Genomic DNA, 144,179 nt, shown 5'->3' on the forward strand with positions numbered 1-144,179 from the left:
TTTGTAAGAACAGCAACTTGTTGCATAAATATATTATAAGAAGAAAGAGGCCAGGGCCTTAAAAGTGCACAGAAAGACACGTAAAATTTACTAATACCAGGAGTCTTAGTCATGTTTCTAGCTATTCATGAGGATTGTAATGGAATATAGTCTCATATAAAGAAAATTCCTAAGGGTAACCTTGAAGTAACTGAAAGACAAAAAATGGTACAAACCAAGAGTAAACACAGTGTTTCAGAAAAGCACACACCACTCACTTTTATAATAGCATCATAATATTTACTGTTACCCTCCTTTCCTTTTGTAAGGAGGATCCTTCTTGCACAAATACATTTATTATTTTTTTTGTTAAAAACTCCCATTTCTTTTCCCCTGTGCCATTGTAGATAAGGGTGGCGAGATGAGGTTTGTACTGAGCTCTTTATAGGTTTTCCCAAGACGCCATTGTATATTTGAACATCACTAGTTGTTCAAAATCTCTGTATTACTTTGAAACTAAATGTTAGTACTGAATAGCAGCTGCTACTGTGCCCATTCCCACCAAATTTCATGTCCATTATAATTTATTAAGTGCTACGTTTGCTCTTTGGAAAATCACAGGTATGTGTACAGCTGTGAACTCACCTGTATCAAAAAAACAAATCTGACAGCAAGCAGTTCAGTCATCACAGGCAACAGTTTTGAGCATAAGTGGGAGTCTTTCACAGATAAACTCAGGAGAGAAAGTTTGGCTGCACAGGAGCTCATTACAAACAAGAACTCCTCACATTCATAAGGAGTTGAACCTACGCAACGTTAGTGTGATCCAGGAAGATTGAAATGTGCAGCATTATAGCCTGACAGCACAAAAGACTGGCATGAGGGAAAAAAACAATACTGGTGATCGAGCTGATTGTCTAATGCTACCAAGCAGCATTTAGCAGTCAACACAGTAGTCTTTTACACTTGTTCATATTTGATAAAAGAAAACCATAATGCAGATATAGCAAGATACAGAAATAACGTTTAAGCTAACCTATCACTTCTATAAACAAGACCTTACAGCAGCTAATGTTTTTGACATTTTCTGCAAATACATCAGAGATCTCAGGCACTAGATTAAGGTGCTTGACTTTGTGTTCTCATGCTACCACATGACACTGACATGATTTATCTACCTGTGTTAAGACAAGTACCTATATCACCGGAACCTGGAGCCCAGTCCACAATTGCTTCACTTTCACGGCAACAGCATAAAATGTGACGGATGCAGTGTCGATTCATTTCCAACTTACATTTCTGAAGTTCCTCCAGAGACCACCAGAAACATAATTCTGTGATATAGAAAGAAAAATGAAGCACATTACTATGGAAATTAATATATTACTGAAATCTCATGAGTAAGACTCTCAGATACCCTCAGATAGGTGTTACCACATTAGATGAAAAATTACAATGATAGGGAAATGGAAATAATGAAGTGAAGAAAAGGGAAATTTTTTAAAGTTATCAATATTTTCTACTTTCTTTAACTCTTGTTGATTTGCCCCTTTTTTCTTACAATACTCCTTTGAATTATAATTATCAGCTCTGTAGGAGATAATTATTTACTTGTCTTTAGTTAAGTGCTTCCATGCTCAGCCTTATAAAGGATGAGGCTGGTAACTCTTTCACTTATGGTTCTAAATGGATAAAAGAGAGCCCAACAACAACATTGTTAACTGTAACTTTAATAAGGAGAGTTTTGCTTAATTCACTACAGATCAAACCTTCATTTTCTGGTAAAAGAAAACGTTCGTAGTAGAGTGCCTTCTTATTGCTACTCTATTTTGTACCAGTTCTACAGTGCTCTCAAAAACTTTTGCATTTTTATACCTGGTCTGGTTTACAACATTCATTGACACAGAAGAGAGTGCTTGCTTGAGGTCACATCTGAGCCATCGTTCAAATTCATTCATAGAATTTACTCAGGCAAGGGGTACAAAAATAAGCACGTCCCCTCTTACTCAATAACAAATATCCAGCCTCCACTTGACAGCTTGGGCAAAGGTACCATTTTCTTGGATGTGATCTCTACAGTTGTGTATCTTCATGTTGAAATGCAGAGGACGACTTGTGTAGATTATGCACTAAATCCATTAGCAGGTGGGCAGATTGTTGCTAATAGCCAATGTGCTTTTTTTGGATGTGATGAAAGTGGCATTTTGCTAATGTTGGTAACAGCTCACATGGCTTGTGATGCTGCTACAGCTGAAGAATGTCCCTGAATTTTAAATAATGAAGCAGACTGCTCTGCATTACAGGAGCCTCATTAGCTACACACAATGACATTGCAAGGGGGATTGTTGAGGACTGTGTCAAGGACTGTCTAGAAAGGAACTGTAATTTCACTGTCTCAAGTACTCTTATTAATTCCCCTCACAGTAGTATCTGAGCACCACAATGCTTTTATTTTGTTTATTTGTCTTTAGAACATCCCTGGAATAAATGGGAAAGATTGGGAAATGAAGTAGAACATGACTGATCTTAATTTGCTCATGTGCTCAGAAGTACTTCTGGGCATCTGAGATGTACACTCAAGGTCACATTGGAGACTTTTGGTAAATAGAGAAAATCCAGCTTTGCCTTCTGGCAGTCAGCCATCTCTCTGAAAATAAAACCTACCCTACAAGAAGGATTCAAATAATAGTTCAAGTGCAAAAATAAAAAATAAAATTAAAAAAGAGAAAAATGGCAACAATGGATTTACACAGAAAAATGGGATCATATAGTCTTTCTATCTTAACTTCTATCAAATTGTGTTCATACACAAAGAATCTACATTGAACAACTTACACAAACAGAATATACTATACACCTGCTGAAATTCGTATTAGAAACTTGCTTTGTCATATCAGAGACTTTATCATGACAAGCAAAGTAAATATATTTAGATTTAAACATTAAAAAAATGTCCAAAAACTACCTTTAAACCCATAAAATATAATGCCTCAGATTTAAATAAAGCCTACACATCAGAAATGTGTGGAAGGCTATTTGCAAAATCACCACACCTTCAGACTTAGGCCATTAAGGATCTGGTCCAGGTGTCATGTAAGATGGCAAGAAACTCCTATTAACTTGAATGACATAATAGCAATCCATAAAATTGTGAAGGCTCAATGTTAGACTGCAGTCAAACATTTAAATGTATAATTCAGAGGTGCGGACAGAGGGTACAGCCAAGCACAGGAACTAGACCTAAATACTGCTTGTTGGAACTAGCCCGCAACATATTTTAATCTTATTGCTCACTTAACTACAAACCACATAACTACAGTGACCATTTTGCTCTGTGGTCCATTAATATGGGTCAGACAATGCAAAATAATCTAACATTCACATTTTAATATCAATATCTAGGGTATGTGAAAGAGGTCATTATCTAGACTCTTTTTTTCCATTGCTTAAAGAAGAGTCTAGGGGACTCAGACTGGGTATATATAATGGAGAGCCAAAGTGAGGATGTTGATCATACTGGTGAGGATGTTCATATTTGCAGCTTTTCACAAATAGGCAGCACTTTCAAACTCACAAGGCAAAGAGCTTCAATACATTTTCATGAAAAAAAACCCAGGGATGGTTCGTGAAGGAATGGAACAACATATAAATAGATGAATAAGGGCTCCATTATACAGAGATATGTATTCCACCGATGAAAGATTAACACAAAAATCTGCTATTTCACACTTCCACTGCTATTTCTCCCCTTGTATTGAATGTTTATTCTATAGGCATGCTATGAACACCACAACTCATAAATTATTTGAATGTAAATAGATTTATAGTAAGACAGGAAGGTTACTGTATCTGCATCAAATTTTGTATATGTTTATATTCTGGTTGGCACAGCCATTAGCAAACACTAGTCTAAATTATTTAAGGCAATCTCTGAGTCATCAACATTTAAAACTTATTAGTATGTATTAGAACTTTAAATTAATGCAAAGTTTGCCTATCTGCATAGCCTTTAAAAAATGTTTTGTTCTATGCTCTTTTATATGAAATTCACTCCAATTTGCTTCTGAGCGCAGTGCTTCCAGCTCTCATTTTAAATGCCAAAAATTTTATTTTAATAAGCTATAATTGAGGAATGGAAATGAACTTAAACCTGCCTATTAACTACATTATATTAGAGTTCTTGGTCTCTTCTTGTCTTACGGTTTTGGCCATAAAATGTTTTTTGAAAAGGACATGAATGTGCTCAGTTGTTCATGAAATACCCCTTCCAGGCCCTGAGATCTATGACCTCTGCAGCTGTAAGTACAGCATGGAAACAACTATCTATCAAGATTTTTGTTCTTGTGTTGGTCCTGCTGCTGTGACCCTGGGGAAGCCAACTAGCTTCAGTATCCCCAACCACATAATACAAAAGTAACTACCTGGAAAAGTACTTTCATTTCCACAAATGGAAAATTGCTACATCAGAATGAACATTAGTATTTATCACTGCTTCACATGAATTGACCTGTCTGAACGATCCTTACTCTGTACTGGTACCATTTTCATGGTGGGCTGCAAAGAATACAATAATGGGATAATACTACTCAAGAGTCAGGCTACAAAGGGTTTGATGCTGGAAAGCAAAACACTGTTTTTCTTAAAACATTGGAGTAAATGATTTTAAAAGAACAACAATTAAAGTGGTAAAATTTGTTTTCATGGATTTAAACAACTTCCTGTCAAAGCAAATTTCAGGCAACTGCACCCACAAAACATTTTATCCCTTTTCCAGACATATAAGCCACAAGCACCGAGCACAGCTTATAAACAGCAGTAGTAGGGTTAAAGGATGCCTGCCTAGTTCCTTGCAGGCAAGTTTTAATTCATCCTACTTAGCATCTGAGTAATAGCAGCAACACATTTTAATAATTTATGTGTTTGCATGTGGCTCCATGCAACCCTGTTTTAGCTCAGTTCCTTAGTCCTAAAAATACACAGTTGTCTCCTGTTTAGTATGTCACTTATCCCCAAAATGATTATGTTTATTTTTGTCCTGAAAAATTAGTGGGGCTTTCCTGATAAATTCTTTTAAACATTGCTCTTTCAGAAACATAATCTGATAAAAGAGTTTTGTACATCTGTATCATGCTCATCTCTTATTTCTCCAGACTCAGTGTTTGACAGCTGGATCATTCATATCCAGAGAAACACTGAAAATGCAGACACTGTCTGGCGCCAGGTGCACTGTGGTTACTGAGTCCCAGAATCACTGGGGTGGCATGCAGGACGTTCAATTATTCTAATGCAATCTCTTGCTGTTCTTGGATTCCAGCTGGAAAAGTCTACTAGGCTTGCCTGAGCGATGCTCACACACTGCTGTCTTTCTTACACATCTTTCTTTTTCCTGGTCCTTGAAATAAGCTGGAAAAATTTGTTGCATCCAATTAGTAACAATTAAGAATATAGCCAGGAACTGCAGGCTTATGGCCTGTATTAAAAAAAAAGTTTCTAGTTCGGATATCTTTTAAATTAATTATGGTACAGAATAATAAACTACGGCCACTGGCAGGTGATCATGGTGTTTGTTCTTTTTATCTCTCTGGTTAGCTATTTATTTACGGCAAACACCAAAAAGTATTTGTCTAGGAGGAGCCAGCCTGTTCTTAAGTGGAGCCACTGTGCTTTCAGGTTCATCAGATACTTAGAATTCAGCTTTCTAAAGAGAAAGCATGAGTAAATCACGTCACACTGAATGCTTGTTCATTCTGTTCAGCACCAACCTGCTAGCTTATACCTGCTGAAAACTGAGTGTACCTCAATGGGTAGCCTTTAATATTCCAAAAATAATATGATTCCATGAAATAAACATTAGAATTCACGTAGGTAGAAAGCTCAAATGTCAGAGAAGTTTGATGTACCTCTGTCATTTTTACTTGTGCACCACACCTATCAGTTTCTGAGGTGAGGGAAAAAAGCTGCTCATCTGTACTGATGTGAAATTCAGTAGAGCAGCTTGCCAAGTGGTGATCTCTTGTGCATCTTCAGAGATCAGCTATCTGCAAAAGTAAAAATTTCTAAGTTATTCCAGACCAAGGTAATTTGGGTACAAGAGCACCCTGGGTTCTCAGCCTGACCTCATACTGCTTAGTTCTGGAGTCATTTCCACAAAATCAGTGGCACATGCAAGATCAGAATTAGAAGTTTCACTCTTACAAGGAGAAAAATTAATGAATTTTCCAGATTTTAAACTGAAACTGTAATTGATGTTAATACACAGGGAGAAATCATTGACTTGCTGCAAAAATGCTTCCACAGAGAAAAGGCTGCTGTTTCATTAGAGACTTTTCTTTACATGGCAGCTCTTGCCCCACAGTCTTCAGCATTTCTATTGAGTAATATTGATACAAGTTAGGGGAAAAGCCGACAGAAAACTCTCGTCCTACAGTGGATGTGATAAAGCCAGGAGGTAATTTGGACCATGGATTTTTTGCCAACAGATTATTTCTTTCTGTCATAAACTCTTTATTTGCTTCCATTTACTTAAAGAAAACAAAACCAGATGAAAAAAATAAATTGCAACCCCTGTTATTTTTGGCATGTATGTGAACAGATGAGTATGTAGAAATACTCAACTGGTAACTCAGGAGACAGACAGCAGACATCTGTTAAATTCACGCAGTTGATAAGGTAAGTAGTGACAATGTATGCTTGCTTCTTAAATAACCCCATAAAACTACACTCCAGACCTCTTCAGGGACCCTTTCAGTCCTCACATTCTTCAGACCTGGGGTAACCACCAAGTATGACACAAAGAACCAGTTATGTAGGCTTGAAGATGCCAACTGCCACCCAAAGACCTAATTTCACGTGAAGACTGAAAAGCCATGAGAGGGTGCAGTGATGGGCCTGGAAATTAATGAGACTCCACACTCAAAAGGGTCATAATTTAGTTGCTTGTTGCCAGAGATTTTTGTTAGCTGATTGCTTTGTCAAGAAGACAAATTTGTTACGATTAATAGTTGACTTGTTTGTTTCAGCTTTTTAATAGGAACAGGCTCTTTATTTGAGAGAGAGAGACTGTGAAGTGTAAGTAAAGGTCTGGAAAAATCAGCTTTTGCCCTAAGAATGATTAATCCTATGCAGCTGTTCTCCTGGACTATTTTCAAATGTGTTCAATAAACCTTAAAGATTTGTTACAGAGTGGTGACAGAATTATTTTGCTTGACTAACTTCACATTTTGAGGAACTGTGAAAGCCTAAAATTTCAGAGAAGATAGCTTGTACTGATTTGGATGATTAATAGGCAAGAAAGTTTTAAATGGAGAGCACCACCAGCTTTATAAGACACTAAACACCACCACTCCATTACTCACTCGCCTCTGCTAGTTACTCCTTGCTTCAAGAAGCTTATTTTCCAAGGACTGCTGCACACTGCTTATTGTCTTCAGAACCTCTGCATTTCCTATCTCACATTTTCTTGGTATCACAGTCCTTTTCAGCTTAGTTTAAACCCATCTTCCTGATTTTCAGTCGTGTTCCTCCCAAAACAATTTCTAAATATTTTCAATTCATTTATCATACTTGCTTCAGTTGTTTCCTTCTGCTAAGCCGGGCCCCAATTCAAGGGGCCATTTAATTATCTTCAAATTTAAACATGTTTTTAAGCTTTATGAAAATCAATTTGTCATGGAAGCAACATTAACAAAAATGGACATAAATCCTTATTTAAACTCTTTCCTTACTAGGGATATCTTCCTAAATCAGTACTTCCACGTTGTGGTGTGACATTTTCAAGAGCACTCAAGTAATTTACGAAATCAAGTGTTGTTCACTTGCAGGTTGGCATTTCTGAGAAATTATGCTCTTGCTGGATAAGGCTGGATTTGGAGACTGTTTTGAAAAGCTTTTGCTGAATTGCAGCTTTATTCAGTCCATTTCTTTCAGCACAGAAATATGTAGTCCAAGCTTTTTTATTTAATTCTGGCTCTCACATTTCTATTGGTAGCCACCATACGCCATCTGCTTCCACCTGCTTTGTCCCCTTTTTCCAAAACATAAACCTTAGGTTTATCCCTGAAGAATATTGTCTAGTGGGGGATAAAAAAAGAAGCATTTCTTTTAAACATTCCTTATACTTGATGTCCTGGGACTGACTGGGTTTCATCCTAACTGCTGAACATCACAGCCTCTCACTAATAATATCCTTTCTGTTGTGAAACAGCCAGCACTGCATGGCAGCAGCCCAAAGCAGTTCTAACCAGCACACACCACTGAGAAGTGCTGCCTCTGTTCTGTACTCTGCATCTCTGCCAGTACAATCCAGTGTACTTTCCCTTCTTCTTCCTTTTATCCCGCTTTCCGCTGATGACCCTGTAAATAAGGCTAACATCAAATTTTTCTGTAACAAACTGTATTCTCTTCCAGGTCAGAGTCAGTGGGCATTGTTGTTGTTCATGTCCATCACTTTTGCTATGCTTTCCCAAACATTTATCTCCTTTAAGAAAGCAGAGAATTTCACCTTAATTTTGTGTTGCTTTCCATGCCCTCAGATGCTTCTAGCTATCAGGACACAGACAGAAAGTTACCTTCTGATTTTACCCCAAATATCTGTTTATTGAGCCTTTCACATCCCTACTCTGCAAACTTCATCAGCAAAATGCAGCTGGTGAAGGACGTGTTGTGAGAAGGAAGCATTTCAACTGCCAATTCAGCTTGGTAAAGAATAGTTCTGACATTCTTGCACCTTTTACCATAAAAACATTAGACTTTCTCATCTCCAAGCATCTATAAACTTTCCTAATTGAAAAATACCAGCAAAATTTAGGCCCTGGCACAATTCACTGGTGTCTGTGCATGCTGTATGCCCTACACTTCTGTCAGTCTGATGAGTCTCCTGCATTTACAAGTGCTTATTTTCACAAGCAGCCTTAGTTACAGGAACATTATATAACAACATATGTTTGATATCCAAGTTATCTGCCTGATAATTTATATGCTGGAAGATGCCACTACTATGCAATCAGAGATTGGAAAATTATTTCATGAGATGTAGATAACCAAAGAACAGGAATTCAAATAACAAAATGCAGCTGTTTCAATAAGCTTAGAGCTTGAAAAATAATCACAGAAAAGTACTAGAGAACACACAAGGATGTTCAGCTCAAAAATTGATCACAGATAGGTCCTGCTAATCTCTTCACTCATTCCCAGAAAAGCACGAACAGTGCCTTGTTTGTGATTTTTCCCTTAAAACTTAATTGCTATGTCTGTTTTGCAGCATCCTGTGAAAGAGTCCACTATATACTAAATGCACGTGGAAGATGAAATGTTCTGGAAAGCAAAGAGCAGCAAAATTTTCCAGATGGTTATCAATCAAAACCATTCACCATTTTCCAATTTGTTTAATCAAAAAATTAAAACAATTAAGAAAGCATTACAACTGAACTAGATTATCTTTAAATCAATACTTTGCATTTAAATGTATTCAACTCTAAGTGTAATTAGAATACTTTTAAATTAAAAATAATCACAATTCTAAATTACATTACTGTATTTTTGGACATGGAAAAGGTTTCATTTCCCCTCCCAAACACCATTCTTTTTCATTTCACTGGAATGACTTCAGGCTAGGACGAGTTGCCCACTTGATGTTCCCATTTCTTTACTGGCCTTTGAAGAGATGAATCATCTAAGTTAGACAAGATCTCAAGATGCATATAAAATATCAATAGGAAGAGTAAAAAAAAAAAAAAAAGAAGCAGCAAAACTTTTTTCCTCTTACATGAATTTCATTTCTCTAAATGGAAGTACAATCTTGTTTCTCTACGGCAGAACAGCAAGTTCTTGGCACAGAATTCAATCGCATTGCTTGAAAACTTTGTGGTTAAACAAAATTCCTCTGGCAATGTAGCAAGGCTTACTCTGAACACTGAGACTCAATCCTAGTGTGCTACCACAGTGAAATAAGAACTCCCAAAACAGAGGGCTGAACATTTGGGACATCAATTTTTCAGCTATCAGAAGCTAGACTCTCCTCATGACACAACATTACTGACCGCTGAGTGGCAGTGTAAGGAAAACAAAGCCAAAAAGAAACTGAAAATCCATGTGGTCTTTCAACTGTATCCCTTACCATCACAGAAAATACCTGAACATTCAAACAAAATATCCCCACTCGGAGACAGATATTTTAGCAGACAACATGCGCTGATGTACCATACCACATACTGTAAACAGCTGACATGGCCAGGATTTCATATACAAAGCATTTAGTAATGATTCCACATCTGTATGTCAACTATGTTCCATGTTTAAGAAAGGATTAGAAAATCCTTAGGCTTCCTTAAAAAAAAACTTCAGAGAAAGGTTGTGGTTTTCTGCTAGATTATACAGGACTTTTCCCTAAAATCAAAAGGACTTTAAATCCATTTGTCAGTAAGATGGATATTGTTTAAAGAAAGAAACAAACAAACAAAACCAACCCAACCCACTGCATTCAAGGCCAAGTGAATATTCAGAAAGTAATGACAATAAAACCTTTCTGAGAAAGGGGATGGAACTGAGGAAATGTACAATCTACAAAATGCATTGTGACCTACACCGCTCTAATAAGAATAATTGCCTAAAACACAAACCTTGAGTTGTTTTCCAATAACATTGTGGGGGAAAAAAAACACAACCAAAAAAAAAGTTTTCTGAAACACAGAACTTTACAAATACTTTAAAAAGAGAGCAAACTCCAAGTAAAACCAAACAAAAATCAAAAGAAAACTTCAACCAGGCTAATAGTTAAGTACTTGCACTAAGACTGACTTGTGAGAGCCCAAAAAAGACATAATGGGCTACCATTCATAATCTAGTAATTGCTGTCTACTTACCTTTTAAGATCAACAGACATCAGAAAGAAAACAAAAGATGCTGAAATGAAATACTAGTGTTTCCAAAAGGATTTCACATACAGTCTCCTGATTCCTCAGCTAGCACTCTTCCCTTTGGTCAGTAAATACTTATAGGGATAAGCAGCAGAAGAGGAAGCTTTAAAAATTGCACATGAAAAATGAGAAAATGTTTCTTATTTGCAAACAGCTAATTTGGGAAAAAAAGTAAAATGGGTAAGTGAGGAAGACTCATTGCATTGCAGAGCATGCAGAAAGGTGGTAACAGATGGCTGGGTGCAAGAGTCCATAGGCTAGAAAGACAAAAGCAACACGGAAGTCTCTTTCAAGATACAGTATATATCTGCACAAAAGACAAATGCTTCCTCCCCTTTGCTGCATCTTAAGATGTGGTTTCATCTTCACCTTAAACCCATCTGAACTCACACTCATGTCTGTACGCTCCTGCCCTTTTTTGTGTCATCACCAGCAATCATTGGTACATGCTAAGTCAGACCAACTTGCTGATACAGCTGAAATTTAATTTGTTTTCTTCCTCTTCTGCTGCCTGCATGGCCACACAACTGCTAGCACCAATGCAGGGAAGGCAGTGCACAATCATTTCTGTGGATGAGAGGAAAAGATTGGATTGCCCTTTCCAGCAGCTGCTACAGTCTCTTAGTGTGATTTATGACAGTAAACCTGGGAAAGTAGGATCATAGAATAACCATATTTTTCTAACCTTTCCTATTACTCCAAATTATGAGAAACCTGAAAAACTCAGCCAGAGGAGCTGCAACAGAGTACAGCACAAGCCACCTAACATCAGGAGGCATTCCTCCAAAACAGGCAGCTCAGTACATTCATGAACTTTCTGTGCAGAGTACTGAATATATGCCGTATTTCACTCTTTGGAATTAATTAAGCAACAGACATAACAGGACATGAATCATGATGTCATAATTTATGAATAGGGTGTTGTAAAACCTGAAGCCAAGTACAGAATATTGATGCAATTAGGCAAAAATTAATAACACACAATTATCATAGCATAGCCTCTCAAGTGAAATTGGAAAAGGACACCATAAATGAAAAAAAGACTAAAAGAAAACCCCAAATATTTGTTAAGTCTGCCTGAGCGGGCTGTGCTGGGTTATTAGAATTGCTGACAGCTGATGCTGTGCACCAACAACACTGGGTATCTCCCCTCTGTAGTAACCAATGAGCTCATGGCCTCTTGCCATGTTGTACAATCTCCTCAGGATCAGCTTGAATGAGGTTTGAATTATTTAACAGCAGCTCATGATTTCACTCAGGAAAAAAAAAAGTCTGAAGATGATGCCACCGGCCACAATCCAAGTTGGATTCCTGACTTTATGTATGTACCTACAGGCATGCCAGAAAAATACAGCAATAACATGAAGTATACCAAAACAATCGCCCCATTTCCCACTCTCCTACATTGCAGTTAAGGCTATAAGAAGCTGAGCAGAAAAGTTAAATCCAGCTGTGGAGAAGGACAGATTAAAACTGTGCCTGGCCTGAGCTGAGAAGTAGAGAATGACTTTTGCGTTTCCCCTTTGATTTTGACAAGGGTGGCCAGACTGAAGGGATGAATTACACCCAAAACTTAAATTTTTTTACAGTTTATGCTGCTTGAACCACTGCTTGGCCAAATCCTTCTTATGGGTCAGGACAGACCACCAAACCCACCATGCAGTTACCCAGGGAGGGCAAACATCCCCGAGCACGTTATGGGGGTATCTGTACCCCCTCAGCTCAGCCTCCTGTGTCTGAGGGGGGTGGCCCCTCACCTCACAGGCACCCCCCACCAATGCCCCTAGGAGAAGGTTGGACCATCCCCACCTCAGGAGTATCTGCTGTGCTACTCTTTGCTGGGAAAACACACATTTCTCTTCTTTAAGTTAAAAGCTGCATTCCCCTCCCTGGCACAGGCGTTACACGCGCACTGCCCCCCCAGGGCCATCTGGCACTTGGTGGGGACTCCCCCCAGCTGGGGGTTTCACAAGGTCCAGCTTCTTTTCCAGCACCAGCTGGGCTGCCTGCCCCCAGCCCACCACACAGGCACAACTGAACCAAACCCTGCCCTCCCGCCCTCTCACATCCACCAGCTTTCCCTCCTCTGGAGAAAAACCAAGCGCCCCTCCAGCAAGGGCAAAATGTATTTGCGTCCTGGCCCGCGGCCCACCATCCCCTCAGGTCGCCAGCCCAGAAACATGTTTACCCTGCAGGGGCCGGCAGGGCTGGGAGATGGCGGCCCCGCTCCCCCGCCATGACTGACCCAGCAGGCCGTGTGGGGAAGCACCCCCTGCCCCGGCCACAGCGGCCACCCAGGCACCGAGCCACAGGCTGTGCCAGCAGGCAGGAGCTCCTGAGGCAGGGGGATCCATTTCACCCCCTTGCCTCAATTTATCTGAGCACTGAATCTGTATAGCCTGCCTTCCCCTTGCCGCAGCGTTATACTCGCAAGTGATTTGGGCACTACCACAGAGCTTCCCTCCCACTAACACCTCCGAGGCTGAGGAGTTTCCCACCAGGCAGTTTCCAGGTGTGACTTTCCTCAGACAGGCCAGGAGGCAGCAGGCGGAGGGGGCTCAGCAGGCAGGGACAGCACCGCTGCGGCTCCTCCAGGCCACGTCACCCCGCTCCTCCCCGCCTCCCGCACCTCCACAGGCCCCCATCCGCAGCTCTGACTTCTCATCATTTCAGACATTTTCAGGTGAAAGACCCACAAAGACATGGCTGCTGTACCGTCTGACCCTGCCCAGCTGGTGTCGCTTCACCTTAGGGGCTAGAGAATAGTCCTTCTGTCCACATTTTGTAACCTAGAAATATACGCGAGGGGAACGGGGTGCAAGGAGCAGCTCACATTTGTGACTGAGAGTTGCCAACATAACAGGCCTGGGAATGAGGCAGGTACCATCTAAAACCAGGCCGAGAAGTGGGGTTGTATCAGGCTCCCGTGGGTTTCACCCAGCACCCAGGGCAAGGCCACCTTGCCTGAACGTCACCTGTGAGCAGAACAGCGGGCGGGCAAGGGGCCACCACCGCTGCCTGTGCCCACGCCATGCCAAAATGACACCGAACAGTCACCCCTTGGTCTAAACCCAAAAGGAGCGTAGACTGAGTATGAATGCGTTTTGTAAGCTTTAAAACAAGCAGAGGTTTTAGTTTTTATGGAATGGCGTTTTGCTGTGTGACATGGAGGGAGAAACCAAGAGTTCACCAGAGGTGGAGACCTGAAAATTTATGGGGTGGTACTGAGAGCTGAAGGCTTTAGCTAGTGACCTGCCACACTTCAATGATTTTTTTGTTATCCTCAAGTGAAAGAAACAAAACATAAAATCCAGAACTGAGACAGAAAAGAGATATACTTTTTAAGCTTATCCCCAAAGAGTTGAAGAATCGTCTCTGTGAGGAAGTAAGGATAACGACGGCTTTTGTTTGGTTTTGCATTTCCTGATCTATTTTAGTCGTGGTTATATCTGACTGGAAATAAATTAAATCGTAACGTGAGAATGCTAATACAGAAGGGCAGGAAGCAAGCAGGATCTTTCAGAGGCAAGCTTTGCCTGTAGCTGCTGCGGAGAGGCGTACTATCAGAAGCCCACCTTGGTCTTCTGCCTCCCACTGTGGCAGGCAGCAACGAGCGCTCACCAGCAAGCTTGCAGCCAGCTGGTAGGCAGCGATTCACAGAGTGTTGCTCCTGGAGTCCTCCCTCATCACCTGTGCTGAGCCAGACTTCATCTGGCCAAGCATATTTTCAGTTTCTGCTGCTAACAAAGCATCGGGTAACCCTGTCAAGGTGCTAAAACATATAACCTTGCTTCCTAAAGAGATACGTGCGAGGCTGCCAAGCTGTAAGAACCAGGCATTTCCTGACAACCTGCGTGCACATAAGTCAGTCATAGCACCCTACCAGTAAACTCCTATAGTATCAACACAGTCTCATTATTATAAATCTGTTAGCATGGTAGGATCAGGCCCTGTAGGAACAAGAAACTGATGCTTAATGGAAGCTACCCCAAAAGTGATTTGTAACCTCAAGTACCTTATTTACCATGTTCACCAGCCATCCTTTTATCTTTCAAACTACTTTCAGGGCACCAAAGGGTGGTACACCTTTAGAAAAATTATTTCACCTATAAATTCCTTGGAAATAGTGACTGGGTATAAACATCTTTAAATGCGGGAGTGGCCAAGGTACGGGCTTGAGCCAGGTAGAAATCATCTGTGGCAAAACTAGAAAGAACTTCTCTCTGTGTTTTTAGCAAGCGAGTATTTTCTATATACTGTGCATCGCAGTAACTACTTTTCAGTTCAGCGCTCTGTCTTTGGAGGCAACCACTTGTAAAGCATTAACTCGGTACACTTATCCTTCCAAACTGCAACACCCTCTACAGACTTGATAAGACATAAGAAAGATGGGACAAAATTAAAGGCTACTAATGTTAGATTTCTGGTGTACTGCTTGTAAATATATTCACGAAATATAGTCAAATAGAAATGCATTGATAATGCCTCAATGTTTTAGTCGGAAAGCACGCATGTGAATAGAAATAAATCAATGCAGTCAACTACTGAGGAGTGCACAGTAACAGCAAGGTCATGATTGAAATAAAATTTGTAAAAACCAAATTGCTAGAAGATCTTAAATTTGGCGTTTCATCTTAAAGAACCTGCTCAATATTCTTTAGAGATCATCATAATGACTGCAATACATCATTGGGTCAGCAGAAGACTTTACTATACTTAGTAACAAAGCTCCTCTTCTCTTCCCGCCCCATTACCTTCTCTCTTCTGGTTCCCTTCCTCAAACACACACTTTTGTTTACCAGTCTTCTCCACCTCCGTCTCACATACTTCTTTTGAAGTTTGTTTTAAGATGCAAAAAAGAAAGCACTATTTTTACTTTGGTAAATAATTAGAACTAGTACCTGATGGCTTATTTTAGAAAATGACCGCACCCTCAGCAAAGTGCATGTTGAGTGAATAAGCACTGGCTGCCGACAACTGAAGAGGTTATCCGCAAGCAATGATTACTGAAAAGTACTTCCACTTGAGCCCGACGGTGTTTGAAGTTTCCTTGGTGGTTTGGTTGGGACTGTCAAATCATGGTTTATCAAATTTACAAAAGAACTGATTGGGTGATAGGTAATGAGGGAGAACAGGGCAGTTGTACAGAAAAATTTGGATCACTTGGAGACTAGATCCATTCACACACAAAGGTGATGAAAAAGCCAAAGTTAGGTATCAAAGAAGACATCAGGTTTTAATTATGAGACGAGAGACTTTCAGGAAGTAGCAGCTAAAAACCATGAGGGTTGCAACAGACACGCAGCTAAATTATGAGTTTCCAAAGCCATGCCATGGCAAATGAAACAAAGAAGAAATGACAGTGAAGGAAAGAAAGGGCAGAATTGTTTTACCTGGCAGGAGACCACTGACTGACAAAACCAGTTTATTAGAAGGTAGAATCTGGCACATCGAAAGATACCTGTTTCCTTAGAAGTTTCCAAGAGATGTTTCCTTAGAATTTAAGGTTTAACTGTACGGTTAGATCATCAAAAGATGACCAAATAAATTGTGGCTCATTTACAACGTGTATGTATCAGACTGGTAAGACAATACTGAGTGCTACATCATTCTTCAATTCCATACAAAAAGAGCCACCAGTGGCAAGCAGCTCAAGGTACATAATTTTAGGTAGGGGAAAAAATCCTCAGCATTAATTGCTTTTGTGCACAACTGGAACAAACTATAATAAGAAATAGTGAACGAGAAATACATTTATTGTCTTCTAGCTAAGCATCATAGTCCAATAGAAGGGTTTTAACTTGCTAAAGTGAGACGTTATGACCTCCATAAAACTGTTAGATTAAATGAGCTAAGTTTCTTCTGCACTTAAAAAAAATTAATCTGTGAAACATCTGATTTCTCTCCCCCTTCTATTCCCATGTGGGTGCTATGAAAAAAAAACTGTTCTCAAGAAAATCTTCCTTCATCATTTTCCCTCCTTCACCAGCAAGGGCAAGCAGCACAGCTTGCCAAAGAAACACAAATTTTCTTTACGCTGCTTAATGTGTATTGCAGATAACGATGTTCTGGGACCTCCTTGCTCTGCTTGTGCTGCAGAGACAGAGCAAACATCTGGCAAAGGGACCTTGGGAGAGCTACAGGTGGCCAAGAGCAGCTTTGCTTGCCTGGAATTTCTTGAGTTAGGAACCACTGACAGCTGAAAATCTGCTTTGAGTTTGACAGAGGAACTCAAGAGATGTGTGCTGGAGCTGTGTTTCCCATGCATTGCTTAGCAATTCCTATTAAGAATGAAATTGGAATTTTGATCCAACTTAGCCTGCCAAGACATGTAGGTCTTGTGATTCGAAGAACCCATCTCTGTGATTTATAAATTCTGTTTATTTGCATTCTCCTTACCATTTGACACCTCTTCTGCAAATAGAGGGAGTAGCACTTCCAGATAAGCCTGAAGCCAACAGTTTTGTACTACTTTCTTGCAGAAAAGGAGCAAAAGACTTTCTCTAGAACAAAAGAAAATGAATCATTGTGCAATAACCTATAAATTCCAGGAACTGACAGCATAAGAGAGGAACACAGAGGGCATAATTCTGTGCCAGGAGACAGTTTCTGACTAAAAGCTGTTGGATAAAGAAAAGTGAAAATAACATCTGCAATTTGAAATAAAAGCTTTGCTACGCAAATGTCACTGCATCCTAAACACTGCAGCCTAAACTAAAGGAAAAAAAAAACCCCAACATAATACCTATCCATAGCCGATGATGGGTAGGAAAGTAAAGCCTGGAAATACACCTAAGTTTTCATTTGTTTTGTCCGTTTCTCCACTACTTTTGTGCTACCCAAAGTGAGAAGTAACCTTTTAGAAACCCTTGCTAAACTCATGGAAAGTCTGCTTTCAGTATTACATGTTCTAACGAGCAACGATAAATCTAGATATGACTCCCAGATGAGCTTCTGGAGCAGGTTCTGGAGACTTCATGGAGTTAGAAATTACTTCTAGTCGCAAGGATCTGTAGGCAGAGGGCTCCCATTTCCATTACAGACCAACGGAGACCTTTCAGCCAAGAAACATAGTCACAGGTTGACAGCGTTGGCCTATGCAGGCCAAGGGAAGCCGAGACTTCAGACTGTGCTTCAGCAGAACAAGACCAACTGCTATGCAGAAAAGTGCCTTTAACTGACTCTTTGAATCTGTGGACAAACCAGGGAGCTGGGTGACAGGCAAACTGGAAGTGTGTGGATGGGATGGCTGGCAGAATAGAAAATAAAACTATTGCACTCAAATTGTAAGTTCACTATTAGGCTTTTAACTGGTAAAAACAGATTAGGAGCAATTTTGCTTTGTCTGCCTTTTCCTTCTCTCTACTGTACTTAAAAAGAGTGCTTTGGAAGTCTTTTTTCCTTCTTTTTACTCCATTATACAAATTCATAGCCAGTTCCTACCATGTTTTTCCAAGACAGCAGAGCATGTGTAGGCCTAGGAAAACATTCAAACAGGAGCTCTGTGCAAACAGCAGAGAATTTAAATTCTCAGAACTCATTTATGTTTGTTTTCTTTAAACAGGAAAATCATGAAAGGGAAAGATCTTGATTAAATATATGACATCTGCTCTTTTTAGTTAACTTCTATGTAGAAGTGATGGTGTGAATGTACGCATGATTACTGCAGGGTATAAACAGAAGTGAATTTACAGACAAAGATAATATCTTTAATGAGACTAATGCTATACTCTAAAAGCCAGACCAGCTTGCTGGATATGCAGGCTGAAGCTTTGATCCTCAAAGCAAAATACAACTTGAAACTAGGGACACACATTTAACTTATGCAAGTTAATTCATTACATCAAAGAAGTTTGTACCTGCAACTATGTAGGGGGAAGAATATCACAAAGAAAAAATTCCATTGAGTCATTAGTTCCTCTTAAGACAGGGGAAAGGCAGGTTTCTCAGAAAACAAAGGAATCTGCTAGTGGTTCAGGAACATGAAAAATTGTAATAGGGCACAGAAGTAATACAGTTGACTAAAATTTCTGTGTAGCAGAATTAAGTTTAAACAGTTCCTCATGTGTCGCAGCACTCTCCAAACTAGCTGGCTGCAACAAGGTCTTTTACCATTACATACCAACATACCCTTCATGCCAGTCCCTCTGCTGCCTTCTCCTAGTCTCTCCTGTCCCAGGGCATGTGTTCTCTCTCTTCTCTCTGTCTCTTCCTCGCCTGCTCTCTCTTCCTTGGCTGCCCAACCTCTTACCAGAACCAGCCACAGCTGCACCTTATCTACACCAGCCAACCCACCGCCCCTGAAGCCAGCCCACAGCTGTATATTATCAATGTTAATTAACCCAGCTTCATTCCTTTACACTAATGTGAATTTAACTTTGAAAATTGGCATTTGTATTTCACTGAAGAAAAATTTTTCTGTTTGGAAGTGTCTCTTCTTTTCAATTTCAACCAGTTGGTCTCATAAAAGACACCATTTTCCCCTCTGGATTCCTTAATTATAGCAAGACCACAAAAATATACAGGTTCAGTAAGGAAACTCACAAAAGAAAAAAGAGTATTTTTTTATATCTCTACAAGTAAATTCCAAAACCAGAAAAAGCAAACAAAACCTTAAAGGCTTAATTAAAATAAATTAAAAAAAAACACACACAAAAAAACCAACCAAAAAGTAAAAAGAGGGCATGATCTGATGTGTCCTTCCTTTTTCAAAGTCAAAAAGTTCCCAGATCCAAAAGATGGGTATTTCAAAATGATTAGGAGCATCTCCTTATGCTCAATGAGACACACATTTAGGAGATCTTTCTGGAGATAAAAAGGCTGTTGAATTGTTGTGGGGGTTTTTTTGGGGGTGTGTGGGGAGGTGGGAAATCACTTATTTCTGCTTTCAACACAGAAGACACAACATTCTAGATCCTAGGAGAGCTGCCCATTTATAACCCGTTATTTGACAACTAAAACCATTTGTTCCCACTTCTGTGGGGGATGAGAATACCAAGTAATGCAAGAAAGCAGGCTCTCCAAATCTCTATTTTCAGCAGGAAGCTGGAGGGTCATGGATATCAAAGAGGAAGAAGTTTCTGAATTATAGATTATTTTTTTTTTTTTATGTCAGCGTCATCATCGATAGTAAAGTACCGTATAACATTCCTTAGTGGGAGAGAGTTAAAGATGTAAGAGGTACTAAAATACGGAGTTTTAAGCCTCAACAATAAGCAGCTCTATTATTAGAAGTCATAAGTATTCCAATCTTTCGCAATGTCCTTTGTAACAGCTCAAAGAACTTTGATCTAAAACAAATCCTTACTTGAAGTACTGCTGATCCCTCTGAGAAGACGAACTAAACTAAGCTCACTGAAGGTTAAAGCGCCCACAGCGATTTTCCAAGAGTGATATCCCAGTAGAAGAGCCAAGAGAAGTTGCAATCACAGGCAAACAAGATGCACAAGACAAAAGGCATGTTAGCTGCAAGCTACCAGTGGTCTCTTGTGTATACGTGCAGAATGAGGCCATTGAGGGGCACTGGACTTAATAACTGGACATTTATTAAATTAAAAATAAATGAGGTCAGTTTAACAGAGACATGTCTCTCAACATGCTTTTGAGTAGGCTCTTGGGGTCATTAACAGTTAAGTTCAACAGTAAAGATTCGCTCCCTGATGTGGATGGTGAGGAAAGGAATGAAATTACAAGGTAGCAAAGTCAATATAAACAACAAGAAATACTTTCCTTCAGACATGGCATGGCACACGCTGCCACTGGAAAATATGAAATGTTTATTTTCATGAAGCTTAGCTTGGGAAACACAGTCTGATTCCCAAATACCATCAAGGTAAAAAATGAAGCAAGATTAAAAACAATGAACAAGTGGATTGAATGTTTTTGTTTGTATCAGAAAACTTAGGGACAAAGAAAAATGGGAAAAATTATAAAGTCATGTTTCAGGGCTCACACCAGCCTTTATTACAGACTAGAAGGCAGCTGGTGATTAAATTGCATCTATCTACAGAAGAGATGCAGTTCTGCTACCTGAGGTAATGCTCTGGCTGTTATCAGAGTTCCTGCATTAGAACCATGGAAATCAGAACCACGGAAACTAAGCTGGGTTATAGGCCATTTGTTTCCTGCAGACAAAGCCACTCACACCACGGTGCAAGATTTTTGAAAGAGCCAAGTATGATGCTGCCCATAAGCTCAGTACTGTGACCCATGAGTTAGCCAAGACCAGCAGCGAGCCTGCAAGATAAGTTGTGGGTGCCCCATCCTTGGAAGCGTTCAAGGCCAGGCTGGACCAGGCTTTGAGCAACCTGGTCTGGTGGAAGGTGTCTCTGCTCATGGCAGGGGGGCTGGGAATGGATGATCTTTCAGGTCCCCTTCCAACCCAAAACATTCTATGATTCTATGATGTTCCTGTGTAACAGCTGTCATGGAAAGAGAAGTCCTTGTTCTGCTATGCCAGCCACAAATAAACCAACAAGTTCATAGCTATTTGGTACCAGTGACTATGCAGCTGGAGAGGTTATCTGCATTACAGCAGCACTGCAGAAGTAATTACAGTATCAGATGTAAAACAACAGTCCTGCAAAGCAATTAGAACCTACACAAGCACTAGCCATTAAAGATGGAAGAAAAATGACAGCTGGTTTGGATGTACACAAGAAAATGATGGGGGAAAAAAAATCATCAAGGTATCAGAGTTTCTGGCAGAACCTGGCTTTCACCCTCCATCTTCTGTAGGCCCATTTAATACTCAAAACGTCCTTTCCTTTTTTTAAAGGGCTTTTTCTAATGGAGGGGTTTTTTATGCATTTAGATGATAGAACATGGGAAACATTTTTAATAGCAGCAGCACCTGATGCAAGGCTCTGTTTACCGAGGTAGTTTAATTTGGGGGGAAGTTTGGTTCTGGTTTGTTCCATCTTGAGACAAGCCCTGATAGATACAATACTTGGCTCAGGAGGATCCATTCCTATTAATTCCCAAGAATGACATGCAGTAAAAATCTATCTATAAATAAGGTAAAACTCCAGGTCCAAAATAATGCCACAGGCACCTTTACTGTGCTTGAGAAGTCACTTCCAAATGCGTATATTGAAATTCTGGCCCTATGCCTTAGAGCTGTTCACATTTTGCTACACAAGAAGCAATGCACTTGCCAAACTGATTTTCTCAGTGAAAAGAAAAAAGGCTGAAGCATTTTGCCAATAAAAACATGCATTAGTTTCCCAGGTATGTATGCACCAGTTACTTGTGTCTGTTAATATTATGTGCAATATGAACATTTCATTCTTTAAAAACCTGCATTTTCAGGTGGAGCTTGCAATTTGAATAACCTTATTTAATACCTTTTTATTTTTAGACAATAAATAAATATGGAGGAAGCTGATCCAGGCACTGCTGAACAGATGCTGACCTCAACTAAGGGCCTCTATAATGATGGCTTATGACTGGTATTTCAAACTGTCAGTAGAACCTTCAGCACACGAAGGCTCTCAGAAGCATCAGCTCTTTTCGTAGGTTTGTTTTTGTGGGGTTTTTTTGCTTTTCCTTAGAAGTCTGAAGACACCTGCCTTTTGTGTTGTAGTTTTCAAAAAAGCCGGAGAAACAATTTATTAAAATCCCAGAACATAGCTATCTCAACTGTAAGTACCCCCTAATATGTTAAAGTTACTAAAAACACGAGCTCTACTTATACATCTATGTCACACTAGAGGCTACAAAACGTACAAAATTTCACAGTGACACAAATGAAACTAGAAGTATCTGATCCTGACACCTATTTTAAACAGGATTTGCAGAGACACCTCCACATTGAAATGCAGACCCTTTTAAGCTCAGCCATTTATTAATCACTTCAGATATGCTGACACTGCTGTCTCGCTGCTGCCTGGCACAGTAAACCACCCCATACTGAGCTCTGTTCTGCCAGTTACTGGGCTTCTATTTGGCTAATATTTAAGCTAGCCTGGGTAGCCCCATATGTTACTGCAGCCGCAGCAATAATGACAGAGCAGCTGTGCTCTTTGCCTAGAAGTTAATTCATTAAGTTCCAACAGGACAATATGTGGAACAGGGTGCTACTCTGCAGAGTCCAAGGTCCTTCAGAGGTTTCTGAAGCCCATGCAGTCAGTGTAGAGCTTTGGGACGTTAAGTCTGTGCAACAAGAGTTTAGTGGGGAAGATATTATTTAAGCTTTAAATATCAACGTTAAACACCTGGTGGCAGTGGAAGCATGAACCACTTTTTTTCTTACCCTGTGAATTTACTTGCATTCTATAGTGGGGCTAAACAAAACAATAACAACAACAAAAAGAAGTTAAATCCTTAGAGAAATGCTACTCTCTAGAGCTCTGCTCCTTTGTTCTCTGACCCCACCCACCGTACATTCAAATCTGCTTCAATATACCCTCCGTAGGGTGTTCTGCTTTCTAGCAGATGCTCCAAATCATACTTATTTTTAGACACTGCCTGCAGAACACACCGAGTTCTTCTCTGAATAAACAGTTGCAAACTCAAGACAAAAAAAATAAAGAAGGGGGGCATTCAGGCTGATGTGTGTTGCATATTACTCATGGCTCTGTGTCTACAGAGAACATTTCCCAAGGAGGAAGGAGGTTTTTTGGTGTCTTTTTGAATCAAGCAAACAAAGGATTTCCACTTCGTGATCACCAGACATTCTTTTGTGAAATAAACAGGAATGGATAAAGATCCTACATTCCTTTAAGTATACAGAATAAAAACCGCTGTGAGATTTTAAAGGTTTATAAATGAAAAAGCTTTTGAAAATCATCATCAAGGAGCCAAAAAGTCTAGCTTCCCCTTTGAATATCACTCTCAGCCTGAACTAGACACACTTTTTCGTTCCACTTTCTCACATCTACCTAACTACACTTGCCAGCATGTTTTGCCAAATTAGAAAAACTGCTGCAGAAACCATCTGCTTGACATTGCTTACATATAATAAAGTACCGCTCAATACAATGTATTGGAAATGTTTGGAGATCTTTACATGGGAACCAAAAGCAGCAGTGCTGACTCGGACAGATCTCCCGCTGATGTCAGTGGGAATTGTACCTGAATGAGTACTGCTGGCTCTGATACAAAGCTTGCTACATGGCGATTGCCGCTGACTGACGTGAGAACATATGGTCATAGTTTAGTTCCAACTGTAATGGAGATGAGAAGGAAGTTTTATAGCATTCCTGGCTTGCTGCTCTTTTATAACTATCAGAAACACTCACATGACTCGTACATAGCTGCTTCCGTTAACAGTTTTTCCCAGCTTCAAGCGAACACTAAGAAACTCACGAAGTTAGATACTACCTCAACAGGAAGAGTTTGAGTCTATCTGTTGAGATACAAACCTGAACACCAGAAAGCCTACATGCGAAGTCTAAACCGAGACTTCACAGTTTCTCTACAGATTATATTACATTACCTCTGGATGAGAACGCAGACATTTCAACACATTTCCCTTGGCCCAATATGGAGCAGAAACAAAGTCTTCACAGCACTGACTTTGCCAGCCTAGTAGAAGGGATACATGTGACAGCTGCTATACCAAAGGACAACAGCTTCTCAGATTTGACCCCAAATTTACATGTTGTGAAACAAGAGCTTTAGTAAATCTAAAAGCTGAGACTGTCAATGAGGTTATAGCAAGTGCAAATTGTGATCACGACAACAGCACCTCTAGGTGGGTAAATCAAGACCCTTCCCTCACAAGAGGTGCAGAAGGATGAAGAATGGAAATCTTGAAAAAGTAATGAAGGGACACCATGATATATCCACAAGTCTTAACCACAGTTCTAATAGAAGGGATTCTGCATTTTTGGTACCTCCTTGGAAGGGGTCATATTAGAGATCCAAATCCCCAAAAAAGTAGGTGAAATACTTTCTACTGCAACCCACTAATTAGCATGCACCCATCACAAAGGTCGCAATTTGGTGGCAGCTCCCAGGAATGTGCCCTGTTCTTTTAAATATTACGGTTAAGACTCGTGTTTTGCTTTGAAAAGTTTCTATTGGCCTTGGTTTACCAGCCGTACGAAAACTTCCAGATCATGTCTAGAAAAGCTATACTCCTTTTGCTCAGGCGCAGGGATACAAAAGCTGAAAATAATCACATCTATTGTCTATTTCTTCGTGTGATGAAAGTCAGAAGCAGCTGGAAATTAAAAATAAAGGTGCAAGAGAGATCTTACTGCAAATCTTGTAGTACAGCTTTGTAGTAAGCAATCACCCCCTCTGTTAGACACGTCTGAGCATAGACTTCTGGGCAGGTATCTTGCTGCATTTAGGTTTCCAGGACAGAGGGACTGAGAAGTTTCAGCTGCATTGGTTGAAGAATGATTGCAACTTAGTGTTTGACCTCCGTTTTGGGCAAAAGCCAATGCACTGCCACCTTTTAATTAGTGCTCAATTCACTCCTAAAGCAGACAGTAAACAGTGTTTGCATTCCAGGAGAGCCAGCCTTGAGCATCCATGTCAAGAACGTACCACCCAGGCTGGAGTTCCACAACAGAGAGGAGACTCTTGATACATTCGGTGAAGAGGTACTCTGACTACATGCTTAGCCTCAATGCTTGACTCATTTTTACCAGCAATACAGATGGGCACTGTGGTTTCCCTATAAGCCCTCCTGGAAAAGAATCTATTCACAAAGGGATGGGTAGTAGGAACGCTGGAGTATGGCTAATATTCTCCATGGTACACCCTCCTTACAAAAATTCTGTGGACCAAGAAACTTTGACCCCCAAAGGAGGGCCCTAATCTCACATGAAGGGGTGTATCTACCATCCACAGCATCACAGCATGCAATTAGGGAAAAGTAAAAGAACAAATCTATCACTCCTGTAAAATTAGCACTCCTGGAAGGCAGCAAAGTGTTAGGAAAAAACCTGTTTGAAAGTTAAAATAAGGACATTTGGTTTAGACAAATCATCACTGAAGGGGCACCCACTGAAATTCCAATCCAACTGTAAAATAATTAGGTTAATTAACGTACAAAGGCACCATTAATTTGCCTCGTGTTATCAGTTCCCACTTTAGTGTCCCACTAAAAAGCTGTTAGCCTGTGCCAAGTGAAACACCAGAGAAGACAACACTTAAACAGTTGTGTCACCGCAGTTATTGAAAGGAACATGAAATCTAGTTACACACAGCAAAACTGATTTTAGGAAATGCTTACCTACAACGGACTTCAGTGGTGGAAAAATAAGGTCTACCAGGATTACTATGCCATTCCTGAACAGCTGCTTACCTTGCTTATGAAAGATCACTTGACTTAGCTATATTTTCCTTTCGAGTGTGTTACCTTTGTATCTCCTTCTTCCTACATACCTATAGAGACAAAAGGTTTAATATTAAACAAGCGGGAAAAGTAAGAAATACAGATCACAGCTGTAATTTCTTCCCCTTTGCAAGACTGAAGTAACGAATACAGTTAATGAAATGAAAGCAAGCCCAAAAGTAAGTTGATGCTGAAGCAAGCATCAACTTTGATAGTCAAGTTCAGAGAAACAAATACTTAACTGTTGACATCCCTGTGTTACCTTGCTCTTGTTGTTTCCAGTCTTGCTGTGGTGTTGTACCTTGTTTATCTCATGTTTCTCTTTCCCAATTGAAACTGTAATTCTGTTCCTTGGGGTGACAGAGAAGGGCAACCATCTGCCGTTCAGTGGTTGTGCCTGTATCATCAGTGCACAGCAGTCAAACTTCAGCCTACCTCAAAAGCACGGAGCCTTAAAGTGCAACTTTGCAAAAAACTGAGGTTTTGTTTAGAGGAATCTAGCCAGAATTGTGTTAAAAGCAAGAGTATAGCTATATTCTGAGCGAGTGGGACAAATCAGGAACCAAACACATTGCCCACAGTGTTGCTCACACGTGAACCCAAAGCAGCAATTTGAAAGAAGTGCTGAACACAAACATTTGCAAAGCTGCAGGAGGAACTGAACTTCAACTCTGTATGCATTGCTATGTTATTTAACACTTCATCAAAGGAGACAAGAGTTTTGTTTTGGACAGTAGACTTTATTAGAAATTTTCTCCTCATTCATCAGTAAATTCACATTAAAATATGCTGAAGGCAGCTCAGTCTAAATATTTGACATCCTGCCATAACAACAACTTCCAGTTTAAAAACTAGATAACTGATCAGGCAGATAACTTGAAACATGTAAGAAATGCAAATAGAAAGCAGCATCTTAAAAAATGGGATGAGCCTGAAAAATTAATACATTTCAGGTGGAGTTGGGGAAAAAAAACAAAATCAGTCACCCCAAGATGGGAAACAGTTAAATGAGAACTCCACAGACTCTAAACAGTTAAATAAACATTATAACCACACATACATTAAAAAGAGAACCAAGTACTTAGAGTTCATACCACATAAAAATTATAAATTTGTTCAAATAAAAAAAGTGACAAGCTTTCTAAAATACAAATATCCTAAATTCTTGGGATAGTGAACACTTTGTTACAAACTGCAGAACTTTGGAGGGACTAGATTTGGTCTTGCAAACAATGAACTGCATCTTACTGTTACCACATCCAAAACCTGATCTTTCTGACACATATACCGTTTTTTTTCCTCTTGTATTTTTAAATCACATATTCTTCTTCTAGACAATACTCTACTTTTTTAAATGTTAGAACTTTTAGATATTATAGGCCTGATTATGTTGAGTGCTGAACACTTAAAGCTCTCAACAACTCTGCATATCAAAGGCAAGGTTTAAATATTTTTTCAAAAGTTACTGTCAAGATTTTTCTTTTGCTAATTTATTTTTATCTATTGGGGTGAGGTGTAGCAGAGAGAAAGAAAAAGGAAAAAAAAAATCACATTACTGAAAAATTCTCTGTCCTGTATGACAGTGGATCTTGCAGGTCTGATTTTCTATTGGCATTGACCAGAGGCAACAAAGATAAACCAATATGAGAGATGAGAATAATGGCCTTCAGGACTGTAAACACAACAGGCAACAGATAATACACAAATCTCGATCAAATCAATGTTTTCACATTCTTTAGTAGTCCCCCACAGTGATCTGCTTTCACTGGTTCAGAAAAAATATATATTAAAAATTAAATAACACTTAAGTGTCCATCACGAAGATTTATATTTTGCTGTAAACAATTTTCTGCCATTTGCATTGATGTAGTCCAAAGTGAGGCCAGAGGGTTCTAGATGTCTTATTGGTACTGTAAATAATTTTTCAGAGAGAGAGGCAAAGGTAGAATTTCTATATCATGCAGGCGGTCTCTGCCAAGAGCAAAACGAATTGATCTTCGGCACAAGTCCATTAAAGGCAGGGGTTCCGCTGAAAAAAATAAAAGAAAACAGAGTTAATTTTTCTGCTTCTCCATTTACAAGCAATGTTTTATTTATTAATGTAGACTCTGTTTTGTATTAAACAGTCATAAAGATAGTAATGGTATTGTGAAAAACCTGACAATCATGAGGCAATTAAGAGAATCAATAGGAGCACAGACAGAATTCTATGCATTTCACCCATAGTAAGTGACTGTAAAGTTTCGGACTGAACTTCCTTATCTGTAAGGCTTAAAATAATAATCTAGACGCACTCTTCAGGCCTACCAAATCGCAGCATAAGAAGTTAGAAATCTGGAAATGCAATAACGAGACAAAGAGCCCCTACTTTGTTTCTAACACAGCATTTGTCATGTGTTAATGTGAACTACACTGGCAACTTCTCTTTACTTACCAGTTCCTTCTGCATCTTTGGAACTGGAAATGGTACTTAAAGGGTAACCAAACCACTCATCAAACACTGCTTTTCCTGCAACACCCTCTTAGCCTTTCTTTCTAGGAAGTTCATTGGAAGCAAAAAAAAGATAAACAAAAACAACCTCAGAAATCTAGAAGAAAATTAACCTCTTCCTCCATGAATAGATTAAGGGAAGAGGATTTAGCTGACCAGAAAGCAGGGAGGGTGTTCTCATATATACACAAACACCCCCAAAATAAGCAAAAAACATCTGTAGATGCTCTCAGTTTAACAGAAGTGCATTAACCATCTGTGAGAAACGTCTGGCTGATAACACTTAAGACTGGAGGCCCAAAACCAGTGGTCTGTAGCATCTCAAACCATCTCACCCCTATATCCCGCCCTGGCCTGCGGAGCTCACACAGAATTGCAGGAACCATCATTGAATTTGCATCTAGCGGTAGCATGAAGGACCTCTGTGGCTGCAGAGCCGGTTACAGCTATCTGCAAGAACAACTTTAACCAGATGGATTTGGTTACACATGTTGGTTTAAAAGGGTAGGTGCTTAAAAGACTACAGGAAACACTTCCTCTTTACATGATAAAACAGTAGTAGCCTTTAAAACCTTACTAGGACTTCAAAATGGAGAAGGGAAAAAAAAATCATGTGCCTATATTATATTAATAACCTTTTATAAACTTGCCAGATCACTTACAAATGCTCAACACTGCACAGCACTCAGTGTTTTTATCTAGAGTTCCTTCACAAGCCACAAGTTGATTTCCAAAAACTACGTTAACCTAAACAATCGTTTATCTGAATCTATTTCAACTTGAAAAAAATCATTACAAAGCACAAAATATCCAATTTAAATTGGCTTTATATGCTAGAACTGTCCGCTCTGGTGACACACCACTGACTTAATGGATTTTCCATCATTTATCCCAGCATCACAATTGATCCGTATAGTCCACAGTTCACTACGGTGTTTCCCAAAAGCGTCTAGCAGAAAAGCTTAGAGAGCATTCTGTTGTACGCTAAAAGACTAGAAAGCTTATTTTACTTTATAACCACTTCAGTGACTCAGATATGGAGTCTACTTCTCTGTAAAAATCCACTTAATCTGTAATATTGTCTATTAAAAGATTAAATAAAAAGTGACCTTACATTCCAGTAATAAAGTAACATTTTCTATACATTGGTGATCTTAAGTTTTTATTTTCACATACCAGAATTATGACCGTTAAATCTTAAGGGATGGAGCTGTAAAATTTATCAACCAGGATTAATAAATTGGAGCAAAAATAGCTCATGAGTTCCAGGACACAGAATACACCGCATCTTACAAGTCTTACACCATAAACAACAATTTTCTGAATATCTTCCCAAAATCTCTGAGGTCCCATTAAGAAGATGTAAAATAAAGACTAAGAGTGTTTAAAGCCATTAACTGACCATGTGGTCCTTTTTTTTTTTTTTTTTTTTATTCCCCTAGACAAAGGAGTATGTAAAATGTAGCCATCTGTGCAGCCAGGCACAGAGTTAATCCTAAACTTCAAAATACAATTTAAGAAAACGTTAAAATATATTTCAAGTTGAAATTCTAAATAATGTCTCCTGTCTCACTTCTTCAGGGAATTTTCAAATGCTAAAGAAAATGCCCCCAAGTGTTTGCAACAGCTGCTAAATTACACGTACTGAATGTGGTTTTCCAACTTGAAAATTTAACTAAACTCTTTTCCCTTTTTCTATCCAACTGCAGTTCAGATCTACAAGAAATTTAGAACAGGCTTGTCCTACAATACTAAATAAAAGTTATATTTTCTGGGCTTCTGGCTGTAAGAACTTGAGGAAAAGTTGTCATAACAGCACTTTAAGTAAAAACATTTTTGCAGCTGTGAATAGTCCTAAATGATCAAAAAATAAATTCAGAAAAAGAAATAATCTTATTTTTCAAATTAGTTTATGGGATAAATGTAAAACTTTAAAATTAAAGACCAGCAATATTCAGGCAGCCTAACTCAACAGAAGCATTATTCAACATTTGGTATATACCTTAAGGCGAGCACTCTCCCATCCATCGCATTGCACATTTTTAGTAAGTATTTTACAAAGGAGGATCGTTCAGAAAAAAGTTTAGAAGCACAAGTTAGGTTCTGAAAACCGGACAAGTTCCAGCGGGAGGCACTGGGATTAATAAGGGGGAGACAAAGTACAAAGATGATGCAGACCTTTGGTGCTGTGCTCTATGGCAGCCCGGAGTGCTCCTCAACTCTGCCATCTGGGGTCACCCCCCGAGCACCCTGCCCTGAAGCTAAGACAGGCTCAGCCGTGCTCCGATCTCCAGGCCCTGGGCTAGGTGGGTACCATTCTGTGCCCCAGCAGGTCCCCTGCCTTGGGAACCGGCAGGGCAAAGGCGTGCCGGAGTGCCATGGCCTGCAATCTAGACGTAAGCAAGTGGGAATTTCAGAGATGCTTTAACATTCATCAGGTGCCAGTATCTGGCGCGCAGCCTGGCTGCCATATCTGGCACTCACGCTGCGTGCCAGGCCCCGCTGTGCCCCCACTGCTGCTCCGATGATTCTCCAGTTGCATTTCCCACACTGGAGCTCAGAGAGGGGGAACTGGGATGCTGTTAGCACAGCACAGCGTGCTGGTGAGGAAATGGACTGCTGCAAAGAGGTTTGCTCATCATCTGTTGTAACGGCTGAATCGTTGTCTTTCACACACAATGGAATGAAACTGGAGCGTTCAAGTCTCCCAGAACATGAACTACTCATTTTGCTGAAGTTCTGCGACCTCTAATAACGTTCTTGCCATTAGAAAAAGGAGGAATGAATTGCTCAATTGGAATGCAAAATACACATGCAAACACCAAAAGGGCTGCAGGTTTTCAGAAACAAAAATACCACAAGTAGCTCAGCCCTTTCAGAAAGGAAACGTTCAACCATCCCAAGTATATATTGCTGTGCACCCCACCTAAGACACACATGTAGACTTGATGTATCCAAAACACTCAACAGCACACCCAAACATTTCAAACAGCATTGTCAAACTGCTATTTTAATTTGAGATCATACAAATGCTGAGGGTAGTCTAATAATGCAAGAGATAGGCAGATGAATATTCTGAAGACACACAGTTAGCTGTAAGTTTGGCTACTGAAAAAGTCTTTCTTTCACATTAAATATTTACCTTTGAAAAACTTTAAAATTCAGGGTTATTAACTGATTGTCAGAACATCTCACTCATTAGTATACCTAATATGCATTGTAAGTGTTGCATTTTTAGAATAAAACACAACGGAATGAAACTGGAGCATTCAAGCCTCCCAGAACATGAACTACCCATTTTGCTGAAGTCCTGCGTCTTCCAATAACGTTCTTGCCATTAAAAAAAGGAGGAATGAATTGCTGAGTTGGAATGCAAAATTGTAAAGAAAACATGATTCACAAGAATGACTCTTTATATTAAATTTCCAACCAGGCTAAGAAATTCAAAGTGAGCCACTCTGGGGCAAGGCAGCAAGCTTCGCAGCGGGAACCCAGCGCCTCCTCCCAGGCTCCAGCAGAACTCGTATCAGGGGTTTACTGTAGATGGGGCAGTTCTTATCAAGTTGCAAGGTAAGTGGAGCTCCTATATTGAAAATGCAACACTACTAAGTGTTTTCATTTTCCATGCCTGATTTTACACCCCCACCCCCCAAGCACAGACCCCGTTTCCTGCGTGTAAATTTGCATACATGGCCTAATATGCTTTTTCTACTGCTGTCTCTAAGTTAGCACCTTCCGGAATGCAATCACAGTACTGTATTTGCTTGTTTTTCACCTTCAAAATATCCACAGAGAGAAAAGCACAACTACAGCTTGGTGGGTAAGAGATGAACTGAGCCTCGGGCCATCTCCTGCCACCTTCCTGAATGTACCTTAAGGAACAGTCTGCTCATTTAAAGTTTACTATGAAACCTCTTGACCCAAAATTAGCTCCTCACAACTGTCACATTACTGAAAACTATTTTTCAAGAGGAAAAAAAAAAAAGTGAGAAAGTAGTACTGTTTAGTTTATGTGGCAACGTTTAATCCCTGTATCTCCCAGTTTTTTACCAGCAGTTTACAAGCAGGCCCATTTAAAAAACCCAGCTAAGCAGCAGACCTTTGCTTCTGTTCCTCAGCAGTATCCGCAGCAGGCCCACCGCGGGTCCCCGAGTGGGGTACGCTGTCACAGACCTTCCGTTTTCCCTACGCAACGGTTACACACACACCCCGACACCTGCACCCCTGGGAGCCGGGGCAAGGCACAACAGCTGCTCACCTTACGTAGAGCTGCATTTCACCAAGCAGTGTAAAAAATAGCTGCAATAGTTACTTAATGTAACAGCAAAGAGCTTAAAAATAGCTTACATAGCTATTCAGTAAATTAATTTTAAATAGCTATTTAGTAGCCACTTAGCTATTGATAACACAGAATAGCCGTGTTTATGTATCTGGATTTATTTGTTTTAATGTTATCACTGACAGTTTAAGGACAAAGGCAAAGAAATGTTTGTAACTAGAAATAACTATGTGCTCATGAGCATTTCCGCAATAAATATGCATCTGTGATAGCAATTTGCACATCATTACCAGCTGAAAAGTTCATTTAATTTTGGCGACCTGTAGTTATTTAACAATCCGACACTCCAACAAGACTGCCTCATCTTTGTAAACAGGCTTTTATAGTTGAGATACTAAAGTCATTTAGGATCCAATAACACTAAATGTTATTAACTGCGATGTTACATAAGGCTCATACCAAAGAGCAGCTTTCAGCACACAACAGTTGTTTGCCAAATGACAATATCAATTTTTAAAAGAAATTTTTAAAGCTTTAACAGCACATAATGTTCGTGGCCTTCACTAGCCTATGAGGAGCATATTTTTATCTCATTTGATAAAACCAGAGCTGTCTGAGGAAAAAAAAAAAACAACAAAAAAACCAAAACCAAACAAACCACCATCAAAGCAAAATTAAAGCTGATTGAAAAACAAAGGGAGTTTTTGCGAGAATCCCTGTAACCAAAAATTTTTGTTAGTTATTTTATAGGTCTACCTAAGATACCAAATTATCTTATCTTTTGATGTTTTTGGCATTAAACGTATTAAAAAGCACTTCTATTCAGCGATTCATGTTGCTGATCCCAACTGCCGTCAGGCAGGGTGGGAGCAGGGAAGAGGGAGGACACAGCGGTATGAGACAGAAATGGAATCACACATCATTACAGATGTGGACGCCATCTCCCCAGCCCCAGCTCTGCTGTGCTAGCAGTGCCATGCGGGAAGAGCCAGCTCATTTACAAGGCAGCACAACCTTTCTTGCCCCAGAATGCTCATCACCCGGCAGAGGAGCGAGGTGACACAGCGCCGCCTCAAGAACAGAGAAAAAAGTAACCTCTTGCAAGAGCAATACATGCCTGGTGCACCGACAGTGGTCTTGGAAACAAGGAAAATGAACAATGCACTTGTTCGTACCCTAACTGGGCACAAGGTTTTCTATACAAGTTACCAGGCTGTCGGTACACGCGCACTAGGCTATTGCCTGGCTTCCCGTTCTGCCCTCTCCACTTTCCCACCAGCATCACTCCGGTTCCTGCCCTGCGCTTCTTTTGATCTCGGCAAAATACGAGATTCAACAGTCATCAGCATCTTTAGAGGGATGGCGTTCCCATAAGAGTAACCCTCTGTCACAGAAAGGGGATCCAACACAGACCCGAGGCGACCCTCAGACTGTCCCTGTTCTGGTGGGGACATGAAGCAGGTGGGAAGGGCAAGCTCCCCCCACGGCTCGTGACCGCTCTGCTACCCCACACCTACCCCTTCCAATGGACAATCCTCTGTCCCCTGTCAGGCTGCTTGAGGTCCCGCTGTACTCCAGACTGCGGCACATTTGGGTTTTAATCCTTTTTCTTGATTTTTCCCCCTTCCTCCAGGTATTAAAACACCTGCTAAGGAGTAATGTGGCCTAAGTGTTTCCATTAGGATGATTTAGGGTATACAGAAATTTGTAACTGCCATTTAATTATCACATAGAATAAACATACAAATACACATAAGCCAGGAGTTTTCCTTCCAACCTTTCTGCCAAAGCTTAATGATTGTTCTAATTTTATGCATTGCAGGCCAAGTTCTTTCCCCCACATAATACGATACATAAATACACCCCCTGTGACTTATTTATGGCTTCCCTGATGCAACTGATGGAAAATTTGAGTTGTGTTCCTTAACTGGCACAATCTAGAGAAAGGAAATTGCAAATAATATATTAAAGAACATAGGCTTTGACCAATCATAAAAAACGCTAATAAATCTCCTAACAGCAATGAAAATTCAGTCAAAGGATAACAGGATAAAAGAAATCACTTATCTATTTTTCCCACAGATGTCTTCCAGCTCTGCAGCCTACCCCAGCAAGCCATACACGTGAAGCACCTCAGAACAGCCCATTTTAATTACAGCTTAGGCGATCCAACAGAATCACCATTCTCAAGAAATCTGCAATTAAACAGGAACACCCTGGCTTTTCGAGCAAGGATTACTATTTCTCTCTAACTCCCATGTTTATCTCTCTATATCATGTTTATACCATGTAGGCTCTGGCAGCCTGCTACCAAACTTAGGCTGCCTTCGCAGAAGTTGCGTGTACAAAGCTCTGACATCCCCCGCCGCAGCTGATGCTGTTACGGGAGGCAGAGTGCACACACCCCCCTCCCACCCATGCAGCTTGTTCACATCCAGCTGGAAGCTATCGCACTCGCTTCTTCAAAAGCATAATGGGTGGCAGATGGTGAGATTTTTTCCAATCAGTCAAGGCTGATAAACAGCCACTGTGCCTGTATCAGTCAAGGCTGATAAACAGCCCCTGTCTCCAGCAGTTGCCTACTAGGACAAATAAAGCTTTATGTTGTACCACATCAGCACCTTGCCTTTAGCAGACAGGGTGGGGATGTAAAAATACAAAAATAACACAAACATCCCCCTATGTCTGAGCTAAGCCATATCCCACAAAGATTTGGTACTTGAAATTAAATATGCTAAAGGGAGAAAGGAAGGCCAGAAAGCTTGAACAGAGGGAAGGACTCGGGTAAAACTTGTCCCCTCCTCCTCTTCATGTCTTGTGCTGGGCTGGGGGGATTGGTTTAGATACCTTTGGCTTTGAAGTGTTAATGCATTTAAGTACAGTTTAAAACTTCAAATCGAGGACCATTTAGCAGAATTAAGCTGAAAACCAGCAATCGGATATTCTGCAGCATTATTTGTTTTCAGTTAATGCTCTCCAGCTGTGCTTGCTTGAGAGAAGACTTGAAAAGCAGAACAGAATGAAAACAAACCAAAATCAAACCCAAAAGCCAGTGGCCCCTTGATAGGGGTTCGATAAAGAATCTGTCATTTGAGCATGAGTATGTGTCTCCTTGGATTTCTCTTTTGTGTTTCAGTGTTTGCAATCTCCTACAAAGAAGACACAAGGCCTGGACAATTGGTCCCAACTCATAAGCGCCAGAGCACGTGCCTAAATCCAAAAAATTCAACACAGGCTTCAAATTTATTCCTAAAGATTTCAATTGATTAGACATAAGCATATGCCTAAACATGTTTTTTGAATCATATTGTTTATAGGAGTGTTCTTCCTAGGGAAGCGATTTGTCTGTGTACATCTGTAGGGAGACTATATATATAGTGTCATACACATACGTATCTGTAGAAACCCTCTTCTGAGGCGCAATGTGCTCTACATTTCTTACCCTTTAGGTGTGTTTATGATCCACCTATAACAGGCCCTAGATCAAGCACATTTAATATGTAGAACAGGAGCAATACAAAGTCTGGCCCAAGCTGAATCTACAAGCAAACTTCACTGTGGAAACTTTCCTGAAAAACTTCATTTTCTGTATTACAACAGCTAATTTAAATGAACACATGCATTATAATAATTCAACTTCCAGTAACAAAACACATAAAAAAAAATCACAGGTATGACATATTTGAAAGCATTTTAACACACTGTTTCTCCAACCTACAGATTACTAAACCATACTGCTTACATAATTCAGAAGCTGTGAAGGCAGATTAATAGTTTTATCAGTGAACTAATAAGTTTTTGTAAAAAGGAGCAAAGCCCTATCATAACCTGGTTTTGTTAGAGCTCGATGGATTTGCATGCTGCCAGAGAGCCAGCGAGAATGGTGGCCACTGCCCTGCGGAAAGAGGAAGCACATGTACGATTTCATTCCCCGTGTGCATCGGGAAAATGCAAATAGGATGAGCTGGAAAGATTCGCTTTCAGGCCTTGATTTGTTTGTTCTTCTCCTCCTCTCAAGCAGTTCCACAAAACAACTCTTTGCTTAATTCTTGAACACAGTACGAAGGTAAATTGAGACAGTGACTTCAGCAATGACCTAGATGTTCTGGAGTAGAAAAAACACCTAAATATACGCTCTTTAAAACCAACCAACAAACAAAAAAAGAAGTACTTGACATCAGAGAGGAGCCTAAGCTACAGCCTGAGGCTCCTTAGCTCCTCCCAGCTCAAACCTCCCCAAGTTTAACATGGTGCAAATGACGATTTGGCTTAGATTAATCTTTAAGATACACTTTATAACTTTTGCTTTTAGAAACACATTTATCACCATTAAATTCAGCTTGTGTGCCAGGCCATAAAGAGGGAAGTTAAAATATATCAAGGTGAGAGAAGATTAAAGCTTGGATGAGAATTTCACTGAGTAGATGCACTGGCGTTCAAAGACGATGTTGTTCAGGAGTTATAGACAGATTTATAGGCAAAGTAGTAACAGAGAAAGTTGAAGGAAAGTTCAGGTTTCAAGGACGAACCACCACAGACAACTATTGCTACAGGAGTTCACACACTGCAAACAACATGCAACACGATGACTGCAATACACCAAAACAATTTCTCATGTTTTATCTGTTCATGAAATGTGCTTCATAAACGGGCATATAGAACACCCATGTACAGGCACACACCTGTAACAACCCTTATGGCCGTGAACAAGTTTTATTGCTCTGGACAGGGGATCAGAAAAAGATTTTAGGTGAATTTTTTTCCTATCCCTCAATCCATTGGTACATTTCTGCCTTAACAGTATTACAACAGATGATATTTCTTGTTGGGAAACCTAATCATACTGAGTAAAATATTCTAAAATTCATAATTGTAAGTTTTTGCAGCTGTTCCTAAGCATATTTCTTATTTTTGGTTAAGATAATCAAGTACACGCACGAGAATGAGAGAATGAATGAATGAAAGAAAAAAGGAAATGCATGCAAGAAGACAAGATGTTGGAGCTACATGCTGAACCAGGTGGGTACCCGGTTGCCTGACTGCCCCATCCACCCTTCTCCCACTGGCCTGTTTTATCTACTTGTTGCATTTTGTATGACATAGTAATTGCATGGGATGATGAAGTACATACACCCTATCATCTTTCCTTGTACTGTGCCCTGCACTCTGGCACCTCACAAGAATTTCTAAATACTACCATACTAAAATAACACATGCTCGTTCAGGATTTCCGTTGCTTACAACTCACACATTCTCAGCAGGAATCTATCACGGTAGTTTTCAGTATGGGTGTTTAGTATTACACTAAAGTTATTTAGTTAGCAATTCAATTGATTTAAAGCATCTTCAGCATCACATTGCAGCTTTCTTCAAAGTTTCACCATATTGACAAGGCAACAGAACTGATGACTACTACTTTAATTAATACAAATTGTGCTGAGCTGTTTAAGACAATTATTATTTGACTACATTCCTCATATTATTGTTCTCAATTGCTTTAATTTAAATTACCCGGAGGCTCCAACATATGCATATTTCCTCAAACCAAGTGAAAAAATGGCAGCAGTGTGACATTTAAATTGTAATGCAACTGTATACAAGCTAATGATCTCTACGGGAGACCCACAAACAGCAGACCTGACTCATCACTTTGCTACTCTAGTTTTGATATTAACAGAATTACATTGGAACAAATCTGGATCAATGATGCTGCAATTAGGCTCAATATAATGAATTCGATCCCATTAGTTTAGTACCACTTATATTTTCAATTTCGTGAAAGTAATTTTTTTCTTAAGTACCATAATCTTTATCAGCACAAAATGGGTACTGGAGGCAATGTGGATTATTTTCACACTGAATTTATGATTTGTCATCATTCCTGGTATGCAAACACAGCTGACACCCTCTGAAAACATTTCTAATGCGTTCACTTGAAACACAAATGCGCTCTCATACCCCAGGTAGAGCACACAGGGCTGCCTTTACTCACTATTGCTCAGGTCTTCTCATCACAAGCTCCTGTTACCACCTTTTATAACCTTGGCAAAACCCTTGTCTGAAATTTCACACAGCTGTGCCACCGCCTACAGCCGGTACTCCTGCCATGTTGTCTTACAAATGGTCCGGCCATTTTGTGAGAAAGCATGGAACGATGATTTCCATATTATGCATTCCTACAGCCACCGCACGTGGTGTTATCACACCCCGAACCTCAAGCACCAGCATAAAACCCACTGATGGGAAGGGAGAGGTGAGGGGGTAGGTAGGCTAGGAATGGTTTGCCACTAAAGTGACTTTTCCTGTTCCTGGAAGCATGGGGGGATCCAACATGATGACAGAACATTAAGACTCACACACACACACACACCCCAAAAAAAAAAAAAAAAAACCACCAAGAAAAAACACCAAAAACACACTAAAACCCCCTGGGATTTCACATGGGTTTACTAGAATCCGACAGCTAACTAGAGTTTTGCTCACACTGAATTTCTTCATCTCCAGGGCAGCATTACTGTGCAGAACTTTCCTGTACTGGGTCCTACTGGATACATGGACAGCAGGAGCTGTACTCCTCACAACACTGCTTAAAATATTTGGGGAACTAGGCCTGCAGTGGCATACCATGGCTCCTTCCCCATCCTCCTCCAGCTCACCAGATCCAGCTCACACATTTCCTTTGGACCTCTCAAACTAAACACGATGACTCTTCCCCCAGTGGAACTGGCTTGCTGTTCCAAAGAATTCAGACACAAAGGGAAGGGCAGCAAGAAGTGAGACTGGGTGGGCTTTCACCCCAGCCCTCTCCTCCTCACACACCTCCCAGCTTCACGCTTGGTCCTTCTGTCCTCGTGCTTTGTGTCACCCACTCCCAGTTTTATGACCACCATCTGCACAGGGCATCACTGGTGCCAAACAAGATGAGCAGAAAGCCAAGCGCAGCTGAACCGCTGAGCAGTGTGGCCGCGCTCTGGAAGGAGCTATAAAACACTGTGAAGGGTCTGGGATTATGGCTTCTTGCTGATTCATTATCAAATACGCTCTGTCCATAAACAGCTTTTTCCAGCTCTCGCCACCCCCAGCTGCCAGCCAGCTAATGCAGTTGCACAGGTGTAAATGAAAGCATCATTTGGCCTGCGGAAAAGCTATTATGAACAAAGATTTATCTAGACTTTCAGATCCCAAAGTCAATCTGTAAGGCTGGCAATTAAAAAATTGCATTTGGGAACAACAAAGCAATGCTGAGCAATTCCTTCACATCTTCAATGTACTTGTACGCATTATCTCTTTTGGAAAGGGAATCCCATCAACTCACTAATACAGCTGATTTCAAATACAAAACTAGAATGAAAGCAATTGAATAGGTAATACAATGCTTATAACAATTTGTACATGTTTGTCTTTTCAGATTCATGAAGAGATTCATCTTGAGGCACTCAGCTCACTACTATCTGTGTGTGTACATACACGTGTGTATATATATCAAGCACATACATACACACACATGCACAAGAACATGAAAGAGTACGAATACGAGCGAAACATTTGAATGATCCTCTCCTCCTCCCTGCACACACGTTTTATTTATTTCAGTGGCAGTACCACACCACGGAGTTTAGTGACACAAAATAGCTATTGCTATTTGATTTTAGATGTCAAAGGGAAACAGACAAATGAGATGAAGCCATGAGCTGGAATTAATACTATTCTACTTACATTAAGATTAACGTTGTGATTAATAGCACAGAAAAAATATTTCTAGAATCCTACAATACAAAGATGTATAACAGTTTTAGTACAAAATATAAACTAATTTCAACACAGTTTTAGCTACAAAAGGATACATTTTCTCATCCTGACATTCACAGATATGCAGGTTAAGGTTTTCAGGAACAAGTGAGTTTATGCAAACCCGTACTTAGATATCAGAATAAATAATTTGATTCATTACAGTGTCAAGCAGGCAGCAGAGCTTAGTGAAGACAATAAAGCCACTTCCAGCCCCAAAAAAGGGGTGGCATTTTTTGTCAGTTTTTCCTTTGGTATTTTATTTACAGTTTGGGATATGGTAATTTAAAAATTACACATTAAGTTCTTCAATGGGAAGAATTATGGGCTTGTTTGGGGTGTGTGTGTCTTTGCTTTGGGTGGGTTTTTTATTATTTTTAATTAGTGGAGTATCAGTTTGATGCTAAATTTCCATTATGTTTTAATAGATTCGAGATAGACTCCTTTACTAACTATCAAGCCTTATATTTTGAACACTAATTTTTATCTTTTTCTTAATGTGATTACAAAAAGAAAAAGAAAAAAGTGAGAGACAAATATCAATCCCCTTTTATGCTTTTGTGGCATGCATAAACATATGTATTATTTTTATTTATATACATATATATAACTGCACTATGACTGTCGTCTTTTCAACCAAATCTTCTGATCTGTTAGATCATTTAAGTATGTCTAATTTTCTCCTCTTACTGGCTGTCTCCTTCCCTTTCTTCTCTGCTCCAAATCTCAAAACAGCCAGTGTCATTCAATGAACTGGGGTTTAAAAGCAAAAAGTCCTTCTAGCTGTGGGTCTGTAAACATCAGGCACAGCATATTTTGCTTTTTTTAATCCAAGATCTAGGTGACATTGGTGCAACAGATGAAATGCTACATTATCAAACCAAAGTCTTTAACTCGGTACTTAATCCGAAGTACAAACCCCCAAAATATTAAAAGCACATTCAGAATTACACACAGCACAAAAGAATGCTTCCCACCGAATTCCTTCTGCTCCCTGTCGACTCAGCCTTTTTCACTCCACCAGCATTGTCAGCAAAGCCAAAGGGAATTTTGCCAGGGTAAATACTGCTAAATGGGGTCCCCCATACACAGATATTTCACTTTCCCCAGTTGCCAAGTCATTTCTGATGTCAATCTGCCTGTAAGATGAAGTATATTATTTTGTTTCCAAGTACTCACAGTTTTGGGATAAACGCTAACCCCTCGGGCACAAGAATATGTCCATGCCATTTTGATGTCTTGGGTATTTCTTAACCAACTAAGTTAATCACATAAACAATGACCGAGTAAAAATCTACACACAGCTTTCCAAAATCATCCTTGGTAGGGGTGCGAACAGCCCCCGGACCAGACTTCATGGGGAGTGTTCCATTTAACCCATCCTCTAAACCCGACGCATTAGTCAGTTGTTTACTTTGGTTATGCTTTTACTCCCCTGTCCAGGAGAAGGATCAAGACCTTGTGCTCATTTTAAATCTCACTCAACCATACACAGAGCCAAAACCACAACTCCGAAGAAGCCTGCAGTCAAGCACTAGAGCAAGAAAACTTAAGGGTTTGGGGTAACCTGACCCACTCACGTAGCCCATTTCCCAAAGTGCTGATACTTGTTGTGCATCTCCTCCTTGTCCTTTCAAAAATCAGAAAAAATTCTTCCAAAAGGAACTCAAAAGTGCACCTCTTGTGCTCCTCCTGCCAATCCCCCACCTGGGAAGACTGGGAGATCAGGAGCCTAACCAAAACATTACTAACCCACAAAGACAAAAGCTACTCCAGAGCGGTAAGCACTACACCAAGATCAGTGGAAAAACATCGATGAACAAAGAAAAATAAAGGCTTCTTTCCTTTCTGCGTTACCGTTTTAAGTATTGTTATCAATACAAACCTTATACTTTACATCATCTCTGCCAGTAATGACATATTTGTATGTTGAACATCATGCATTTCAGATTCTGAAAGAAATCTTTTAATAATATATTCTTTGATTTTATTTACTGATGCAAATTCGGAATTCTGGGGTTTTACTACTTGGGGTCCTGGTACCAACTGAAGCATGTGTTTCACTGTCTCTAAAGTAACTTTCCAGCTTAGTAAAAAAGGGCAATATTTACATATTATTTCCTTTATCAATATACCTTCCACAGAGAAAAGCAGAGCTACATATTATTCATCACTGCCTTTCCCTTGTTAGGTAACACCAATTAAAACTAGCCTTCCAGGACATTCTTTACTTTAAAACATCAAAGCCAGGTGACAGTTGTGCAAAACTTCTGGACTTCTTGCCCATACAGCTTTGAACAAGAACTTCTAAGCTTGAGTAAAAACAATCTTCATAGAGAGCAACTTGGATCATTACTGGAAGCCCTCAGAAGAGTAAAAGTCACCCGCCAGACAACAGCAGACTGCAGCCCGTCTGGTCAGAATTCCAGTATAGACTAGGACACAGCACACTGCAGTTGTAACCTTCCATCACAGTAAGAAGACATTCCCAATAAACCGTTTGATCTACTTGTTTCTCAGATGCATCACATTTTTTACAAGCTAGTTGTGCATAAGACTTCTCATTTCATCAAATTCATGCTTGGGATGATCCATAGGGATTTATCAATTACCACTGACAGAAAAGGTCACAAAATTTTGCCTGTTCTAAACCTGTCTGTTCCTCTTCCGTGCTCAGTAGCCACTGCACGACTGAATCCTTGCTTTCAAATATGTAAAGCTCAATTAATTCTATCTGTGTTTTTCCTTACGGGCTTTAGCCAATTTTGATGAAAGATTCATCTTGGTCCCTTCAAACATGGATATCTCACAAAAACTGACTTCCTCTGAGGCTATTTAGAATATCTGAATGAAATCTCTCTTACTTTGGGAAGCACCTTAAGGAGACATCCTGGTTACAGAATTTTGTTAATGGAAAAGCATTTCCAAGGAGTCCTGAAATGAGAAAATGTTCCTAAATAAGAGCACATGGACTAAAAAAACCCCCACAGATCTAGAAACTTCAAAAGGCTGAGTTGATTGTTACTCATTAAATGAGAAACAAAGTTGGTTTCTTATGCAAGTGCCACTCTCTGGCAGTTACCATGTATCTTTTAAAGGCCTGCTCTGAAATTTTGTCTCCACAAAGTCTTTCCTAAAATCCATTCACCTAACTTTTAAATATACTTTTTTTTCTTCATTATAGCAAGGTATTTCCAATGGTTCAGACTAAGATACTAATCTGCATGGACTTTAGCCTCATGCCAGGTTTTGCCATGCTCTGGGCAGCAGGAACACAGTTCTTCCCTGCACCACTGGAGTAAAACCACGTCCCTTCCCACCAGAATTCAGACCAAGCCCAGGACTTGCCGTTCCTCTTTGGACAAACACACCAGAGGGGGAAGGGAGAGGGACAGCAGGGGATTTATCAGTGGTAACAAAACATTTAGAGAAAGGACTCAGAGCAAGTCTACACGCCTTTCTATCTTCTGTAAGTTCCCAATGCTTAGTGACCCTTACATGCTGATGGCTCTCCACAGACTTCTGTGTTTCAGTGCTGTTCTTCCAAAGAGCTACTGCCTGCTTCATTCCTGAAAACCTGTTTCAAAGTTCTGGGTTTTGATGCTTCTTTTCCATTGCCTATCCATGCCAAAGCCGAGCTTCAGAGAAAATGAAGACAAACATCACCACATTGAAAGTTCTTACAGGGCAATTCCAAATTCATTTTTGGTTGAAAGGCAGCCACACTGACACCTGCCGTGCTTCAGCTTTCCTATTTTTACAAAACATGCCTCCTGGTCAAGATGGTACATTAGATACACAGTAATTACAACAATGAGGGCTGCAGATACACTGTTACTATACAGTTAAACCCGTTGCCACACTGATGAAACACATCTGTAATAAATCACTAATCCACCACTAAAATTTTAGTATTGGGGTCCAAACTAATTATGTATTTGTATGCACAAAGCAATCTAGAGCCCACAAAGCAGGGAAGTTGAAGGAACAACAGAGAAGACAAGAAGTAAGCAAACCAGCAGCTCTCTGAAGCCTCCGACTCCCTCCAGGATCCCTGAAAACTGCCTCTCACCCTGTGCAAGTTGCACTCTGCAGATGCCACACATGATCTTAATCCTGCAGAGCCTCAGTAAAGCTCCACCTACCACAGCATGAAACCAGCTCTTTGGGAACCTCCGCTCAAAGGAAGGTAAAACTAAGAGCTGTTATCAGAAATTCCAGTAGTAGCAATTCCCCCCAAGTGCCATAAACAATTCACGATGCTGGATGTTCAGTATTTTTTGGAAAATGTAACAACTATTATGCCCCTCCCCATCTATCATTTGTGAGAATTTAAAATATCACTTCAAAAAACTGAAGTTCATCTGATAAGGGCAAAACAGCACTGCTGACACAATGCCAGAATACATCTTATGCAAGTCTTCAACCCTGGCTTTCAGAAACAAGAATATATAAGCTTCCCGTTGCACCGATCTGACTCCATTCTCTCCAACAGGAAAAAGCTATTTATTACCGCTCAGCTACAAGCTTTCTGCAGCGCAGGGAGCCCCGGCCGGGTAGCGGTGCCAGCCGCCTTTGTCAGACAGCTGTGGCTCTGTTCCCAAAAGCACCAGCCAACCTCACTGGGTTAAGAGCACACGCTACATTTTTCACAGGGCTGTGGCCTGTGATGTAAATGAGGTTGCTCTCTAAGCCTGCCTTCAGAAAGCACTCTCAGGAACCCAGGTCAGCCATTTCCTCCTTGCAATCTCTCATTCCCAGAAGGAAAAAGAAAAAAACCTAAGCTTCCCTAGCAATAAGCATCTGCCAAGAAATTTTAAGAGTTCCCATCCAAACCCTCCTCCCTTTTCTTAAGCTTTCCATTTCTTGCTGTCTTTTAAATCACTCTGGGGAAATAGCATGGACTCTGAATGTTTAAGTTATGTTCTTAAATGGTAAACCATCTAGTTTTACTAGACTCTTTAAAATAAAATAGTGCGGTCTATCTGCAGAAGTGAAGTATATCTTGCTTTTTCTATATTAATTATATGTTACACGGATTAAAAGCCGCAGTAACAGGAAGTTAAACTAGCACTTATTATGGAAAACCTCTATATCTGAAAACAAGCAAATATCACAAGGGTGGAAGAAAGCTTTGGGGAATGCATCAAAATGCTACGCAAAGATTAGTTCCCTTGGCTCCAAAATACCTTGTCAAATAACAGCAAAATACTTTTTAAAAATTCAAATATAAGAGCATCTGACCTGTGGTCAGACAACAGGCAGTACCCTTCAAAATGCTGCAGCTCTGCTACAAAGCAGCAGGTACACTTTGTCCCCCGCAAGAGCTTCTCCTACACATACCTCCTCCAATTTTGGCCTGTGAGTATTCCTTCCTTTAGTAACAACCTCCTAATCACATTCTTTGTTCCAGGAAGGTTAAGAATAATGTACTGGAATGGTTTCCAAGTATTTACAGAAAGATGTTGTAGAAGGTAAGGAATAGCTTAAGTACAACCGAGACTGTGCATCGCTGATGGCGGTTTCTGCAGAAGCTGAGCATTTGGACAGGACACCAGCCTGGGAGTGGAGTTACTAAACCAGCAGAGATGCAAACAGGCAGAAGTACCAGCCATCAGTCAATGCTTTCGCCTGACATCAACTGATGGACTAGTTTCCTTTACCACTACAGGATGATTTACATACCCAAGGGACGTTCTCGTTTCCTGTAAGTGGTGACAGAAAGTAGGAAAATAACCTGAAAGGCTTGGGACCAGTGCGCCATGTTCGCTCAGGTCCAGCGATCGTTTTATTTGCACTCCAGCAAATGTTCAGATACTAACTTTGGATATTCGATGTCTAATGAAATAGCACTGAGGTTTATTGCACACATCTGTGGGGAGACCAAAATACAGTATCATCAGCTTTAAACTATACACCTAACTAATAAAAACCATCATCTTGCATCATTTTAAAATTGTGTGCATCTGGTATAAATGCAAATGTCTGGGTTGGTTAGCCAGGGCCTACAAAACCCTACAAAAATCATTATTCCAACACTGTAAGAACCACCACAGTGGTTTTGGGGAATCCAGAGGCTTTGTGAATACCAAACCACCACATGTGAAAACATGTCAGTCACAGAACATTTCTAGCTGTGACACATTTCCTACATGACGTTGGCCAAACCACTTAGGTTACTGTAACAGTCAGCTCTGCTGCACGTACGTATGGAGCGGAGCTGGGTTCCTCATGCACAGCAACATCGAGCTGTTTCTGAAATGACATGAGTGTGCTGCACATAGACCTGACCCATCCCGGGGGGACCTTCTGCTTCGGAATTTAGAGGAGCGCTACCTCGCTTTGCTGTGACTTAAAAGCTTTTTGTAAAAGAACATTTAGATGTAGGCTTCTATGTCTTCTGTTTCAACTGCTGGAGCAGCAAAGATCCAGCTCAAGAGGCTGAGCTAGGTGCAATGTTTGTCTTGCCATGGCTCACGTTTGGAATGTGCTGGACATGAGATGCAGTAAAAGCTGGCACACAACCCTGCCAAACATTGCACGTGCATAACACAGGCCTGAAGAGCTGAGAAATCCCCTTGTGTGAATGAAAGGCCACAAGTACATGTTACCATAATTAATTCAAATGACGTGAAATAGGTCCACAGTCTGGTCCAGAAGCAAACACCCTCACGGAGCCACACAAGGAGCACACGTGCCAGAGAAGCCACTCCAGCCCGAGGGGCAATGGGCACTTCTCTTTGGCACTGGCAACCCGTGTGGCACAGGCAAGCCAGGTGCCAGGGAGCCAAGCCTGCTCTGCCTGCCGGGGCTCCGTGCTTCGGCTGATAAATCCTAACAGCAAAGAGATGCTCAGATGGCAACATGAGAGGTGTACTGCTAGTCTTTACACGCCTCATTTTGTTTCTAAACACAGAAAGAAACATTTTAATGAATAAAATCTTGTATTTTCAATTGTAGAAGTTCATGGGTTGTTGGTTTTTTTGTTGGTTTTGTTTAGATTTTTCCCCCCAGAAAATTCACGCTGTGGTACAGCAATGCAGTGTAACAGATTCTGGCAGGAGACAAGCCCAGCTCGCCACAGATCTCTGTCCTGTTAGCAACATTTGACAATGCTTCATCATTATCTGCCCTCCTCACTGGGAAAAACACATTTCCTTTCCAAAGCACATACGTTAAAGATCAACATCCAAAGGCTTTTTAGGTTCTCCTATTGCTATTACTGAGGAAGGAAAGTGAAAATTAAGTCATTAAAAGGAGGTGACCTTTCTGCCAGACTGGTTTCCATTCTAGCAGCTTTCACACAGTGAGGAAAATCTCTAAGATATTAGCAGAACGGGCACTTGCAGCGCCTCCTCCATGAAATGGAAGTTTGCTTAGTTAAAAACAATGCCAAGGAAATTTGTTCTGAAAAGAAACCAGCTGTGCCGCTCCACAGAAACCGGGGGGAGGCACTTAATGCATGAAGTGTCTTTCTTTCTACCAATGAGTGATTCAGACCCAATTATTTCTTTCTTTTTCAAGGAAACAGACAAGCTGCTACAATATCTAAGCTGGATAAATGAACTGTAACATCTGATTGCCTCCGGAGGAGCTACAGGGTTTACTATGTTCAATTCCGTTAGGCACATAACATGTTACTGGGACAGAAGTGGCATGCCCACAGTGAGCAGCACACCGCAGAATCACCTTGTTCTGCACAGAGGGAGGGAAAGAGGGCTTCAGGAACATCCCGAGGTGCAAATCCCCCGGGAACACCCAGCTCCCCTCCTCCTCCAGCACCACGGGCACCCTGCCTGCCCTGTTGCACAGCCATGACAGAAAGCTGGGAACAGCAACTGCAAACCACCACAGCCTCACTCACTGCAAGCCTCTCTAAGAGCTTCACTCACACTTAATCACTGCTCATGACAGGTAAAATATGACGATCATATTCAACAAGCCAGTGGCAACCACATGCCAGATCATTTACCAACAGTGCTCTGTTGCTCTGTCAGCATCGCTGCCTTTGAAGCACAACCACCAAATCCTAAAGAAAATATTAAAATAATTAAAAAAAAAAAAAGACACACACACACACACACACACACACACACACACACCCCGTCTTTGGAGCATTCTTCTGAAGTAGGAAAGGAAAAGGGCTCACCAAAGTGCCAACGGTTCCTGCACATAAGCCCTGAGATTATGTTACTCACTTGCCAGGACCAAGAGCTAGCCTGATACTGCTGGTAACATTTTTAGCACTAACTTAGTAGCAAAAATGCCTGTCAAATTACTTTTTTCTTATGATGAATACTGTCTTCTTCTTTTGGTTCATGACCAGCTGGAAAGAATCACAGCGGCTGTTCAGGCAGGCAGGAATGACATCGGAATGCTCCGTTTCGGATGTGCCTAGCCTAATTCCATTATTAAACCATCCGGTCTTGAGGAGTGAAGCTGGACATCACTCATTCCACTTAGACTTAAATGCCTGAAAAAAAATCTCTTTCTTCAGCAGCTTTCAGCATATTTGAATAAAAGTGACTGCAAGATATACTAAGAGCATAACAGATGGCTTGTTCTGAAAACGGGCAGCAACACATGTCAAGGGGATGGACACAGAAAGTGTCTTTCAGCAGTGAATTATGGAGCGTGAGTCAAAAGGCAAAGCTTGGCCATACCCCTAGCTCCTTCCAGTTTGTAACAAGAAGAAAAAACAGCCTTCAGTTTCTCTGATTTGGTGTAAAAGGAAATCCCTAATCCAGTTTCCTAGTGCAGAACCATTAAATTGTAGTAAATGGTATATGAATGGATTACAATAGTACACTTCCAATGTTCTAACATTTGTATGTAATAATTCAACATTTAAGCCTGATTTCAGAGTGACTAAATTTAGCTTGGAAGGAGAGATTAAAAGAACTCTCAGCACAGAACTTGTTAAAATGAAACGGGACAGACAAAAATCAAATGTCACAGCTCTCAGCATGAAAAGCAACTCCTTAGGAAATCATACAACTTTGGAAACAAAGGTGGTCGAAGATGAGTATCAGAAATGAGCTGTGGAATAACCTCTTGAGCCAGACTATGGCAGTTTCATCAATTGATATTTTTCGAACAGAAAGGGGGGGGGGAAGATACTGAAACCATTCAGCCCAATAACTAAGTCTTCTTGCAGATGAACACAAGCCATTAACGAAACAAAATACACCAAAAAAACGCAAAACTGAACTGGGTCATGGAGTTTACCAACTTGCTACAGTGAATGATGCAATATAGACTATTTCATTAACTCATTGAGCCTTATCTTAGAGCAGCCTGAGCTTCTTTCCCTTGTAAGAAGTACTAGAAAGAGCAGCAAATGGTCAGCCCTAGCATCTATAATTAGATTGGGTAAATTGGAAAAGGGATGAGCAAAAATTTTTGTTTTCTATCCTCTTTCATCATTCAGGCAGTGGAAAATGCAACTCCAAATATACAGTTATAATCTAAAAGATAAATGCTGTCTGACCTACAGAAAAGTTACTGTGCATTTGTGCAGCAAACTTCTGGTTGGCTTCTGTTCATTTCAAAAGCCATTTAAATTAATCTTTTTTTAAAGACCGCTGATCAACAGGGGAACCTAACTAAACGTGCCTTTTTAATTTCTTTATTTATTTTTCTTTTCAATTTGCTCCTGCCGCAAAACGTACCCGCTATTACCAGGGACCAACACAAAACGTGCCTTTCCAGCGGGTTTCACGTTGTGCTCGTGCTGGTTCGCAGCACCCAGGCGAGCGCTGACGGCAGCGGAGGGGAGGGTGCTGCGGCAAGGGCTGCCCGGAGAGACGGCTCCTCTTCCCAGCCAGATCTGACTCCCACCCCTGGAAATCATCTCCACAACCCCTTCCCCTGGCTCTCAAGCTCACGGGTGAGTGACTGCCTCCCAGATTAACGCTCGCCACCACCCTGCTCCAGGAAGCTGTTCAAAGATGGCAGGCCTCAAGGTACAAACTGGTTCGCTTTGGAATCTTTAAATCCCTTCAGAAACTGCCTGGCTGGTTAAACAAAGCTGTGGCCTTCGGTCTAAATCTTGCGCTTATCACCCGTCCTCAGCTCAGGCCTCCAAGCGCCATTTCTCTCCCTCTGAAGCGCAAGGGCGCCGTGCTGGACGATGGCACATCAGAGCCCCTCGAAGCCCCTGCCCGCGCTGGGGGACACGGACCCCGGCCCCACCGCCAGGCTCCATCGGTAGCCCACGACAGGCTGCAGCTGCCAACTGCGGCTGGGGAACGCCACTATCAAGAGACTTTTTCCCCTCCTGGCAAGCTTTTATGCAGCAAAAAAGAAAGAGAAAAAAAGCCCCTGTCCTCTAACACAGGCAGCAGCACGTGTGCGCACGCCTGGAGTCATCTGGGTGGCTGAAGGAACTGCTAATTATGATGTTTCAGAAATGGCTTGATTTCAAGTTGATAATATGCTCATAACTATTAGATACTTCCATTACCAGATGGGCTGTTTAATGTGAAGAATAAGTTACAAAACACTTCCCAGGGTTGCTCAAATGACCGATTTGTAGCTGCAGGCATCTAGCAAGTTGTGAATGATTATTGAAGTTAAAAAGCAACTCTACTGGGGATGACAGTAATTAGTCTTTACAAAATTCAGCGGAACATCATCAGGGGGAAGAACAAGAAACCCAAGTAATTTAAGCACCACAGTTAAACAATTGTTAGAACTTGCAAAAAATTTAAACCAGACAAATGCAGTGTATAACATGCAGCACCTGTGGATTTATAATCTTATCTAAGAATACAACTTCTCTCCTATACAAAAATATCAATTAAGTTAAGCATAGCAAATAACACACAATATTGTCAGCTTAAATTATCACTTCTACCACCACCAAATATCTTTCTCCAGTGTTTCTCCTGTGCTACGAAATAAAATGACAAAGCGAGGCCACTTACATTATCTATGGCAATGCTTAACAAAGTCAGCCAGGTATCCAAGGAATAAATCAGCTAGAAAGCATTATATTAGCTGGTGCCATAAGTTCTCACCATTTACATGCTTTTAGCACAATATAAAATTAATCTGGAAGAAGCATGACAGTTTTCAACCCGCAAAGCAATCAACTAAGGAATGCAGCAGAGGCTGGTTATCGTGTCCGCTTTCTGCGGGGCTTTCTGCCTGTGCAGACCCCTGGCACCACGGGGCAGTTCAGGCAGCACAGCACGCTCAATGCCAGGTCATCCCACCCAGCACTCTGAATGAAAACATGCACGTGCTCCTGACGTGACGTGGTCTTTCTGCACAGAGCAGTGTCTATAAAAGCTTCTCAACTTGAGAGCAAACAGGGGAAATGAGTGATGTGATCTTGGAGGTAACGGAAAGGCGGGAGTGGAAGCAAAGGCAGCAGCCATGCAGGTAGAATAAATTCTTTGCACAAAAGCTACTCGGAGCAACTGGATGCAACAGAGAGGGTCTGACTGCCTGGCACAAACTCCCTTAGTTTTACTGCCTAAGCTTTTGTTGTAACAATGGGACCAAGCCAAAGCTGGGCTGTTGCATGCCAGCAGAGAATCCAGCCCTCCACCTCCGACCTGCCAGTATCAGTAATAATGACAAATTGATGCAATATAGTATATAATGATTAAAAACTAAGTTCCAGCATTGAGCTGTTAGCATGTTGCGCCAATAAATCTCACCTATTCTCAACTATTTTAGGACTGAATGTAAATGTCACTAGATACTACAAAAGACTTTTAATGCTCCTGATTCTCCAGTCCAGCTACAGCTTGTCATGAATCAGAAATTATTTTGTTAGGGTTCAGTTACTCTTTACAGGGGTCAGCAAATCAAGTTAACCAGCTGAAAAATTCTTGAATATAGTGCCTTGAGAAAAGGTACAATGTGTCACGACGTGGTTCTACTTCCTCCTATCCAGATAGGCTTAGGCTTACTCAGCTATCATCACACACTTCATAGCCTGCCAACCAAAGTATTTCCTTTTAAAATAAACATTTGAATTACAGATTATAAAGAGCAGTCTGTTTTAGCAGGTGCACCGTCAACCCCTGCCATCCTCAAGTTTTGTCTTACCTACTCAATGTCAAGAGAGTACGTTGCTAAAATTAACAAAGCATGCCAAAAATCTCTCTGCAGCTGTGCCGGGTAAAGCAGAGAAGAACAAACTTAAGCTTTAATTAAGACATTCAAAAGGATATTCCATCCGGATAAACAAAGCCAGAAAGGCAAGTCTCTATATTCCCTAGCCATCCTAGGAAGGCCATATCAGTATTTCAAGACAGTCTTCTGACCTTCAGAAATGGTATCCTAACACGCAAAGTGCAAATACAAAAAAGACTGCAAATGGCAGCCCTGCCTGTATGTCTGTGCCACGCTAACTGGTGGGGTCAGGGCTGAGTGGGAGCACGCATGGAACCAGCTGCAGACATTTCCCAACGTGTTGCCCCCCTCCAAGCATGCAGCTTCCAGGCTCTGCCCTGCCTACTGCACTGGTTGCTCCCCTCTCGTACAGCAACGGCCAGAGGGTTTCACTGAGATCTAATCAAGCTCTACAGGCAAAATTATCTGAATATTGGTATACCAATTATGTCCATGGCACAAGAGAGATGTTCAGAAAGTCTAGAGAGACACATCTCTGCTAAAGAATTTGGACACTGGAGTTGCTTTATCCATTTAATGTAATTGCTTCTAAATTCACCAGCATTTGTAGACTTGTGGCTAATTTGTTCCCTTCAAACAGGATGGCAGCTAAGTAATAATAGGGGGAGAGAAAAACCTTAAAGGCCAAGAGAATTAACTGTATCTTACCGAGGCTAGCAAGGTCATGCATTATTCATGCATGGAGGACGAGAGTACACTCATCAGCTTAGAGGGCTATAGGGAACTGAATCTGAAGCTCTCATAATTTGTAGCCAGTAAAGAGGCTAGGTGCATTATTTTAGCTCAAAGTAAATGATAATTAACTACTGCATCTCTTACAGAGCCACATGTAGGCAAAGGGATTGCTTCCAGTTCTCACAGACGCTGCGGGAGCTCCTGTTGCAGAGCTAATGAGAACTTGATTGCTCTCCCCTGTACACTGCAAGGGAACACCAAGGAATATTTAAGCCAACTGAGATACCTAAATGCAAGAAAGAATTCTTGTGTTACTAAAGATGTCAGAGAATGTGGCTATTATACAGCATGCTTTCACGGGCCCTAATGAGACCATCAGCACTTAATGCCAGCCAATACACAACTTTTAAATCAATAAAAACACAGAAAATAGCTACATTGTACTAAAAGTAGCCCTTTTCACTTGAACTATTTACACTCACTATGAAGTGCCAGTCCAAACTAACATTGCATGATTGCAACCTTCTTTCTAAATATATACGTTTATAGTGCAGTAGCTATTATTTCTCTACAGTATAATCATGGAAACTGCATGACTGCATTACTTCTAGCCCGTGTGTGTTAAATAAGTGAGCTCATTTTGTAGAAAATTTCACACCCATGTCTGAGATCTGTCTGTTATAATACAGCATTTACTTTTCACCTGGGCTGTAAACTATTAAAAACACAACGCCCAATCTTGCGGACAACACTCACATTCACTGAAATCCTAATTGAAAACTGCAGAATATTGAGCAATGCTGTTCATGGCGAAGACAGTGTTGGTGAAGGAGGGCTGAAGAACCTCAAAGAATTATTTCATATTTGCCAAAAGCTCTTTTTAAGGGGGTGCCTTCCCCTAAACTAGGCTTTGCAAGCTGACTACCCCTTAATTTCTACTTCTCCTTTATTCTTCTACATATACTGATATGAGTTGTTATATGATGTGCACTAGTTAAAACATGGCACATGAACAATGACTCCACTAAAATATTCTTGCGTTAATCAACCACATCTCACAAGCCAAGTCTCCAGATCTGATGAACTATCGATCCTTTTTCTCCTTCTGCTCTACAAATCTAATGAACTATTGATTCTTTCCTCCTTCCCTCATTTTCTCCTTCGGCCATGCATGCCCCTCCTCCACTGTCTAAGTCTCCTTGCTTGTTCCACCTTTCTGCCTGTAAGAGCTCCCTTCTCCCTCCACTCCAAAGACTGCCAGGGTGCCCCGGGTCCCCCACAGCTCCAGCCCCACATCCCATCCCGCACGGCGCAGCCACACCAAGGTCCAACACAGCTCGCCAGCAGCCCCGGCTGGGCCACAGCTTGAACCTCCTGACAAAGGTAAAGGTATTTGTAGTTTCACTGTTTACAAGAGGTTTAAGCTGTACTTTCCCCCACCGAATCCTTTCCTTCACCATCAACAGCTTCTCGGCAGGCAGGGCAAGCGAGGACAGAGTTCCCCCAGCCCCACACGGCACAGAACAGGGACAGAGAAGAGCCACATACTTGGCTGTTCCAGACAGATCTGCCATAACAAAAGTTTAACTAAGGCTATCATGAGTTTTCAAGTAATTTTTTTCTATTATTCTCTATATGTACGGAAAAGTTGCACTTCCCATCCATCAAACCTCACTTCAGCCAAAAGTTTTCCAACCCACCCTCCCTCTTTGCTGGCCACCAGGCTGACGAATTATGACTTCATTACAGCACCACCACAGACCTTTTGATTGTTCTATGCAGCCTACTTCCCTTTCACAAATCCCTACCCTCCTCTCCGGAGAAAACAGACACTAAATCCCATGACAAAGCTCTGCTTTGAACTCATTAGCGAGCGTGACCTCAGTCAAGTATCTTCCTTGCAGTATCTCCTGCAATATTCACCATAAACCAACAGAAGTCAACTGCTTCGTCACACACACCAGTCCTGCAGATCTCACATATCTGGAATAAATCCTTTACCTTTGGCTTGTTATTCTATTAATGGAAATAATAGAGTTTAAATATGAAACAAGAACTGCTAAGGTGCCGTTATTTTTCCAGTTGCATTCTAGTTTAAAAGAATTACTTATTCCTTAATACTTGGAGGCTTAGGATCATTAAGGAAAGAGTATGTTCCATATAGACTCTGAGTAGTACCTAATGCCCAAATACTGGCCACCAAGCTTGGAAAAAAAAAAAACACTTCTATTTTTGGAGGAATGAAAACATTAACTGGTTCCTCAGTAGAACCTTTTGTCTCAAAAATAACCACTGTCATAAGAACAGAAGTACAGACACCAGTCATTCCTAAGTTTTGTTTTTTACTTATTGTGAAACATTTTTAAAGCTTTTTTTTTTTTAAAGCTCTGTTTTTATCATATGATAAATACTATGCGCTAACACAGTCTCACAGAAGTGGTAACGGAGCCAAATTGTGAAATGGAGTAAAATTAACTACGGATACATTGCTATCATCCTTACCTCCAGATAAAGCCTGATGGCCACATACTGTATAGCTCAGCAGGCTATACAATATTTTCATCCTTTCTGTAAGAGCCACAGAAATACAACAACCCCTTCATCTCTTTCTGCTTATATCTCAAGTTGTTCTCTTGGATGCCTGTTCTAATCTTAACTGTTCCAATGTTAAAAGGAGTGGAAAGGCAGTATAGCATAATCTAAACAGAATGGTAACATCCACAATTAGCTCACATGGAGTTCATTTTCTACTACTATTTAGGAAAGAAAAAATACAGGGGAAAAAAATCTTCAGTTTATCTCAGGAAAAGGCACTCGCACTGCCAGATTACTTGGTTGTGTGAGAATGCGGTAAAATATGCAGCGTGTAAAAGAGAAAAAAGCCTTAAAAAACAAACAAACAAACAACCACAAGAGAAGAAACTGTAGTCCCAAGATAACTCCCACAGAGCTTGACAGCATGAGGTCTACATCCAGGCACCTTTTAGACAGAACCCAGAAGTTTCCCCTCAACTAGGAACATTGACTTCTAAACTAAATGGACAAATTCACCAGAATAGGTACGGTCACGCACAGAAAAGGATGTGCAAGTCCCCAAATACTTTGGGAAAGATCTTCCCAAACATTTACCCTGAAGTAAGCACCCCAGAAACACCACAGAAAACTCATTCTCAAAGCCTTGTTTCATCAGAACAAACTAGAACAAGGTAATGTTAAGCAAAGAAATTTAGCTCCCATAGATAAAACAATTCAAATTAAAAGGTTTGTAAAGAAACGTCCTGCCACGGCCTGGCAGCAGAGGTCCTTTATGGCTTGCCTTTTGCTCCTCAACTTGGCAGTTTTCTGGGTTGGAACAAATTCCCCCTAGCATGTCCACAGAGAAGCTATTTCTTCCATTACCTCAGAGACACAACCCCTGGCCACGCATGGGCTTCCTGCACCTCCAGCAGCCACCCCAGCCCTGCGGAGCTGGAGCTCACCTCTGGGCTGGTGTTTCCACCCCTTCCACCCTCCTGGCTGAGAAAATGGGGCTGCCTTCTAGGAAGGAACTGTCCCTCCTCTCCTCCCCTGGTGTCCCTGCATGATGGCAGGGCACAACCCCAGGATCAAACATAACAGTCCTCACGCTGGCCACCCAGTCACCCCCTTTGTTTTTGTTTTGTTTTTTAAAAAAAACCAACAAAAACCCAAAACACAACATCTGTTGACATTCAGTAAATAGGGAATAAATGCATTAAGCAGTTTTATCACCTCTTGTACCTTCCTTCTTAGCTTTTGGTAGAATGTGCTCAGCCTTCACCATCAAACCAGTATTTGTCTGTCCTGATTTTGTTCAAAACATTTCAATGCAGAAATCTTTAATTCAGCTTTCAAGCAGTCACTTAAGTAAAGTAAGTTTCAACATGCATGAAAAAAGACACCGGTAACTAAGCACTGGACTAGGAGGAGATCAGATGGGCGCAGCCTGTGCCCTCTCCCATACCTCCCACGGGGACCCTGAAGCAGCGTGACCAGCAGAAAGGCCCTCTGGCAACCCAGGGACAGGAATCCCTGCTCTTAGTCATAAGACTGTGAGACCTGAGGGGGGAAAAGGCAACAAAGAAAGCACCTAACCCACCCTCCCAAACAGGTACCACCACAGCTTTGGACCATCTCTGTAATAAACAACAGGCTGAGAGCAAACACAAACATGGACTTTTAATGACTTGCTTTTGTGCCCTGCTTTTTGATGCCTACAGATACTAAACCCTTTTGCTTAACTGGAAAAAAACAGAACTTGGCTGCACACCACAGTTATGGAACACATTACTATCAATAATATATAAATATTAACAACAACAAGCAATAAACTTGTTTCTGTTTCCAAACTACCTCCCCTCCCACAATTCTGAAAAAGTTTTAAGGGCTTATGCTATTATGAATCATCTACTCAGTATATTATTTCCCACCTGGAATAGCATTTTACTTCTTTATTATTCTTGTAAATTTATATGCGAGTGCTTCAGACCTATTACTACTAAATAATTTAATCAGTATGTGTCTCCAAACCTGGCGGCAGTAGCAGACCAAATGAGATAACTGAATGCAAAAAACAACAGGTGAATCACAAGCTACCAGAGATGAGAGGCAGGAAGAGTTCCACTTCATCAGCCCTATTTCTATAGTCTGCCCAGATCCCAACTCCCACTCATTAAGGAGACCACAAACAGCTCCAAATAATTACTTCCTCTACACGGTTTAACTTCTATTGTGAAAAAGTTGCTCACATTTTCCCGACAATGTATCACTGCATCAGCAGCATCAACCAAAGGGTGACGGGAAACACGCAAACAGTGATGAGCTACCACCGAAAACTAACTTTCACATAGCCACCTCCTCTTCCAAAATACTCGAGGCAACAAAAGCTTCATTGTTGTGCCTCCAACCCAAAGCACACAGATGCTCACCAGATGCTACTAGACTGGGAAGTGAGGTAGAAAATGGAGCTTCAGCTGTTAGGGACAGGACGGGGCTTGATCTGCCACTACTGAAATCAGCAGAAGAACGCCACTGCGTTTCATGATCATAGACACTTACTGACAAGGGCTTGTCTTCTGCAGGCAAACATCTAGAATGCCCTAAAAAAAAAAGCTCTCTGAAAAGCAGCCTTATCTTTCCATCACTTCCCAGGCTCAGGATATGCATCCACCAGCTCACCTTGCTCTGTCCGGTAAGAGGTGTCCCCTCTGTCGGGGCCAGGTGCTCTTGTACTGGGCAGTACGAGACACACAGATGACTCCTGAAAGGCTGTGTACTGTGTAACAGGGACTCCATTTTCTGAACTAGGAATCTTATTTTCTGCTGATGTAGTTTGAGCATTGCTTACATTTCTCCGTCTACGCACATCCCAATGTCTGTTGTTTCAATCACCGGGGCTAATGATACCACAATAAATGATATATATCTTGAAAAACTAACAAATGCGTTATATTCCAAGTTTACAGAAACACTGCAGTTCATCAGAGCTTCTGAAAAGAGGAATAATGGAAAACCTCCACATAAATACCTTCTCCTTATGCTTCAGAGTGGTAGCAGACACTGGACAAAAGTAAACCGCCACGGAAAGCACTCTTCACCTCAAGACACATCCGTGGTAGAGACTATCCCAGAGCCTGCAGCACTTAGCTCTGCTGGGACACATCCCACCCCTTGGGACAGACCCGGGCAGGCAACAGCTTTCAGCTCAAATTTTACAAGAAGAGGAACCTTCTGAGTCAACCCCACTGACACGTTCCAGCATGGAAGGAAACACCGCCAGGAGCTCTGTAGGAAAGCCGCATGCTGTTCTCAGCTGTTTGAATGCTGATCCCCGTTCTTGCAGTGGGAGAGTCACAACGTTCATTAAATGCTGAGGATCGATAAACAATCTCCTCTGAGCCATACGTCTGCATGTCAGAAGCTCACCACATGAAACAGAACCAAAAGAAATCTGACATTTGAAAACAGGAGTGAAGTATATTTATTTCCAGAGCCGTGAAGTGTTCTTTAGCTACCCGAATAGTATTTACACAGTTTTATTTATCGTGCCTGATGCTTGCTAACCAAATCAATGAACAGATTGTCGATCACCTCATTTTCAAAGCAATATAGGGAATTTAGACGTGCATTGATTTTAAGCTGTGCCCTGAAAGCCCAATTTACACTGCTGTGCAACCTAACACTATTCTTCCAACGGTTTGCAAATAAAACCCCAAATGAGTAAATATGGCATAATAAGAAAGTTAGTACAATGGTAGTATATATTGCGTGCCTGAAAATACTGTAACTACATTTTATGCATGAATCTATTTAATGTCATGACAAACACAGAAAGCTGACCCACTGCCCGTTGCATTACCAAGATTTACCAACTCATCCCGGCTGGCAAAGTATCTCACCCGGCCCAGGGCTCAGCGTATTGTCAGCACCGCACAGCAGTCCAGAACAAGCTTTTGCCAATGGATCTACCACGCTTGCTTGACCTTGACAAATGATACCTTAACAACAACAACAAAAGTCAGAGCAAAACGAAATTTTTACATTGTCTTTTGCATGTAAACAGGAAGAAGTTGAAGCATGAATAAATGTCTGGTCGTTTCAAGAGCCAGTTGTATATAACAATTTAACAGGCAACTCCTGTTCCTCCTGTCTTTTCTTCCTCCCAGCTTCCAAGAAATTCAATGATCATGTAGATAAAAAAGGTGGTTTCTAATACATTGAAGTAGTAACCTGACTAATTAAAAAAAACCCACCAAAACTTCCCCACCCCTCAAACATTTTAAATAGAACTTGGTTACACAGACACACACCAAAACAGACAAAAAAAAGAGAAGCAGAGATAGAGGGGAGAGAATGAGGGAAAAGGATTCTTAATCTCTTCTTTCACGTGACATGCTTTGTGATCTTTAGATGACCGAGAAAGCCACAGCTCTCTTACCAGTAAGAGCTGCTTCCTCGTGAGCTGTACCTGGGCTGGGAAGACTTTTCTGAGATTAAGTGCCTTGTGGAGGCACTGCGGGATATCTCTGCTCATCCCTTGCCTCAGCTAAAGTTTCATAATATCAAAACCGAAACGGTGTGCATATGCATACATACACATATATACTCTGTATTTGCATATATACATACCTAGATGGCATTTTCCTCAAAAGGCACATAAAAAAGACAGTGGCCAATTACAAAGTAACGTCTTCCTATTTTCTGCTTACACAAGCCACACAATTTTAGACCTCTGCACTGGTATAGCGATGGAACAGAGACAGACCATGTTGCTGTGGTTATAAGAACAGCATCACGTGAGCACAGCTTCCCACAGGTGGCCAAGTATCAGCTCCTGGGAAACACAGGCAAACTGGCAGCAAAGATGTTATGACACTGTGTCGTTCCCCCCCCCAACTGCTAAGGAGCAGTGACCATAAGAGGCTGGACCAGGGATGATCCTGGCTGGTGGGTCTGACATGGGACTTATCAGTCCAATTCTTTCCAATAAAATAACCAAAAGATAGCAGCCACGTGAGTATATAGAAATCACATTAACAAGAAGTTGCATAACGCTTGTAAGGATAATTGCATCTTCAAAACAGCGTCTTAAGGTACTTTAAGAGAAGGGCAAAAAGATACAGGAAAAAACAGGACTCGTTTCAAAAGCACGCTCCCCACGATTACACAGAAATAACTCTGTGCTTTTATTAGATTTTATAAAAGCTTAAAAACATTGTGGGTTTGGTTTTTTCCTCATTTTATGCAATCATTCTGCAAACAAAAGAGTCATCAGGCTGGCATAAAAGAGAAAGATGGGAAAAGCCTGACCCCAAAACACTACAGTGTTGGTCTTTCCTCAGCATTTCTTGTCTAAAAACAGGTTTTAAAGGGCTTATCAGTGCCACCAGGCTTCCGAACCCCTGCTAAATCAGGACCTCCTGAAGTCCCGTCTTTCTGCCAGTGCCAGTGCAGCCCATGAGAGGAGCAGCAAAACCTCCAACATGAAGCCTTTCACAATTTAACAGTTTTTCATGCTGTGGCATTTTTAAAATCAGATTGGAAAAACTGAAACACGCACATTTGTCCACTTTCCAACACTGTGGGGCTTTTTGTACTCTGGAGAAGCTGAAAGAGAAAGACAGAAGGAGGCAGTGTCTAGGGCAGTGTGGGAGAGCTGCTGCACCCTACACCGTCAAAGAAAAGCAAGCAAGGACCCGTGGCATCTAACACTTGCAATGACTAATGTTGCCTCCTGAAGTGGGCAAAGAAACTTACACCGAGCTGCAACAAGGAGCCTTCTGTAACTTTCCATTTGTCAGTCCTCACAGTCCAAGTACCGCCTGTGTTTACCATAAAGCAGATCAGTGAGTCCACACGCTGGGTCTAAAACACGCGCTAACAGCGGGGCCCAAGACCTGATACTACCAGTCCTAACCAGCAGCTGCTCCAGGATTATCGCTTCCATGAAAAGCAACAGGTGCTTGTTCATAAAAAACAGATTTATTCTCTGAGACTGTCTTCCTGAGGACCATTATCTGTGGATACACATGTGGCCTGGATTGGATTCCCTCTCATACTCTCATTCCTAGGATTTTAAGGGGGAAACAAAACCAAAAAAATATCTGACAGTCTGCAACCATATGCCAAATGGGCTTTCACCGTTTTGGATCACAACTAGCCAGGGATGGACCCAGCCTCCAAGATCGCCACTCTCCCTGGAAACCCGTGCATCTTCCCTGCAAAGATTGCACCTGCTTCTTCATCTGTTGCATTTTGCTGACTATTTCTTCCTTCAAATTTGCTGCAAAAGTAGCCTTGATAATGATTCAGGATATATCAATACAATGGTAAGGGCTGCATTTTAACAGAAAAAAGCAGACCACAATTTTGCAAAACCTCTACTGCTCTGTATCGTGTTATCTATACAAAAGCATTTTGTAGGGCATAGCTCTACTGCGGAAGCAAATGTCGTTTTTCAATACTAAATATCAAAATCCAATACATGCCACGCATATTGCATGCACATAATTGCACACTAACATCAAATTAAACACCAGACATTTTAATGCAAGCTGTCTTATCACAAATTTCAAAGCCTACAATGATTAAATGCAGAGTTACCAATAAAAATCTTACGGTGATAAATTGGTTTGTAATAAAGGAGACATTCAAAAAACATCTGATAATTTATTATTTATTTTTTTTTAAGTTTCAGGGTGATGCAATTCCAAGTTTATGAACTTGTTTCCTTGGTTTTCAGAAGGATCAAGATTATTTATGGCAACACACCTGGAGAGCTAGAATATAACCACCACTCCAAATACATGGAGTAACTATACATCAGCTGAAACTGGAAGGCTGAGGAGCCGGAAAAATTACAAAAAAAGGTCAACGTGCCCTCAAGAAAGAGCAGATGCCAGGCCCAGAGCTGGTGAAATAATGAATGGATGGAGCTTTCAAACGAGTCCGCAGCACTCACTGCCCGCCCTACTGACACTGATGAGAGCAGGATTACCTCCCACATCATACCACTAAGAATCAAAACTACATAAATATTGGTGTGCTTTTAACTCCAGCTCCTACCCAGGTTATTAAAACAATAAGTAGACCACAATACAGAAAACCAGTCATCTCAGCCCAGAGAAAGAAATAAGAATAAAAAAAAGAATGTTTCGTATTGTATACAATTGTAAACAATAACTTTTTGCATGTTCTCCATTAGCTTCAATAAGGTTAATAGGTAATAATTCAAGTGAAAGTTTCATTTTTCCAAAACGAAACAAGACAATGATATAGGAATACCAATTCTATCAAAGCCATAAGAAGCACACGCCATGACAGTACTTGTGCTGACAGCTCAAGCTGATATATGAATTACCAGAAAACACATAGCTCTTGATCTCCACCCAGTTTTATGACCCTTCTTAGCAGAAATGCTCGCCACACACCCCACTAAAACATCCTCACTACAGGTAAGGAAAAATATTTCTATTTTGTTTGTCTGATTTTACATGAAAAGAGAGACCACCGCTCTCTAAAACTTATTCTTGGCTTCACAGACCTCGTAAACATTGCATTGATTCATGCAGGCCAGTCACCAAAGACGCAGATATCTCTGCAGCAGAGAGTGAGAACACTATCAGCTTGTTCTGAATCAGCAGAGAAGCTGGCAGCCTTTCAAGTCATCTGAAAAAAATTAGGTAGCTGCACAAAGAATAAACTTCAAAGCGCTTGTCCAGAATTCCCTCTGGGAAAGAGCATGCATTTTTTACACACTAATTCCAACAATTAACTGGTAGGCGCTGCTTATTTATAACCTTCCAAGTAATTTTTTAAAAGCAAACAACAAAACTCATGTTAAATACTAAGCCCTTAGAGAAGATACCATATTCCATATTTATGCTATACTGCACAGAAGTATGTTCACTTCTTTCAGCTGCATTAAAAGTTCAAAGGATCCCCAAGAGGCTGATTCAGCAGTTAACACACATTTTTCAATATTAAACTGGTGAATCTCTTTCCTCGGGCTGCGCACAAACACCACTCTCCTCTTATTTTTAATGCATGAAAAACACTCAGTCATGATTCAGAAGAGGAAACTTGTCTTTATTTGTACTTTTATGTATAAGAGGGCTGATGCTCTGGCCAGTTTGAGTCCTGTTCTTTATGAAGAGCACAGCGTTGGCTGCAGTCACCTGCACTTTGACCCCAGCAACAGCAGGTACAGCAGGGCTGCTTCAGACCTGCTCGTGCTTCAAGGAGGAATGCACACACCAAAATACCTGAAATTACATTTTATAATATTAGATTCCAAAAAACTGGAGGAAAACAAGGGGGGAAAAAAACCCCATAGCAGTACTGTTTAACTCATGTATGCTCCCATAGAGGCAGTTATTACTTCCAGGACGTTAAGCACCTTAAAACCCCAGTCTAGGACCTCAGTTCCCTGCAGTCTTGAACCACACACAATACTGGGGGCCAAGGACGGCCAGTACTTGTGCGCTGAATTCGGGGGCTCGTGAAGGCACGGCAGCCTCGGGAGCCAGAAGCCAGGCAGGCTTCCCAGGCTACCCGCTCCCAGCCCCGCCTGCGCAGATCCCACCGTGCGCACGTTTGATGTGAACGTCTTAAACATTTGTTTAGCAGATTTATAGACTTTATGTTAATTGGAGAAGTTTTTGACAGAAGCAACAACTCTTTGAACATGGACTACATACAGCTAGGTTAAAAGGAAAAAAGAGGATTTGGTGGTTTTGTTATTTGAATATCTTACACTTCATTCCTGCCTCCTGGAGCAGCACTAGCAAGACTATCTGAGACCCATATAAAAGCAATATCTTTGTTTTGCAACCCATTTCCATTTCAAAGCAGCAAAACTAGACATCCCTGTTTGAATGATTTCTTAAATCTCATTTCCATATGCCAAGCAGAGAGGTAACCTGCTTCTTCTGTTCTGTACTGCGAAAGCTTCCAACCTACAGACTCATTTGGGAAAGACACAAAAACACAGTATACATATGCTCCCTGGGGCTTTTTGCTAAAGAGTTGATTTGCATGAGGCATTACAAATTAGCCTTTTTCAAATGAATGCAAAATCCCTAATTTACTCTGTGCACATATTTAACAGATTATGAAATTCATAACATTGGATAAAAGAAAATGCATCAATTGTAACTGTTGTTTTCGATAGGGTTACTATGGAGTGATCCTAACCACATTAGTGGCTTCAGAAAGAAAAAGGAGCTTTAACAAACACTCACACTGCTAAAGTACTTTTCCTGAAGTAAAGCTATGGCTGGCCATAGGTACAGCGACAGAGTGCAGTTTCTTCCTCACTCAGTCTATCCTGAATATTTGTTGGCTGTTGTGCAGCCAGACAGAAAACAGCGTCAAACTTTCACGCTATTCCTCGCTTTTGGCCACGTTTCTAATCTGCCTTGGGAAGCAGCTATATTGCTTTAACGCCTTTGGTAGATTTAAGCACTCCAAATAAAAAAAATGCAAGGTATGCAGGGAAAACTGGTTCACTTCACATACTTCTACTTATTTCAAAGTTCAAATGGAGACATGTAACTCTTAAGCCTTTAACCACAGAAATACAAAAGCCACGCTCATAAAAATTAAATACACATCCTATTTCAGCCACATCCTTCTCAAATATTTCTGCAAGCTAAATTTGAGATTTCAACCCAAGTTGTCTACAAGTAAGAAATGTACTATGACAAACCTTAACCCCAGGCACAAAACCCCACGCTTAGATTTTCACTACTCTTCTAAAAAAAAAAAAGAAAAAAAGAAAGCTGCATTAAAACGTCATTTGTGAAGGCAACAAACACCACCGGGACACACACGTGACCTACACAAGAAGCATTACCCTTTGCTATTTTGGCACCATTAATCCCTTCTCTTCCCTGCCAGCTTTTTTTTTTTTTTCCCAGGGAGACAGGCTCAGCGTTACCCTGTGTGATGTCAACGGTTATTTTGTGCTGATTACTGGAATCAAATCTCCAGACAAGATATATTTACAGCTGTCTACACCGTCTTACAACAAGCTGATGGATGACTCATCCTTTTTCCCCCTTCAACTGAAATCACTACAAGTCAGACGGAGGCAGAGGGCCAGCCAGCGGGAGCGAGGGTCCCTTCCCACCTGCCCTGCTCCCCTCCGCTGTCACAGGAGGCTTCCGCATGGGGAGAGGTGATCTTGCTGTGTTTAAAATACATTAGAATGCAAGTCTTGACCCATGTGTGCAATGACAAAAAATAATTCTAGAAAACTTAGCAGTTTTAAGATTTCAGTATACGTAAACCCACCAGTAAGCACGTGTTTATTTTGAAGTTCCAGTACCTGCGTGTTTGCTAAGGCTAACATCCCAACACCCCAAGTCACATCCCCTCACTGTGCACATGAAACAGAATACAAGAAATTAAAAATCAATGATCATAAATGTAAATACACCACAGGAAGGTCAAGTATCAGTAGAAACAAAAACTGGATTTGTTTCCATCGACTGTCTAGATGGTGCAGATTTGCCAGCTGAATAAAAAATACGACCAGATGATGGGCCGATAGCACAGACAGTGACAGAGACTGTCAACTCAGCAAGTCTGCAGGCAAAAAGCACATCTCTTTGTGTCAATGAGGAAGGATGCGAGTTTTCATTATCACAGACAAATTTAAGAGGGTAAGTGTATTCATTGCATGCCTGCCTCCATCTCTTTTCTGTCAGCATCAGCAAAATAGTATTTGATGACAGACTGGAAAGAGTTTGTGGGTTTGTTTTTTTTAAAACCAGGTAAGTCAGTTTATAATCACAGCTGATTATGTTAATGTATGGTGTACCAACAGCAGAGCGAGTCTTTCATAAGCTCTGTCAGTACTAATGAGTCAGCTGTCTCAGTAGGATGTGCACGTAATGCCATTCCTGCCACTCACAGGTTGGTCTCTTCCTGCAGATTTGGGCTGGCTGTGGGGAGGTCCTTGAGGAGAGTTAAGCATGTGCTATGTGCCATTCATGAATTCACATGAATCCAGGCATGCATTTGAAGACTTCGCTGAAGAGAGATGATGCCTTGAACTGGGGTCGGTGCTCAGCAGACAGCTACGGCACCAGCATTTTCAGCTTTTCTCATGCCTTCGCTGAACTAAACACAAGGACACGCACTGAAGTACAACACCTGCACTATGCTGGTGCCTTTCAACGTTGGGTGAATAGCTTTGGGGCAGACAGAATGGTTTCTGTGTGAACTTCTCAAGCAATACAAGGAAGCTCTGGAGTGGTTTTTAGCATAACATGGAACTAGAATCTTTAATACTGCATAAAATACAATAGTGCACTATGTAAAAGGAATTCAACATGTTTGCGTTGATTGCTTGGTTCTTCAGTTACGAAGTTTGCCTGGTTATGGTTTAAGCCCTTGTCTGAAGTCAAAGTGGAGCTGCTAAGCTTCTCCATCAAGATACAAGATATAGCCTACCAAAAAAACTTCTCTCAAAATGAATGGTATACGTAGGGGAATTTTCAGCACCAAAATGGCTTTACTCGTTTCTTACTACCCCATTTGCCAGTTCAAGTAATTACTCAAATACTACTAAAAGCAACAGGGAAGAGAAATCTCACTTAACACCTTGCCATATAAAAGAGAAGCAAGGTATTCAACCTGGAAACACTACCTGAAGCATATCTTCCCATCAACAAAATGGGGTTTAAACATGTTCAGCCATCTCACGTTCCTTCATACACTCCACAATGACCTGCTGGGTAGAACAATACGCTTGAAGTTTTTCCCAACTAATTATTCACTTGGCCCTGTGTTTTGCTGGACAAAACTACACTCATTTCATCAGTTGTAGGAATCCTACTATGTCACGGGTGCAGATTTAATAAATGAACTTTGCCTCAGTCAGCTTAGAAGCCTAAAACAAAGTAAGGTTTCATAAATGTGTCACTATCCTTTATAGTGTAAGGAACCTAAGTGGCAAGAAAGAAAAGGTTAATTTTGAGTCTAAGAAAAAAAAAAAAAATCAAAATTAATACATTGAAGAGAACAAGTGTCCAAAAGGCTTCTCTTTAGCAGTTCCAGGTGAAGACCACATTTATAAGTCCTCATTCTTTACGTACAAATCACTATCCAATTTTTATTAGGAATATCAACTTCAGGATTAATCTGTATTAGAGCTATAGAATAACAGTAATAGCAATAACACTGTTGAGGTATTTGCTAGATAGGAATGCTGCATCTTGAACAAAAAGCTTCCAGCACCACAGAGATGAGCAAAAGCTTAATCTGAAATCTTTTTCTCTTTGTTTAATAAAATGCAATTATATGTTAAAAACTCCAGTTCTTTAACATCATCTCCCCAAATGCACATTTGCTACAAATGTTTGAATGCATATTTACAATGTGCAAAAAAAATAAATCAAATTATAGAAATAAACACATCAATATTGTTTTTTCAACACTTAACACCCCAGGTAAACAAAACCAAGCAGGTGTATGTTAACTCATGCATACAAAATCTAGACTTCTGAAATTCTGAATTACATGCTTACTGTCAGCCTTTAGAGGATGTTTTGTTCAACCAAAACTGCAGTTTATAAAGTCCATTCCTTGCTCATCTACAAGTGGCAAAGGTTCCTAATGCTTTTCACAGCACCATGGGATCACCATCTCCTTTTGAATATGCTCCTGGCTTAGACCGTTTCTGCCAAGTCATGGCATTTCCTTGCCATCTGCAAAGGCACAGGCAAGGCTAAAGTTATGTCTCCTTTCTGAAGGCAACTTAGAGGACTCCACTGATACTCTCAAAGAACACGGCACACTTGGTGCCAGCAAACACAAGTGCTGATTTTCTCTGACTGAAGGAGAACAGGCATGGAGATAGCACATAGAAGAACTAATAATTCTTCTCACAGGCTACCCCATAGAGAAACAAAATGGGAAAAGGGGAAAAAAAACCAAAACCAAAGATCCAGCCAAACAACAACCTAGTTTCCAGACACAATAAAATAATGATATTAAAATCTATTTAGCATAGTAATACACCCAGTATAGTCCTCAGCACTAACCTGTCTTTGCAGTACAGCTTGCTTTGCTCCAGGGGATATTGATTTTATTGCATGGCTGTAAGTCAGGGAGTCATCTGAAGTAATTATAAAAATTTTACAATTAGCCTCCTTGCTTCTAGGTGTGACTTCAAGGTCACAAGGAGAATCTACATCAAACTGGAATTACTAAAAGAAATCTCTTACTGCCAAGAGTTAAATTATCTTTCCACTTCCCTCCCCAAACAAAACCCAAAGAAACAAAATCAATTCTTTAACGTGGTCTACGTTGCATTATTGATGTAGAGATGACATAAAATATCCATAATTCCATTAGCTGCCGTCTAAAAGAAATGTTAGCAAGTACATGATGCTTAATGACACAAAAGGCAAGATCCCAGCAGTGCTGTTCTCAGGGTGAGCCCGCTGACAACAGCCGAGCCCTGCTCCTGACGAGCAGTCTATCAAACCAGCTGTCAGTCAGCCAGCCGTGCAGCAGTCAAGGGCCTCGGAGGCTTGGCAGGCCAAAAGACTGTCACATCTTTTGTGCTTTACCCAGCCAACCACGTAAAACACCCAGAATTAAAGGTTGCTTTGCATCATAAATTCCTGAAAACCTTTAACTTCCAGATCTCGAGATCCGGAGGGAGCAACTTGTGGCTGCCTCACGGTGCCCAAGAGCCGAAGGAAGGAACACCAGCCACCTGCACCGGTCTGCCATTGCTCAAATGGAGAACGCAACGGCCACGTTCTGTTACTTGTCACAGTTGTAAACCTGCTCCCAGTAGCAACCAGCGAGTAACCTTGGCTGCCATAGCTACAGACATAGCGAGGATGGGTGATATCAGAGGTGCTCAGCTGTGCTCCCACTGAAAAGCCAGGAGCGGAGCTGCCCGGGCTGCGGCAGAACAAAGCCCAAATCAACATCTGCTTCTGCTGAGACCGAATGAAGCTCAGCAGCTCCTGTTCCAGAAGAATCAAAATCACCCCAAATTTAACCCTGCATAGCAACCACCACAATCTCATCCTGCAACCCATCAGATGCAATAAACAGAATGCAGCTTTCTCAAGGTGGCTGAATTAAATGAACAAGCAAACATACCTACCTACCTAGGGGAATGTACTGCATGTCCCCTGATAAAGTGTTCCAAAGGATAACAAATTACCCTCACTATTAAAACAGGCAACTTATTTCCAGTTCATATTTTCCTTCTAATCAGCAGACCCTTCTGGGCCCTGCACATGTTAACTGAAAGAGCTCTTTCTCATCATTTTTCTCCCTGAATACAAACTCCTAAACCACGATGCAGTTCCTGGCTGCAGGAGCATTCGGTGAGGAGAAATGAACCATGCAGGGAAGGGAGCAAGGCAGCCGACAGCTGCAGCGCGGAGGGCAACCTTGTCTCTGACAGACAAAGACAGAACACAGTTCTTCCAAGATTAGGAAGCTTGCTTTTTCAAATTTATTTATATCCATATAGATGTGGAAATGTATGGGGAGAGACAAAAATCTGATGCAGGAGCTGCTGTGGAGTTTTCTCAATGACAAAAGGTTCTGAACTTTTCTAAACAAAACCAAACAAACAAGGCCCGAGTGTGAATTGAAGAAAAATGGGCATTTCAGGAAGTTTTAATGAGGATTTATGATTTGCCGGTTTGTTTCCACGTAACTTTAAAACCTAACATTGAAGGCACACATTTAAACTGTAATGGAAAAACGTATGGATTCACCCACACATTTTTCAACATTTCCCCTCTTGGAAAACAGTAATCACTCACCTACAGGAACTGTTTGTCAAGGGAGATGCAGTAAAATTTCTCTTAAAAAAAGTCAAAGAATAGAAATTTTATTTCTCCCCAGATGTACCCCATATATTTTTTCTATATGATAATGGGATCCCATAGTGCCTGCAGGCAGCCCCTGAGCAAGGATATGAATCCCAAGGAACCCCACCAGCTGAAGAGAGATGCAAATCACAAACCCGGAGAGGTACGGGTGTTTAGTTTGGCCTCGTCCCAACACAAGCTTTTTAGCTAAAGAAGTGCACAGCTCTTTTCCTCGCCTTATGAACTTTCTAGGAGCACATGGCCACGTTAACGCTAGAGTAATCACAGCTACCAAAAGCAAGACAGACAGAATCACTTTCTCCACAAAAAGTTTCTTTGTAATAAAGCAAGGTCAAGCAGGAAGTGAAATAATAGAGTCTGTGTTTCTAATACAGTAGTACTCTAGTCAAAGGATTTTTGTAATAAAATTTAATAGCAAATAAAAATTTGCACTAAGAGCTTATGCAACAAATGCTTCAAAATTTAAAAAAGTACATGAATGCACACCAACAAAAATAAGCATCTGAAAACTGATTCTTACACAAAAGCCTCTTATGTCGATTTTCCATGTTTTCTGACAGGACTTATTTTTTTAAATATGCTGATGTCCATCTGAATGGGAGTCAATCACAATATGAAGCTCAAATACTTCTCTTAATGGAATCACATTTAATAAGCCTACCCCAGAAGCCTTCCTATACCCAAAAGTGACCATACTATCAAGTTACCCCCCTCTCTTTTCAGTCCAGGATTTGTTAGTTTCAATAAAACATTACACACTACCGAGATACTTCAGAGCAGGAGCTTTTTAAATAAGGCAAATAATTATGCTGTGCGATTTTACATACTCTTCTTCACCCCTGAAGCTTAACTCAGGGCATTCAACACAGCACCAGTAACTAAACTTAGCTCCGACGCCCTGTAAGCAATCTAGTCAAGTATTAAATGTCGTTGCACAATACTGAGCCCGTAAGTCTCTTCTTGTCTTGCCACCGCACTCAAAGCTTGCTTACTTTCCATATTCTCATTTTCCCAAGGGAAAGCAAATTTATCCTTGCGAAGAATGAAAAACACAAACTATGTCTAGAACACCAAAAATGACCCCAAAGTACATCCAGCACAGATGGGGCAAGAGAGCAAAGAAGGGGAAAAAAAAGAGGAAGATCAGTTTTCTTCACATGCACCCCTCTTGGGCTTAACCACCAGGACTACTAAAGGTGATTGCTAAAACTGATAATAAACCTAAAACATCAACATTAAAAGGAAAGCAACATTTTTCATGGCCAACTCCTCTGTGTAATGTGCACGTTATCAATTCCCCTCCTTGGTCCTTTTGGCACTTTAATGGGACCTTACAATCAGGAAAGAACATGAAGCATTTCAAAGCCCCACCATCATCACCGCGCTGTTAAGTTATAATTTTTGATAGAGGTCAAAGTCTCTCAATAGAACAGCAGCAGGGAGCACAGGCAGGATTGCGCAGATCATACTGTCAAGTTACACCCCATACTTAAAATAACATTTGGAATAAAAGAGTGTTTAAGAAACACAAAAATAATAAAATCGAAAAGGTACAGAGTTCAGGTAACTCTTTTAGAAGAGCACACACTTAGCTCCAAAATAGATCTTAGAGCTAAAATGATGAGTTTAACTGAAGAGTGGAATAGCCAGAAGGGTGAACCAGATACCAAGTAGAATTTCTCTCGATGTCCTGGCCTGTGTAATGCTCTGCAAGCCTCAACAGACAGAAACCAGTCAGAGAGGACAGGCAGCTGCTCACACTCTCACCTAACACACCGGCTGGCCCAGCACACTGGCTGCACCGGCACAAGCAGCACAATACCAGCAGCTAAAGGAAGGGGTGACCACTGCATCTCTATCTCGGAAACAGAAAACCTCCTAAGTGAAAGTGAACAGCACACTGAATTAAAAAAAAAAAATAAAATATTAGAAGTATTGAACTTCTGGTATGGTTTTAAACCACTGCACAGAAGCTACTATAAACTTTCCTGCTCAATGAACGAAAAGCCACCAGTTTAATTATTTCTTTTTACTTATTTTTTAAAAAAATTTATCACTAGATGCCAACAACAAAACAGCCCTGGAAATGAAGCATTAAAAAGTCATATTGCTTTCATGTGTCACTTAAGGCACTTAATTTTCCTCTGAAATCAATTACTTTCTTTTTAATAGGTCAACTGCTGACCTCCCCAACACTCTCCAGGGCGACTGTCCGACAATAAACAGGCACAGGAGGTTTGCTGAAAACATAGCCTTGGTGGACATGTGGTGCTGCTGGAGGATAAAACACCAAGGAAATAAGGTAGGGGGTGGGGGGGTGGCGTCACTGTGGGCTGGGAGACGACTTGGCTAATGTAAAACCTTGCCAAAGTTAGGCAGTTTGGGATCTTAAGCTGCAGTTCAGGGAATAATGAGAAAGTGACCTTCTTTAATGGACTGGATCAATGCATGTCAAATAGATTAAGCTTCCCAGCAAATAAATCAATCTGCAAATGAACTGCTCCAAGGTTGTTCCATGATTCAAGGTATATGTAACCAATTTCTTTTAAAAGTCAATTATCTTTTTTAATAAACTTCTCAGGGTTAAAAACAAGAAAATGTAAAAATGAATGCTTTTTTTTCTTCTTATGGTCCATCTTTTTTAGATAGCAACGAGTTGCTAATAGACAACTTCACTGGGACACTATTTTGGTGACATATCTGTTAAGCGATGTTTTGGGGGAGGCAAAGATTTGCAACAGAGAGTCATACCAACTTCACCGACTGCCAAAAAGGTGCCCTGATGCTTTACTCCCTGCCCCCAGATTCCGCAGCAATTCTGTTCCACAGCCAGCCCACTGAGACCAAACTTGCAGCAGCAGTGTGCAACAACATGAGGCAAGAGGCAGCTTTCATCACATTGCTGCAGAATGCTTTAAGGATATATCACAGAGCATCAATCTCCAAGTGTAAGCAGAAACAAGACAGAGCAGGCTAACATCAGCCACCAAACATTCACAATATAAATACACCATCTTTAAAAGGAATCGGTCCACATATATATATATATAGTGGAGGCAAACCAGAAAGGGCAAATTTGCCACAAATTCAGACAAAACTCACTTAAAACGAACCATTTCAAGGGTACGTATCAGCAATTTTAGCAGTATCAGTTTTTACCCATTTTCTGAATACAACTCCTCTTCCAGATACCGCACCAGTTACTTGATCAGTGCTAACCTGTTAACATAATCCTCAAAGTTGTGTCAAATCAAGTAGATACAAAATCAGTCTGGAGGTGGCATTTGCTTCCCTCACTATCCTGAGGCACTGGTGATGGGTTTGAGTAGCAGCTGGATTTTTAGATCAGACCTAAAAAGATACTTCATTCTAAATAGACTATTTTCTTCCTTCACAGCTTGGGCTGCACCTATTTTAAAGAGAGAGAGAAAGCAAAATAATTGCTGCTTTTCCTCAGCAGGGAAGGTTTCACATTTACAATGTGTCTGTGATGACCAGTTCTGAATGAACAACCGGTCAGCAGCTATAAGGATACCTGCAAACAACATTTGCAGCTTCCTTTTAGGTTTAAGGGTTACCTAAATATGAACAGATGCCCATATTCAACTCAAGAAAAAACAGTGGAATTAACTCCACTGCTGAGCCACAGCAGGAATTCTGCCATGGTCTAATCTTTATTGAGGGCAGTTTTTAGGCTTACCTATAATAATCTGTTTTAAGCTGTTTCCATTTTAAGTTGTTGAAACTATTTTATAAACTGTGTCTGACAAAAACTTGTTTTTAGTCTCCTGGAACTATTTTAAACATTTAGTTGGTAATGGAAAACACATGTGAGAAGCAGAATATCAAATAATTCTTACAGTAGTATTTCCATACTTTATTTTAATCTTATTCATAGAGGCAAAGTGGAAATGAAATTCACCTTATATGACCAGACAAACCAGTCCTGTAATCCCTGTGGCACTCCCTCATACAACAGTTTCAGTGCTCTTCAAAATTACTCAATGCTTTACTACAAAAATCAAGTTACACTCTCTCTCTCATCACAGATCATTCATTTTATGTAGAGCCACAAATTCACTTATGTTACCTTTCAGCATTTTAGTTTTAATAAACATATAGCTAAATCTTGTATTTATTTTAATATACAAGAAAATGCCATATGAAATTTCAGCTTTTTTATGAGCATATAATTTTATTATCGTGTCCCTAACGCTATTTTGTTTTACATTTTCTGATGTTTCCTGTGCTGAAGGACGTAACTGGATTGGTAGATTCAACCAATATCAGTAGATCCTTTATGAATATATTTAATCTTTTTTTTGGACCCATTTATACTTTTGGTTTCCATGAAATCTCACTGCAATGATTCATAGGACTGATTTTTTCAATGTATGGAAATTTTATGTTTTTAAAAACAGTAAGGCACCTGATACTTCATTGGAACACCTCAGTCATCAGATTTTGACCCAAGACCCTCCATAGTCACCTCTTCTGTGCCATTTATGAATGCATAGACATTTTTTTAATATTCTCTGCAGTTCTTTCTTTTTCAGGCTGAAGAGTTAAGCCAACACAAACCAAAGGAGGTGGTTTGTCACATAACACATATGTAAGCTGGCACAACGCGCTCTGGATGCAGAAAGCTTACACAGCTCCAGAAAAGGAGACTAGAGCATTTAGGAAACTAACTATTACAGGTTACTAAACACATATACATCTGGTTAAGTAAGTGACTGAAATCCAAATTATTAGAGACTAAGGGATCACCCAGACAAAACAAGCTTCACAGGAATGCAGTGAAAGAACAGGGAACACCCTGTGAGCTTACCCAGTTCCCGTACACTCCCTTAGCCAGCCATTAATTGTCATTACTGGAGACTTTACACAGAGCTAGGTCGACCACTGGTCAGATCCAGGTTTATGTATTCTTTCCTTGTGCAGAAGCCATTCTTTCTTCTTCTCCAGCCCATTAAGTTAGAGTATTTATCTAGTTTAGTATTTGTTTACTTATTTTTACAGCTGGGGAGAAGAGGTAGAGGAAGATGGGTATGGACAACAAGAGCACACAGTACTCAAGACACAAGCTGGCCACAGCAACAAAACCAGGTTTCCTGTTCTGTTTCAATTCACAAGACCATGCTCACCCTTTGGATCACTCATTATTGGTATTTTCATAATATTATGCACAATGCCTCCAGGATCTTTTTCCAGGTGGCAACAGCCCACTGTGCACAAGAACTCTTTACACACTACATACAAGCAGATTTGCTCCTCTCACCCCTGTCCTCCACTATGCATTACTGGGCACATAACACTGCTGAATTTCACCCACCACTTTACTATTGAGTTGTTAAGTACTGTGAGACTCTTCTACAACTCTTCTTCGAATCAAATTTAGATTTTTCCACCTTGAAAAATATTGTGTAATTACTTCACCTTATTTTCCAGTTCATTAATGTACTAAGCACAGTCAAACCTACAAATAGTCTTCTTCCAACTTAAAATCTGAACATTTGCTTCTATTTTTTCTTGCTTGTCTTTTTTAAAAGTTCCCTAAATAACTTTCCAACTTTAACAATGTAAATGTTTCTTTAAAGGGATGCTTTTGTCAGGTTCTCTCAAGTATCTGGAATTTCAAAACGTAATGGATTGCCCTTACTCCCACACGTGTTACTACCTTCAAAGAACTGCGAAAAGCATTACACTAACTCTCTTCCATGAAAGGATAACAGTTACCATCACATATATTCACCTGCCTAATAATTCTATTCTTTATTACAGTTTCTAATAGCAAAAGCCAAAATTCTTCTTACATTTTTAATTTAATCTTTATCTGAACACTAGATCTCCAGCCTGGAAGAACGAGAAGCAAAACCTGTATGTTTCCCCTCTGTAATGGAATCTATTTTACACAATGTTGACTAGATGAGAAAACAAGTATATTTTCAATTGACTGGAACATCTAGATAAATTGAAAAGCACCACAGAAGTAGGTCTGAGGCCTCAGTGGGAGCAACATGAAAACTTCTGTAGTCTGAACAGAATGGCATTTGAAGTGCTGCAGAGTCACCATTCGAGTGGTGGAAGTTCTAGTTTTACACATTTACTATTAAAAAGGCACTGAACTCCAATTGCAACAGCTGAAGACACCCCTAAATCCCTCTATATAAAGAGTCTAAAATAAGCATTCATCAAGACCACCGTTGCTGCCAGTTGTTTTGTTCAAAACTATCATTTTAGTACAAATTTTAGCAGCAAACAGGCAATAAAACCAAACCCCTCACCTCTCAATAGCCAAAAGGCGGTCAGTTTAACACTGCTTCAGGACCAACAGCACTCTGCTGCTAAGAAAGCCTCACGCTGCAGGGCTGCTCGGAGCCGTGTTGCACACTCGCTGCTTTCCTGCAGCTGCACTGCACCCCGAGACCCGGCTAGCTGCGCGTGCACGGCAAGGAGGAGCGGAGGGCAGGAGCAACCCAGCCAGCAGCGTGCTGGGAGGTTCGGCAATCCAAGCCACAGCCAGCACCAGGCAACACAGACCACCAGGGATGGTGGTTTAGTGCAAGTCTGAGAAACAACAACTCAAAAGAGATGCACGTGTGCCCTCAGAGCCTGCTGAACAGCGCATCAACCCCTGGACACACGCATCTGTAAGGGACATCCAGGAAATGCCTATAGGGACACCACACTTAATGACTACACCTTCTAGTAAGCTTCAGGGCACGCATCTCTGACAGCCTAATTAAAATCAGAAATCATTTACTGTTCGCTGTTTTTCCTGTGAGACAGGAAACAACCAGAGACTGATGGCAGGAGTGCCCCAGAGGGCACTGAATTCCCTACTACAATTACCTAGCAAAAAGAGTAGTAACATCTTTGGAGACTGCAGTCTGTACCACACAATTATGCGTTTAATGAAGCAGTTGGTTTCACTTTTTCAAAAATAGCTGAACGTGTTCTATGAGAATTTCAAGAAAGACCTTACTAAAATGGGTAAGAATGAAATACATGTATTAATTCATCTTGGACGGCCCACAGGGGCATAGATACTTTGGCTCTGTCTGCAGCAGCTTACTTGTAAAGTTACAAAGCAGCCAAATGTGGAAGTCATTACCTAAAACACAGATAAAGGTCTGGAAAAATTACAGGTCTAATCCTACTTAATCCAAAACGTTTCATTCTTTGAAAGTGTCATGTAATACCAAACATCAGCCCCTACGTGAAAAAGGCTCCATTTGCCTCCCAATTTATTGCACTCCAGGTGAACAAGAAAAGTGAGCTGCCAAACCAAGCCAGAGAAACCCCATGACCAAGACCAACTTTGACACAGAAGCAAAACAGGCCCTTCAGCATTAGCAGTAAGAAGGTCCAGGAGGCCCTTCAGTCAGTGCCTCTCCCACCCATCAGCTAAAAATCCATCTCTTTGGTGGAATCTTATTCTGCAAGGTTAAGGTTAAAAGAGTGCTCTACAACTGAATCAGTTTTATCATGATTTTCTATGTTAAACAAAACTAATGACTTCTTGTCAGTCAAAAAAAAAGAGTATTCTTTCCAAAAACAAAAATCAAGAGTTCTAGAGTTTATTCAGGGGATTAATTGAAATTTAGATGTGTTCAAGACATCTAGACAGCTTTGCGCAACTGCATTTTTATGACTTGGCTTACCCCAGTATCTTCAAAGGTAACTTCTCATTTCTACCTCAAAAGACTATTTTTAACTACTGTTTGTGCAAAACAACTGGCAGAATCATCTGAACAGAGGCCATTTCCCAAATCTGCCGGAATAGAGACAGTATCATTTGCAGATTAAAGAAAGAAAAAAAAGAAAGGAGTAAAAGATGGCTTACAGCCGTTCACTCAGAAAAATACATACATAGCACTCTTCTTCCCTGCCTCGTGAAAAAATAATATTTTATAACACTCACTGCAGAGAAACAGCATTACACGTACCTGCTCGCTAGCAGGAGGCACTTTTCCATCACCAACTACATCAACAGAGAAGACTTTTTGCATGAGGAGACACCGTTTACCGGCAGCCTGTGGATTTCAGACAATCACACAGCATTACTGAGCTCCACAGAGGATCAGAGCATTATTGCCAAATTAGCATTGGGAAATGGATTTACCATCTGCCTTTTTGGCTCAAAATCCTAATGCTAAAAGCCTGAAAAACTAGTTGGGGGGCTTTTGGGTTTTGGTGGTTGGTTTGTTTTGGGGCTCATGTTTTGGTTTTTTTGGGGTGTGTGTGTGTTTGTTTGTGGTTTGTTTTTTGGATTTTTTTTTAAGAATTAATACACGTTCTCTGTTATATAAATGTGGTTTTCTTCTTTTCTTAGTGCCGAGAAAAGTCTCTTGTACAGAGAACATTTGACTACCATTTTCACTTGCTGTAAGAGCAGGTCAATTTCTACCAAACACCTACTTTCATGTCTTACATGAAATACTAACCATGTAGAGTTAACCAAAAGCTGTAGTTAAATAAAAGCCTAATCTCTTTTTTAAAAACTAACACTGCAAAGGCGGTTGTGAGCTGAGGAGAGAACGTACTCAGATGTTGTTAAAATTAATGGGGTTTGGATCTACAGGTTACCCTGTTTATAAGGGTGACTAAACATGCAACAAGGAAAAACCAGCAAATAATGCTATTTGTTATTGCAAGTAATTGCCAACAATGGAAAAACAAACAATTGTACAAAATGTTAATTCAACTCCCTCCTGCCTAATGATTAGCATGGTTTTTCTATTTTCATATAGTACTCTTCCCCCCACCTGCAAAGGACTTCATGTTCATGACACTACCAAAAATCCTTAAAATCAGAGTGCTATCTGTGGGTCAGTTAGGATCTGTGAATATAAAATTTATACAAGTAAACAGCACTTAACAGTAGAGCTCATATTGAGTTCTGAATATTTACATTTGCAAATAAGTTGTTCTCTGTTCAGAGTATATGAAGGGAAACTAGTATTGTTACCAGATACAGTACTTTGTTATTTTCTACCTAGGAAAACAAACCTTTTTCCCTATTTAATGTAACACAGCTACTGTAACAGTTTATTAAGATGTCTTATGAATTAAACAAGTACACTTAAAGTGAATTTCTGTTAAACCAAAACAACAATAATTCAGAATAATGGGCAACAAGTGATTTAGTACACTATGGTAAAAGTGATGTTTACATTTTATGCTCACTGGCGTTTCATACACAAAATGTTTCTTGATACTTGTATTTTAGGGAAGTTTCTATTAACACAGAAATCTGGGGAACAGAAAGTAGATGGTGGTTCCAGCTGACTAGTCTGATGAGAAGTTACTTGGAGCTCTGGGATCTGTTGACCAGCATGTGCAAGAGGGTTGCTGAGAAACTCTTCTGCCACAACAGCATAATGGTTCTCCTTGCTCTGAAAGTAGCACTGTACATGCAACGATGAGCCACTTCCACAACAGAATATCTCTAATGACAACAGCAAAACATTGCAAGGAAGGCCCCTAAGGGGACAGACGCCCCACTACCAAGCCAAAAGGCAAGCTTTTTCCGACAGTTTTGAAAACAGTCAATCTGTAGCAGATTTCTACTGCAACTCCTTTTCAGCAGTGAGCTTTCGCCCATTAACTACTCATGTGTGCAGCACCTCATATGAACCCCCCAGCCAGGCAGGTTCTCACATTGCTATCACCATACCACACCAGACCCTGGACATCCAGAGAACCAAAGCAGCTATGTGTGGGAAGAAGCAAAAGTACAGACCTGCTGCTGCTCCGCTGACAGAGAAGCTGCTAAAGGCAAAACCCCCTTCAGTACAAAGTCCAGTCTGTCCTTCTGTTACGTTTCCATCTCCACCCTGCTTTAAAGACAAACTTATTTTTATTAATATTTTAAGATTATAGCTTAGATATGCATTATGTATTAAAGGTGTTTGAAAAGATGGGCCAGAGGAAGCCTGGAAGTTCCTCTGCATAAGTGATTTAAAAAAAACCCTGCAGTCTCAGGAAGCTGCTGTTTACATATAGTTGCTAGTATTGTTCATGCTACCAGAGTTTCATTTCAGAAATGTCACCCAGGATGATGATAAAAGGCTGGAACTCCAGTATTTCAAGTACATCAAGCTACATGCTGGATTTTGAAAACATTTGCCTCTTAAATAATTTAGCTTCTGCTTTATTCTCGGTCAGTGAAATTATAAAACACTTTAAACTTCTTACTGGTGATCAGTTATACCTGGAAGTTAATAAAATTGTTTTAGAGGATACAAGATCCAATATGTAGAAATAACAGATGTAATTTTTCAGTAAGTCTTCAGAAAATGAAGAGGAAAAAAATTAAAAAAATAACAGTACATCCGTAATTAACTAAGAAAATCCCAGAAAAATCTGCAGGGTTGATTCAGCCTCTCAGATCCAGACACATTAGCAGTTCACTCATTTCTACTCAAATTGAAATGTGCAGTTGTAAACTCACGAATGACAAAAAGACCCTGTGAGATGTCAACAGCATCACAGTGATTTCTATAAAGTTCATACTGAAAACACACCAAACACTTGTCAAGTTCTTTAACTTCTACAGGCTCTTCGTTTGAGTTACAAAAACAAGCAGTCTCCAGCAGTCAGGAAAGCCCAGCACGGCTGTGCTTAACACCAGGAAGAGCCAGGTGAATTTTCACTCCCTACCAGACAGCTGGGGGTTGGAATCTGAGCTCCCATGTTCCTGCCAGAAAAACCGCTGATGAAAGTGAAGAAAGTAAAAGTAGGGGTGTTTGGTCATTCAGGAACTTCCATAGTCCTGACCTTTCTTTTCCATGTGCTACTCAGCTTACATACTTCTGTCAACGTCTCAGCGTCTTTCCTTTTCTACCCTCTTGCTGCATTTCTCTGCCTTCTTTCTTCATTTTAAGCACCAATGTCTCCTTCACATTTGCTCTTTCAAACATATCTTCTTAGATCTTGCTGGCACTTCTCACCTTACCTCTTCCTTCTCCTCCTCCCTTGACACACATTTCATTCTCTTGCCTGTGGGTCACCCGTTGCTCGGTCTTTGTACACTGTAGCCCTTTTTCCAATGGCCTGTCCCCACAATTTTAACATTTATGTTAAATCTCAATCTAGATGAAAAGTAAAGCATGTGTTAGCATTACTCTCTTTGCCAAGACAAGAAAATACCACTAAAGCTGGTTTCTTAACCTAACACCAATGCAGTTACGTGCCCTGAAGTCCCCATGCACCAGGCGAAGCTATCCTCCTTTCCCAAATGTGTCATGAACAAATTATTTATAAGTACAAAAGGATTGGCTGTAACCAGATACTAACGTACACTTAATGGACTGCAGATTTTGCGGGATGTTTAAAGTTTCCCCTCTGATCTCTCTGAACTTTGGCCTTCATTTGTTTATACAGGCAGAGGCCAATAGGTCATACCACTAAAATCAGCAAATTGTTTACACATATGGCAGGGGTAATGTAGTCATGGTTACACCCATACATAGCACACTGAAGCAATTGCTTAAGTTAAAATAACAAAGATACAGTGAGTCCATATAGGTGATGAGGAGACCTTCCAGTGCTGTGAAACTCGATACAAACTAAGAAATTAATTAGCGTTTCTGCAGAAGCCAATGCCGGAGCTCCCGCCAGTCTAACGCCAGTCAGTCACTAACAGTCCTTGTTTCATAAAAAGTGGCAGCTTTTGACATCATCAGTGTCAAAATTTTTACAATTTTTTAAGTGCAAGTGCTAATTCAGCACTGCGGCGGTTAATACTGCAAAGCATATAAAAGTTTACAAGGCGAAGGCAAGTGAACTCCAGGCACGCTGTGGGGCTGCATTTGTTTGAACACCAGATTCTGACATAGTGCCTGTGGCTAGATGATGCGTTTTACCAGAGGCAACTTACTGGGGAGTTCTTTATTCAAGCAAAATGCATTATATTCATAATACTAATGGTAGCTTTAAAACTATAATTTGTTATTTAAAAAAATAAAATAATAAATTGCTTAAAAAAGAACCTAACTCCTAAGCCTTTAAAAATTATTTCAGCCTTTATAGAAAAAGACCTTTAAAAAAGCCTCTCCAAAAAAATTAATATTTTACATAATATTAATTACTTGGAAATGAGGCATTTTCAGAAGCATGAAGTGTTTCAATTCTGAAAGTGTGAACTGATATAACCCGCACACACACTGTTCTCTTTTGATGGGCAGAGGAATGTATTTTTGAGAGTGATTACAGGCCCTATGCTTAAGCGAATGCTGAAAAATAAAAGGCAAATACTAGAAATAAGGAAAAGCACCAGTATCTAAAAGAACCTAATTGCCTTATCTTGGTTAAATATACTACCGCCGTCAAGCCTGCTGAAACCACAGAGAAAAAGAAGCCACTTTTTTCTAGCTTCAAGGTATCAATGCTTCGTGGCCTATTCAGTGGCATACTGAATAGGCATAAATACGTGGCATACACAAGAAGATTATTATTAAACATTTATAGTTACTTTTTATTGAAAAGCAGAAGCACATCTTCATTAAATTTTGTGTCCAAACAATACATGTAGACATGAATTCCCATTTGCAATGGAGATGCAGCAGGCTGTAGAGATAAAAGCCTCCACTGTGAGAAAACACAACTGTGATTCTCAAACAAAAATTATCCTTTTTTTAACGTTACCTTGTTCAAAACACATTTTGGTTTCATACAAATCACTTTTCTGGAATAAGGCAAATTTTTTGGCCCAACAGTAATAAGAAATTGGCAGACACAGAGGTAATAAGTTATCGTCTGTTTTTTTAAAAAACAAAACAGCCCAAAGATATGCCAGGTCTGGAAGTTCATCACTTTCAGAAAGAAACATTCACATCAGGCAGGGAGATACTGTTATATCATTATTCATTATACCGATTTGACACATCTAGGCAATTTGTGTTTTCTTGGCCAAGTCCATCAAAAATACAGTTATAGCTTTGACTAACTGGGCTGAGATAACACTGGACACCTGCCTCAATTACTACCCGCTAAGTCCATTCTAAACAAACATTACCAAAAATATTTTACCCAATGCGCCAAATGAATAACCTTCCCAATGCAACAGACACTCTTGGCACCAATGCTGAAGATGCGCAACTCCAAACCAGTCATGCAGAATCCTGGCCAATACACAGAAGACTATATGAAATGCTCAGTTTGTTTCAAATTACCAACAGAAATCTTCTCAGGAGCGTCATCATTTCATCTTCTGTATTCCACCACCCGCTGACATTTAAAAATCATGTTTAAACAACTGAAAGAACCCTCGTAGTTCTTGTCCTGTTAGAAGTTATTGACACAAATGAATTTGATGTACAATCTCCTCTGCCTCAGCCCTGAGTTTCAGCTCTGAAGATTGAAATGCCCCATCGCACACTTTTAGTGTTGGAGGTTTTCCAGCAAAAATCAGGTTTGATAACAGGCCTGAAGACAGATATGATCATCAGTCCCACCCCAAAACAATTTAAAGTGAAAGACTAAAGTTATTTAAATTCCCTGTATATGCATGAATCAAACAAGACAAGCAGCAGCTTTGATCCAGTCCTGTCCTCGCTAGTAGGACTTTTCATTTGTTATCTTCAAAGGGCAATGCAAAACCCAATCTGAGAACACTGTCATGCTCCGTCAGGTTTCCCCACTGGCTATCCTTGGGAAACTACAAAATACCCCAGCTCACAGACACAGAGGACTGGAGAGAAAAGATTCAAATTAAAAACGCTGGCAGAAAAGGAACACAAAAAGATGACCTGCAGCAAAACTTACCACCTTTTACCAGAGTGAAACACTATCTGGGAGAAAGCAGGACACAGCTAGATGAAGGCCGCCAAGCTCAGAGTTACAGCTGCAAAAAAGCAAATCCCGTTCTGCCACTTGCCATCTTCTCAGTGTCTGACTTCACAGCCTCGGCATTATTTTAACACAGCGTTACTATGGGGGAAGCCTTCCTCTCGTGTACACAGGGAGGCAGACAGCAGCGTCACTACTTTCAGGGGAACCATCTGTGGAACACAGCAGCATTTCTGGACATGCTTGTTTTCAGGCACGCTGACTGTCAATTTACCATAAAAATATGGATTTTGCCATAGTATGGAGACCAGTATATAAATTGCCACTCACCACAATATACTCCAGGAAGATCAGAGTCTTCTCATGTTTACCTTTTTTAAGGGGAATTTGCTCTGAACCCAAACTATAAATTACATCGCTACCTGCCTCTCCTAATAGAGAAGCTATGCTGGCTTTAAGGGAAGACAAAGAGGCCATCTGCAGAAAGGGCTTGTGATCGCAGAAGGGAAGAAATTTCTGTGGCTGGAGAGACAAAGTAGTATCTTAAGGAAGAATATAGCTTATGAGAAAACTTCTATGAAAACAATCAAAGTGGACAAAGCACACACATTTTTTGTAATTAAGTAAATGTATCACTGGATAATGTATTGCAGATGCATCATTATTTGCACTGAAGCTTGGATTTATGCTGTACAACGCCCAACAGCAACACAGATAAAGCAAATCCAAACATAAATACCCTTTATAAATTTCCACTTCTAATACAAACCTGTGACAATTAGTTCACATCACTGAGTAACTCCGGCATCATAACTTGAGAAAATTCATAAAAGGATTAAGCAAGGCTATCAATTTTCTAATTGCTCTTTTAGAGCAATAAATACGATATTCAAAGTGTAACTTTAGATTACAACATTCACTTCAATTTTGAGAACAGAGATGTAGTCATCACTACGCAAGGCTCTTATTTCTTAAGAACAAGATACATGGGAAGTCAGTGGAAACATGATCAGAACACATCAACATGCGTTTTTTTCTTTAAACTGCCAGATTTGGCAGCTGCCATGGCACCTTTATGAACCACAGCCAGAAGAATGGCAGGTTGCAAAGAAACCATAACACAGCTGTGGACTACTGGCGCTTGTTCTTAGCCTTAGGAGCTACTAAACTTGAAGTATGCCAGAACCTTCTTATAGTTTAGGCCAATGGTAACTGGATTCCCTGTTAAATAAACAAACTAGATTAGTTTGTAACAGAAAAAACCCAAACCCCTCTTATCTGTAAAGCTAATGAGTGCCTTAGATTGCCCGAGTCTCTATCGCTAGAGGTCTTAATAGGTCAAAGTTGTATAAAACAAGACAAAGCTAATCTTAAAAGCATAGGAGCTTGAGAAGGTGGTTTTAGCTACATACTTCCATAAGCAACTATTTGCTACTAACCTGAGGTAACCAAATTATTCTCTACCCAATCACAATTAATATCTACAAATAGGAAAACAAGTATTTGACATTCACCCAAAAAGACCATTACAAAGACCATTCATCATTACAGCTAAAGTCACACCCTTAAATCTGAAATGAAATGTCCTTCTCCTTGCCCTGGAAGAGCAACCACTGCACCCAATGTTCTACTGTTACCAGTAACAAAACCTGCCCTACCTGAAGTTAGGGACGAGGAGGCAGGGGGAGGTAGGTAAGGCTTTATTATTGGCAAGTGGTGCCAAAGAAGGGAAGCTCAGCTGGAGAAGGCAGGAAAGAAACGGGAGGACTGAAAAAAAAAAAAGAAGAGTATCTGGGCAAGAGGTGTAATGCAGGGACCCCCAGGAAGGGGCAGGAGGTGGCTGGAGCAAAAAGCCAATTAACTGAGCAGCATATTCTAGTGACAACATAGTAGTTTCAGCCTGCTGAGAAAAGGCTGAGAATTAATTAGAAAGTGTCAACAAATTAGGATTAAAGGACAAGAAATGCACTTAACCCGGGGGTGGGGGGGTGGGGGGGTGTGGGGGTGTGTGTGCATGTGGAAGAAAACAAATAAACCCCAACAATGAGCTATCAGATTCCTGAAGTAGGAACTGAAAATACTGTTTCCTATTAAATTATCTCAGAAGCTAAAGATTGCTTCTTCACAGCATTAGCTGCTTAATCACTACCGCTTCAGACTCTGATTGCATGTCTGTAGGGAAAATTGTTCCTAAGGTTTAGCAATACTGCATTTTCAGAGCATGTTACTCTGGAGGTTGCAATGGAAATAATGTCTTACATAAATATATAAACCAAGCAGGTTGAGATAAACAAAAAACCATATTCATTTAAAAAGTTTAATTGAAAACTATCTGGGGGGAAACCCACAGAGTCTGATGAGAAATTCAGTATTTCTCCTGGCAGTTAACAATTTGCAATTTTGACTTAGATTTCTTTATGGTAAAAAGTCCATATTTATAATTAGCATTTGTGGCATGATAGAGACAGACCAATGTGAATTAAAATAAATTGAGAACAGTAGGAAAGAGGGGAAAAGTTGCACTAAGCTTCTTAGCTCCAAAGTTTTTATTTTAGCTTAGAAACATCATCCTTGTTTCACAATGTTAGATGTGCAACCCAAGGCCTGCAAGGGATTCAAGGGTTAAGTTGCGGTCTTCTGCAGGGCTACAAACTAAAGGTCTGAACAGCCCCCACATCCCAGAACTTCTGTTGCTGTATCCAAACAAAGGGGATGTGCCTGAGGCCCCTCCTCCCTCCTTCCCTACACCTGCCCCGCAGAACAAGGCCAGGGCTCCTTCCCCCCGGCTGCAGGGGCAGGGGCAGGCTCAGCACCAGCAGCCAAACCTCTGAGAGGCAGCAGCCAAAGCCATCACCCTTCCTCCAGGCAACCCAGCGCCACAGAGGGAGCGCAGGATCCAGAAACATGAACTGCTGGTCCTGGGCATCTGTGCAGGAGCAGATACGGCTCCCTGCACCCAGCCAAACATCCTCACTTTTATGTTTGCACCGGCTCACTGCAGGCACAGTGAACAGGCTGCTGCTACTTAAAAGCAGGACCCCAGAACTTCTGTTGGGATGATTGCTTTAATACACCTATTCAGTGTATTATGATACACTGTATTATGAACACTTATACAGTGTTCATATATAGGTGTTTTCCACCTATATATACACATATATAAAGTGGTTTTCCACCACTTTGTTTAAACACACAAATACTAACACATATGTCCTGATCTGCAATATACATTTATACAAGTGTTTTGCTATTTCTCTGTTCCGGTCTATAAATAGTCTTCAGGACTGCTCATTAGACGAGCAATATAAATAGCCTAGCTTTTTTTAAACATGCGTGTACTGTGACAAAAAGAGCATCTGAAAAATAACATATGCTGCACTTATTTTATTTGGGTTTAATTTTTGCAACAGGCAAAGTGTCAGAAGCCTGATGTAAAATTCTGTAAAACTTCAGTGCTGGGCAAGCATCAGCATGCTAAATACTGATAGCATTTGATCTAAGAAGTTTGTCCTGGGAAGAACTCAATGTACTTATGGTAAGCACTCCTCATCCTGTTCCCCCACCTTCCTCCCAAACCCTGACAAGTATTTGCAACTCTGACTCTCTCAAATGTGAGTGAAAAACTCTTGTGAGTCACAGCACATCATCACATGATGCTCAAAGTGGCTTCTGAAGCAGAATATTCTGGTTAACAGATACAGCTGGAAGAGCTGCAACTGATTTTAACTGCAGCATTATTCTAGGAGCAGTACCCAGAGTCCAGAGGGCACACAGGTTCTTAGTCTTTGACCTGCAGCATTACCCTTCCAGGATTCTGCCATCTATGCAGTAATTAACATACTTCAAAGTCTGCATCATCTCTATACCGCCACAACATACGTTTAAGTTCACTGCAGCTGCACAAGCCCATCATTTGATCCTTCCTCTCTTCCATTCCTGCAAGTCTTTCACTCTTTGCCAGGCGACTGAATTACACAGGCCTTTCAAGTATTCAGAGGTCTCTGAATTTAAACAGCAAGTACTGAAAATACTAGAAATCCCCGCAGTCAAGGTCTCCATTTGCTCTGTAAGACACCACATAAACAACCATTGCAAGCTGTGGTGTATGCATTCTGAGCAGTAACAATCAGTCACTAAATAGCAAGTTACAAGTCACTGTTTCACAGCATAGTTTCACAAACAGCTAAGTTACTATTGCCAGATCTACTAAAAGCTGCAATCAACAGTATGAGACACTACCAGGGAAGAAGGGAGGCAGGGGAAGAGGGAGAATTTGTAAGGTTATAAAGTAAAAGAAGAAAAAACCAGAAAACTACACATGCGTATGTTCAAATGTATTTGAATTTGTGAATGCAACATGAGTGTCTCACTGTTCCTCAAGATCTACTCCAATTTTCACAAGAACAATTATAAAAACCTGTAATATTACATGCTATGAGAGCAAACATGAGGAGTGCCATGACCAAACTTGCATAGCTACACAAGGGCTGGCTGGATAGAAACACTTTTAGCAGAGAACAGAAGTGTTTGCTTTAAAGCACCAGCTGAACAAGCTACTTTGGTTTCTTGAATGCTGTTTTTGTTGCAGAACAGTAATGGATCAGTGAACATGTGATAACAAATGATGCGATTCCAGGATGTCAAACTGCCCCATGGCAAAGTGGCTTTAAACTTCCTCTTCACATAATCACACTAACACTCAGGCCTACAGAAAAGTTAGTTCACAAGTTTACTTTTAGCCATGGGTTCGGGGGGGCGGGATAAGAAGAAGAATAAGAAAAAGAAGAAGAAAAAAAAAAAAAAAGAATACTTTGACTTTCTCAGGGATAGTTTAGGAAGCTATCCTGCCTCTTCCAGCAAAATTATCCCACGAGAAACCGGATGGGAATTTTTCTCTCTGCCATCTCACAGACCACAGCTATCCTTCCCTACTTAGCTCCTTTTATTTTGTAATTTCTACCAAACTCATTCACATCCTCCTCCTGCATTTTCATCTTTCTAGAGGTCCCTTGAGCCACCCTGCGAAGGCTACAAAAGGAATGCAGAACGATTCCTTGTGTGGATGTGGTGGATCAAGCAGAGCTGTACTTTGCTTAGCTTGGCAGATATTCCCAGTATTATAAAACCTGCTTTCGCACACAAATATTCACTTTGCAGAAGTATCTCTCCCCTACCACCCACCCCCCCCCCAAAAAAAAAAAAAAAAAAAAGCTGTCAGCACAGCATCTTTGCAGTGTCTGTGTAATTGCAAAATACTTAATGATCCTCTGATATTCCCCTGTATGAAAGCACTTCAGGAAGCTGCCATTTAGCATCTGGCTGTAATAACCTGCAGGGCTTCTGTAGAAAAAGACTTTTTGCCCCAGTGCTTATTACAGATGTTTACGAAAAGGCAATCTTAAACAGGGTCAAGCTATTTAATTATGTTTCTACTTTGTATGTCAGGTGTAAGGCTAATGAGCAGAGATTTAATTCTTGACAGAAAAAAAATTAGACCTCCCCGTCCTAATTGAAAAGAATAGTAAATTCTTTCAGAAATCAGTAACTGAAAGTCAGGTGTTGTAAAAAGAGAGTAATAGCAAGCATACAAGACCAAGTTCCATTCATAAAGCCCCAAACCCACAAAAATTTAGTTTAGTCATCTCTTTTTGTTAAATCTGTGTGTTTATATTCCTCTTTCCTCCTACAGCTCAGAAATACAGTCTTAAAACAGGAACGAAGTTCCACTTACTACCTCGTTCTGCCTTCCACTTCCCAGTTGACAGCAGCCGATGAGCTGGCTGTAGGTAGGTAACTGTGCGTGACCGAACACACGCTGTGCCGTGTGTGGACCCAGCAGAGCACACATCTTCACCCCAGCAGCAAGCATAACCAGCCAAGACCCAGTTCTGCAACTCATCTCCTGGTGGGCTACTACTTCAAGGTCACAGCAGCAACACGCTGTTCCTTACTCCAGAACGATTTAATGGGATATTACTCCTTTAGATCAAAAATAGCTAATGCTTATCCAAAACCTGATATTTCTGGAGAGGAAAACGCTCCTGAGGGGGCACCTTCTGAAACGAACTCAGGAACAGAGCTCTCTTTCAGGCAAACTGCTGAAAACAATACTTGACCTGAGCTCCCAGATTCTTGGGGATCCACAGCTGCTTCTGAGGGTCCTGGCAAGGCAACTATGGAAAGAAAGCCTACTGGCCTGAATTCAGGTATGTTTATGCACACCATGTAAGAGTTCCCACTACTACAGGAAATTTTTATAAGATCCACAAATCCTATTTGAAAACCACAGATTTAAAACACATCCTGCAGTAAACTGTTCTTTTAAATATACTCAAGAAGTTTCTCAAGATCTTTTTTCTCAGCTTGCTCGCTGTCTTTAGACACAGATTTCTTGACACTGCTTGGCACAAGGGGAAGATATTTTGATACAATCTATGTCATCATTATGAGACACATCTGATAGATAGTACTTATGGGCTGTAACTATGGGATGCAATCCACGCACAGTGGACAGTCCACTCCCCCCCAGCACAATCACAACAAAAAGATAAAGAAAAAAAAAATCCTACATGACAAAAGTTGAAAGACAGCGTAGTGAAGAAACATGGTAACACTTACGGTCAAGTCCGTTGATGTATCTCATTGTAATTTCACAGTGCCCCCAAACTGCACTGACTATGGGGTAAAGTTTTTTCCCTTTTAGTCCCCTGAAGGCCACTCCAAGATATTGTCCATCTACCATGAAGCTAAGCGTCCCTTCATCCATATCCAAAACCACCAGCAGGGAGTCTGGGAGTACAAAAGACTCATCCGGTTCCAAAAAGACAGGATACGTGACCCCAGGCTGGTTTTTACAATTGTGGTAGAGTTTGTTGCGTCCCAGATCCCAGCCCCACGATTCACTATTGCTACCAACCAACGACGTGTATCCCACCGAGTGCAGCGGAGCTTCGGCTGTGGAGACCCCCACCACAGCATGAGTTCCCCGTTGCCTCGTGGGCCAGTGGATTTGCCAGACATGCAGGCCTCTCGTGTAGCCGACTTTGCCCCGGATGCAATCTGTGCTTTGGGCAACTGGGTGTCTATGAAAAGTCAGTTTATCATCTTCCTTTACAAATATATTTAAGGAGCGATCTTCATTGTTCCAAGCATGCTTATACTGGACCTCCAGCTTGGCAGGGGGCATATCCAACAGCATGTCCAGTCGTGCTGGCTTGCAAAAATCCGGGCCTCTCAGCTCTCGTTTGACAGGCCTATAAGGGGGCTCCCTCACATCCACAGACTTTATGCTCCCTGAGATTTTCTGGCCCATTGCTTGGCTGCAGACTGACAAAGGAGAAAGAAAAGTTGACTTTGGCCCAACGTTACCTCATGAAAGCACTTTTACACTGAGCCAGTGACCTGACAAGCTGACTGGATTTACTTCTCCTGTTTGGAGCTTTTTAGCAGCAATGTTTTCAGAGAAAAAATGCTCCTGAAAGAAAGCAGAAAGTTTCCAGTTAGTTTAAGAAAGCCAACAGAAAACCCACAGCATATTTTTAAAGAACTTCTTCTCATCCCTAGTAGTTATTTTAAACACCAAAGCTGACAATTCACCACTTTTTGTTCAGTATCCCTCAGCGCTGACGAGCCTGCCCACAGGACGCCGAGCCCACCAGCGCCCAGAGTGCAGACAGTCATTTCCTCCCATTCATAATAGGATGCAGACATTCCCCACCTTCTGCCCTTCCACCTATTTTGTCTGGCCAAGTTCACAGCAGGCCTGAAGAAGGCATACGCTAATCCCCAGCAACAGTGATAAAGTTTACGTTCAGCCATAGCTTCACTTTCACTTATGCTTTTGTTTCACAGCCTCAGGAATAAGCACTATGTCGGAATCTCCTTTTATTCCTAGCTGTTCTCTTCCCTGGGTCCTGGCAGAGGGCTTCGGCTTCTCTGCTGTTATTAAAATAAATGCAGCTGACAGCAAATGGCTGCAAAATTTTAGTGTTTCCTTTTAACCTATCCTGTTCTTACATAAAAACAAAAATAAATTCATCAAGCTTTAGGTTTGTGGGTTTTTTTTTATAAAGAAGCTAAAAAAAAAAAAGTGGGAAGAGGAGCCATGGAAGGACAAAAGAAGAAAGGTAGTTTCAGGTTTTTGGCAGATTTCTGTAATAGGCAGCTACTACAGCTGGGTATGTTCTTCATGCTACTGGACAGCAGGCTAACCCATGTTTTCTATATTTCAGTATTACGCTGATGAGGAGGATGGGAACACAGTAAGACATACCAAGATGAAAACATGATTTTGAAATGTATTATTTCTGTGCTTCCATAGACAAACGTGATAATTTAGCTGGAAGTGGTCAAAAACACCCATGAAAGAGTTTTTACAGCCTGGATAAATTGAATTCATTCAGATTTTAGAGCTCAGGTAAAACATAAAGGGAAGCCAAGAACCTCTAAAAGTACTGAAGGAATAAAAATTAAGGCAAAGTCCCAAAAAAATGAGTGGATGATTGACATGGGACCAAGTAAAGTATCTACAGCAGCAGACATACTTCTGTCTTCTAGCAAAGTAAGCGCCAGGTCCAGGAATGCTCCTATCTAGCTGAGCAGACCCACTCTGCTCATTTACTGACAGAGCAATGGAGTGTTTCAAGCAGCAGCAAAAGTCACCAAACTCCCAAAAGCCTGAAGAGCCCAGGCGAGAGCTGGTTTTCATAAAGCACAAACCAGCAGACATAGGCATTGCAAAGTCTTGCAACATACATCTTGCAAGACTTCACTTAGTAAGTCACAGGTCTACATTCTTCCTTTTAAAGAACTTCTACCCCAGACATCCTGTCCCACTGCAAAGATCATTTCTGAAAGAAGTAAGCAACATACACTCACAAGGGAAGGAAATAAAAAGAGTAATCTAGGAAAAAAATACCTGTAAAATTTACCATCCAACTATGTTTTAGAAGTGATTGAAGCTCTTATATTACTTACAATGGCCAACACCATGTAAAGTTTTTTCTGTGTGTATTAAATACAGAAATGAAACAACCCCTATGTTACATGAAAGCTTTTTTGCCAAAAAAAGAAAGTTAAAAAAGTTAAAAGTTGATTTGCAAAGCCATGTGACAGTTACTATACAAAAATATTATTTTCTGGTGGCTGGTCCCATATGGGTATATGCTCACACCTGAGCATACAACAACCACCTCTTTACACCTAATTTTAATCTTCAAAAATCAAAATTAAACATAAGCCCCCAAGCCCCTCATATCATGCCTACAGAAGGCTTCAGAACAATCCACAGGAGCTTCCCACAAGATTAGCTTGAACAATCCCCCATCCTTCTTTCCAAACCACGTAAAAGTGATCTGAAAGTTTAATCAGTAATTACGTTAAAGTTGACACTTGCCATTTCCACTACTGCAGAGGCACTCATGGGCTGTTTCAAAGATACTATGGCAAATTTGGCCCACTGAAGCAAGTTCAGTACTTTATTCCACACTAAACCATCCTGGGGGAAATGAAATAATGATGTTAATATACACACAGGGAAATACCAGGGAGTAAACATCATCAGTAAGCAAGCTTTCCTAGAAGAACACGTGCTTGGGATTGGGTTGTTCCTTTTTAAAAAGGTGCTTATTTGAGCTTGAAAGGGAGATACGGAAAGGGAAAATGTCAGATGTTCCAAAGGAATCTCGATGATTTCTCTATGAGATTTAGCTCTACATGCCTTTTAAAATGTACTCTTTAAAGCACAAGACAACTGCCACATTCCTGTCAATGCTGAGGGGAGATGGCCGGGGAAGTCCTCGGTGCATCCTCCTGTATCACTTCCTCATCACATGAGGAACTAAACTTGGCACAGACATTTGCCTGGCAAATCACCAATAGATTATAAACACTAAAGTGACTCACTTGGCAAGCCGCAGACATTCCTCCTAATGTGCCCCAAACTGTAACGAATAGGCTGATAATAGATAGACCAGTAATACAGAGGAGTGAAATGCATCATTATAAGTACCTTGATACACACGCCGCTGTGCCTTTGCTCTGGGATGTGCTCAGTAAGTACTTTGGTTTGAAACTGCATCTTACAGTTAGGTCTTTCTTCATACACGGACATTACCATGTCATTTAATTATATAATGTGATGCTTTGCCAAATAGCTTTGTATGGACATAGGACTGAACAATAGTGTAAAAATCTTACAGTTACCAATGCATTCAAGACATGGCAGTTGCTAAGCAGCAGAACAGCTCAAAAGCTACCTTTCATCAAATACTTTCTCCCACCCATCATATTATACTCTCTTGCATCCTAGTTCTGTGTAGCTGGTAGTTATTTCAGCTTCTACTAGAAGGCCAACTATAGCCATACTGATCTCATTCAAGTATCACCAGACTTGAACAAGTAAATAACAACAAAAAAACAAACAAACAAAAAAAAAGGCACCGTTCTTAATCATTTGTACCAGTACAGCAAAAAAAGGTGTAACCCTGTGCTGGCTGCGATCTGATGGCTCTGACTGCTGGTTCTGAGTAGCAGTTGACATGAAAACTTTGTAGGAGGAGGCAGTGAGAGGTTGAAACACATGCCTCCAGCTTGCAATCCATGCAACATTAATGTGAGCGACTCATGCAGAACACCCTCCTGGCAGCTCATAACAGTCCCGTTGGATTCTTGCAGGAGCAGCCTGTCTCAAAGCCAAGATCAGCTATTCCCTTTCCTTGTCTGCATCCTGTCCGTTCACACCAAGCAGATGGCAGAGACCCACACTGAAGCAAGGAATGGCAGAAGCATCACCTTGTCCTTCTCCTCACCAGAAACTGCTGTAGCAGGAATGCAGCTTATCAGGACCCAGCCAATCTCCACTGGCAAACACCCCTCCCTACATCTCTCGTACCATCAGACCCCCAACACAGAAGCCTTGGTCACACACCATTACTGCCAGGATCTCCAGGCAGCCTCTCCCCATACAGCTGCACAACTACTGTGCGTGGGGGGCTGCTGGGAAAGCTGAGTACACGCTCACAAAGGGAAGCAGAGTGACAGATCTGGCAAAGGTACCCCAAACCGGCTCCCTGTCTGCGGGACCGGATGGCTACACCACACAGGAAAAGCTGTGGGTCAACCTGAAAGAATATGTTACTCATTTTGGATTATGTAGTATTCAACCCATTTGCTGAAACAGTTGGATGTAAAACCTTCTTACCATCTCCTCAATTAATAAAACTTGCAAAGCACAGCACCACCATTCAACTGCCGTGACTTTTTGTAATCTTATACTACTTGGAGAAACTTAGATTTCCTTGCCTGTATCCTCTCACTAGGCACACAAATATTCTGAAATTAAAAGAACATGCATTTTCACTGTATAGTTTTGCTTCAAAGGTCTTCCCAAAGCTTTGCACTTCCAGTCATTTCAAACCACTACAGGAATTGGCAAATAAGAAAATATTTCAATCTGGCTTAATATATGACCTCTCCCTTATACCTGTTCAGTGACTACAACTGAAACACTAAATTTCATCAGTTATCCCTGTGATAAAAGATATTTTGTAGAAAACAAAGTAGTATTTTGACAGGAAGAGAACGACCACCACATTAGTACGCTCCTTCAGCAACTAGAAATCTCTGGTTGAGAAGACTGTTAAGCTTTTGTAACCTAAATTATTTCTGTCACACAGTTTCACATTCATGTCACGCTTTGTCAGGGTATGATGATTAGACTACATGTACTGTACAAGAGCAAGCCAGCTTCAAACAGGAGAAGTGTGTCAACGTCGCTCAGCAGTGTCCTCATGCAGACTGCCAAAATATGTAAGGAAATTTTTCACAATAAAAACACAAAATAAACTTACCAGAGAAAGGGTTGCTGGGACATCAGTTTGCTGTAATTAAATAGGGTGCATTTTTTAACAACTCGTAGGTTGACATCAGTAGAATATAACCGCTGATAAAAGAAATATGCTTTCTGCAAGGCAGCTTTCAGAATTCATAGCTGTATTTCCCTCTGGATTATGAGCTAGACATGCAGAAAGCTTGAAAATCACCCATGAGAAATGACACCACATAAACGCAACTCAAAAACTGCAGTAAGAACATGCTAAGGCTTAGGTTAATTCTCCTAAATTGACAGTTACCAAAAAAAGTAAGAACCAGTCAGGTGAGTCCCAATCAACAACACTGATTGGTGAAATTGTCTATCAGAAAAAGCAAGGAAGGGGATGCCTCTATCTGCCAGCATTTCTAACTTTCCCACAGCAGTTCCCACCTTTTGCTATTGACCCTTGTTGGGTTTCTTCCTTCCTGCAGCCAGACTTCACTGCCACCTCCTCTGCTGACCTGGGCTTTTCACCAGCAAGCAAGGGCTCCTGAACTCTTAACAGAATTGCAACGGGAAGCTCTGAATCAAAGCATCTTCTCCACGGGCACCAAACCAGTTTTTTTTCCCCAGATATCTGAACAGAACCAGTACCCTAAGTGTTTGAGTACTTTAAATTTAACCCTAGTCCTATCATCTCTATAGGAGCATTAGAAAGAAGAAAAACAGCAGCTCTGCTGAGCTGGGCAAGTTGATGAAGAAGGGTTTAGAAGTTCAGGAACAAGGCCTTTTACCTTCACCCAGACAAAGGCATGAAGCCCAATATCTATCAACTGCATTCCCAGTGTGTAAGCAGCTGCATAACCACGACAGCACTGTTTTGAGAGTGACAATGAATTAAGCACATTTTTGGCACCCAAAAAAGATTAGCCAGCTTGGATTCAACTATAGATCCTGGTATCTGACACTGTTGATTTACTGCCCATTTTGAACAATGTTGGCTTTCTTTGTCAAATTGGGAATATACAGTAACAATGCAAAAAGCCAAAAATGCTTGGATACCCTGAACTATCCTGTGCTACAGATAAAATGTTATGCTGCATGCACACTGAGCAAATGACATTTAACTGCTGCATTGTTCATCCCACATGTAAGTCATGACTTCTTCAATTCCTGAAAATCCCAAGGACATTCCTCCATAAAGAGTAACTTGTTTTGTAATGTTAAAAAAATGTAATTGTTTCACAATTCAAGATAAGCTTGTTATTAAAATAGACTGTGCATTTAGCTGCTTGGAATTAGAATAATCTGAAATACCACACCATCTGTACCACTAGTTAGAAGCACCTTAGTCATATGATGAAGAATTCAGAAAGAATCCTGCGTAGCTATGAATACAGCAAAATGTGTATTTTTAAATGCTTTCATCCACTGTACTTGGAATTGAGCTGATTTGAGGGTTTGGGCTGGTTTGATGCCTTCCGCCTCTCTGCATGTTTCTGGAATTTGCCTCTCCGGTAATGAAAGTTGGGTTTAGATGCAAACATTTATATTCTGTAGAAATGTGAAAGATGACAATAAACCACTTCAATTCTGTAAACAGGGGGTTTTTTGTTTTTTGGTTTTTGGTTGTTGGGGTTTTTTTTTTACATATTTACTTTTCAGTTAGAATACAGCAGTGTAATTCAAAAAAACAATATAACAACATAATACAATAAAATTTACTTTTTTTACTACTCTAGTACTTTTTAAAAACAGCAACATTCCTTACTGAAAGGAAACATTCACTTTCTTTTCAGGGTATTTAACAGGAATACCCATGTGATTCCACAATTACCATAAACTTACAGATGTTCAAGCTGCTACATCCCTTCTACCACCCCTTCCTATTCATTTTTCCCTTTTGTCTTGCAGCCACCTGCATTCAAATGGCCTCGAGATGGGTCTGCCTCAGAAAACTAAAGGAAGTGTAGTATTTTATTTTGCCAGGTTATTTTCAGGTGGATAAGCCCTCTGATCTGGGGCATCAGACAGTCATGTAAACACTTGTTCTGGCATAAGGAAAGAGAGGGGAAAAAATAAAAGAAAAGAAAGCTGAAAGAAATATCTATTTAGGCACCAGCCCAAACCCTGGAGTAAATTTCCACAGTTGCTTCAAGTTGCCCTAAGGGGCACAGCTGAACTTGGTATCTAAATTCAGTAGTCAGGAGCTTCTGCTTACATCTTCCTCACCCTTCTGGCACAAAATCAATTCATCTTTCACCCTTCTGTTACAGTGAATACCTTCCTGTCTTTCCCAAATGGCTGACATAGCCATTTTGAACATTCAAGTACCAAGTTTATATTAAAAGAGCAAATCAACACATGAAAAAAGGCTTAACATTAAATTGAGAATTATGTTTTCAACTCCATTTTGGATTTTACAGGATCATTTGCCATTTTACATTTCTACTCAGCTGTGATCATCAAGTACTACCAATAAGTGTCAGACCACATGAGATTTAAAGCCCAAGGAATAATTGTTTTAATATTGTAATTTCTCTCCAGTCATTACTACTTTTCACCAGCCTAACACTTTTTTTTAGACAATTAATTTTACATTTTACCTTTACAGCTTTGTAAAGGATCAATACCCATACAGATTCAATTTCAAAACCAGAACATTCGTTAAACAATGACCTCAGATGCGGCCAAATACTTCTCACAACCATTCTTTTGATGTGATTCCTTTTGCTGTAATGTACAGTAGAGCCGGCTGGCCTTTAAAATAAGTTACAATGCCACAGATGAAAGATAAGACTCCTGGAAAACATCATTCCTCAGTCTAGGCAGCAGCAAATCCCAGGGAATGTGCCAGAGATGATCCCCAAGCAGGAAGGAAGGTCCAAAGATGTTAGAAAGTGACAGTCAGATCAGGGCTCCTTTAGCTTGACACCATTGTTCACCAGAACTTTACTGCAACTGGAGAAACTGTAATAACATGTTCCAGTGAAAATCTGCCCCCTTCGCTCAAGCTTCAGTCTTAGTATATTATGTGCATCAACGTTTTCCAAGCCTGGTGAGTCCTTATACATCATGATGGACCCTAGGTAACAACTGGTTTTCTAGGGGCAGTATCATGATGAGGATGGGCGTAGGGAGGAACACCCACTAATAGCAGCTCTGCAGGCACCTAAAGCATCACAAGGCTGTTGTGGACTTACCAGACTCTACAACAGATGGGCACTGTGAGAGTGGAACTGTCTATACATTTTGCACTGGATGTTTCCAGTGCTTTGCCTCACTATAAATAAGACATTCACTAATGACTTAAAATTTGCAATGCGTCTGGAATGGCCAGGATGCTTTTGCCTTCTTCTTTTGCTTCTAAGTCTTTGTTTAATTCTCATTTGAATTGGCAGCATACAGACAATACCTGTCAGATGCTTTCATGGCCAGTGGGCATGCTCCAGCTGAAGCAGCCCATTAGAGGCAGTTCCTGATCCGACCTGGATGACTTGAGTACTTCCAACAGCACTTCCAAACTCCAGTGACAAAAAACCCCATACTGTGCCTCTGGCCAAACACAACAGACAAGAGTTGAAGACATTCTTCCCCCTACAGCGAGCTGAATAGACTGATGCAGAAGAGATGCCCAAATAGGCTGTCTTGGACAAACCGTGGGTGATCTGCTGTACGGAAGCCACTAACACATGCGGGGCTCAGGCCCATTTCCTCCACTCAGGATTGCACTGGAAGAGGGGGAGGGCAGGGTTGGAGGGAACCCAGCCATTGTACTTGCACAAACATGTAGGAGATTAATCCATGAGAACAAGTTTGATCCTGAACAAAGCATATTCTTTTGTTTTACAGGAAAATAGGCTTACACAATCACACCATCTGCATCCCTCCTAAACCTTCCCCCTTAACTACTTCAGTCAATAGCCATCATCAGACAAATCTGACAGAACAGCAGCGAGAGGCAGCTGGGGAGAGGACGGACATCTTGGAAGTAACCACATGGAAGACCAGGCTGGACCATGAGTTCACATCTCGCCAAGGAACCCAGAAGAGAATGAGCTACCGTCAGAGCTGTAACTGCAGGCAAAGTGTCCTAAAGATTTCTCAGCAAGTCAGCCACAAGACACAAATTCAGGAAGGAATGCTTTGTTAGTCCTGAAGTTTCTAAAGTGTCTGTTTTTAAAGAACAGAAATAAAGTAAACACACTTTACATAAGTTAAGGAAGCATCATCACAAATTCAAATTGTGGAGATGATTTTGTGTTTCCCAGATGAGGCAACACAAATTAAGTTACGTACAGATTTTGAGTGCTAACAAGAAGATAAACCAACTTCCTGTTAAATAAGGAAATAAATGTTTTATCAACAAAAACTCAACACATTTAAGCAACAGCAATGAATTTCATCTGCCTTAAACACATGCCTCTACTAAAACCCATCTATCAGCAGATAACAACTGCCCAGACAAGCGGGGATGATTGAGAAAGCAGTACCATGAAACAAATTGCCTGAGCTCTAAGCAATATAACCGATTTTCCTTTTGCACATAAAAGCTCCCCCATTTTACACAGTAGCATTTTCATTTGTGTTTACTATTAATTTAATATGTAGGGCACATAGTAATGCAGGAGAAAGGCTGCAAAAGGCCGCAGGGCTTTAAGGAGTTAAAGATTTACAGGCAGTTATATCCTCAGATCAAGAGTCTGTGACTTCTCCTGAAGATGTGAGACACTTTGGGTCTCAGTAGTGAATCACAGAACAGTTGGGTTGGCAGGGACCTTAAAGATCATCCATTCCCAGCCCCCCTGCCGTGGGCAGGGACACCTTCCACCAGACCAGGTTGCTCCCAGCCCCGTCCAGCCTGGCCTTGGGCACTGCCAGGGATGGGGCACCCACAGCTGCTCTGGGCAGCCTGGGCCAGTCTCACCACCCTCACAGGAAAAAAAAACTTCCTAGCATCTAATCTAAATCTGCCCTCTTCCAGCCTCCAGCCATTCCCCCTCGTCCCGTCACTCCATGCCCTTGTCAGAAGTCCCTCCCCAGCTTTCCTGCGGGCCCCTTTAGGCACTGGGAGGCTGCCATGAGATGTCCTCAGAGCCTTCTCTTCTCCAGGCTGAACAGCCCCGACTCTCTCAGCCTGTCTTCCTAGGAGAGCTGCTCCAGCCTCTGACCATCTTCGTGGCCTCCTCTGGACTTGCTCCAACAGGCCCATGTCCTTGTTACGTTGGGAGCCCCAGAGCTGAAGGCAGCACTGCAGGGGGGTCTCACGAGAGCAGAGCAGAGGCGGAGAATCCCCTCCCTCGACCTGATGCTTGCCCAGGATACAGTTGGCTTTCTGGGCGGTGAATGCCCATTGTCAGGTCATGCTGAGCTTCTCGTCAGCCAGCACCCCCACGTCCTTGTCCTCAGGGCTGCTCTCAGTCCATTCTCTGCCCAGCCTGTGTCTGTGCTTGGGATTGCCCTGACCCGTGTGCAGGACCTTGAACTTGGCTTTGTTGAACTTCATTAGGTTCGCCCAGGTCCACCTCTCAAGCCTGTCAAGCTCCCTCTGGAAGGCATCCCTTCCCTCCAGCGTGCCAACTGCACCACACAGCTTGATGTCCTCAAACTTGCTAAGGGTGCGCTCAATCCCAACGACCGTGCCAATGACAAAGATGTCCCGATACCAACCCCTGAGGAGCACCACTCTTCACTGGTCTCCACTTGGTCATCAAGCCACTGACTGCAACTGTCTGAGAGTGACCATCCAGCCAATTCCTTATCCACTGAGTGGTCCATCCCTCAAATCCATGTCTCTGCAGTTCAGAGACAAGGATGTCACACAGGACAGCATAAAAGGCTCTGCACAAGTCCAGGTAGATGACATCAGTTGCTCTTACCTTAATAACCAATGTTGTAACCCCATCATAGAAGGCCACCAAACTTGTCAGGTACAATTTGACCTTAGTGAAGCCACGTTGGCTGTCACCAATAGCTACCTGGAGTGTTATTTTCTTTCTGGATCTTTCATTGTCCTAGAGCCAGATTAAGCAGAAAGGCTGCCTTTTCAAACAAATACTGCTCTACAGAGAAAAAATACCCCAGACTGTTTCCAGTGTTCAAATCAGAGAGGGCCTCCCACTAGGAAAAGCCATGCTGAAGGAAGCTGCTGCTTTGAGTAGTATTTACATCTCTTTACTACTGCCCTAACAGTGTACATCCTAGAAGAATTTCATTTTACAAATGCCAACAATTTCAGGTATTTTTGACCACAGGGAAGTACTTTAAAGAACATACACTAGACTTCCTAATAGAGGTATGGATAAAAATAAATCAGCTTTGTGCCTACCTCCAGGAGTCTCAACACAGACTATCATCTGTAAACTGAAACGCAAGGCCGATATTTCTCAAAATAACTTCACACTTTAGTTCCCACTGCTAAACAGACTTTCAAAGAGGATTTCCTTTCAAGCAGCAGTTTATTTGTAACAATTATTAATTATATTTCATTCTGTACTGCACTGGGTGAAAGAGGAAAAAAACCTGAAAGTTATTTGGAAGAAAACTGTGCCAGGATGCAAGTGTTGACAGGAATAAAAAGAGATTGGTACTTAATCTCCAGGTGTACTGTCACCAAAATAAAATAACTAGCATCACATTCTGGAAGTCTTACAAAAGCTGTATTAGAATGAGCATACTCTGATTAATCTTTGCACAAAACCTCCATATTTGATATTGGGGGGGGTGGGGGAAATCTTCAAGACATCTTCTAAATTTGCCAGACAAATTCTCCAACACTCAGGCAAGCCCCTGCTTTGCCCTGGAGAATTATATGCTCAGTCTAAATTTGGATCAGCAGCATTATACACAAAAAGAAAGCACATCAGTAAATACAAGCTGAGCTCCATCAACAGTTTGTTTTTTGTTTTGTTTTTTTTTAACAAAAAAGTTAGGTTTCAATTCTAGAAAAACAAGTGAAACCCTAGATTGCATTGGGATATACAGACCACCTTGATTTCCCACATAGTAATGAATAAAAGTAACATTTAGAAATGTCTTTAAAAGTAAGGGACTACCTCTAGGAAAAATAATCATTTCCCACTAAGTTATAAACCCCCTAACACACTCAATACAGCCTGCATTCCCAAACAAATACTGTGAAAATTATTCTTTTTTCAACTTTATCAGAGCTTTGCCACATCGTCAAGAACAGCACAGGCAGGGTAGAACTGAGGTGATTAATATGAAGATCCTTCCAGAACCATTTGACATCTAACCAACGTATTCACATGAGCATAAATGCAAATTTGTATTTATCAAGCAAACTATGGTTTACTATTACAAAAGACTTGGAAGTCACATACAAACCAGACCACTCTTTTGAATGTAAAACCATGTTGGATACTGCATGGACACTACAAACTGTTTTGGTTGAGGAAAGCAAGCCCTTTGGCCAACAGGTTCAAAAAAAAAAAAAAGTATCTAAAGATACTAGAAATCCGAGTTGTGCATTTTTATATTTATCATTAACTCTGTTACAATTTACAGAAAAGATCAAAAATAGAGATAAGTTTGAAGAAAGTAATTTATGCAGTACAAAAGTTAAATGGAGCGTTAAAATCCTGAAGTTTATTAACACTTCAACCTGAAGAATCTCGCTCACTGACAGAGATCTTCCTCCACAGTGAGGGAAGGAATGAATAACAGGTATTTTCACTTGCCCTGTGTATCATCTTCATCACAGATTTATGGCAAAGGGCTTTCTGTTACAAACCCGGTCTTTCCAGTCTCCCTCTCCTTTTCACCCCTTCTCCTCTTCCCTCCCCTGTATATCCCATTATCAGCTTCTTCAATACTGGGAAACCACACATGTCCTGCTGAAATCATACAGCCTTCCAGATGGACTTAAGCCTGCTCTCATATTAGGACTCAACTGTTCACAAAAAGCTGAAACATCCCCAAAATAATTACAACCAGGCAAGACTGGTTTATAAAAGCTAACCAGCTTTCATTAATCATCACCACAAGATTCTACACCAAACTCACCCCATTGCATAACAGAAGGAAAGGCCTCATTTGTGGGTCCCTGTTGGGTTTCCCCTTCTTCTTAAGAATTAAGGCTTTGACTCTCCCCCACCTTCAGAGCTCTTTTCCATGTGAGCCTTCTTGAACCTGCTCCAGAGGCCTCATCGTTGCAACTAATCACCAGTAGATGCTGCTCCTGTTTTCTCCACAAGCACTGGCCCACTTCAATTCCACTTTGTGCGTATGCCGAGACCACTTGTTTCCAAATTATAAAAGTCAGCTGCAAATATTAGCCAGCCCCCACAGGTGGGATCTGCCTGACTAAATTTAGATTCTATGATGCAGATGAGCTCATCACTGAAATAAGATTAAGGTCAGTAAATGCCCATTTTTGCAATGGACATAAAAGTGAATCTTGTCCAAAATTAGAGGAGAGAAGAGAAAAAAAAAAGGAAGAAATTAATCTCATACACTTCCAGAACTAAAAGACTGATTTATTTAATGTTCCACTCATAATCAACATAAAGAAAGGGGAGGAAACTGATGCATAGATGAAGACTACTGAAAACACTAATTTTCCCCATTTTTTTTAGTAGCCTTTTAAGACATTTGCCTCCAACCCCACAACACAGGCTTTTAGAGCCAGTGCAGCACACCTGGCACTACTGGAAAGAGAAAAATCATGGAAGCACACTCAACCACCATCTTTCATTAGGTAGCAGACAGCTGTTTCAATCCCAATCTAGAGCCACCAGTAACTATCAAAACATGTCATCACTTTTGATTAACACGGTACAATGAAGGGGAGGACAATAAGTAGAAGTAGTGTCAGGGTCCTCTCTGAAATCCTCAAAAGAAAAAAAAGCCAGTTATAAACACATCTCAATTTCTGAAGCTACTGCATGGATTTAATGACAATCTATGCAAGACATTGCAACTTTATATACTGCAGAAATACAAGTATTTATTCAGAAAATGGTTCAAAATAACCTGTGGCCATGTACCAGTGGAACTGAGGGCATATTCTTACTTGCAGGGCAAGCCAGAACCAGATTGAAAGACCTATAATTTGAAAATCAAAAATTTGTTGGGCCAGCAGCTGAAAACATGAGAGATAAGCTCCAGGCTACCGCAGCACCCAGATGTCAAAAGCCTTTTTGTGCTGCATTAGTTACTAATGGTGGGCTCCCCAGCACCATCAGGGTCTGCGGGATAGAGAAATTGGTTCCATCTGAGGCCACTTTTCTGTGCTCTGAGAGGTATAAGATACTAAAACATAACCACCATCCTTACAGGAAAGGCAGAAGACATCCTCAAGGAATGCAGAGAGATGAACAGGAACCCTGTGCTACCATCCAACTTCCCTAACGTCCCTATCCCTATTCCTTACCTAATGACACACGCCGTGAAGATAAAGCATTTGGGTAGGAAAGGAGATGTACCAGCATACCTGGTGGGGACACTGGTGGTAGTACAATTTAGGAGATTTAATTATATTCCAAAGTGGTCCCCGAGAGCAATTCCCTTGCTTGGGAACCTGTGCCTTAAAATGGCAGTCAGAAGACTACAAGAGCAGCCACTTAACTGGTGGTGTGTAGGAGGAAAAATATTTGTTGAACCATGCAACAGCTGCAACCAACACAAACACCCAAGAGCAATGAGAAAAAGAAGTGCTGTAACTGGAACACAGCAGACAGCGCTCTTGAACAAAAACTCCCATGTATAAACTTCTCAGTCACTGCTTTAGCCGGGCTCTACCATAGATACACCAGCTACCTAGCTCAGCTATCAGAGGAGGGCATTCTGAGCTAACCTTGCACTACAAAACACAGCTCGAAAGCAGAGGAACAGGCAAAGGGAAGAGGGTACACTCTTCTCTGTTGACAAAGGATTCATAGTGATCTAAGTAGCAGGGAACTTTCAATACTATTAAAAAATAAGGCAGTCTGTCTCCATTCAATTGCACTGTGCAGAAATCACTGTGATTTATGACTTCTGCCTAGATCCAACTGCAGAAAGGGGGAAAAGAAAAACAAACACTCCTGCATGTGCCTCCCATACTAAGCAGACACCATCTCATGTCTGTACAAGACAGAGGAGCAACCAAGGCTGCCTGCTTTACACAAGCAAGATATTAAAAGGAATTAATTCCTAAGGCAATGAGAAAATACTTCATGGGAGAACTTCCAATTCACCAATTCTGCTTATTTAAACTAAGCTGCTTAATCAAGTTAATTGAAGGAATTAAGAAAGCACCTGGAGAAGAATATGTTCACCAACCAGTCTCCAGTCACTCCGGATCTGTTTCTTTTTCTGGGCGCAAGTTCCCCTGCTGGCACAGTACAATCTATCACCAGCCATTACGCTGATTACCATCCATTAGTTTTGCTAAGTACAGGCATGAAATTTAAATCTACTTTTGTTATTTATTTATAAGCTATTCACATACTGGATATGAGGTAAGTATATAATGCTTCATGTTAACAAGAGAAGTGTAGCTGATTATTAGAATTACACATTAAAAGTGACCAATGGAAGTAATAATTCTCTTCACAAAAAAATTGTTTACTGAATTTGTGCTTGGTAAGATGGGCAGGACAGAAGCTTACACTCTTTAAAAATACAACCGATTAATATACAGCAGAGGAACAGGTAAGAACCCATGAAAAAGCCCCATAAATATAAAATTCAATTAAAACGTCATTCTAGAAAACATTGAGGAGAGAGTTGGGACTCTTACAAAACAATGACTTTTCTTCCCTGCTATTAGAGGCAGAATGATTAAAATGAAAGACAATCCCCTTTATTTCAAAAGCTAATTGTTACATGTAATAAAAAATTCTTCTTGCACCAGAAGAGACCTAAATACAAGAACTGAATACTACCAAGACCATCAACCCACACAACTTTGCTGTAACACAGTAACCACTTGAATTTTCCCTTACAATTATATTTATACAGCAGACTATCTGGCTCAGCTTTGATTTCAGCATACCACATTTCTTACCACTTAGGAAACCAAATACAGAACAGCTGTGGAAGCAAAACCCACTATAAGCAAATATTCAGATTTAAAAAAATGTACAAGCAAAAAGTCCCTTGTGAAGGCCACTTCAGTGGGAACTCTGTGATGAAAGCTGTATTAAAACGTCAGTTATGTCTTGCTGTAAGGATATCCAGAGGAAGCATCCCCCACACATTTTTCACAATGGGTGCAGAGATGCCTGCGTGAGTTAAGCGCTCAAGTTGTCTATACTGCCAGCAGTCCTCCGGAGGAACTGAGCAGCTTACTACACTCACTACTATGCTTCCTGATTGCTAATTCAGGCATCCAAATTTAGACGCCAGATTTCGGCAGTGGTTTTCCCAGTCTTTCCAACAGCCAAAATGAAAAGAAAAACACTTCTGTATTAATTCAGCATCTTCATCCATTTGCAGAAGCAAACAGGATGTCAGGCCTCCACACACTGGAATAAGGTTACACCAACAATCAATCAATCACAGCAACCTCTAGCTACAGGGAAAGAGAATAAGACCCCCTCTTATCTCCCAAATAATTGTGTAGCAGGCAGCATTCTCACTACTAAGTGAGATTTCTGCACAGCCTTGGAAATAGCTCCCCCAAGTTCCAAACTTTTTACCACAGGGAAAACAAAATCTAAAAATAAAGGGAGTAAAAGGAGAGGATTGGCTTCTGTATTCATTAAGACATCCTGCTCCAACGTCCTCTATTAGCAGGATGTGGATGGAATACAGCAGTAAGAGCTAAACTCACCAGTCACTCTCGAGTCCCTGGTGTGCTGATACATCTCAGCTTGAATTTTCCTTTGGTATCTTCTTCCAGCAGTTCAACTGTGATGGCCGCCTGGCACGTATCGATTTTTTTCTTCTCTTGCACTATCATTCAACATTGCTAGAAAGAGGTGTATTTGAGTAAAAGTAAGCTGTTGATTCTTGTTACAGGGTCTAAGAGTAGGAAATGCAAGCCAATTATCAATGCTGTAGGTGGCTCACTGAGGGAAAAAAAAAAATAAATTGTAAACTGAAAGACCACTGTATCCCTAGACAGGAATTCAAGGCAGCAGTCTCATGGACTTTCTCCCATCCAGCCCACGGCAGCTTACTGAGCCGAGGCAAGGTAAGTTAGCACATCAGTGCTGACTCCTCACAGGAATTTGAGCATCACAGAACTATCCTGCAGCAACTCTGACAGTTTCATTCGTGTACTCTGCCTACGAAGTCTATTTCCACTCCTCATTTCTTTTTTAAATCCTGATGAATACTGAAGCTTACTCCCTTTGACAAACTAATCACCTTTTCTCCAGGTGTGCCTCCAAGAATTTGTGCTGTTGAATGTTCCTCCCCTCCTCCTGCTACATCCACACTTCAGTACATGGCTACCAGGAGAATTATCGCACAGGTGAGCCTCTCCTCCTTCTCTCCACCCACACATTTTGCTTCAAATATCATTAATATGAACATTAAGAAACTTAAGAACCACCAGTACATATTCCAGGTCTCATGCTCATGCTTGTTTAATATATCTTGTTATATTTAAACCTCAAAGGATAAGATACGATACATGTTGTAACAAATCCTTCCTGAGCACATTCCCACATCTTTGGTAGGTGATCACTGCATCTCAGTCTAAACAAGCCGTGAGTGAACTAGGGGTAAGATTCTCTAGACTACTGGAAACGGTTACGTCAGCACTGACCAAAGTACAAAGGAACTTCTTTATGTTATGTTTTAATCGTTTTAAATAATCAGCAGCCTCAATGCATTACTTGCCTTTGAATACAAAAGATGATAGAAAACACACCCTTTTTATCTTGCAACATCAAAACCAAAGGACTATATAAATATTTAGTGAACAATCAGTACACTGAGTTAGAAGTGAGAATATTACAGTAAGCATTAACCAGATGTTAACAGCATCAGAGACTGACAATACCAAAATGCAGGGACACAGTCAATTGCTGGCACACACCAGGTGTAATACTAATATGCAGCAACACAGTCAAAATAGCATCAGGATGGCAATGTTTGCCATCTCTTATACACTTTGATGTGTCATCATCTTTAGTTCAAAGAACTTCTGTCATCTCTGACATGCCTGACAACAGTTTTCAACAACAGGGAAAACAGTATTTTGTGTTGCTTATGCTGCATCAATTTATGAAAGCAAGATGACATAATGTACCTAAACCTCCTTGCAGGGTCACACCCCCAAAATAACCACCTAGCTGCTGTACCCCACAGACAGGGATGCTGCTAAAGCATGAGATGAAACTATCAAAGGTCAGAATTAAATTCATTAATAAACCGTCTCAGGTTTAATGCATGCCCGAAGGGTGTGCTGCTGCTGCATCTTTCCTATGCAAAGGATAAAATAATGGCCCTGCCCAAGCGAACTAGCTGAAGTCCCAAAATATTCCCAAGGCCTGGAAAGAGTTCAGCATGTTCTAGTATCACACCAACATCCTCAAGTCCAAGTAGACTAGTGATAAACCACAGGGAATAGATACTCAATTCTCCATGCAAATATGTTACAGAAATCTGAAAAAAATGTCTACAAGTACATCTTTTTACCAGTTAAATAAGCATAAACTTTTAAGATAACCAAACAAATGGAGTAGTTGAAAGTCAATTTTAATAGGCTTTTTTTAACCTCAACTGTCTCAGCTAAAAAAGTAAATAATACAACACAAACAATGCCATAAAGACCAGGTTTCAATCTTAACTCTTAAATCCCCAGATTAGCTACAGTAAATTTTGGGATCATTTTCAACTTGAGACAACAATTCACGTTGATGAAGTTAAACACAGGATACACTACAAAATGTATGTAATGACATCACTGAGCAAGGAATACTAGTATCAACAAATCAATACTTGAACTGTATTTTAAAGCAGCCTTTCACTTCAAAACACTACAATGATTCTACTGCCAAAAGAACATGACAGCCTCTGGTGAGGAACATCGCAGAGCTTATTCTGGAAATGGAGTCCAAGATATTTAACTTGGAAAACAAAAGTTTCAACAGTATCAGTACTGGCCCCCAGACTATTCTGTATGTCCAAGCTACCCTTAAAGCAATTCTCAAAACAAGAAACCTTTTATAATTTAGCTAGTAACTTACAAGAGAGTTAAAGGTCCGAATTCAAAATTCCTTTACCTTACACTTAGTCCAACTATTTCCTTGGCTATAGTTAGGTTTGACTGTCACAGCACGTTTTCATTTGTGAACTAATACAGTCCTCATGTGCATTTATTGTTTAATTTTGTGTGGCTTCAACATAAAATTGTTTCTTGAACTAGGAAATAAGCTCAAGATTTTGGAGAATTGGTTCAATGTTCAAAGGCAACAACAGTCAACTTTCTTCCAAGCCATTTTTGTCCTTCCCTCGTAAAACTACTTTTCAGAATATTCTTAAAGAAAAACAAGAAAACCAAATACATAGATCATGACTATGCCTACAATTACGACTTTGGGATCTCTGTAGACAACACATTCTCAGTATGAAATGTATCACTGACATAAATACTTTGTGCAACAAGGTTTTCTTTTAGAATTACAACCTCCAATGTCTAATGAAGAAAAAAAATTGTATCCTTCCACTGGAGGCAATTTGGGTTTGCATTCACTGATGAGAGCTGTATGAGAACCAGTTAAAATTAAATGACAATTGAGTACATAAACCTTGCAGCAGTTCTGAAGAATTCCACCTTTTTCCAAGCCTAAAGCTATGCAAGTACTCTTGCATGATTAATGCCCCCTTGCAAGAGCAATTTAACTACGTTGATTTTTAAATGCTCAAGAAACACCATTTTTAACAAAAGCTACTGAATTAAAAAAAAAAGTGGAAACAGCCTTGCTCAGACAAGTGAACATCGTGGTCTAACCACAGAACAACTGAAAGTCACATGAGGTAGCTGCTGCTGCTAGGTGTAAAAGGAGCTTGAATGATCTCTCGGTACCAGCCTCACTTTCTCCCCCTCACACGGAGCTTTGCTATATTCAGGTACCAAGATGAAAAACTACTGAAGAAATACAACAGCAAAGTGCAAGTCAGCAATCCTTACTGCAGCTGCAAGATAGAGGAGTTCCAGGCTGCCCAGCCCACCCACTTCTGCGGAAGCTCGGCAGCTGCCCCCACCACTGGGAGGTTTCGGAGACAGAGCTACTGCAGTTCAGACCCTGGTTAGGTCCCAGAGCATGGACCTGGTTCTGCAGGAAGGAAATCCTCATTCCTCTGACAAGACAGCATAAACACAGGCAACGTCTCTCTCTCAAAATCCCTTTGCTACATGTTCTTTAGAAACTGTTAGAATAGAAAGGGACATCCCCATCTAACAGAAGACAAGTGCACACTAGACTTTGGTGATACGGTAAAATAAGAAAGGCAGTAGTAGAACAAGCTTTTGAAAATGCACATATTTAAATCAAGAAAGCAAACTCAACTAAGGAGTCTGCTGTACGGCCCTGAAAGAATTAGTCTGGAATCAGCTCAAAGATGGATTTCATACATTGCTGCGCTTCGTGCTGCACACCAAAGCTTACTTGTCACTTCACCCTTCGACAAATCCTCAAAGATAAAGTTGCTAAGTCACCCACACTCTGCAGTGCAACACAATAAAACTTGTCATCTGACACCAGGCATGAGCAGGATTACTCCCTGATGTTCAACCCAAAGATACAAAAAATAAGCAGAGAGAAGCAAAAAATTATACAAAATACTGCTCAGCATTGCTCTAAGTTCAAATGACTTCGGTATGAACAGACTCAGGTGACAGCTGAGCACCCATGTTTAGCCCAGGTGCCTTGCTCTTACCAAGGGAAAAAACAGATAAACACTCTCCCTCACGTGTTCCTTCCCTATGGCCAAAGTGCAGCAAATTATGTCAAATTTCTGCATTTCAACTGCTACACAAATTAAGAACTGCACTGCACTGGCCTCTGAGGCAAAGGCAACATCCATTAAAAAAAACACACACAAAAAAAATATAAATATACACACACATAAATTTAAATAGGCTAGTACCTGTCACTACTCCATTTTTGGTGGAAAAAGAGCCAAAGGAAGGGAAGTTGCAAGCTCTGCCCAGCACCCCTGATGGGCAGGCCCAGTCTTTAACAGAGCAGAGGCAGCCAAAATAGAGCCATCAGGTTTCAACCAAATATTGCCAGTTAAATTGCAACTGCAGTTCCTAGCTCGAAGTCATGGCACCCTGTGAGCACAGCTCTCTCTTACACAGCGCTGCTCCCAAAAACATAAGCCACATTTTCTTGCTCTCCTCTTTGATGCATTTTTCTATGCTGCCACCAAGGCTACTGAGGCACACTGTTCTCTTTAAGATTTGCTTTAGAAATAAAACTCTTCCGGGCAAGGATTTTTCCCTGATGGGTTGTGAATGCTACAGATTATACTGTCAGCTTTCCAAATACAAAAAAAAAAAAAAAAAAAACACACCACCAAAAACCCCAAAGCCAATTTTATCACCATACAATCTGAAGGACTGTGGGCTGTGAAGCAGTACAAGCAGCTGAGGCAAAACGAAGGCATTTCCTGACATCATACCAGACATCACCTTACAGCTACATTCAGATAGCATACACCATTACAAATACTGGCCAGAGCACAGGTCAAGTACACAGCTGTCTTCAAGCAACAGTAGCTTGGATAGTGTAATAAAACAGCCTTTCAAAGAACAACAGTTGATTGTTCATTATCAGTAAACTCTGGATTCAGCTCTTTCAGAGTGGCAAGCTATATTTTATTTGCAGGACATGGTCTACCGGCCAAGTTAGTGATCCACACGTACCTTTTCAAAGCAAAAAGCAAATAAGCAAAATGCCCCAAACAACCCACCCCCACAAATGACCTGAGGATAAGCTGAATATAGTTAAAGAAGTCTGAAGACATAAACTACTCTCCCAAGAAGCGCGTGATGCATTAACATCTTATCCTGCAGCACAATCGTACATCAGCTAACAGAGTCTTCAGCTGCCTAAATTGCACGTTACAAAGACAGCTTAAAGCCGCCCCTGAAGGATGTGTGTGCTGCAGGGAGTGACGCAGATTCACTAGCATGTACACGATCCCATGAAAAATACCTGTGGGTGAGGCAGTTATCTGGTCTTGCAAGTTTCAATCCACAGCACATGTTTATTTTCAAACAGTTAAGACTGACAACACTAACTTCCAGAATTATTAGCAAATATATAGCTACGCATAGCCACCTTACATTGAGTTTTGACTTCAAAAAATTGGTTAACTGTTCAATGGGCAGCCTTAAGCATTGCCTTCATCACAGTAAATGGATCTGTGCCGGTTTACCAAATGCTTCCAAGTCCCCAGGACAACATACATGGCCTATATCTTCACTAGCCTCAAGTTACCTACTGGACTAAGGTAGCTCAGCCAGACAATGCTCAGTTAGTGGCACCCATCTGAACAGAGTTCTGACAGCATGGAGCCCTTCGCTGCTCAAGCCACCAGCCCAGGTTCACTTCCTAGATAGTGTCAGCAAGGTAGGCACCCCCATGATACCAGGCACCACTCCTCACTTCTACCAGTCTTGCCTTGGCCTTCAGCCAGGATTTATGTAGCCCAGCAACATTTACATCAAACCTCTATCCTGGGAAACCTGCTAAAAAGAAAATACATCTAGGTTTCCTTTACAACGATATTCTATTAAGGAGTGCATTTGTCCTCACTAACTGAGGGAGGAGATGGAAGCAAGTATCAAGGCTGCTCTGCATTACCATTATTCAGGCTGGGATTTACTATGCCTGGAAGCACTCTGAAAGCCTCAAATTTACACTGAGGTGATGTTGCCCCAGCAAAAAAAGAACACAGTAAAGGATGTCAGTGCAGCAGTAGTGCACAGCCAAGCAGGCTAAAAAGAGAAGACAGCTAAAATGCAGCATGGCTTACAGAACCTGAATCTGGTAAAGGCATCCCTCTTTCTGCCTCCCCCTTCCTAGCCAAGAAGAATTACAGGGATGGGACAGCTGAGTATCTAACATGATGTTGCTAATCACTTTAGCCAAGTATTTTTAACAATTAACATCTCTGAAAACTATGCTCTGCTTTCCTCCTTGATTGCTGTCACTATGCCTGAAATGTATAGGCAAAACAGCTGCCCAAAGGAAAAGCCTCCAGCTGTCTTGATGTAAAAAAGCCAGCTCAAAGTAACCATCACACAGAGTCCTGCAACACGGCACGGAGTGCCACTGTGAAAATCACTCTGCTTCCCCACAAAGAGGACAGTGACCTATACACAGAAGAGGGGCAAACAGTGACTGAAGGAAAACGAGACAAAAATAGCTTGCTCAACCTTTCTTGGTACATGGAAAATCCATTACCGAAGTTTACACAGCAACAATGAAGCCTGACAAGTTAACGAGCTGCTGCTTGCAGAGTCGCAGGAGAGATGGCCCATCAGTCAGAAATACCTATGCTGCACAAACGTGAGTCATAAAGATGACTATAATTTGGTCAAACCAAAAATCGGAAGTTCAGGTTCTTTACAGAAGCACGATATTCAATTAGTACTTCACTATGGGTTTTTATGCTTCTAGGAAAACAACCCAGATATCTCACAGGACTGAAAAGCTCCTTGCAAAAAGGTGGTAGTGCTTTATTACTCCCAAAGCCTGTCGAACAGCAAGCCTGGTGTTTCAAAGCTGGCTGAGGTGACATTTGCAAGGGCAGGCAGAAGGCTGGGAGGACGGCGGTGGGACGCTGCTGGTGGGAGCACAGGGCGCCCAGCCTCGCAGCGCCCGTTCGTGCTCCCAGAGCAACGCCACCATGGGGGCCTCCGCAAGGCACCGGGCGGCGAAGTTTCACCATCCTTGTGACACTGGGCCTCCCTTCGGCCCTGGCAGGGACACTGAGGCACAGGACGGTCACCCAAGGACATCCAGAGGCAGCGGCAAGACACCGAGGTGGATAGCTACCGAGAAAACCAGACGTCCATACCAAGGCCAGTCATAAAACTTCCGCTTGTTGTTACGAGGCCGCACGGTATCTGGCACTGCTGTCAGCAGCACCAGATTGTCTACCGGCAATTTGATATTCGCGTCCCTGACAGGCTCCTTTCGTTACAGAAACATTAAAGATGTAGCATCCTTTGGGAGACGCTGCACAGGCCGGGCCGCCTCAGCCACAAGCCCGGAGGCAGCTCCGCGGGGCCGGCTCCCCGCGGCGGACGAGCTCTCCCGAGGCGGAGCCGGGGCGGGGGGGGGCTGGCGCCGGGAGGGCAGCAGAGCTCCGCGAAACCACCCGCACGGCCCCGCCACCGGGGAGGCAATGTGGCGGGCCACCTCCCCGCACAGGACGCTTTACCCCCCCGTAGCGGCCCGGCCGCCAAGCCCCCGGCACGGAGGAACAGCAGCGCGGGGCCGCCACACCGGCCGCTCCCCTCAGCCGGGCGCGGGACGCCGGGGCAGCGCTCCCGCCCCGCCCGGCACAGCGCGGCCCGGCGGCAGCGAGCCCGGCTGCGGGGCTTCGGAAGTAACGTGAGGGCTAATTCGGTCAATACCTTTCTTTGTTGCAGCTCAAGGCTCGCATGTAAATTCCGGCGGGACTTGACAAAGGTTCTGCCTGCCTCCCACCCTCGCTGGGAAGAGAGTTTAGTATCGCAGATCCCGTCTGAACAGTGGGCCGGGGGTCTCGGCTTTTAGTGCCCGGAAGAGCACCGAGCACCCGCTGCGAAATACTGACTAGTTTGTGGCAATCGTCGGGTGCGAGGCTTTGCTTTCACCAGCGCAAAGTCAAACAAACTCGGTTCGTAAGAAACGCAAGCCCCTAGCTATTTAACATCTAGAAATAACGCTCTTCCGTAGCTCAGAAAACTAAATTTTCGACTGTAACACATCTCGCTATAGAACAGAAAACGGTTTAGAAGTGCATTTCTTTCAACGCCAGCTTGGAAACCGGCACTATTTAAAACAAACAGCAACAAACCCGAACTCGCCTCTCCACATTGTGCAACAGACCAGGATTCCCACGAACAGAAGCGCCCACCCACCGCAAACTTACCATAAGCCCCCTCGAAGCGCCTCTACCGATCCGTTACGCGAGCAGAAGGGGAAGCCAGGGGGAGCGAGGCGAACGGCGAGCGCACACCCCGGGCAGCCCGGCCGCCGCGGCTCGCCCGGTGCCCCCTGCGCTGCCCCGCCGCAGGCCGATCCCCGCCGCCGCCTCCCAGCGACTGCCGCCGCGCCAGGGCGAGCCGCGGCCCCGGGGAGGCGGGGGGGAGCCGGGAGGCGCCGCGGCCCGGCACCGAGGCGGGCGCCGCGCCCGGGGGGTGGGGGTTCGGGCGGCTCCGGGGCTCGGGGCGGCGCAGTCCCGCTCCGCTCCGCTGGGCCGGGCCGCCCGGGAGCCCCGCCCGGCGTCCGGTGCCGGCGCTGAGGCGGCCTGTGGCGGCTACCGGGCTTTGTGCGCGCTGCCTCCCCCTGGGCCGCCCGCCGCCGCCTCATGCGAGAGCCGGCGCAGCGGGGGAGCGCGGCCAGCGCCGTACCCCCTCGCGAAAGCCGATCCCGCTGATCTCATCACCGCGGGTTACTAATCCAATGACCGGGAATTAACAACAGATGGCGACGCCCCTTCCCCCCGCCCCGGCCCGGCCCCCCCCGGGCGCAGAGCGGCACATGGGCCGGGCCGCCACGGGACCCCGACCTGCTCCCCCACGCGTGGAACACGCCCTCGGGCACCCGAGAACTTTCCTCCGGCGGCACGGCCCGGGGGGGCGGCCGGGGGGGCTGGCGGCTCCCCCGGAGAAGGCCCCCCCGACCGGCCGCCTCCCGCCTGCCTGGCTGAAGGGGAAGCGGCGGGACCAGGCCGGGCGCGCTGCCAGCCGGGCTGCTCCCGCCGTGCGATGGGGCAGCGGAGCGGGGCAGGGCCGCACCCCCAGCCGGCCCCGGGGTTCGGGGCAGCGGAGCCCAGGCAGGGCCGCACCGGGGCGAGGGGCAGCCGGCGGGGGGCGCCGGCACGGCCAGACGGCTGCGGGCCGCGGACACGCAGGGGAAGCTCCGATCACGCTTTCGTACGCCAAACCCAACCCACGCTCCTAGGTGAGCTTCCAGCCTCCTAGGGGGCCACGGGCAAGGCAAGTCCTGTCAAACCAGCCCAGGTTACAAAGCAAGAGGTGCGCGTTTCCCTTGTTAGCATCAGTAAATACCAACCCGAAAGTCTGTGTTTTTTAATCCTGATAATCTCTGGCTCTAAATCCCCACCAGCAGGAACAGCAGCATGGGTTTACAGAGATGCTGCGCTTTCCCTCTCACGCAGTGCTCGGGAGACATCAGGTGCCGCTTCCCCTCGCACGGCATGGATGCACCCCAAAACATGATTCACCCCTCGTGGAGACTTCACAGCATGTAAAGGTGGCATAAAATAACTGCCTCTTGCAGAAATGGTCCAGAAAAACATACAAAGTCAAAGAACTTACACCAGTAAGTATTTTCCCTCAATTTCTTCTGTTCTACCTCTGATTTAGACTTCCTGGGATAGAGGAGGCAAGATCTACGCACACACTCACATGCTCTTTCTTGGTGATGTTTATTTCTACATTATTTTGCTTTTACTAAATCTTTTACTAAAATCTTCAGACAGGCTTTTAGCAAAGAACTGAGCCAGACAACAGAAATACCCACGCTTAGACCATAAAAAAAAAAAAAAAAACACCAGAGGAAATTCTGCAAATTCTTTGAGAGTCTTCAGTCAAAAAATCCTCAGCACAAGCTGCAGTAAAACTGGTGGTGTGTTTCACACATGCCATGTGGGCAGGAAAAGTGTCAGATAATGGCAGCACCCCTTCTGTGGGGACCTGGAGATGACTCCTGGGGTCAGACATTCCGGAACCCTACAGAATTTTTTTAGAAAAGAGCACTAAATTCAAGTTCCTCTCCAGGCCGTGCCTATAGCCCCCAGCTTTGGGGATAACTGGTGAAAGTACAGTATATAGAAAACTAAGGATGAGGGGGAGTTTTCTATATGTTCCACAGTCCTTTAAGCCTAGAAAAGGATTCCTACTGCTTCCCATTCACTCAGGCTGTCTTTGTCTGGTTTATATATACACACGTAAGTCTTGAAATTAGTAAGTCGCCTGTGCTCTTTGCTAGCAGACAAGTTGCTGAATTTAAATCCTCCTCTTCTTGGATGTGTGCACTGGCTAATACCTGTTCCATGGCACTCATTTGGGACAGGAGCCCTAGAATGGGCATTGTTTGAACAGAGTAAGCAAAGCAGGGAAGCCTGTGCCTTGAAGGATGTTTTGCTTTCTTTTCCTCAGTTCTTAACAGACGTCTTTCTCTTACACACTTCCCCAAAGCAGCAGTGTCTCCTAACACTTTTTTTGGCAGTAAGCAGTATGCTTTCCAGTGTAAGATGGGATGTGGTCCTTCATGCCTATGCCAAGCTCGATGCAAAAAGCGAACTTGGAAAGACTTTCTACACGGTTTGTAATAGTAATTCTACAAAAGCGAATTAAAGAAGTCACATCAGAAGTGAACCTTTGTATCTTTTCAGCCAGCATTAGACATATAGGTCTGAAAACTGAACAATGCAGAGATCAATCAGGCAGCACTGAGTTTTGGGAACACACTTCATGTGCAAATGTGAAAACACTTGAGGGTATAGAAAGTGTCATTTTGATTAATGAGGGCTAGAACATGCTATTTGTATATGGATGAGAATTTATATACCTCTCCACAGGGCTCATTAAAAGAATATGAAACAACCACATTTTAAAATATTAACATGATTTTAAAACAGATTTTGTGCATGGTATAGGTAGATACAGCCAGTTCTTTTGAGCTGACCTCATACAATACCCGGGGAGCTGAGGAGGAGGCACACATTTGTAGAACAATACGAAGTTTTCAGGATAAACTCTGTGACACAAAATCAACAAAATGAACCATTTGATACAGTTCCTGGAGCTGCGCACGACGAAGGGCAGAACTCAGGCTGTCTCATAAGCACTGTGCATTACTCAGATTCCCCAAGTCTTCTGCTGGTTTGATTTACCTCACGAAATAAAAATCACAGCCAGAAAGGAAACCTTAAGAATAATACACATTTCTCTACATGACTGGGAAACACCACCAGCATCGGTGAGGTGGTGAGGGGCAGGTGAGAAACCTCCTGCCTCTCCTATCTGCTTGAAATTGCTGGGCAGGCAGTTGACAGTGAAAGCTGCCCGCTCCTGCCCGTGAAAGAGTAAGTGCAGTTAAGAAAAAAAGATGACGGAAAAGAAAGTTGTTTTAGATCAAGAGAGAGAAGGCAGTAATCCGCTTTCTACTTGTATCACACATCAGAATCATAGTTTTATGTTGTAACAGACCGAAAAGTATTAATGGCCCAAGTTTGTTCTTCCCACACATACTCACCTTCAAGGCAAGTTCCTCGCTTACCGCACGATGAACCTTCACCCACCCTCAATGCCACTCAAAAGTAGTTATGAAACATTTCCTACACATATGCAGCAAGTACTGTGGCCTGATCCTGCCATCTATCTACATAACATCAATTCACTATTACTTTACCCACCCCAGTTTCTGGGCATTGCTATACTTGGGGTAGCAACATCATCTCTGTTTTTTATACCAGGCTGAGCTGCAGTGCTGACAGCCCAGGCTGAGCTGCTCTGCAGCCGCCCGGCATTTGGGCCAGAGCTGCCCCGCAGCACAGGCAGAAGGAGCTCGCAACAAAAGGCCGTTTAGGCACTGCTTCTGTGTCCTGTGCATCTACATCCCTGGAATTCTTCCTGTTTGGATGCAGGCCTGAATGCAGCTCTGAGTTTTGGGCAAGCTCCAGATCAGGGCAGAAGGGAGAGCTGAACGAGACCACAAACAAAAGGTTATCAGCAGAATGGAGTGTTATGGACAAAGCCCACCTTGAAGCCCACAAGACAGGACAAATACACAACTAAGATTTATGGGTTGTAAAGAACTACGTTTCATTGCATTGTATCTTCCATTTAAGGTGCTTAAGCAACATATTATTTCTTAACAGCTCTCTTAGGTACAGCAATACAATCATCATTCTTATAGAAGAACCAAAGTTGAGAACTCTGATTAAAATCTTTGTTTTCATGCATTTTAGATACCCACATGAAAAGACATGACCTTAGCTGTAGTTGTCTAAAGTTCACAAAATTCCCACACAAGATATTCCAGTTTCAAAGCTCTGCTTCCGTGAATGCTGGATATTTTACCAAAGGATCCAGAGAAACACAGAAGCATACACGTCCCTTTAACTACTCAAAGCACTATCTGGTGACAGCTTCTCTACAAGGATGTTTTCATTCTGACCTGGCCACGTATTTGTAACAGTGAATTCAGACTTTACCACTGCTACTTGGAGTCTACCAAAACCATTAATCAGGAAGCTAGGATACGTGCATTTCTTAATGAACTGACAAATTGCTACTGCAACTAAGATCTGCTCCCACAGGCCACTGGGCAGAAGTTAGAATTTACCTTCGTAGAGTATATCCCCCTACAACCACAACGAGGAAAACTCACAGAGATTAAGAAATCAGCACTTGTGTAAATGTTTCATTAGTTCAGAGATTCTAAACAGAGGATAAAGATCCTGTATGCCCCATCTGAGAAATAAGGATGACATTCAGAAGTACTTCACATTGCAAAAGTAGCTTATTTTAAAATGTCAAAAGTCCACCTATCCAAAAGCAGAGCTACCCACACTCTCAGATGTATTTCCAAAGCTTGCAATATACTTCATACCCTATAACATAGTCAAGACTTTTCCCCAAACACATCAGATAAGGAAAAAAAAATAGTCAGACTATACGTACACAATACTCTCAGGTAAGAATAAAGCAGCTAAAGCCCCTTTTCATTTTGCTCATGTATTATCTTCACCAGAGCTCATGGTCTCAAGGGCTGCCTGAAGTGACTGATTCCTCCATGGAGTTGGTATTCAAGTCTTTCCTTTGTGCAAAATTTAGCTGGACATAGACAGCCATAAATTTCTGACAACACAGAAAAAAGTCAGTCCAAGGTTTTTAGGGAAGAGTTTTTTTCATAAACACTGTAAAGGCTACTTGGCCTGTGCCAGCAGTAAACAAGGTAGGGACATCTCAGAGGATGTGATAGAATCAATTGATAGACAACTGCAATAGTTATTACAGTACTGAAAACAATCCCAAACTCATGATACTTACTTATTTTGGGTTCTGCATAACCTAAAGGGAAAATTCCAGTAGTTAAATTCCAACACAGAAATGTCTGTCTGAGAATGGTCTCTGAGGAGTAAGTTCCTTTTTGGGAAGCTCCAACAGCCCATACCTCCACTGGCTGCTGCAGTCCAGTACAAAGAGGTGTTTTTTTAGAACTTGCTTTGAAACTACATTAGACCCTTTCAAGTCATTACAATGCCACAAACCCCATCAGAATCTGCCTGGCAGCCAGTTCACATCACAAGGCTTTGGCGTTGTGGTCTCCTCTTTGAAATCTAATGATGAACGTAATCATATTTTGCATTAGCTTTAATTTTCAAGTGGTATAGCACTTCCTGGAGTACCTTATAGCAATCAAATGCAAATACAGGAAGGTCCATTTCAGGAGAGAAATCAAACACAAAATTTTCAGTAGGAAGAGATGGATATAGAGCCTGGGACGATGGTTGTCACAGGAACACCTCAAACCAAGTCAATATACAAGGCTGCTGAGGCTGCAGTATGTTAACTGTGCTTGCTTTACAAAAGGACAGTGACACTGATAAGTTTGGGGTGCAAGGTGATCCTCATTAGCTCACTTAAGTCTCTTCAATGTATCAATATCACCTCGGCTTGATTTAGACTTAATCATGACTGATCCAACCCCTGGATCATTAGGTCACTGTGTATTCATTCTGCTACATCAGCTACTACACATGTGAAGGAAACTTAGATTAGATATTATTGATGCTTTTTATAATATTGGCACTTGTCCACTGAGCCAGTCAAGTGAGAGAACAGGTCTCCATGGCCTTCCATGGGAAAACTTTTGACTTTATAGTTAGCAAGAAGTGGCTGCAATGATCCTTTTCTCCCACCTTTTTCTTGTAAAGTAAATATGACATCCCAAAATAATTACTTGTGGAAAGCACCAAGATGCACACGTTGGACCACAGGCAACTCTAGTGTGCAAAACCACAGCACATTAGCTGTTCTTCCAAACCCTGTCAAGAGGAGCTAACATGGGTAGATCTGTCACTCAGATTTCCCCACGATGTATTTCTGGAAATACAAGTAATAGTGTGTCTCTCATACACAGTGCTCAGAAATCTTTTAACTGAAACAGACTGGGCTTTGTTTCAAAACTGCTTCGTGGATAATTTCCACAAGATTTCAAAATATAACTATCAGACAAAGGAAGAGGTATATCCAAAAAAAGATCCTTCTCTTCGAAAAGGCAGAATTTGCCCTGTGCTCTGCCTTCCTTCTGGAAGAAAAATCCTGCATTTTCTAAAACTTGTGGAAACTGTATCAGAGATGGATTTATTCACATCCATCCTATAAAAATATACTACTGCTGTTACCCAGCATATTCCAGACATTCACCTTTGTTGTACAGGTGTTTTGTTTTTTTTTTAAATATATACATATAATATTCCATGATTATTTCATTCTTTCATAAACTTACCTTCTATGTTAAAAAAAGTCCAGTGCTAATTACTACTCCCAAAACAGATTAAAAAACCTGCTAGTTGTTAGAAAAACATGTTTTAGCAATACACCTCAGTAAGCTAAAAATACCCTACATTAATACATTTTTCACCATGTTAAAAAAACAAACAAAAAAAACCCCACCCCCAACTTTGTTTTCCCAGCCCTGGAATTCTTATTCAAAGATACCACTTAAGCCTGATTAATATCCATGTGGATTCTTTTTTGAGTTGATTACCAACATCTGAAACTCCAGGAAACTCCACCTGAAACCCTCAGGATGTGTCACGCTTTTCTGTTCCCTGATTTGAAGGGCAGAGGGGAGGGGAGAGAGCCTCAAAGGTTTTCAGTTATTGCCATTGCAAATTTCTGGGAATACTCTACCAACTATAAAGTCGTCTTCTTGAAAGCATTTTGTTTCAGTAACATTAAACTGCTAAGTGTTCCAGGTATATGTATATAAAAATATGACCTACATGAATTCAGAACATACAAAAAAGTCTGTTACTTAGCTGCAATAATCTAAACAGGATTTAGAAGATATTCTACCAATTCCACCATATCTTCTTGGTGCTAATTTCAACTTCTGCAGTGCTTGTTCACTCAGCAAACCCAATCCGCAGTTGCAATTTATTCAGCTCGCACCCTCTCTTCAAGATTTACAGCGATACATATCTTCAGCAATTTTCCCCAGGAGATCTTTTGTTTCTTCAACTTGAAAACATCCATTCACATCAAAAAGCAAAGTCAGTACAGTTTATTATCCATTAGCCCATTTGAATATGATTCTTCTACTAAAGGCTGTGGCTGCAGGCAACCATCTGGGGTCTGGACACACAAAAGGCTGTTCGTAAGGGTGTACGCACAAAAGCACCGTGGGGATATGGAAGCATGTACCATACAAAGACACCCGATTGTCTTTGGTTTTCTGGGTTTTTTGGTTGTTGGTTTTTTGTGTGTGGGGTTTTTTGGGGTTTGCTTTTTTTTTTGTTTGGGTTTGGTGTTTGTTTTTTTTTTTTTTTTTCTGAGGGTGCCATAAGCATGTAATCAGAGAATTAAACGCCAGGGAGGCAGCCCTCAGATGGCAGACGTCAGCTCCAGCAAGGACAGATGGTGAACAAAGGTGAAAAGCACACAATACGCGTGGCCAGCTCATACCAGACAGCAGCTCCACACCTCAGTTACAGCGTGTTGCAACTCTTGTGACATCCTATGCTGCGAACGGGGCTGTCAGACCTACAGGGCCACTTTCCAGCAGCCTGCAGTAGATGCAGACTCTCTGTTGATATTTTCTCTCAATACTGCCAACCCTACCTGGGACAAGGTGCAGGGCTCACAACAGAGAGACAATCTATGTGAAGGGAAACAACAACTGACTGCACCAGAGAGACTTGTCCGGCACAACTGTTTGCCAAGGGGAACGCATCTCAGCTGTCTTTTAGAACAGAATCTCAAGGTCTGAGGAGACAGAGAACAATCTCATCACTTAACTCACCAAAAAAAAATATACCTGAAAACCATTAATCCTTTATTTTTCAATCTGTTACGACTGATTTAAAAATAGGATTCTTAAAGTAACAAGTTGCCCTCCCACAGAGCTTTTTCTTTTGCAGTTTACATGATGTCAGATGTGCTATGGCATACATACCACTGCTAACTAAACTTTGAAAGTCTAAGTGTACTTCTAGCCCATCTTGTACTTGTCCAAAATTTCTGAAAACAGAGGATAAGTAGTCTTTCAACATACTTAAACAGCAAGGATATAGTGACTCTCCAGGCAACAAAGCCCAAATATTTAAATAAAGAGCAAGATGCCAGCAGGAAAACTGAAAAATCTAAGAGATCATAGGTCAATACAAACAAGCATTAGTCTTCTCATATGACACAAGCCTTACTGAATGTGTAAAATACTTAAAGTATTACAGTTGCAGTTGTCTAGGAGAGGACAGTAACTCCTTGTTCCTTTGGTAGTATTTTCTCTCTTAAAAAATAAAATTATATTAAAAAAATAGAGACACATGCATAATTTGTGGTGCAAAATAATGTCCCAATTTAAAATTACCATGGTCTGTCTTTCTTCCCATTCTTATATATAGAGAAGGAAATATATAAAAGTCTTGAAAGACTTTTCTTGTTCCATGGAACACTGCCCAGGCATGAACATGTTCAGCATCTTTGGGAAGGTTGTCAGTTGTTCACTTTAGACTCTCTGAAAATTGATCCATGAAAAAATAGTGGCTCTTTGTGAATCAGCCCATCTGCCTTCCAGATGGGGGAAAGGTAGTATCAGCGCAACAGCTGCTCCAACAAGTTGTGCTGGGTTTGGCTGGGACAGAGTTAATTTTCTTCCCAGTAGCTGGTGTGGGGCTGTGTTTTGGATTTGTGCTGGGAACAGCGTTGATAACACGGGGATGTTTTTCTCACTGCTGAGCAGCACTCACACAGAGCCAAGGGCTCTTCTGCTCCTCACCCCACCCCACCGGCGGGGACACAGGGGGGCACAGGGAGCTGGGAGGGGACACAGCCGGGACAGCTGGCCCCAAATGGCTAAAGGGATATTCCATACCATGAGATGCCATTCTCCGCTTATGCAGCTGGGGGAAGAAGAAGGAAAGCGGGGATGTCTGGAGTGATGGCGTTGGTCTTCCCAAGTACGCGTCACACGCGATGGAGCCCGGCTTTGCTGGGGATGGCTCAACACCCGCCTGCCCATGGGCAGTGGTGGATGAATTCCTTGTTTGCCTTTGCTTGTGCGTGCGGCTTTTGCTTTCCCTATTAAACTATCTTTATCTCAAGCCATGTGTTTTCTCATTTTTACACTTCCAATTCTCTCCCCCATCCCAATGTGGAGGATGTGAGCGAGCAGCTGTGTGGGGCTCAGTTGCTAGCTGGGGTTAAACCATGACACAAGTATAGCAGGTCACAGAAGAATAAGGATGAAAAGTAAATTGAGGAGAGCTAATATTCAAGAAGCACGTGAATTTTGAATGATGTCAAGATGAGCAAATACAGAAATGTGTCACTGCCATATCGGCACAGAGAAGATACAATGCAAGTTTAAAAGTTGTAAAGAGAAATCAAATATGACTGTGTTCATTTACTTAGAGAAAGGAGGAAAAGATCTTCAGGAATAATATACTGTCCCTTTTGCTATCTGTAATTTTGATGTAAAAGCCCCTAACCTTGAGACCCAGGACTTCTTTTGTGTATCTATCACAGCAGAGCTCCAGCCCTCAAAAATGAAAATGAAGTGTGTGCGGAGTTGGAGATGTGCTTTGTTTTTCCACTTTTGGAGTTACCCATGGAGTCATAAATCAAATTGTCCTGTTCATATTAATGCAGCTAAGAGCTAGGCAGAATTTCTTTTATATCAACCTGTTTTTCTTAGGAGTTAACACTACTGTATATTTCATCTCTAAGGTGAGTATATTTCCCAAATTTTAGCCTGCATTTAGCTTGAGACAAACTCTTACATGCTACAAACACCATCCTACAAGCTTTGCTATTAACAGTTAATTAACAGTTTGAGTTTCCTTGAATTCACTGGCAGAAAAAGACATTTAATGGAAACTGTGGAGAGCGAGAGAGGAAAAATTAAAATTTTTCTGAGCTAGAAGTTAAACAAGGACTTCATAAACTCTAATTTTCTTCTTTTATTTTTTCCACAGTTAACTGGATCGACGCATTGTCTGCAACACAGCATTCCTACCTACAAGCGATTAACCTCTAATTTATTTCTTCGTGGATGCCATGACCTAAACATTTTAACAGGAGAACTGCTTGTTTGGAAGAAGTGCTGTCATGCACCTTGCTTGGTGACACCAGGAAGCGCAGCCAGTATGTGAAACTGGAAGCTCCTTTCCTTTGAAAGATTAACTGGTTTGTATCTAAAATAATAATTGCATGCTATTAAGCATTTCATAATGCTGAATTGCATGCATTTCTATGTTCATTTTTTTTGAGAAAGCTATTTTTTTGTCTTTCTTTTAATCAGAAACTTACCAAAAGACATCCTTAATGGAAACAACTGAGTCATTTTTTAGCTCTATTAATAAACTATATCCTCAGGGTAAACTCCTAAATATATTATAAAATACTTTAAGCATTCTATATACATGTTATAAGGTGGAACATAAGTACATTTGCAGATTTTTCTGTCAAGAAAAATAAGCATGTTTGAACAGTAACTTCTTCCCAGTTCTGTCATATGATAGAAGCAAAATTTGGCTAAGAAAGAAAAAGAAAACGTAACAGCAATCTCGTGTTGTTCAGTGCCTAAGTTCAGAAAGTTAACTGATATTCAAGCATATTCAAGCAGTCAGACCTCCTAGTAGTTTGCCAGAACAATAAAACCTGTCTTGAATACACACAGAATACTAAAATTCATCAGAATCACCTTCCAAAAAAAGCAAACTCACTCTGCAACATACTTGGGGATAACTGACATTGCTTACAGGCTCCCTTTCTGTTTTCTTAGAAGCCTGTGAAGTGCCATTTAAACAAAAGCTCAGCACTAAAAATGCATATACACTCCCAAACATTCATTTGCTGAGTTTTGATCTAAACAGAGCAAGTTACAATTCAGTGCCACAGAAGGAGCTGATTTACCTGGCTCTGCCCTGTCCTGCCACCGTCCGACACAGCCCTGTGTTGTGGTTTAACCACAGCCAGCCACTGAGCCCCACGCAGCTGCTCACTCACTCGCTCCTTCCACATCAGGATGGGGGAGAGATTCAGGGAAGAGTAAATGTGAGAAAACACGTGGCTTGAGATAAAGATAGTTTAATAGGGAAAGCAAAAGCCGCACGCACAAGCAAAGGCAACAAGGAATTCATCCACCACTGCCCATGGGCAGGCGGGTGTTGAGCCATCCCCAGCAAAGCCGGGCTCCATCGCGTGTGACGCGTACTTGGGAAGACCAACGCCATCACTCCAGACATCCCCGCTTTCCTTCTTCTTCCCCCAGCTGCATAAGCGGAGAATGGCATCTCATGGTATGGAATATCCCTTTAGCCATTTGGGGCCAGCTGTCCCGGCTGTGTCCCCTCCCAGCTCCCTGTGCCCCCATGTCCCCACCGGTGGGGTGGGGTGAGGAGCAGAAGAGCCCTTGGCTCTGTGTGAGCGCTGCTCAGCAGTGAGAAAAACATCCCCGTGTTATCAACGCTGTTCCCAGCACAAATCCAAAACACAGCCCCACACCAGCTACTGGGAAGAAAATTAACTCTGTCCCAGCCAAAACCAGCACACTCCACCAGTGAGGCCACGCTCACCTCCTACATTAGCTACACCCACCACTCGCAAAACAGAAGAGTAGACCTTTCGAAGCATACATACGCATCACTGATACCTCTACATACAGAAAACTGCAATTTCCTGTTTTAAGACCAATTTCTAGGACATTTTTGCCAGAAAGACATTTTCTTACCCCTTCTGTACAGTCAGTTGCATTCCGTACAAACAAAAGATGCAGTCCGTCTCAGATGTACAAAAAATCAGGACTGAGCATTTGCTGAGAAAAGATGGGGTGCCTAGAATGTTTAGTATGGAACACATATGGAAAAACTATCCTCTTTATTCATAAAAAGGGAAGGAAAGACTGTCATCTTGTCGCCTCTCCTTGTTTTCACACAAGTCGATGGAACATCATCAATATGAGCTAAATCAAAATTATATATTCCGTATGTTACTGGAGATCATATGCTGAACTACTTTTGCCATAAATTTTTCACACAAAGAGAGCATTAAAGACAACTATTTGAAATCATGAGTGAGGAAAGTAAAGTTCAGCATTAAAGTTTCTGGAAGGAGGGCTCAAACGAATTGTGTTCCCTCTCATATCCTGCAGCAATCAGTTCAAGCTCCAAACATATAATAAGAGAATTTCTGTGATGTCTAAATTTGACATAATGCTCAGATGTCTACTACATAGACAATCAGCTCGTGTTTCAATATGACTTGACATAATCTCGCTCAGCAGCATAACATTAGACGCCAGAGATGGTTTGAGCGATTGTCCTAGCAGCACATCCTCAGTGTGTTTGGTACTGCCTGGGCATGTGCTCCCTGGAACACCCAGGTGCCTCCAGCCAGAGCAGGCACAACCAGACACTTGCTTCTGATGAGCCACGAGCCTCCAGCGGGCTTTAGCGAGTCTGTGCCGCTCCTCCATTCCACCGGCCCAGAGACACCGGAGCAGGAAGGAAAACCAGCCCTGTCGTCCTCACAGGTACCTGGTTGGGTGATGGGTCTCAAAACAGCTCACTGAGGCAGGTCAGAGGAGCACAAAGCTGCATTCACCACCCACCTACTCCTAGACGGGGAATGCCCTTACACTACCCTTCCCCACAGCTACGCAGGAGGGAAGCGAAGCAAATCCTGAGCCGAGAGTCACGAGAGGCAGCGGTGGAGGGTGGGGAGGAAGGTTGCACTGTTGCCTGTGAGTTTGAAAACTTCAGTCTTCCCTGATACAACAGAGTAGGGGTAGGATATTCAATCCTTCCCTCCAGAAATAATCCACAAACACGGGCCTCCCTCCCCCAAGTATTTTGCCGTGGGATGCTAAAGTGACCCGTGACCACGGAGTGTCAGCCATCTCTGGGGCAGTCATCCATGGAAGTTTCTAACAGCGGAGCCGGGGATGAGAACAGGCTGCTCAAGAAGCGTTGTAATTGCATGTTAGTTAAATTGTAAGTCAGCAGCTCTATCATTAAACGGTAATAATATTACTGCAACGCAGAAAGCTCAATTCGGAGATGGAGTTAAATAGCATGTTGCCAAACTCTGTTCGTTCACCTTGGCAAATAAATGAATTAGTTACATGAAACTTCCCTTAATCATACCACAATATTACCACATGGTTGATTAGAGGCTTTTTTTAATTAAAAAAATTTACTTAATGGACAAGATAGCAGGCTTTTAGAAGTTATATATATGCAGCTAGCTATTTATTATATGGCTCTGATCTCCCATCCATATAAATTCGTGGTGGAGTTGCTATGCACTTCAAAAAGCTTTTAACTCGAGTTCTTTAGATCAACTCAAAGAAATCAACTTTGACAAGATCCTTTACAATTTTCTTAGGTTTAAAAAAAGTCACACATACAAGATGCATTAAGCTTTTTGCCTTTTTTTTTAATAGATCATACTTTGTCAAAAATTTATTCAAAATCTAGAAGATGAAAGGAGGAGAATGCTACAGAAAAACTAAAACCAACAAAAAGCATGTTCGGTAAAAAAAACACTCACCAAAGCACATTTATTTAAAGCGAACACTATAGACGTGATTATATTGTTCAACTGGTGACTTGGAATCATCCCGCACGTCAGCAAACTCTTAAGGAAGTATGTAATTTTCTTCCAAAGAGTAGGCTTTTGTATTTGTGTTTTCGCAGGGGTGGTTGGATTTTCTTTGGTTTTTTTTTAAGCAGGTGTTTGTTTTTAAGGAGCAGGTGTTTGTTTTATTATTTAAATAATTGCTTGTTTGCTTTTGAAACATTTGAAGCCTTGCTATTGAGACATGGTTCCACATGAATGTGTTTCTCTGGACTGCTAGACAGTTACACTCCACTTGAATAAGGGACTTTTGAGAATGTGCTCAGGTTTTTTCCTGAAAGTGGATCCAGACAATTGGAAAAAACTAAATACAATTCAACCAACATTTCAAAATGTTAGTTCAACTATATATATTTACAGATTTTTACTACAGGAGAAAAGTTTGTTCACAACAGAAAAAGTGTTGATATTTCTTCTCATAAAAAAAAAAAAATATCCTAAGAACAAAAATTGATACTTTCAGAAATCCCAGCTAAAAAAAAGCCCAATTCAAATCTACAGACTTTTACCAACAAAAACATAAACAGAACAACAAAACCAAACCAACAGAAAAATTTTTGGTTCCTCATTAAAAGCTAATGTCTTTATGAGATTACTAAAATGAGAATGCTAAACATATTTATTAAAAAATGAATTAGATCATTTTAAGATCCCATTTATTATTAAGATCTGATTTAATTATGTAACGTTCAGACCATGAGATACATTGCTTAAAATGCTGATGGGAAATAATTAGAAACCATTAAGTGTAGGACCCATTATAACCAATTTGAGCCACAAGAAAAAGAAAAGTAGCCAAACCATATACATAACAAAATCTCAACTATCATTTAGCCAAATAAGGCATCAACTTTATTTTCCTTAGAACACAGCAGAATGCAGGCTCTGGAAAATTACTATCTGGAGGAAAGAAGATTGATTGAAAATATTAATTCATGCTGCTGACAACTGAACTTGTAATTTGAAGCAGTGTTGCTTTCAGAATATGGAAATCTTTTAAAAAAGTAAATTAAATTAAAACAATCAATATTTGGTACAGGTACCTGAAATGTATTAGTAAGTTGACTAACTCAAATGTATTTTTAGGGCCCCTTAAGCCCTTTCAGATTAAACAGTGGACTTTTTAAGCCCAGTAGAACTGCAGATAGCTACATTTAGTACCATCTTGCCATAAAGGTATGGCTCAGAAGAGATGCTTGTGAAAAACAAGCCGATGTGGAAATTCTATTATTGCTCATTTCTTAAAAAGCATAAGGGTTAATACCTCTTAATCAGTATTAGTAAGCAGCACTAAAACAATGACAGGATTAACTAATCTTCAAGACAACGTATCCAAGTATTAATTACTGTAAAACTCCAGTGGAATTACAGTTGGCAATACTGAAGAGCTCCTTTAATAGATGTGCAGTTTGGGCTTGGCTCTGCCTCTCCTCCATCCCCAGGTGTCAGCCAGCACCACTGCAGCTCTGGCTCCAGCCAAATACCTCCGCAAGGTCACCATGGGAGGGGATGGGGGGAAGAAACCTTCCGAGAGCATAAGCAACATATGCAGTCTCCCATCCTGCAAACTACGAACCTAAGGAAGAGCAGTTTAGCTAAGGCTGAATGTTGCTCCTCCACACTTTTAAGGACAAACCCCCTTTCAAGGACTAGTTCCAAGGGCAACAGACAACAAAGACACTTCCAGAAGTGTGTTCTCATTACTGCCATGCTTCAAGCGAGCCAGGAAAGTCACTGCTGACCTTGAGCCAACAGAAAGGAGAAAGTCGTGTAAGGGAAAAACCATCTTAACAAAACAACCCGGAGGAAGCTCTCCCCGTCTCCTTTGCAGTCTGTCCCTCCAGGCCTCTCCTGCAAAAGTAACGTTTTGCTCTAAAGAAGGAAATTGGTTGAATGCACAATTAGGTTCTCTCTAGAATAAAGTAACACTCAATGTGTGAGTAACTACAGTTCTTTAAGCAACTCACTAGAGTCTTCTTATACCAGATTTTTCTTACACACACAGATTTTTCTTGTACCAGAGCAAAAAGGATGAATTTACTGATACTATTCAGTGTTCTAGCGAACTTAGTCTGAAACAGATTCATTTCAGTAATATCCATGAAAACTTTCTTTTCAGATTAGGATCTGTTATTTCAAGTTTTATTTCTTATTTTTTAAAAATTATATTAACATGCATTTTCACACATCTATCACACGATCCAGATTAAATGCTGTACTGATGCCCTACTCAAGTTTTCCCAGAAAAAATTGCAAGTTTTGGTGAAAGTTTACAAAACCATTACAAACTGTGAGAGCAGGTATTTTTAAGACTATTTCCTTAATTATACCTAGAATTGTTTTATAAGTGGGATCATTTTGAAATGAGTGGCAGATTTGCCATGAATACGAGGAACATTCATTTACACGAGTATTGTCCTTTAAACATTATGTAATGAAACTTCTACTATGCAGAAAATGGGAGTTAATCATAACTCACAACACATGGGGCAACCGACAGACACTGAATAAACAAAATCTACTTTCAACCACGTCATTGAGAATAAAACCTTGTATGGAGCAACCTTTCCACATCAACAGGTTCTCAGACGGTCGTGATTCAGAGGCATTAACAAGTGTGTTTATAAAATGAGGTCATCAAAAGCTCTGCAAGTCTGAAGAAGCAACTGCCAAGGTGTGGTTGAAAGTCCAGGGCCCACAATGTTTGAGTGTGTTCAAAACCAGGACAGTCACTGCTCCTGCCCCTTTACTGAGCACTCACCCATGGAAGACAGCGCATAATAGGCAATGGCGTGAATTTACACGTTGCCTATTACACATTACAGTGTGTGACTTGATTTGGATGCTGCTGTATAGTCATACTCACTAGACACCAAGGGGGATAGTCACCGTGCTTACTTCAGATGTTTAACTTTAGGTAACTAAGTCTCCTTACCTCACAACCCCATACCAAGACATGTGTAGGGTGTCTCCTGCACGGATATGGGCAGAGTCCTCTAGAAAGCAATTAGAATTATGTTATAGTTATGTTAGAAATCACCTGCTAGGGGTACTTCTACGTCTTGCTTGGAGCTATATATGAATCCTCTGAGCCTCAATTCGGAGTCTAAAGATAGAAGCTTTGTACAACAGCAAGAATACACTGTAATTTTACCCTCAACCTACAGAACACTCATTTCCCCAAATAAATCAGAAAACGTCCCAAAACGCACTACCAGCTTTGCAGATACTAAGGAACAGAAATCCATAACACAGAGAGCTTTTTGCTTTAGTGATTCTTGATGCTTTTCACAGGCACCAATTACACTCAAATACTCAAAAATAGAACTATTTCCTGAGAGGCTGAAAAGACTGAAGTCACTACATGAAAGCTTTCAAGTATTTACATAGTCTCCAAAAATATGGTAAAATCGTCCAGCTACTGTATTACATGACATTGCACAACTGCGAAAGACATGCCAAATGGCTGTAATCCACACTTAACAATTTGGGAAGTTCTTGTCCGAATTGCTGCCAGTTTTAGATTATTTACACATGATCAGGAATTTGGTTTGCTTTTTACTTCTTGCTGGTTAACAAAAAGGCTGCATTTGTTATTTTCAAACCATCACCACAGCAGCCACAAAACTGTCACCTTCTATTTTTTTCTAATTAACCACTAATAAGAACAGAAACTTAGGAATCAAAAGGGCATTATGATTACGTTTCATGAAATACCTTGACATTTCAAAAAAGAAAGTAAAAAGAAAACAAGCTACATAGTTATAGTGCTCTTTAGCTAATCATTTTTTATTTTATTCTTGTAAAAATATCCAAATATAAAGGTATAAACCAGCCAAGAAAGATATATTGGTCTCTAGCACAACTTGGTGATAAATTGACATCTACAGTAAATACTCTTGTTTATAAACATACTTTCCCAGAATTTCTGCATTTGTTTCACCTCATTTGAACTACCAGAGCAATGTCAAACAAATGCCTTGTTTGCATCAAAGTGAATGACACAACTCTGTCCTGGTCCTTGTTACTTCACACAGATTATGATCTTTATCACCTCTTATCACTCCATGTTAATTCTTGAAACAGCAAATCAGACTTCAACACTCATTTTACTGTCAAGATAACAAATTGCAACATCTGCCCTTAGCTTCATGCACAGGATCAGTGGAAGGACTAGCCATCTGCACAGGTCTTTAAACAATAAAGCATATGGAGACACATTATTCTTTACCACAATGAACTCAACATTGAAAAATTTTTCAATCTCATTTTTTAAAAGTTCAGAAATGCATCTTACTATATGTCAAGCACTATTTCAATAGCAAAAAGTATTTCAATTATGTAGTAATGTGTAACCTGCAAATTCAGCCTGAGGACTGATCTGAACGTTTTACTGATAAAAAGTTTTTGCTGATCAAAGAAATACTCTCTGACACCGCTGAAATCCTCAAGAGCCTACAGCCATGACTGTCTGCATATACAACAGTGTACACCGATTATTTCACTGGTATGAGGCAGTAACAGAGCGAGAAGCAGCAGGCTCACCTCTTGGAGTAGCTCCAATGTGTCCTCCTACCCAGCCCTGAGCACGAGTGTTCAGCAGACACGGACTCCACTTGTCCATGTACTCCACCACAAGTTTCTCAAGAGCAAGAAAACAAAACTCTTTCGTTATGCTGGCAGCTTACTGAATTTCAGTTGTGTTTGATCTAAACATGAGCCCTTTCCCTGTACTTTCTCATTAGACCAAATCCTACAGCTAAGTGAAATCAAAACTCTCCCATCACAATGAAAAAAAACCAACTAAAAACCCCAAAGTCTCTGCTCTCTGCCAGCCACCAGTGCCTTCTCTCTCCACCACCACCGACGCCTTCTGTACCTAGAAAAAAGCCAAAACTTTCTATAAAAGCAGGTTTTAAAGGATTTCCCCCCTTTTCCTTTAAAGTTATATGAATGCCAAAAATATGACAAAAAAGGTTTTACTCATCCGCTGCCACTCATGGAGGGTTGGGGGGTGGGGGGGTGGAGAGCCTGTCCTACAGTTTAACAGACTTTCCAAAAATTTTTTTCCTCGGAGGTTTCAAATTCCTCTAAAAAACTTTCAGAAAATCAGGTTAATACAATCTTGGAATAGGTATTTGAATGCCTTACTCATAAGCGTATGGTTATGGCATGTCAACTCTGCAGAACAGCTGGAGATTTGTGGGCATCTCATTCCTGTGTTACCACACCACTTATGACAGTGGGACATCATTTTAAATTCCTTTAACTCTACGTTCACTACACTAAGAAAAGCAGATTGCTTATGTTAATGAGGACACTCTCCTGCATAAGCTAACGACTGAAACATATTTTCTGCTATGGTTTCATTTGGGAGACAAGAGCGGGGGAAAAATACTGAAACAGGCTTAAGAATTTGCATCCAAAGTCTGCTTGACTTAACACAGCATCTCAAATCCGGGTTTCTTTTTTACTACAAAAATAGGGTTTGTATTTCTTTCTTTTAGAAGGAACACTCAATTTACTTAGATATTTTAATCACATTTTATAAGTCAAGCTTTGTTTTAGAAGCACAGCAACACAGATGCCTTTGTTCTAAGTGCTAAGAACTACCCTTTGACTTTAAACTTTCTCATGCTTTTTTTTTTTAAGATAGTCTGACACAAAGCCTAGATTGTTATAAATGCTCTTACGGGTAAAGCACCATGGAGATCTGTTTCCAGAGAGGTAACAAGAAGTGAAATTGTAAAAGAAAGAGAAAGGACTTCAAGAAAAAAAGCAAAATATATCAAAGTGATTGGGTTTGGAGGTTTTGGGGGGTTTCTGTGGTTTTTGTTTTGTTTTGCTTTTGTGTCAACTAAGTGGAAATGGAAGGCAGGCTCAGCAAGTCTACAGTTTTGTCTCATATCCAGTTTAACTGTACTAGTCACACAGATCTCAACAACTAGACCAACTTAAGACCATGCACTGTTATTTGCGGGTAAACCCTTATCAAGCTCCATACGCACGGTGAAGGCCAAATCCCAAACACCCTGACCACTAACATGCACACACACAGGATTGTCATCTCAGAAGAAAGTAAGAAACGCCACATAATTCTAAAGTAGCCTCCAAATATTCCCAATTACAATTTCCTAAAAATGATACTGTTCTGCCACAGTATTTGTAGCACAACACTGAAGATTTTCAGTTACCAGGTTTGGGTTTGGCTTTTCCCCCACCCCCGCTTCGCTCCTTTTCTGTCTTCGCATGTCAAAATAAGACATGTTCATAGCTATCCTTTTTGACTAACAAGATCATGGAAGTAATTATTAATTCTCACTTTCAGGTTTTCACTTTCACTGGAAGACAAGAATGAGGACAATCAATATGATTTAAAAATAGACAGTAAGTTTGCTATGTATTGCTCAGGCTAGTCCTGCTCTGCAGTGGTCATTTCTGCCTTTATATGTTACAATATTCCACCTATACATATTTCCCACCTCATATCCACACAGTGCCAGGTAATGTTTCCCACCTTCTCCACTCATTGTTAGAAATCAGGTTTTGTATCACTAAATTTCTGTCATCAAAGATCCCCCTATACATCTCAGGAATGCTACATAACTGGGGAAAAAAAGAACACCCACAAAAAACACTAAACTTTTAGCATGCTGTCGTCCGTTCTCTTGCATTCTTTCTCACTTACCGCAGTCCTACTCTCTTGATGGCTTGTAAATCAACCAGTTTCCAACACTGCCTTTGCAGAAAGCATCTCAGATGTGTGAAGCTGCTAAGTTTTTGTCCGTCCTATACAGTATGAAATACATCAGCGAAAAAGTATACTAGTGCAAGTTTTAACTCATAGGCTCCGGAGAGAATTGACCTTGAAAAAATATGCAGTCAGCTGTGCTCGACAGTCTCTGTTCTCCCTCCTCACATACTAAAACTAAAGTAAACATGCCAACACACTCCTACCAAAACCATCTTACACGTTAGAGTAGCCCGATATCGAGTACCTCACTGCTGCTCTTTTAAAGCCTGCATTTTCATCTGCAAGAACAATCTAAGAATGGGGAAATTCTCCCATGAACTTATGTCAGATCAGCAGGACCCATTTCTCCCTTTCCCCTTCTTCTGAGCGAGGTGGTTCAATACAAGCCCCACCCTGGCAGGCAGACAATAAAGCTGCAAATAACTTATTCTGATCAAAGCCCCATCTGCTTGGCAGCAGCAATTCAACTGCACTTGTGGGTTTTGTATGGCTGCAGCTTCTGAATTGAATGATCCTTTCATTTAGATGGAAGTTTAAACAAAATATGGTAATTAGCATCAACCACTGTGGCTTTCATGGCTACTGTCTACAAAGACATCTCTAATAAAAGGACTTTCCTGCTTTCCCATCTAATTACGTAACATTGTTGAACAATACAATTTAAATTTAAATCAGGCAGCTTTTTTTCTTTAAGTCAGTTAAAAGACTTCCTGCCTTACACTACCCATTGGACGGTTGAGACCATGATTAAAAACAATTCCACCTCAAAAGCATCTCACTGAATTTTGTTTTATCTTCCCCCTGAGGAATACGGCTGAGGTTGGTAACATTTAGCACTAATCTTGCTAGTATAAAACTATCTATCTACCTTTTGAAAGGAAAGCAGGATTTAGCTTTATACCACACAGGGTGAAAAAAAATCAGACATTAGGTAGCATTGCAGTTTTATGACATAATAAAAGATGCCAGCGTGCAATGATGAATGTTTTTAATGAGACATCCACAATGCTGTAGTCAATAAAAATCTTTATAGGCACAATCCTCAGTGATATAAACAAGATGAAAATTAGTTTATGTTAACCACTACCAGTTTTTGTTTAGGTACTAGAATTCCTCATAACAATAAAAATCAACAGTGGAAAATTCAATCTTACAAAAAAAAAAAAAAAAAAAAAGTATTTTTGGCAAGTGATATTTTGCAGACACACAATCACATACTCGGCTGGACCTACCTGACCTGACAGCAAAGCCACTTGGGTTGAAAGGGAAACCCCTGGGGTGTAACAGCAGGTGCTGCAGAAAAAAAGCCAGTGGCTCAGTGTCAAACACTTAGTAAACATTAGCCCACCAAAACTGATTGAATGGAAACACTTCATCTGGCCCCATCAGCGCTAATGATAGGCAGGAATAAAATACTGGTTTAAAGCCTCTGGCAGGGGCAGGGATTTGGACACCTGAATTCCCTTAGGCTGCTCTGACAACTCCAATCTAAAGATTTATCCTAAAGACTTTTCTTACCACCTTCTATCTGCCAAGTGAAACAAGAAGGGCAGGCAGACAAAATATATCTGAGGGAGCCACATATTTTAGTAGTATGAGTAATAATTTGAGGGAACAGTTTTACTGTGTATATAGTAAGTCTTGACATGTTTGTGAAACTCATTTTCAGAAGTGTAATTGGAAAAGAAAGCTCCAGACGGGTAAGTGGCATCCTCCATTAGTTCCAAAACAACGAGAGCAACACAAGGCACCAAAAGAGGAAAACTTTCTATTTAAATATCATCATCTCCTGTACGTTCCCCAAACGGCTAAATCCCAAACAGACTGGGAACTGGAATACAGACAGACAGCATTCCTCACTTACATCCTGTTACAGAGTCGAACAGTAAAACAGCAAGTTAAAATAGAAACTCTGTTAAATCCAACTCTACAGCGCCAGCTTTCAATAGCCGTTCCAAGGAGGCGGTCTCCCACCCAAACACCTTGGGCAGACCAACTTGGAAGCCCCTCTTGTCCCACCCCGCAGTACAGCTACTCTCATCAAGCAATTATTTCCTTCTCTTCTTGGCCTGACCCCCGGCCTGAGAGCAGGAGGCTCCTCCAGGGTTGTTGCGTGGGGAAGACCCTGCGTGGACTTTTCTCACCTGACACATTATAAGCAACTCATCTCCCCATCCACCTAACCTAGCAATGAAACACAATGAAACACAAGCACTCTTGGGCTTTCCACTGAGAAAAAAAACCCAAACAACAGTAATAACAAAATAACATATTGACAGTTTTGGAGAGAAGTGGCAAAAAGAACGGAAACACAAAAACTACTCGTCTGGAAGCTGCCTGAAAGACATTCAGCTGTCTCCTAAGCAAGGAGAGCTTACACCAACCTTAAAACCTGCGGCAGACAAAAAGTGGAATTCTCACCATAAATTACCGCCTTCTTCAGGATTATTTTGCCTGCATCTTCCTGATATTATACTAAGATACATTTAGAAACAGTCAATACAAGATTCATGAATGATTAATCAGCTTTCACATTATGTGATGCCGATGGTTATCTCCACATTAGGGGAAAACATTTTATACCAGATATGACACCCAGTACCCATAAGGCTCTGAAACAGAAGAGGCTTTTCAATTCCCCCTTAAAGATCTGTGAGAATCCTGTAATTTCTTGGTATCTATTTCCCTCATGTAACAGAACCTCTTGCACGGCACCTTTGTGTTTGACAGGGACAAGCCAGAAGTTTGTGTCTGGGTATAGTTTCCTAAGGTACGTTATCAAGTTGTCGTTGTGTTTAACTTGTGATCCAAATACATCTTTGATTAAAAAAAAAAATCATTAAAAAGCAATCTTCTAAGGTTGTATTTCTTAGCAGGAACACTGCCAAATATTGTGCCTTTAATTGTTGCAAGTAGAAAAAGGTATTAGCTTGAAAATTGTGTGTCGTGCACATTACTGAAAAATGACCTTCTGCGCAGAGGAAAGTATTTGCCAGTTGCGCAGCTACTGTTATGCCAGGATAAACTCCAGGTGATTTCATTATGATACAGCAATGTTGTTTGAAAATTAACTTGAACCTTTCAGCAAAAAGCATTCACTAAACCGAAAATACTACTTCTAAGCAAAACTGAAATATCCCCCAAAAAGGAAAACCACCCACACTGCCACGACTACAGCCACACAGGCTCAGAGCTCCGGCACGAGGGGGAATGCACACACATGCTATGTGACAGCTTCCACATGCGCAGGGAGACCGACACATCCCTAGGGAGAGATTCCAGGGGTGGAACTGGTACCACTGGTCCTGCTTCAGCACAACCGACTCAACCCGTGCACAGGCAGCAGGCACTGCCCGCACGTTCCAGCTGCTGCTTTAGGTCACAGGGGCTGTTGCTCTGATCGGACTGTGATGTTTGGGAAATCATGAACCACTTTTTCCTAGAGAGCTCTAGCATTATCGGATACATATTAAATTTGTTACAAATTTGCTAGTCATGTTCTGTGTAATGTCTTTTTTAGTTTTTCTATCAGGACAAAATGCCAAGCAAGGAAAATATTCAGCTTCTCAGAATTTAGTAGGCTGCTTCAATGAGCCCAACAATAACTCCACAGGTATCTTTGCAGCAAATGGCAGCGATGCAGCATGGAAGGAGGTAGTCAGTCTTCATCACACTAAAAGCACTACAATTAGACGCCTTCTTTTCCAGCAATGACAACCTTAATAAATGCTGTTTGATATTCCTATCATTATCAATGCAGATGAACGATCTGCAGTTCTAACGGTAAATTTTTTAAACACTAAAAAGGCATCAGATGTGGATTGAATGGCACCATGTTAAAAAGAAATATTTTCCTTCCATAAAAAAAAAAATATGCCTTTTTGTACTTTAAAAGGCACTAAAAAATTAAATAGGAAAGTGAAGGTGTGGAATGCAGGCTTTTTATATGGAAAGTGGACCACAAAAAACAAGACCGGTATTCAGCTCACACTGGCAGCCCCGGGACTAAACAACAAGTCCCAAAGACCTACAGGTAATCATTATGTAGCATTCATCCTCCTGAAAAAGACTTCTGGAACCAAGCGAGCTTGCCAGCTGCTTAGCAACATCTCAGTTATCAGATTTCTGTCTTCACATCATCAGGAAAAAGTTTTTGATCTTTAGGAAAGGAGATTCTCATGAAATCAAGTCTCTGCTGAGAATCAGCCAGGACAGATGCGTACCCACCGTCCGCATAGGCACGTATGCCAGACCACTCCAAAGAGAGGAAGCTTAGCTTTACAACTACTACTTGTGAAACGTTCCTGCCACCCGAGATTAAGGTAATTTCCTACCTAATGCCAGTCTCCTACCGACAGAACAAATACTACTCGCCATTAATACACTCCCATCTACAATATTGAGTCTGTGAGGTGACTCAATAGAAATTATAGGCAACAGCTCTCAAGGGAAAGGATGAATACACATGCTGTAATAAGACCGCATAGAAGATATTTGTCTAGGGTACCATGTTTCCATGAAATGTAGTTGCAATTATGCAAAGCCATTATTATGATTATTTTTTCCCAATAAATGTCATTACTTGACAGAACCGTATATCACATTCCAGTACAACGTGAATTTCATTTTATAAAATGGTGAATAGTTGGTTTTCTGTTTCGCTTTTTTTTTTCCCACAGTGGAAAGCAGAAACAGGCCTACCTTTCCCTTCCCTTCTCCATCAGTGCCATTCATTTACCAGTGCACCTACTGACCAAGCTGTCCCTCAAAGGACTTGTCAAAACTCACCGCTACTTATTAATACACCATGACTGCATCCGCTGGCTCATAGACAGTGACTGGACTTAACTCAGGCCTGGACGTGAACTGCACGGGTTTTGTATTTATACTGATTATTCCATCCCTGCATACCATTTGTGTCTCGTCATATCTCGCCTTAGGAAGCTACACCAGATGACCTGCAGAAGTTCCTTCCAACAGCAATTATTCCATGATTCCTTGAAACTTTGTACTGCAGGTTCTCCGGGGGAAGAACACTTTGTACAGAGACCAAACCAAAAAACCTGGGTTTATTTCTCACTATAAAAATAATAATTCCAGGTATGGCTATGAATATGTAGAATTATTAGTGGAAATGTTAACAGTTTTCTGAATATGTAGATAAGCACTCAAAAAGCCAGCTGTCACTTTCTATGCAGAAAAGCACTCTCAGGCTCAGTTTGCCTTTGTCTGCATTAACATACACATGGTTATAGTCCAACAGATCTCCTACACATGTTCTAACAATTGTATTAAGATTGGCAGGCCAAAATGGATTAGCACAGGTAGCAGGAATAGGCGGCATTTCAAATTGATCAAGGGATAATCAATCTGCTTCTTGTAAAATGTCATTAAAACATCTTACAGGAAGATCTGTTCTCTTTCCCAAACCATACACGTCACGTTTGAAGCCATACCCAACTCTAGCCAATGCCAGTGTCACATTGTCACCTACAGCGCTCATCTGAAAGTGTGTCGCTGTGTGGTCTTCTCACCTTCAAAATGTCTGATTAACATTGGCAGAAAGATATTCCAGCACTGAATTTAAAGGATTACCACAGTTTTTCCACAACAGAAGTCACTTGCCTTTGGCCTGATGCCTTACAACACAGCGCAGGCATACAATAATCCTTCCGAAAAGCACTGCCTGTCATGTCTTATTATTTAAATATTGAAAGGCAGATAAGTATCCCACTTAAAAGAGACAGAGTCTAATCTCTAAACACTTCAAAGGGATCTCTAATGACTTGGCTTTAACTCATCTTTCTTCATTTTAACTGCAGCTTTGATGTTCTCCCTAATCTTCACCTAACCCTCCACTCAAGAACACATAATCGCACAAGAGTTTTTAAGATTATAACATGTGCAACTGACATATCAAATAAAGTCACAAGTAGGTTAGACCTGGCAATCTAGTTTACTTGAGAAGTAAATGAAGCCTCTGTGCGCCACACTTATTGCTGACAGATACTCCTCACACACGGGACCCATACCACAGCAACACCAAAAGAGGACAAAACAAAGAAGTTTCACAGTGTTTGGCCACACCTGGTGACGGTAACATCACCTGCAAGCGGTGGCAGACACTGCTGACAAACGTTTCACCTTCACCACCGTGACTTCGTGAACTCGTCACAGGCAGGTATTTGTTTCCTCAAGAAGCTATCCACGTTACGCCACTGAGAGATTTTAGATCAACAGTATATGCAAATAACAGGCATTTCTAGCAGACTGAAAGTTTTGGGGGTTTTAAGGTAAAGCAAGCCCCAAGTAAGCTAGATTACTTTTACTCTAAAGGTATTTCTTAGAACTACAGTAGCATCAGGTTATATGTGGAATGGAAAATCAGTGACTGTGTTACTCTCCAGAGAAGCTACTCACCAGTGTAAATATATTTAATAAATGTTATTTCTGGATGCTGTATTAAACATCCACACTATAAAAACCAGCAGACATACACTAAGACTGTAAGACTAAATACTGTTACCTACTGACCACCAAGACTCCATATAATAAGAAAATATTCTAAACCATTACTGTGATGTTTCATCTTAAGGAAATACATTTCATATTTGTAAGCAAGTGTGAGTATCAGAGATGAAGGATGCAACGGCTGCTCCATCTGAACAGATGAGTCTGAAGGGCAGAGCAAAAGCTGCTCTGTACAACTGAGTTTCTGCCTTGCCTCTGATAGCGATCTCCCAGTGAATCACACATGCTATTTAACATCTGTGCAAGTGCTGACAATCCTGGTTTCTCAACTGTTTAGAAAGCACAGGTCTCTTTGCAGAGG

At 41.3% G+C, this 144,179-nt stretch overlaps 1 protein-coding gene across 1 annotated transcript; it reads right to left on the reverse strand.

Moving 5' to 3' along the window:
- Positions 1-26,903: 26,903 nt before the first annotated feature.
- On the reverse strand, positions 26,904-117,162 carry SPSB4 (splA/ryanodine receptor domain and SOCS box containing 4). The gene is made up of 3 exons (XM_005441653.3): positions 116,625-117,162; positions 91,376-92,231; positions 26,904-28,213 (listed from the first exon to the last, which is right to left on the reverse strand). The coding sequence occupies exons 2-3, from the start codon at positions 92,067-92,069 to the stop codon at positions 28,086-28,088; spliced, it is 822 nt and encodes a 273-aa protein (XP_005441710.1). The 5' UTR covers positions 92,070-92,231; positions 116,625-117,162; the 3' UTR covers positions 26,904-28,085.
- Between the last annotated feature and the right edge of the window lie 27,017 nt (positions 117,163-144,179).

This window comes from Falco cherrug, chromosome 11 (assembly GCF_023634085.1).
Source record: "Falco cherrug isolate bFalChe1 chromosome 11, bFalChe1.pri, whole genome shotgun sequence".
Taxonomy (NCBI): Eukaryota; Metazoa; Chordata; class Aves; order Falconiformes; family Falconidae; genus Falco; species Falco cherrug.

Excerpts from the sequence above, each read along its gene's own strand:
- SPSB4 (XM_005441653.3), bottom strand. The coding sequence starts at position 92,069 with ATGGGCCAGAAAATCTCAGGGAGCATAAAGTCTGTGGATGTGAGGGAG. Across the intron at positions 28,214-91,375 it reads ATACATCAACGGACTTGACC|CGGAACCCCTGCCTTTAATG; the intron begins GTAAGTGTTACC and ends TATTTTTTTCAG.